This window comes from Argentina anserina, chromosome 1 (assembly GCF_933775445.1).
Source record: "Argentina anserina chromosome 1, drPotAnse1.1, whole genome shotgun sequence".
In the NCBI taxonomy this organism is placed as follows: Eukaryota; Viridiplantae; Streptophyta; class Magnoliopsida; order Rosales; family Rosaceae; genus Argentina; species Argentina anserina.
The window spans coordinates 16718191-16820321 of NC_065872.1; the positions used below are offsets into that span (position 1 = coordinate 16718191).

A 102131-nucleotide genomic window follows, 5' to 3' on the forward strand; every position below is an offset into this window, starting at 1 on the left:
AGAAAAAAAATGGTTTGATGCTTTTCGGTAGTGGATGGAAAAATTTCTAAAATTAAATTTATCTGATTAAAATATATGATGGAAAGATTACTACAAAATTTACGGAGCCTCGGAAGCTAGCTCCACAAATTCTCCAAATCAAAGTGCATACTTCAAGCTGCGCTTTCGACACGTGTGACGACGACATGTCTGCAGCACGACTTGAAGTGGGGGCATTTGTAGACAGATGAAATTTAATGAAGTAAATTATCTTCATTAAATGATTAAATCGACCAAGAGCCCGACAAAATTGCACACGTGGCCCAAAATTCAACAAATTTGGTGCAGATCCGAATAAAACTCGTGTCAGCACATAAATGGATAATCGTAATTGAAGCTACGTGATTCCGACGTAAATCGGAAATTGAATGTCATTGACGATTCGAAATGGTAATCGGACATTCGATTAAATTAATAAATTTTCAACGGTTGTAATTAAATCTTTTCGGTTTAATTTAGTTATGAGAATAACTAATTTTAAATTCATCGAAAAATACATATTGATTTAATTATATAATTAAAGAAATTTATTATTTTAGTGTCATTAAAATATTATACAAAATAGAAGGCTTGAAACTATAAATACTACTTCCAACAAGAAGAGAGGAGACTTGAGAAGAATAGAGAAAATCACTTGAGCAAGATCACTCTCGAGAAATCTCGAAGTCTCCCAAGTCCACGAAAAATCGTCAAGCTATCAAATTTCTCGTTCTTCATCAAATTCAAATCCAAACTCAAGTCCATGAAGAATCGTCAAGCTACCAAATCGCTCGTTCTTCATCAAATCCGAATCCAAACTCAAGTCCACAGAGAATCGTCAAGCTACCAAATCGCTCGTTCTTCATCAAATCCGAATCCAAACTCAAGTCCACGAAGAATCATCAAGCTGTCAAATCGATCGTTCTTCATCAAATCCAAATCCAAATCAAACTCAAATTCTCAATATCAAGTGCACGTCACCCTTGAGCCCAGTTATATACGGAGATGAAATCAGAGCAGTTCACAAAGATTGTAACTCCGCGCTTGATATTCAATAAATCACACTTTATTTGTACACGTGTCTGCATTCTTATTTGTTTTCAAATTCTCGTTCTACAACGTGACAACTCACATCACAAACAAAGCTTACCTAAAACTTGATCTTCTGAAGCAGTTGCAATCTTATCATGTTCTCTCTTCACTTTGTTTGGCTCAGCTTTACGAGATGTTCTCAATGGGAAAGGATTATTAGGTACTGCGGTATTGATGGTTAACACAGATTCCTCTTCAGTTCGTGACACACAGAAAATGCGGGGCCGGGTTCCGTATAGCATCTTTCTCCACTGCTTTGGATGTAAGCTGAGTACCAACAACAGCATGAAATTCTTGTGAGTCCATCATTCATAAAGGACGCCTCGTTCTAAAGATTTTTTACTTCTTGTTTAGAAGGAAACATCATTACCACACAACATGGACAAGCTCAATTCATATATTCAACAAATACCCCCTCTCCGTAGTATTTTACTATAAACATTTCGGTTCAAAAACCTAAAATAAAATGATTAATGTGTTCCTTTCTCCAATAATAGTGTCTATTTGCTGAAACTGTATATCTACAGATTAACATTTCTTATTGGGCAATAAAAAGTAAAATTATCAGTAAAAATGTAAAATTTTATCAACAAGTGATTACTATTTCGAATTGTCAATGACATTCAATTTCCGATTTACGTCGGAATCATGTAGCTTCGATTACGATAATCCATTTATCTGTTGATACGAGTTTTATTCGGATCCGCACTAACTTTGTTGACTTTTGGGCCACGTGTGCAATTTTGTCGGGTTCTTAATCGATTTAATCATTTAATGAAGATGATTTACTTCATTAAATTTCATGTGTCTACAAATGCCCCCACTTCAAGCAGTGTTGCAGACATGTCGTCGTCACATGCCGAAAGCGCAGCTTGAAATATGTACTTTGATTTGGAGAATTTGCGGACTCATTTTTTACGGTTTCTTTCATGATAAAGACTTCGACAATAAGACAGCTGATTATGATTTGGCCATGGTGACGAATCTAGTTCTTCATAATCCTATCTTTTCTGATCTGTGATGGACACTTTGTTTATGTCTCACTGTTGTCTGCTTTCATCACCTTTTCAACACTTATGTCCATAAAGATTTGTCTAAACTTGTTTCTTACAGGTATATGTTGTTGATGCAAGTGACATTGCAGTACATGCAAATGAAGTTGTAAAAGCAAATAATCTCTCTGATACGATCATTGTACTACATGGGCGAGTTGAGGATGTTCAAATTGATGAGGAGGTTGATGTTATAATCTCAGAGTGGATGGGGTACATGCTTCTGTATGAGAGTATGCTTGGAAGTGTCATTACAGCCAGAGATCGCTGGCTAAAACCTGCAGGTCTTATACTTCCTTCACATACAACATTTTTTATAGCACCCATCACACATGTTGACAGGTACAGTGAAAGCATTGATTTCTGGCGCAATGTTTTATGGAATTGATGTCTGCCATGTTGCCTTTGGCAAAGCAATGCGCATTTGAAGAGCCATGTGTTGAGACAATCGCGGGCGAGAATGTTTTAACACGTCCACATGTGGTTAAGCACGTGGAGGCATCATGAAGTTGAGTAGCTCTCATGGAGGCATCATCGTGGAGGCATCATGTGGTTAAAACAAATTATATATAGTAGCTACCCTTTCATACTTCCCCAAATTATAAAAGCATTTGGCAGCATAATCATACCTTCCTATGGATTTAAAGATTCTTGCCGCAACCTCATAGGCCATAGCTGTCTGCTAGACAAAAGCATTATGTAACTCTTTCTAGTCTTTTTTTCTTCCTTTAATTTTTTTTTCTGCAACAAATTTGCATCTTCACGAGAAGACTTTAGCTCTCTTGCTACCCTCACGTGTAAGCATCATTTGCTTTTCCCTTTTACTTTTTTTTTATTAATTCCCTTTTACTTGTTCATTCAAATTCTATTGTCCTCAGGCCACTTGATTGAGTGCCTTTACTTTTAGTAGGGCATCAATTTTTTTGTGGATATTGGAAAATCATCTCCCCTTTTCTTGACTTCTTTATCAACTTTAGCAGACCTTCGTGTCTTGGTGTGTTTTCGATTACTGTCTTTTCCTTTCACCAATTCTTCTTCATCTTCAGCTTCTTGCTCGTCTACATCACTTGCATCTCCTTCAGAGATTGAGTGATCACTCTCTTCCACTTTCTTCGTTTTCTTTACAGGTTCATCATCTCAGTCAAGCGGCCATATATACTAGGATAGGACTTTATTCATTTTAAACATATCAATACACTTGACACGAAAAACGACATGCCGTGCATCATCACGTATTATGTTCCACCTATTCTTTGGGTCCTGCAAATCCTTTTCCCGGATATATGCCCAAATTTTCTTCACTACCTCTGGTCTGGCCATTTTTGGCTCTCCAACAACTACTTGGAGTTGTAGATGCAGGCTCTACACTATTTTAAAGCCACCTGGTTTTGCGCCTGATTTGTCCACCTTCTTGGGTGCCTTTTTCCTTCTAGCTTTGCCTACAGGTTCCTCTTCTTCCTCAACATCATCTTCGGCTTTAACGTTGTCGTTTTGCTCCGCATTCTCGGACCCTTCGCTGGTCTCCTCCTCTTCCACTGCATCGAGGTATATATCGATTTGGTCCTGAATAAAGGCTTTCCGGTCTGAGAGATCGGCGCCGAAATACTTCTCGAGCTTGCGGCGGACGCTGCCGGCGGCGGTGGTGTCGAGGTCGGAGGCGCTGAGGATTTCGCGGAGCCGGGTGAAGTCGAGCGAGGAGGGAGCTTGAAGGAGGCTTTGACCTTGACGAGCTTCGCCGGCGGCGACGAGCTTCTTGAGGTTGAGGAGCAGAAACTTCTTGAAGCTCTGAGGCAACTGCTCGTGCTTCTCCTTTTATTTATTTTCTTTTGTTCCTTCCTCCCTTTTTTTTTTCGGGTATGCCATCATATTTTTATTAATTAATTAATTTAGAAGTATCATTGTATGATTTTGATCCCTTTTTTTTTTTTTAATATTTGTTTTGTAGAATTTTGACAACAATTTGAGAGTCGCGATCGATCTAGCCATTTGATTGCTTTCAAAACGCGTTGATTTCTGACGGATTTTAAGAACGTAAACGACCTGATCGCTTGAGTGCTCTCATTTCATAGACTTGACAGCACTCAATAAAAGCGTTTTAGGTTTTACGTATCATATTCACCACGATGACTTTTAAGAGTTTGAAGAACGTAAACGACCTAATCGCTTGATTGCTCTCAATTCATAAACTTGACAGCACTCAATAAAGGCGTTTAGACTTTATACATCACATTTACCACGGTGGCTTTCAAGAGTTTGAAGAACGTAAAAGACATAATCGCTTGACTGCTCTCAATTCATAGACTTGACAGCACTCAATAAAAGCGTTTTAGGCTTTACATATGACTTTCAACATGGTGGCTTTCAGGAGTTTCAAGGACATAAACGATTTAATCGCTTCACTGCTCTCATTTCATAGACTTGACAACACTCAATAAAAGCGTTTTAGGCTTTACGCATTACATTCAGCATGACGGTTTTCAGGAGTTTCAAGGACATAAACGACCTAATCGCTTGACTACTCTCATTTCATAGACTTGACAGCACTCAATAAAAGCGTTTTAGAATTAACGCATCACATTAAACATGACAGCTTTCAGGAGTTTCAAGAACGTAAAAGACGTAATCGTTTGACTGCTCTCAATTCATAGACTTGACAACACTCAATAAAAGCGTTTTAGGCTTTACGCATCACATTTAACATGACGGCTTTCAGAAGTTTCAAGGACGTAAATGACATAATCACTTGATTGCTCTAATTTCATAGAGTTGACAACACTTAATAAAAGCGTTTTAGGCTTTACGCATCACATTCAGGATGGCGATTTTCAGGAGTTTCAAGAATGGGACAATCACTATCCTCGACCATGTTGAAGATGAGCAACATGATGGCACCACCTTAACCGTATATCCTTCTCTTACCGGACCATTCGCTTTTAAAGCTCCATTCTATGACAGCTCAACTCCCGTCTTGCAGTGGACTTACGCAGTGAAATAAGAATTTGCTATATGATTTGCAGACAAACCCTTATTTTTATTTTGATGTGACTGAACTTAAGATTGTTATTCTCAAGCTGCATAAGTATCCTTCTAAAGAATGAATCAAGTCATCACGTAGTTCAAGAGTTTTATTTTTGGGTGCCTTGTGCAGTTTAAACTCATGCAGGCATGGAGCATGACATTCTTTAACTTCTTTGGTCTTCTTATGTTCACGCACCTCTTTTGTGAAATAGGACAGTACTTTTATTGCGCGCCTATACATGCTTCGTGTTAGTTAGCTCCATCATGCTCACAGTCCGCCTTGTACTATAGAATCGATTGAAAAACTCGCGCTCCATCTGGTCCCAACTGTCAACATACTCTAGCTCTAGGTCTGTATACCACTCAAAGGTGTTTTCCATCAACGAGCGAACAAATTGCTTGACAAGGTGATCGCCTTCTGTCCCAGGGTTATTGCAAGTCTCCACAAAGTGGGCGACGTGTTGCTTTGGGTTCCCTTTACCTTTAAATTGTTGGAACTTTGGTGCCTGATACCCCAGCGACATTCTTAAGCTGTCGATCCTCTTAGTGTAAGGTTTGGAGTAAGTGAGGGAGTCACGAGAAGGACCTACATATCGAGCCCGAATTGAGTTGGTGATGGTGTTCTGCAATTGCTGGAGTGACAAGGAACCAAGCGAGTCGTCATTGTTCTTAGACGTTTCTCTCTTTTCATTTACTTTGCTCCTGCCAGCGACCCTTTGGTGGAGTTCTCATCATTGTGATCTTCCAACTTGCTATAAAGCTCAGCAATTTGCACGTCCTTTTCTTCAACCGTTCGGGTGAGCTTTTCAACCATCTCTAACAGATTGGAAAGTTGCTCCTCGATTGTGGATGTCCCCGTCACCAAGACCTATGCATTGTCAGAAGAGGACTCATGCGCCATAGAATGAAAGTTATCGCCATCTTCTTTGGGACTTCATGGTATGATGCCGTGCTCGATTCGTCATCAGAGAAAATGTCTTCTAGGATAGGGCCGTCACCATGAACGAATAGAGGATATTGCTCTTTTGGCTCTTTCTCTTTTGACACTTGCTTCTTCCCACTTTAAGAGGCATGCTCTATTGCTCCCAAGCTCTCCAAGGTAATGACTGGTTGACGAGGGTTACTAGCAAGTGCCATAAGTATCGTGGGTTGAGCTCTAGCCACGCTCCGGGTGACAAGGGCAATCAGTTTACTCTTTGATTTGGAGAATGTTTGTTTGCATTTGTTGATCGGCCTCTCCACTTAACCTCGCAGTTGTGGACTTGGATTTTGTCGATGGAACGGCTTGGTTGTTTTTGGAAGCCATCACACAAACGAATTTGAAGATTTCATCGGAGAAGGAGATGAGAGGCCAAAAATAAAATATGATTTATTGATAATCAAACGTGAGGTTACAATCTTTGTGAACTCCTCTGATTCTATCTCCGTACGTAACTTGGCTCAAGGGTGACATGTACTTGATCTTGAGAATTTGAGTTTGGATTTGGATTTGATGAAAAACGAGCGATTTGGTAGCTTGATGATTCTTCGTGGACTTGAGTTTGGATTTAGATTTGATGAAGAACGAGCGATTTGGTACCTTGATGATTCTTCGTGGACTTGGGAGACTTCAGGATGTCTCGAGAGTGATCTTTCTTGAGTGATTTTCTCTCTTTTTCTCAAGTCCCATTCTCTTCATATTGGAAGAGATATTTATAGTGTAAAAGCTTTTTTTTATAGAATATTTTAATACACTAAAATAATAATATTTTTAATTATATAATTAAATCAATATGTATTTTCTGATTAATTAGTTATTCTCATAACTAAATTAAGCAGAAAATAATTGATTTTAATTATAACCGTTAAAATTTTTATTAATTTAATCAAATGTCCGATTATCATTTCGAATTGTCAATAACATCCAATTTCCGATTTACGTCAGAATCACGTAGCTTCGATTACGATCATCCATTTATGTGCTGACACGAGTTTTATTCGGATCCGCACTAACTTTGTTGACTTTTGGGCCACGTGTGCAATTTTGTCAGGTTCTTGGTCGATTTAATCATTTAATGAAGATAATTTATTTCATTAAATTTCATGTGTCTACAGAAACAACGATGTTTCCTTCAGATATTGGACATCAACTCAGCAAGGACATCCGCATAATGTCTGCTCCCATCCAAGTTTTCAACAGAATTTTCTATTGGCTTCTCTCCAGATTTCCCTCTAGAAACCTTTGTTCGTGTCTTTTTGTACCTTTTTCTTTTCTTATTACCACTATCATCTTGTAACTCATCCCCTTGAGTATCTGCAAGAAGAGAATCCGTAGAATGCCACTCCAGTGATTCCTTTTGGTATTCAATAGCAAGAACCTCAGAATTATTGTTGCTGCCCCATCAAAATTGTCAACAGGCTCTTTTATTGGCTTCTTTCTGGGTCTTCCTCTGGTCTTTGGTCGAGTTTGCTTGTAGCTGAATTTCTTTATTTCGTGATCTTCTTGTACATCATTTCCTTGAGAACTTACAGGAACAAAATCCGTACAATGCAACTCAGATGATTCCTTTGGAAAATCAATGGCAAGAATCTCAACACTATCGGTTCTCCTATCCAAGTTGTCAACAGATTCTTCTATTGATCTCTTTCTAGGTCTTACTCTAGACCTTTTTGATTCAGTTGATTTTTCTTCTTTGGCCTCTTTGTCAATAGACTCTTCTATCGACTTCTTTCTAGGTCTGCCTCTATGACTCTTCTGTTCAGTGCAATTTACTATGGCTGCACTCGTATTTCTTCCTCTCAGTTTCTCTCCTTCATGAACACCTTCCTTATTTACACCTGCATTTAGAAGACACCATATCTAAATGCCACCTCTGCCAATAAGTGGCTCACCTAACTTGATAACAAGATCCAGGGGGATGGGCAGCTATGACAATAAACTGAACAGTGGAAAGCAGATTGTTTTGTCATAAATCAAAGAACTAGTCCCACTACTATTTGGAATAAGATTCATGTTCAAGTATTTAAATGTCATACATAACCTGGTAAACAAGCTAACCCTATTAGATAATACTTCCTTTGGTGAAAGTAAACTAAATAAAAGTCATAGCTACTCGCACTATAAGGTCATATAAAATCATATACCTCGCATTTGGGATGATGGTCATGACTTTCATGAACTGTAGGACACCAATCCAATGCCAAAAACAGGCCCTCCAACATACATCACAAAGTCTTGGCTGGCATGGCTGCAGGAAAGCAAAGAATCAACATTTTAAGGCACTCATTAACATATCTCAATTTTTATAAAAATTATCATATGGCATCAGTTTGAGATCGATAATTTTATAAATTCCACGCGTCACAATAACCCACATAAAAACAACCCAACAGAAAATAAGAACTTGAACTTCATTGAGTTCAGAGAGAAACAACAAAATCAGCCTTCATGCTATGTACCTCAACTCTGGAGAGGATGTCTCCCCGCCATCGATCTGCACCATACATGTATAACCAATATAACCAATCTAGTTAAGATCAAAAGATTCACTCCAAGTTTCCAACATTTCATTTTAACAATGCCGAAAGTCCATTGTACAAAGTCATTACAAAGAAGTAACCTGTGGAACGGTTGCAGAAGAAAACAGACACACGCTCACCCCACTATCAACATCATCCTCCCCATCAGGGCTTTGGAACCGAACATCTCGAGGTTCATCCGCCCACTCTCTTCAACAATCCCAACAACCAATGTGCAGTTCTTCATAATGTGATCATACAAATTCAAAAATAAATAAAAGGGCGGTTCTTGTTTGTGTACCTGAGGAAAGTAGTGGAAGAATGTGAAGGTACATATGTTGGCCTACATAGATGTGATGAAGAACCAAAGATGTGAAGAACAAGTTGTGACAACAAAGGGGGAACATTGAGGACATTTCCTAATCGGACTAGGAAACATCTTGCAGCAAGGATTTTGTGATTTGGCCGAATCAAATATATATGGGATTATATATGGGTAGAATAAAGTATATTTGGAAAAAATAGTTTCAAATATATTTATATTAAAATGTATTCCATATGTATTGTTTTTCCTTTTCTATAGAAGGTTGTATTAGGAAAGGGTTTGGTGTTGATTACCTATTGTACTAAGGTTAAGGGTGTTGGCCGCATGGTATATAAGGGATAGATATGCAGTAGGTTTGCTGTCTTGGTGTAGATAGATACGGATAGAAGAAACAATGTGAAACCAAAGAGAAGAAAATTCACAAAAAGGAGAGCTTAGTGCTAGGAGATATGTGTGACTCCATTGAAGACCTTAGTGGCAACATCAACGTTCTTAGTGAGGTTGATCATCCGTGTGAATACAACGATCTTAGTGAGGTTGTATCGACACTTGAAGCAACGATCTTAGTGAGGTTGTTTCATACTTGATTGTGACTATCAAGTAAGAAGTATTTTTACTTTTGAAAATAACATTATTATTGATTAAGGTGTAATCACTATAACATCGTTTATTCAATAAAAAAGTAAAATTCTTGTACATATTCTGTTGCTATTACTCGTTATTGTTCTATCTTGTATTTTCAGACTGTAAGCGCTGGCGGTCGGTATCCGAGATTGGCGCAGCATCTCCGGAAATTTTGCGCATGGCTCTGAAGTGATTTTCGATCGAGTCATCGAACATGGAGACACTGAACCTAGGAGGAGTTCGAACCGGGTCGGCATCGATTGGGATTGGTTTGTTGGACGGTGTCCTTCATTATGAGCTTCACCACATGCATTCTTTTCCATATACATCTAGATTTGTATGGTGCATGCATTGGTGCGCAGAAATCTCCTCATATTGATTTCTTATAGCTGATTGATTTTGTATGATTTTCTCTTCTTCACCACGGCATGTAGGATGTGCATGTGTTTTAGTTGGTTTCCTTTCCTTTTGCAGCAAGGGTTACTTGGAATACTCCAAGATTTGATTTTCTGCCGAGATACTTGCTTAGAGTCCTTTTTGGTTTCCCTACTCGTTCCTTTTCTCATTAGGGTTTTATGCATTGGTGCCTCTACATATAGATGTCTACTATGTGCTTGCCTCCTCATCTTACTCTTTCCTTTGTTGTCTTCACAGTTTGTGTCAAGTGTGCAGCCTTATCTACCATGAGTGGAGCACGAGGATCCCGACATGAGATGGAGGCAGCTCTCCCTGCTGCTGCAGAGGAAGACGGTGCTACTCGTCCCGTAACTCTTGCTAACATCAATCAAGCTTTTGGACGTGTTGGAGTGTAGTTTCAGACACAGATCAATCGAGTTCAACTCATGCATGAAACTGGTCACGACAATGTCACTCGACATCTTCATCGCCTCGAGGCTGCTGTGCAGTTGCTGGTTGATCTTAGCATGGAGACTCAGTCCATGGTGGTTCATCGAGGTCCTCTGGTCCCTGCCGACCCTCCAAGTCCTCCCGGCTATGGCTCATCCTCATCTTCATCAAATTCTGATGGCATGTTTCTTCCTCCTCCTTCGCTTCCCACTGAGGGCAGTCCCTTTTAGGATGCTGTCTATCAAGCACAGGAGCGTCGTGCTATCCGGAACACTATCGCTACTAATACTGCCTGGTTGGAAGCACACCATCGTCTCCAAGGCCTTCCCCCTCTGCAAGCTTCGGTTCCTGCGATTGCTCTTGATGCTGCGCCTCCTTCTCCTCCGCCATCCCCTGTCCATCATCATCATCCCTATCAGAATGGGGACATGTCTCCCATTGAGATAGCTAACTATAACTCGGTTGGTGGCCGTAGGAGAAGTGCTCGTCGTGGTGGTCGTGGTGGCCGTGGCTAATCTTCTCCTCCTATCACCTTAGGGGGAGACGTCAAGTCCATATTCAAGCTTTAACATGTTTTATTTTGCTAAGAACTATTTTCCATGTGGAACTAAGCAGTTCTCTTTTATTTTAGTTTTCATTTGTAACCTAAGAGCTATGCACAAACTATGTTTTTAGATTATTCTTGTTTACATGCATTCTAAAGTTGTTATTGGTTTTAGTTTATTAGAACCTGTGATCATGTCACTTGATATCTTGAAAAGGATGATCATTGATTCTTGATACCAAGTGACTTATTCTCGTATTGAGAATGTGGGAGGTTCAACTTGTGATTTAGATTAGGTTATTTGATTAAATTTGTACTTATAGTGTTCTTTGTGAGTGTATAGGTACTTGATGGTGAAAGGTGCTTGGAAGACCAAAGGGGGAGATTGAAGGTACATATGTTAGCCTCCATAGAGGTGATGAAGAACCAAAGATGTGAAGAACAAGTTGTGACAACAAAGGGGGAGCATTGAGGACATTTACTAGTCGGACTAGGAAATATCTTGCAGGAAGGATTTTGTGATTTGGCCGAATCATATATATATATATGGGAATATATATGGAATTATATATGAGTAGAATAAAGTATATTTGGAAAAAATAGTTTCAAATATATTTATATTAAAATGTATTCCATATGTATTGTTTTTCCTTTTCTATAAAAGGTTGTATTAGGAAAGGGTTTGGTGTTGATTACCTATTGTACTAGGGTTAAGGGTGTTGGCCGCATGGTATATAAGGGATAGATATGCAGTAGGTTTGCTGCCTTGGTGTAGAGAGATACAGATAGAAGAAACAAGGTGAAACCAAAGAGAAGAAAATTCACAAAAAGGAGAGCTTAGTGCTAGGAGATCTGTGTGACTCCATCAAGACCTTAGTGGCAACATCAACGTTCTTAGTGAGGTTGATCATCCGTGTGACTACAACGATCTTAGTGAGGTTGTATCGACACTTGAAGCAACGATCTTAGTGAGGTTGTTTCATACTTGATTGTGACTATCAAGTAAGAAGTATTTTTACTTTTGAGAATAACATTATTATTGATTAAGGTGTAATCATTATAATATCGTTTATTCAATAGAAAAGTAAAATTCTTCTACATATTACGCTGCTATTACTCGTTATTGTTCTATCTTGTATTTTCAATTGGCATCAGAGCAGGTACTGGAGGTGTCTGGTAAATCTAGCTCAAGATGGAATGTCAAGGATTGAATCAGCCACCTTTGCTCGCAAGTAAGGATTTCGCTCAATGGAAACTTCAAATGAGATCAATTATATATGGTATTGACTTTCATGCATGGAGAAGTGTCGAACGTGGATGAAATCCTCTAATGAAAGAAGTTGATTCAAAAGCTCCTGAAGGATCGTCTAAGCAAGAATTAAAAGATGAAGATGAGTGGACTGACAAGGAAATCAAAGCTAGTGAAGGAAATAATAAAGCTTTGAATGCTCTTTACGCATCAATGAGCAGAGATGAAAAGAAAAGAGTTCAGAACTGCATCACAGCCAAACAGGTTTGGGATAAATTATGTGTTTTAAATGAAGGTAATGATATTGTAAAAGAACAAAGATTACAACAATATTACTCTGAGATAGATGCGTTAAAAATGAGAGATGATGAGTCTATTGATGAATTTTATAGTTGTTTTACTGATCTCTCTAGTTTGTGTGAAAGCCTTGGAATATCGTTACAAGAATCTGATATTGTAAGGAAAATATTACGATCTCTTCCAAAGTCATACAAGATGAAGAAGACAACAATCCAGGAGCAATATAATCTAATCGAATATTTTGTGGACTTGTTGACTGGAAATCTAAAGGCTTGGGAGATGGAGCTGGATGAGGATGAAAGACCAAAAGGTAAGAATTCAAAAAATACTGCTTTAAAGGTTACTGAACTCTCGAAATCAAAGTCTGAGGAATCTGAACATAATGAAATACTACTTTTCACTAAAGAGTTTAAGAAATTTTTGAATCAGAAAATAATAGGAATAAACAAAATAATCAGAATTCTAGGAGAAATTTTAATAATAAGAATTTTGAAAAACGTAGTGATAATTTCTCTCCAAGGAAGTATGAGTATTGAAGTAGTAGTAACAACAATAAGAAGTGTTATACTTGTGGTGACATTGGCCACATTGCTACTGACTATGGAAATAAAAAGACTGATTCAGGTAACAAGGCTTACAAGACATCTTGGAGTGAGAATGATGATAGCTCCACTAAAAGGGACAAAACATTTGCTCTTGTATCTTCTTTCTCTTTAGATTATGCAGGTTTAGAAATTGAGGATCAAGAAGAAGATGAAGACAACAGCTATGAAGATAATGAGATGTTTGAATATCAAGCAAGAGTTATAAAAGCTGCAAAGAAATTTTTTGAAAAAAAACATCCTGTTAAAACAACAAGTGGAGATGCTGGAAAGGGAAAAAGTGAAATGGGAAGAGAAACGAGAAAGAAAAATGACTATGGTGATCAAGCGCTTGAACGAAAACGTCTTTTAGTAAAAATTCAAATGCTACAGGATGATGTAACATAAAAGAATAATTTAATTGATTTATTAAACTCTAAACTTGGCAAGTTGCAGGTTTTGCTTGATGGAACGGATAACAAGGTTGAAAAATTTCAAAATAGTTCGAAATCATTATCTGATATTTTGAATTCAGGAAAAAGTTTCAACGATAGAACTGGACTTGGATATATTGGAAAAGGCTAGCTCAACTAGAAATTCTAATTTTTACACTAATTTTTTCCCTGAACAATCAGGTTCGAATGAATGTGAAAAATACATTGGAGAACATGAAGAATCTGAAAATGTTCAGACCTCCTTCAAATCAAATGTTGTCAACTCAGATGACAGGTATGGAAAGATATTAAAGATATTCGAAGTAAGTTGAAAGAATATAATCAATTTTTATTTGATATCTCTCATTTTGTTGGTTTGTCTAAATCTTATAAAGAAACTAAACAGGATGCGAACGTTGTTAGAAGATATTCAGGTAAGAAGGTTTGGAGGAAAAAGGATAATCAAAATTCCATAGAAGCTTTTTGTAATCTGTGCTATATTGATATAGATTATGAATTGAATGACATTGAGGCTACTTGTAATGTTGTTATTACTGCTTTATTTGCTAGACATGAAGACACTTGGTATATTGATAGTGGCTGTTATAGACACATGTGTGGTAACAAACATTGGTTTTCTGACTTAAAAGAATCAGGTGTGTCAGGTGCTGTTACTTTTGGAGACGGGAGGAAAGCAAAAATAAGAGGGAAAGGCTCAATCAGATCTCAGGATCTTACCTGCTTAAATATTGTTCTTTATGTTGAAGGTTTATCTAATAACCTTATTAGTGTTAATCAATTAGCTGATGAGTATGAAGATGTTTGGTTTAACAAACGTTGTTGTGTTGTTTTTGACAAAGATGGTACATTTGTGATGGGAGGGGATAGATCAGGAGATAACTGTTATCATGTTGCCTTTGATTTGAAATCTGACAACTCAGAATCGTGCTTCAGGACTAGTTCAGTTGAGGAAACCATAGAACTTTGGCATAAGCGTCTTGGTCATTTGAACTTTTTAGGATTTGCTTAGACTATCTAGTCAAAAATTAGTAAGAGGTTTACTTACATTAAGTGGTTGTACTGATGTTATTTGTGGATGATGTAAAACAGGTAAACAAACTTGTGCAAATCATAAAGTTGTGAATGCTTCCTCCTCATCTCAACCTTTGGAGTTGTTACATATGGACTTAATGAGACCGTCTACTACTGTAAGTATGGCAGGTAAGGAATATATCTTTGTTGTAGTTGATGATTGTTCTCGGTTTACGTGGGTTGATTTTCTAAAGGATAAGAGTAAGATATTTGACTCTTTCGAAAAAATGAGTAAACAACTTATAGTGGAAAAACAACAAGATAACCTTCAAATTACTAGAATTAGATCTGACAATAGAACTGAATTTTAAAAATTCTAAATTTTTAAAATATTATTACGGTGTGTTTCATGAGTTTTCAGCTCTTATAACCCCTCAGCAGAATAGAATAGCTTAACGTAAAAACAGATCCTTATTAGATATAGCAAGGGTAATGTTACATTCATCTGGTTTAAGTGAGAATTTCTGGGTTGAAGCGGTAAATACTGCATGCAATGTTGGAAATCGAGTTCTTCTTCGTTCAGGTACAAAGAATACTCCATATGAACTGTGGAAAGGTAAGAACCTGATGTAAGTTATTTTCATGTTTTTGGAAATCCTTATTATATTTTAAAACACCGTGAACATCTAGCTAAATTTTCTCCAAGATCAAACTCAGGTATTTTTCTTTGGTATTCTCTAGACAGTCGTGCCTATAGAGTGTATAATAAAGAAACTCGAAATTTCATGGATTCCATAAATATATATGTTGATGATAATTTTAATGAGTCCACTTTATTTGATGAAAGTTTAACTATTTCAAAAGATAAGAATGTGCAATCAATGGAAGTAGTCACGGAAGTGGACAAAAATCTACAACCTGCAGTAAAATATTGAACTGGATTCAAGCAGGCCAAATAGAGATACTGGTGAAGGCATGCGCACAAGAAGGAAAACTGTTGAGATTACTTCAGGCACAGAAGATGACTCTGGATGCTCCAACACCGAGATTGTGGAAATAAACAAACCTTTAGTAAGTTTTGTTAAAGAAAAAGTTAAAGAAACTAACAAACTAAAATGTTTTGGATTTGTTTCTTTGATTGAACCTAAGAATATCAAGGAGGCTCTGCTAGATGATGATTGGATCAATGCAATGCAATGCAAGAAGAACTCAACCAATTTGAAAAGAATGAAGTATGGATTCTTGTTTCTCGTCCTGAGAATACTAATGTTGTTAGTAGTAAGTGGATTTTCAGGAATAAAATGGATGAACATGACACAATTACAAGAAATAAAGCTAGATTAGTTGCTCAAGGATATTCACAGGTCGAAAGTTTGGACTTTAATGAAACCTTTGCCTCGTAAGTTTAAGTTATTTCAAAGGATGTAAAAACTACCTTTTTTAATGGTGAAGTACAGGAGGAAGTGTTTGTTGAACAACCTCCAGGATTCAAAGATATTTATCATCCTGATTACGTTTGGAAACTTAAAAAAGTTGTTTATGGTCTTAAACAAGCTTCTCATGCTTGGTATGATAAACTCTCTAGTTATCTTATTTCTGATGGATATTTTCGTGGCACTATAGACAAAACCCTATTTGTTAAACATGTTGGAAGCCATCTCATGGTTGCACAAATATATGTTGATGATATTATTTTTGGGTCTACTTCTGATGCTCTAGTAACAGAATTGACTAAAATTATGACTAATGAGTTTGAAATGAATATGTGTGGTGAACTTGCTTTTTGGGCCTGCAAATTAAACAAAATCAAAATGCTATTTTTCTATCCCAATCAAATTATGCTGAAAATCTTATTAAGAAATTTGATATGACTAAGAAGAAATCTGTTAGTACACCTATGAGTACCACCACAAAGTTATGTCATGATCTTGATGGTAAGTTTGTTGATCAAACTAAATATCGTAGTATGATTGGTAGTTTGTTTTACCTTACTGCCAGTCGTCCTGACATATCTTACAGTGTAGGTGTTTGTGGAAGGTTTCAGGCTAACCCAAAAGAATCACATTTGAGGCTATTAAACGAATTATTCGTTATGTTTCCGGAAGTATAACCTGTGGTGTATTTTATACATATGACACTAATGCTTAATTGCAGGTTATTCTGATGCAGATTAGGGAGGTGGTAAGAATTTAGTTACATGGCATATTAAGAAACAAAATTGTACTTCATTGTCTACTGCAGAAGCTGAATATGTTATCGTAGGTAGTTGTTGTACTCAAATGCTTTGGAATAAGAATATGCTTAAGGATTATGGTATTCCACAAGGAAAACTTGTGATTTTCTGTGATAATACAAGTGCTATTAATATTTCCAAAAATCATGTTCAACATACTAGAACTAAACACATTGATATACGTTATCATTTCATTCGTGAACTTGTTGATAAGAATATTCTATCATTAGAATTTGTTTCTACAAATTATCAATGGGCAGATTTGTTCACCAAACCACTGGATACAGAACGCTTTCTGACCTTACGTAATGTCATTGGCATTTGCTCTCAATATTGACAAATAACAACTTTGGTGGGTGTATATGTCAAGGTAACATTTCCTTGTCCTTGATCTTATCTTACTATGGATGAGTTACTGCATTCTACATGTTAGTTTTTTAGGGCTCTTGACATTGTTACTTTAGATCACACCTCATGTGTTCTCGGATGTCATTCATGGTCATTAGCCTTTATGTTTAATTCTCACGTACACATACTTCATAGTGGTGGACAAATCGGAGTTGAGTCACCTAATCAGGAGCTAGTGTAGTTGAATACATGTTATAGATTGTGACTGCATGCAAAAGAAAAATAAAAAATAAATTTGTGTGCATGCAGTCTTAGGCCAGGCTAGTTCTACATCTCCAGGAGTTGACTAGCTACTTGACTCCTAGAGGAATGGACTGGTTTGGTCTCCCCGGAGGATATGATAATCTTAGGCCAGGCTAGCTCTCCTCTCCAGGGATTGATTAACTACTCGATACCTGTTGGAATGGGCTGCCTTGGCCTCCACGGGGTTGCAAAATTATCTTAGCAATGTACTGAGCTTATGTTATCAAAATAAGAAAAATACGAATTATGATGTTATAAGGTGATTATATGGAGAGATAGGGGGAGTGTCGTTTAAGTTGGCTTGCGTATTTAATCACTCATCTTTTTCATTCCCATTATGAAGTATATTCAAATGCACATCACATCTTACTATTGGCTAGTGATCATGCATATTACTCGATGATTCTTGTTTGTGTGGTTGATAAAGTGTATTGTCTTGCTCAACGAGAATGTTCAGGTCATTGTATTAACTCTTACTATAGTTATATGATATGCTTGGACTTATCTAGCGATACATTGTCAATGTGTACTCTGTCAATCTTATTGAGAGTATAGTGTGTGTTTGGTCTGATTTTGTTGGTCCTTAGTCTGTAACTTTGTTATTTGTGGATTCTAATCTTAGTTGATCTCACGTTGGTCTAATCATGGTTTCTTCCTTACCATGATCATTCTAATCATACTTGTTTTTGTTATGAACGGTAAGTGAGTGACTGATATGTATGTGTATTCCTTTTCATCATAATGCATCTCATAATTTTTTTACTCGTACTTATTATGCTTGATCTTTTGGAAAGATCACTAGGGTAATTGTTTTTGTTTTTGATTAGCTAATCTTCTGTCTTGTAGTATGCATGTGTAAGATTCATCTTTATGGAAACCTTACCTTCCTTCTATGCATTGATCCCTTTGTTACCTTCATTTTTCCTAGGTTAATCTTTAAGTTTTTTTTATGACTTGGTGTCCTTCATTATGAGCTTCACCACATGCATTCTTTTCCGTATACATCTAGATTTGCATGGTGCATGCATTGGTGCGCAGAAATCTCCTCAGATTGATTTCTTATAGCTAATTGATTTTGTATGATTTTCTCTTCTTCACCACGGCATGTAGGATGTGCATGTGTTTTAGTTGGTTTCCTTTCCTTTTGCAGCTAGGGTTACTTAGAATACTCTAAGATTTGATTTTCTGTTGAGATACTTGCTTAGAGTCCTTTTTGGTTTCCCTACTCGTTCCTTTTCGCATTAGGGTTTTATGCATTGGTGCCTCTATATATAGATGTCTACTATGTGCTTGCCTCCTCATCTTACTCTTTCCTTTGTTGTCTTCACATTTTGTGTCAAGTGTGCAGGCTTATCTACCATGAGTGGAGCACGAGGATCCCGACATGAGATGGAGGCAGCTCTCCCTGCTGCTGCCGAGGAAGACGGTGCTACTCGTCCCGTAACTCTTGCTAACATCAATCAAGCTTTTGGACGTGTTGGAGTGCAGTTTCAGACACAGATCAATCGAGTTCAACTCATACATGAAACTGGTCACGACAATGTCACTCGACATCTTCATCGCCTCGAGGCTGCTGTGCAGTTGCTGGTTGATCTTGGCATGGAGACTCAGTCCATGGTGGATCATCAAGGTCCTCTGGTCCCTGCCGCCCCTCCAAGTCCTCCCGGATATGGCCCATCCTCATCTTCCTCGAATTCTGATGGCATGTTTCTTCCTCCTCCTTCGCTTCCCACTGAGGGCAGTCCCTTTTGGGATGCTGTCTATCAAGCACAGGAGCGTCGTGCTATCCGGAACACTATCGCTACTAATACTGCCTGGTTGGAAGCACACCATCGTCTCTAAGGCCTTCCCCCTCTGCAAGCTTCGGTTCCTGCGATTGCTCTTGATGCTGCACCTCCTTCTCCTCCGCCATCCCATGTCCATCATCATCATCCCTATCAAAATGGGGACATGTCTCCCACTGAGTTAGCTAACTATAACTCGGTTGGTGGTCGTAGGAGAAGTGCTCATCGTGGTGGTCGTGGTGGCCGTAGCTAATCTTCTCCTCCTATCACCTTAGGGGGAGACGTCAAGTCCCTATTCAAGCTTTAACATGTTTTATTTTGCTAAGAACTATTTTCCATGTGTAACTAAGCAGTTCTCTTTTATTTTGGTTTTCATTTGTAACCTAAGAGCTATGCACAAACTATGTTAAGGAGAGCTTAGTGTTAGGAGATCTGTGTGACTCCATTGAAGACCTTAGTGGCAACATCAACGTTCTTAGTGAGGTTGATCATCCGTGTGACTACAACGATCTTAGTGAGGTTGTATCGACACTTGAAGCAACAATCTTAGTGAGGTTGTTTCATACTTGATTGTGACTATCAAGTAAGAAGTATTTTTACTTTTGAGAATAACATTATTATTGATTAAGGTGTAATCGTTGTAATATCGTTTATTCAATAGGAAAGTAAAATTCTTCTACATATTCCGTTGCTATTACTGGTTATTGTTCTATCTTGTATTTTCAGACTATAAGCGCTGGCGGTCGGTATCTGAGATTGGCGCAGCATCTCCGAAAATTTTGCGCATGGCTCTGAAGTGATTTTCGATCGAGTCATCGAACATGGAGACACTGACCCTAGGAGGAGTTCGAACCGGGTCGGCATCGATTGGGATTGGTTTGTTGGACGGGTTCGTTTTCCTACGCTTTCGACCAAATGGGTTCTCATGTGGAGGCTCTACTTCCTCTTCACTCATCTCTCTATGATTTCTCTATGTTCAGAGATTCGGGGTTCGAACCCCGGACCTGTTTTGGTTTTTGTTTTATAATTAGAGATTTAGCGTTTAGGATTTAGGGTTCTCTTTACGATAAATATTTTATTTTTCAGAATAATTAGAGATTTATTAAAAAATAATGGGAGCGTGTGGGGGTAAAGGTAGGACTTATGCACTTGGAAGTTGGCTGCGTTTGGTATGGCTTATCACCTCTCGTGATTATAAGCTAAGCTCCCCATCATGTTTGGTAACTTAGCTTCTCCCTTCCAGCTTCCAAAAGTTGTGGCTTTTTCTTCATATAAGCAGAAGCTGCTCCCCCACCTCCTTTTAAAAGCAGAAGCTGAGCTTACATGCGGTGCACTGTAGCGAAACTTAAATCAAATTATCAAAATCTCATTGGTCCCTCAGCATAACGATAGAATTACATGATGTACCCTCCTCGAAACTCTCTCTTTTTCCTCCACCAGAGTCGTATGTGAGGAAACTCTGAAGCCATAATCAAGCACCTCTCTATATTTCTCTCTCGCTCGCCTCTGTGATCCGCCGCTCTGACGGTATATTTTCCGGAATTGAGGATCCAAAATCCCACTGAGATTAGATCCATACCGGGAACTGACAGTCCGACCGACCCAATCAAATGCTGCTTGGTATACACCTCCCTCCCACATTTCCAAATTTCTCTCTTCTCTCTCTTCTCTGATCACTCATTGAATTGTTGTTGTTTTTGTTACGCAATTAAACAACCTTTGACCGAAGGACTCGTCGATTTCCGTCTGCATCCAAACAACCACCGGTGTGTTTTTGATTCTAGGCTTCGAATAGTTGATCATGTATTGATATGGTGTCTTTGATAGTGGGTTGTTCTTGCTTATCCATTTGCTTTGACTCCTTCATTTTGTAGCTTCCTTTGTATTTTTTATTAAATGTGAGGGATTAATTCTGTGATTTGGACGATCTGAGAAAGCCGTGAAGTCTTGTGGACGTTTTGGAGAAGAGGAAGCTACTAATTTGAGATCATTTTATCTTGTTGAGCGTTGATAAAATGTTGTTGTATAGGTGTTGTTTTGGTCATGGAAGAAAATGGCAGCGGGAAAAGATTGGCAATGAGTTTTAAAAAAGAAGACTTGGTAAGGACCCCTTTCAGTTCTGACATTTTTGCGTTTGAACTGAACTTATGTCGAAATTGTTGGAATAAGAAGCATGTTGTATTGGTTGAGAAGAAGAAACAAATTTAATTGAATTTATTTTGCTTACAATGTGTGTTAAGAGACTTGGATATATTGTGCTTATTTTGGTCTTGGTTTAATGAATGATCTTAATCGTTGTAGTTTGGAACAATGATTATGAAAGTATAAAATTGAAATGTGAATACAAGTTGTAATACTTGAAATATGTGAGAAGATGACTGAATGAGAAATTGATTCGTGTCGTTTACTTTGGATTTAGTTTATTTGGGAATGACATGAATGAAATTATATTATGAAGACTTGAGTGGCTTTTTGGTTTTCGTATATGCAAGTGATATATATGTATGCCTGCAAAGATAAAAATGATTGTGATTCCATAGCATAAATGAACTTCTTTACTTGCAACAATCTTCTTACTATGATTGTACATTGTTCTATATTTCAACATAGGTGGCTGATTTATTTCTTAATGTTTAATGTTTGGTTTTCAGGGAAGCTTGAAAGAGTCTTCGGGGAGTGAGGTTCGAAATAAACATTGGCATTGTTATGCTTCTCACTGCTGGCATGTACCTTTGTAAAGTAAGATTTCTAATTGGAGAACTCCATTTTAGTTCTTCATTGACATAATTCGACTAGATTCCATTACTGGAACTAGATTGATTAAATGTAGTCTACAGGATCTGCTGCATAACGCATGCACTGTTATTAATAATGAATCTTTTTACCAATTCTGTTATTTAGCTGGTTTTGTTTTTCTCACTGGCCTTTTATTTCAGCCTAAACAATGCATGTGCTTTCTATTGCCAATCTTTAAGTTGAGACAAATCTTTGATGGATATTTTCAAGTGCTTATGAGGTATGTTGCTGGCGCGTGTGCTCATAGTTAGTTTATGTGCTAGGAAACTTTATCTGTTTGGTTTGCTTTGGACAAGAATGTATCACTGATAGTTTTATCTTATTTTTGGGTTATAATCCTAAAATAGTTGTGCAGCTCGATGCATTCATAAAAGGGTATGGAAGCATACAATAATCCATTATTTAAAAATCGATAGCGGTGTGCATATGGAGATAGGCTCTGCATTTCTAGAACTCTAACGCAAGTTAAAGTTTCCTTATTGATTAGTTGAATCTAAAAAGTTTGTCCAGCTTTAGACAAATTGTTGCACTGTGTATACAAACAGTTTTTCTTTGAAATTGCTGAGATAAAATAAAGGGAAGTTATTTTAGGTAGTCTATCATCTAGAACTATATCTAGGATTAACGCATGTGTACTAAACTACCTGAATTATTTTCCCTAATGTGAAACTGATGATGACAATTCTCTACCATTGCAGGCCTAGAAAACTGGTGCAACAAATGAGTCAATTCCAAAGGTGGCTTTGGATTATGGCATAGCCTCCAGTGTTGTATTACAATCGTGTTGTAGTTTGCCTGAAAATTGGTGATGCATTTGTGGTGAAGATCATTGAGCTGAAAGACTAACATGGTTTTGCATAACTTTTGTGATTATCTCAAGACTTTGACATAGATTAGATGTCTTGAGCTAGACTTTTGTGAACGTTCTTGTTGTTTGTCTAGGTGGAATTTTCCATATGTAATTGTTATTCTTATTTATAATAAAAAGTCATTCTTTTCTCAAAGCCTCAAATTGATTTTATTTATTGGATTGGAATTTTACAATTAATTTCCAGAAAAAGCATGTTTAATTGCCAAAATAGCTTTTTGAATGTACTAAATGCGCATGTTTGAATATTTATGTATTTATATGAATTTAATAAAAATCAAGTTATCAATATAAGAATATGTTTATGTAAGATACATTTAAAATTATCCAATTTTAATGTCATATATTTTCAAGTATTGTTTTAAACTAAAATTGATCTAAAATTATCTTATATGTCTAAATTGGTCATTTGACAATTTACAAGCATAAGCCAGTTTTAATTACTAAACGTTTTGTCATTGCTTCTGCCACTAACAGCCATTTATAAAAACCAGTTTATCAAACACTCAGATACTTCACTTATCAACCACTTATTCTCAGAAATGAGCATAATCCAGCTTTTTTTATAAACCCTACTGGCAATTTTTTCATTACAAGAGTTCATCATAATAGATTCACAATTGGATAAACTTAGAGCAAATGATCTTCAGGTCAGAAACTAGATGGTCAGAGGCTTATCCCCAGGAGTTGCACATAGAAAAGGAGAATGTCATCAAGAAATCTACATTAGGACAAGAGAGCAACAAAAAATGTTGGCTAAGGAAACGAAGAAAAAATATTAATTTCATGTCTCGGAGCGCTTGACGATTAGAGGGCCTTTGTATGAATGACCTGATTTTGCATGCAAATCACTTGAGAATGAAGATATCTGAAATTGATAAGAACGGACATCGTATCAACTAAGGAAACAAGTCAGTCACAGCACAAGAAAATTCACCAATCTAATCCACTCCAAGTTGTTTCATTAAGATTTAAGAATTACAGTAATTCTACCAGATCATCATCTTCGGTCAACTGGGGCCATAAAAGCATCAAGGATTTCATAAGTTCCTCAAAAATCACAAGTTACATTTTGAACCATTATAGGTTTGAGAGTCAAGATCGGGCTTTTGACAATAGTACACAACTGGAAAAACTCTTTCAGTTGAGGGAAAAAGAGTTGCATAATCCACATATTAATTCTCACTAAAACTGTTATTGCACTTGGTGCAAGTGTAAAAAGTAGTTTGCCCTTCATCAGCGGATCTCATCTGTACAAAAGGATATCAGATAAATTACAATATGGTAACTAAGAAGATATAAGAGAATAGAAAAGACTAAAGAGCAAATAATGGTTACAGAAATATCTACCTGTCGAGAGAAATATGAGTGCTCATTGTGGCCACACTTATCACATTTTTTCATGTCAGTCTGTTTTATAGAGAAAATAGTATTATTAGGAAACTATGGAAACAATATAACTTATGAAAATTGAAAATACCTTTGCTAATTCAGTCTTTTCCTCCTTAATATTTGATATACCTAGCTCCCTTTGAATATCCTGCAATAAGGACATACTAAGAATGAGGCAAAGCTATGAAGTATGGTGCTATATTAATAACATTATACACTGACTCAGATACGACTTAACCTGACAAAGTCAACATCCAGCCATACTGCAGGATGAATAATTTTACAACATTGATAAGTATACCGGTGGATTAAACTTTGATCTATCTCAACATCTACATGAAGCTAAGCAGTATCATCTTATACGGCAAAGGGGATTGAATAAAGAGCAAGCGCACAGTAGTACTGAGACCAACAACAACCTCTACCATGGTGTGAACTTCTCACTACCGATATCAGGTATCATCTATCATATATCATCTCTCTCTCATCTCATCTCTTCCCAATAAAAGGGTATATATGTTGCATCAATATGTGATTAATATTTAAACGCAGCCACTATGAAACACATAAGCTCTTATCTAGATAAAATCAGATGGGAATCAGGCCATCAGTGAGTACAAGCATACCTCTTTACTGACCGCGTACGATATTTGATATCTGGAGAGCTCTGAAACAATAATGACCATATCAGAATGTTCTAAAACGTTTCTATTAACTTGTATAACACTCTGGTCTGGAATTTACTTAGGAATACAGTATCTATGATTCTATGCCAAGATACAGACTACCCCAACATGAACATGTCATTTATAAGAACACATTCGATTTATTCCTCCCTCAATCATCACAAATTCCAATACTGAATACTCAAAAACAGATCAAGTGTGCAAATAAATGAAATTTCAGCTGGCTCTACCTTTTATAGGTCGCGAGAATTTGCACTTGGGGCATTGGCCGGGTTCAGCAAAAGGAGTATAAGTCATAGATAGCATAGTCCCACAGATTTTGCAGAACATGAAATCGCGGGAATTTGTCACGGAAGCCATTGTTGGCTAGTAAACCTGTAAAGCATCCACAAAAGTAAAATCAATCAGATATTAAATCAGTCCTACACTCCTACATTAGCATCCACTCATTTAGATTGAACTACCTTATGGAGAGGGAGCCGTAGGCTGTCAGGAGATAGAGAGAGGCCGGCGGCGGCAGCCGTGGGTTCGCCGTGAGAGAAAGAAGTCGAAGTCGAAGTTCAAGTTTGAGTCTCTCACTCTCTGTTTTTAGGTTTTTAGGATTTTATTTCCTTTTTTGTTGAATAGTAAAACGGCTGACGTGGCTGTTTAGTCATGTGCATTTCCATATATGCCCTTACCTGCACGTCTTATAATTCCTTTTTCTGTTATTCGTTTCTGAGAACTCTCCAAACTCGGTTGTAAGAGAAGAGCAGGTCGGCTGCTTACTTCAACTAAGAAATCTGACTCAATCCATAAGCAGATTTACAGGTCAGTCCTTCAATTTAGCTCTCTAGTTATTTACATGTGATTCAATAGAGAAGCAGGAATCAGTTCAATCTGAACTAGTTTCAGGCTTCTCATGTTGGGTTCCGAACAGGGGACTCTCTTGTCTAGTTGTCTTGGTCTACGTTTGAAACGTATAGAGTTCGAGATGTATGTATATACAGTTTTTTTGAATTGGGTATGGCTTGAAATGCAAGTTTGATTATGTATTTATGTTTAATGATCGGCTATTTTGACTGACTGGATCACATTGGAAGCAGCCGTCTTCCCAAGTCATTGCTGAGAGCTAAAACGGATGTCAGTCCTCTTCCCCAATATATTTCAGTCTCCACCACCGGCTCTGCTGCCTTCAAGGCCACTTTCCATCTGCTGCTCAGCATCAGCATCCATGGATCCTCACCCAACAAAGTTCGTGGAGTTTCCCTACGTCTCAACCCCCCATAAGAACCTCATGGTTCATCTTGTATCCGCCGTTGAGACTCGCCTCGCCTCCCATCTCCTCCCTTCAACTCTCCCACCTGATGTACAGTACTACCAGAACGACACCGCTACTAACCATGCGGCTCTCCACATCAGATCCGGCCGCCCCTCCTCACCTGTATGTAAAGTCCTCTACTTCTCAATATTCTTTGCAAATTTGTCCAGTTACAACTTACAAGTGGTTTCTTTAGTATCAATAGGAATAGTTTGAATTGCTTTACATTTATATATGCTCTTACCCTGTATGTCACATAAATTAAATCTAATGTTCATGCTCAGTTATGGACATATGGTTTAAGGAAATTGAATATTTTTCGACCTCTCAACCTCTATGTTTCAGATTGATTTCATACTAGGAAGTTGGTTGCACTGTCAGCTACCAACAGGCGGAGCATTGAACATTACAAGTTTTTCATCCTATCTCAACGCATCAACAGATGCACCAAATTTCCTACTCGAGTTGATCCAGAGCAGTCCGACTTCACTAGTCCTCATCCTCGACTTGCCTCCTCGGAAAGATCTCGTTCTCCATCCCGACTACCTCAAAACGTTTTATGAGGACACAATGCTGGACGCCCCAAGGCAAAAGCTTGAGAAACTAGCTGAGGTGAAACCTTACTTTTCCTCATCGCTTTACATCCGCAGCGTTGTGTCTCCAACTGCAATTTTAGTTCGTGTCGATGCAGTGGAGGGAGGGCTGAGCTTAGAGGAAATCATAGAGAACCATGTTGGTCCGGTTGCAAAGGAAGTGTTAGGCATCTGGTTGGAACAATGTGCTTTTGGGAATAGAGAAGTAGGGGAGATTGAGAGAGGTGAACTAAAGAAGAGGGATGATTTGGTAAAAAGAAAGACTATTGAGATTGATTTGGGATCGAACTTTCCTAGATTGTTTGGACCTAATGCTGCAGATCGAGTATTAGGAGCCATTCGGGAAGCTTATAAGGTATGAACATATGGTGTACTTGTATGTGTTAATTTGATCACTGTAAAATAGTTACACTACTAATACCAGTCAATAATGATCAAATGATTCGATTGGACTTGGGAAAGGAAAAATAAAGAGGATTATAGGAAAAGCCATTCAACATAGGAAATTCAGCATAAAATAAATATTTTAAACTAATCATGATTACCATTGATGATAGACAACATAGAATGGTGGTGTACTGGACTTTTAAGTGTGTTTATTGACTGGTTCATCTCATTTTAGACTATCCTAGTTTGCTGATCGAGGCACATTTGGACTTGATATATAGTTAGATCTGTGTTTGCATTGGTGTAAGTTTATGTTTGGAGTTGTTCATCCTGGTTGATTGGCACACAGATAGCAGCATTTTAGAATGATGCTGGCTTCCTATGGGCTCGGCTAAAGTATGGTCTGGTAGTTTTGATCTAGTCATTGAAAGAACCCTCACGTTGCCCCGCCAAGGTTGGTCAACAATAAGTTAAATGACATTGATTTTTTTTTTGGTCAGAACAAAAAATTACACTGATATGACATGATATGATATGATAAATTACTCGTACTAGAATCCCACAAGTACTATGTACTTTCTTGTGTAGAACAAGGATAAAAAGGATTTACATTAATTATGGTACAAGTCCGGCTACTTCTCTTTCAAGCCTTTTTATTTCAGCTGCAACATGGACCCTGATGCTCTCACTACATGAATTTAAAAGTGGCCTCAAGCTTGATATTTGCTTCTCAATGCTTTTGATCTGGCAAAATATGATCCAATTATACAAAAATCGATCAATAATTCGAGCCTAGACGTTTTCATGGAAATTACTTACGTACTGATCAACATTTACATATGGAATTAAGAAGATCGACAAACCTTTCTAGCAGGCCACCTACTTACTCCAAACTTGCGGCAGATCTTCTTGACAACTGTTGGGCAAAAACGCAATTGCTCTGAAGCCTCTTCAATGGTGAGATGAAAGTAAGCACGAATGTCATCTAATTTCATTTTTGCTGCTCTCGCCCTCTGCGATATCAAAATTATATCATGTTTTTTTTTTTGGTTAAAAAATTATATCATGTTACATATAACACTTTCACGTTATAATATATCGGGAGTTCTACACAATAACTGACAAGAAGAAATATAACATGCAAGCCAGCTAGCTACCTGTTCTGCAAGGGAAAACCTGGGGAGCCTATGACCCTTCTCTTTCGTACTCGTGGATTGCTCCATTGCATCCGCCCTTTCTAAAATCGGGGAAATGAAGCCGTCGGTATTGTCGAAGTCCTCAAGAATGAATACGTCGGGATAGCTAAGAATATCATCATCCCACTCATCACCGTCCATACCAACACAGAGAGTCTGATAAAATGTTTGCAGAGGATCTTGTTGCATGATGTAGCCTGCGACCTTTCGCTCTAAGCAGTATTGCGTCAAACACTGCTTCACTTCTTCGATGCCTTTATTGCAAAAGCTGTTGATTGATTGACATAATAATGAAATTGCAAGTGAGCGAGTGAGCCATAGATATTTAAAATTATCAAAAAAAAAAAAACCCTAAGTTTTAAACATGCAAATTACTGTACGTATAACCAAAAGCACTAGAACTTACTCTAAGTTCTGATAATGAGGCTCAATAGAAGCACCGGAGTTGTACAAGTTGTTGGCGTGGGTTTTTTGAACCGCATGGCAGATCACACCGAGTCTTCCATGGATTTCGAGTGTCATGATATATTCTCCTACCAAACCAAAATCAAAGCAACATCAATAAGTGACAGGCATGCATGGTTGCATGTTACCATTTTATCATTTATGTATACGCAATAGACTTGGACTTACGGTTGAAGTGAACGATTTCCCTTAGGACTTGGCAACCGCTGCAATTGAAGATGATTGGTGGTGGAGCATCGACTGGAGGCGGCGTCACATTATTATCCAACCCTAACCCCGGATTCTGATCAACACCCGATTCTCCTCCCCCAAAACCCTGTATAGGATGATTCTCTAGTACTAAACTATCATTAATCCCTCCATCATTATAATTGTTGCCCAAATAAACTTCCCAGATTGGGGAAATAGGATAATCTTTGATTTCATCATCAATCTGAGGGATTTGGAATTCATGAGGGGAAGAAGGAACTACTCCACCATCGAACAATGCGTCGAGAGTTGGATTAGGAGAATCACTTACAGTACTCAGAACGTCGGGGACTTCGTAATCATAAGGGTCATGGTAAGGCACAACAGCCCATGGAGTATGTGTCATGCCCTCCATTGTATTAAAGCAAAGTGCTCGATATAGGGTTCCCCAAGCACCAAAGTTTTGCCAACTTTGGTGCCTGAGATTCTGTCTGAAACTGAACGAGGGTTTGAGGACTGACAGGGTTTGAAGATATAAGGGAAGGCGGGAGTGGTGTCGTTTGGGATTTATGTCAAGGCGGTTAATTCGGTATTTTGAAAACTCTGAGGGGTGGTGATGTTGTGCTATGAGTTCTACCTCAAACATTTATTATTTTTTCCATTTTGTGGAAGCAGATCGAGGACGTAACAAATTGACCCTCTTTACTATATGAAATCGCTAATCCGCTCTGCCCTGAAGATCTCCACCGCAAGCTCCTCCACCCACGTACGTCGGTCTCCGACGAAGTGAAAATAAATGGTACTATCTTTATTGGAATCCAAATTAAGTTTCTTTTTCGTAATGGTTTGCTCCCAGTTCTAACAAAGTGTTTTAATTACATCATTCATTTACATGAATCATAGTTTGCTTTCGTTTTGGTTTTTCTTCCGGAACTGGGAACTAGTTTTCTTGTGTTCCAATTGAAATGTATTGAAAGATTCGAGCAGTGGCATCTGTTTTGATATAATAGTATTGGCTACGGTTTTGCATGAGATCGAACTTGGAATAGGGTGTAACGACCCTAAAATTTCGAGCTTAAAAACTCAATATCTTAAAATCGTTAAACACAAAATAACCTCAATGAAATCGAAATCATTTTAATGTCGCAGCGGATCACATCTGAGTTTAAAATATAACTCAGTCAAGCCGATTATTACAAACCCAAATGATAATTCAACATATAACAAATGGAATTGTATAATCCTCACAACAACCTCACAAATAAAATCACACCAAATCACACACACAATCCACGCTGGAACCTCACCACGACTGGATGCGATCGACTTCGAGTCTTCGGAGTCGTCACTCAATCACCACTACTCAGCACCTGCGGAAGTATCCCCTACACCATTGAAATTGGTGCACCGGGATTGCAACACAAACCCGGTAAGCTTTACAGCTCGTATGAGTAAAATATTAAAATAACTCTCGTCTCATAAAAGACACAACTCCACATCAACACAGTATAATAAAAATCATGAGAAAACGAGCAACCCATCTGGTTACTCTAATACTTTCACAAAATGGTAACTAATGAGCGCTGGTACACATCTGTTACCCCTCACTTAGTATACCGCTGATGTTGGGTAACCACCCGCCACCCAACATCCAAAACAAGCTGAGTACCCATGAGCAGATAACCACCCGTTACCTCCATGCAGTACTATGGCAGACAGACTAGAGCTCTAACTGTATCGTAACTTTCGCCCGGCCAAAGGCTAGGTTCCGACTTGCCTCACATGTACAATAATCTCACATCATATTGTACCACACATCACGTCCGAAGACAAATCACAATATTTCACATTTTCCGTGATAAAATCACGTACAATAATCACACATCATATTGTACGTTTTAAAACTTTCACGATATATCCACAATAAAAATCATAACAGTATATTATATAGCAAACTATATACATTCGTATTTATTTACCATTTATACAATATATACATAGTCCACTATATCCTATACATGTCATATTTTATAAACACCTGAAAAATTACGTACAATAATCTCACATCATATCATACCATTAAAATCACACATGCACAATTTTTCTGTCACCGAAATGACTATTTTTAATGAATTAATAACAGTATGTAATTTAATGAACTATATATATATATGTATTTATTACCATTATACTGTATATACGTAGTCCACTAAGTTATATACATGTTATAATTCATTAAATAAACACACTTGCAAAAATGTTGAATCACCACGAGGGTAGATTCGTAATTCAGTGAGATTTTACTCACCTTATCGACTCAAGCGTAAATCCTCAATTCCCGATGATAAATCCTTTCCTCGATTAATGATCACCTTAAAAGAATAAGAAAAGAATTTAGAATCGTTTCGTAAACCTTTAAATGCCGTAACAGTATTAATTGGTTACTGTTCAGCAATTTTCGGTTTTACGAAATTACTGTTCACGGTTCACTATTCACGGTTACTGTACAATACTCAATTAATACGTATTTATGTACGTATAAATAATATATACGTATTTCTGTACGTATAAATATATATACGTATTTCTGTACGTATAAATATTAATACGTATTTCTGTACGTATAAATATTAATACGTATTTCTGTACGTATAAATATTAATACGTATTTCTGTACGTATAAATATTAATACGTATTTCTGTACGTATAAATATTAATACGTATTTCTGTACGTATACGTACGATTTAAATGTAAATACAAATTCAGTAAATAAAATTTACTAAATTACCCTTTTACAAAATTACTTTTTACATTTACTGAAAGTAATTTATAATTACATTTACCGAAGGTAAAATTTAATTACATTTACCGTAGTAAATAAAAATTACATTTACATTTACCGTACACAGTAAATTACCAAAATACCCCTATCGTAAAACATTTTTACACAGCTGCACGTGGCGGCGCGTGTGGCACACGCGCCACCTCCGGCGGGCCGCGCGTGGGGCCCACGCGCCGAGGCTAACCACGGCGCGTGTCTCGCCACCGCTACCTCAAATCCCTCCCTTTTCTTCCTCCTTCCCCCTCTCCGGCCTCACGCCGCCCTTATACCCCTACACGCTCCCACACGCGCCGCCTAAGGCGGCGGTGTTCACCATACCCCTCCTCCCTCCGATCTTCTCCAAAACCACTCCAATTCGCTTCCAAAATTACAACAATCAATCATCACAACCAAATAAACTTAAATCTCACCTAATGGATCTCTCGGATTCACCGAAACTCGTAGGATAGGCCGTGCTCGGCTCGGGGTGAGGAGCGGTGTGGCGAGCAAGGGGTTTTGGTGAGATGGGCCTCGCGATGCCGTAGGGAGGAGCGGCGTAGTCACGACCGCTTGGAAAGGAAGATCGTCGGCGATGGAGTCTTCGAAGGGGGAGGCTCGGCGTCGATCCACCGCGATAAAGGAGGGCGCGTATTGCTTCGGAAAGGGTGTAGACGAGCTTGTGGTGGAGTGGCGACCGGTGGTGAGCAGCACGGAGCCGGAGTTCGTCCGATCTTAGAGGGAAATTTCTTGAAGGGGAGGGGCGAGTCGGGGAAGGAAGAGAGAACCGAAGGAGAGAGAGAGAGAAAGAAGGAGGGAGGCGGAAGTGAAGAGAGAGATAGGGTTTTCCAATTATGGAAACCCTAATCTCCAAAATGTCCTTATATACTTGTTTCCAAAATCGGAAACAACTTCTATCGTTAATAACTTCTACGTACGTCGTCCGATTAGAACGCGTCACATATCCACGAACTCGTATCGACGAGCTCTACAACTTTCGTGAAGGAAGTTTTCGCAACCGATCGACGGAATAAACGTCGATATAAACGTTACGGAAATGTAACGTTTTTAGAATTTAAACGTTCCGAGAACGTTTCCGTTTCTCGTTTAATAACATCGCAACCAAACACATTCATTCTAATTAAAATTCGACATTTTATAGAATTCGAAACAAACTAATATTGTTCGTAAAAATTGGGGTTATTACATAGGGAATGTGGGTTTGTTGGGGATAGATCCAGAAGGTGCTATATATCATCGTACATAAATGTCCACGAGACACAGCAAGCCCTCACTTTATATCTGTGGATTTAGCAGCTTAGCATATATGTTGTGGTGAAGGTCTGTAAGTATACAGAAAAGTTTGTTTCAGCAATACGTACCAATCTGCGCGCTGAGGATCTTAGGGACATGAATGAGATATCGATGCTACATCACGTATAAGGTGATTTTTGGGAAAAGGTTTCTTTTTCCCAAATGTGGAAGGAGAAAGCATGTAAATTAAACAAGGCAGAGAATGCAAAAGCTTACATTCCTAACGGTTTAGTTTTCGATAACTATTGTAACCACCCCTAATTGAGAGAAATAAAACTATAAGGCAGAGATTGCTGTCTTAGGCTGTAGTCACCTCCAGGCCCCAGCTATTGCTATTCCCTTGACAATTATGTTTCCTATATAGTTCAACAATGCGACTATGCGAGACAAACTCATTGAGCATATTTGATTTTGATTTTTTGATAATTTTGATTTTGTAGGATTCAATCAAGCTAGGATGTCCAAATTAAACATGGTTGGTGGACAGGATAAGTGCCTTGCCAGATGATCTCTTATTAAGTATAGAAAGTGTCCCTGATGCCCCTAAAGGAAGCAGCACCTACCAGTGTATTAACTACTCGATGGCGCTATATCTGGACTTAGCTTCATCACCACTCTCGATTTGCACCCCCATGATATTCTTCTTCAGCTACGTTCATACACAAGGGTGAGAATAGAGACAGAACTTGATAGGTACCTGGATTGGGTGGGTAGTAGTGAAACAACATATATAGAGGCCCAACTATCAAACTGCTTAGGGTTTATGTCGATCTCAATGATCCCAAATATGAAAGTTCCATTCATACATGGATTCGATTTGCCTTCGAAAAGAGAGTCGAAAACATGTGTTTGTGTCTTGCGAAGAACAAACTGTTCCCCAAACGAGGAGGAAACGAGATTAAGGCGGGTTTTGGTGATTTTCACCGTACTCACAAAGTTGTTAATGTGGACAGATCAGGTTCTGGCTTGTGCATTAAACCTGATATTCTACACCCTTGTGTATACAGTTGTTTTAGTGCATTCACTTGCTTGAATTACCTCAGAGCCCTAGACTTCATGTCTGATAAGGGACTAACCGAACAAGTTCTGGAGTGCTTCTTGTCTCACTGCCCAGTTCTTGGGCTATTAACAGCGATTCGTCCTATTAGGTTGGATACTTTAAAACTTATCGGTCCATCAATTGCCTTGAAATATTTACACATACATAAACATACTGGTCCTGTGAGCGTTTAGATTTGTGATGCAAATCTTGTTTCGTTTATGTACGGTGGTGATGAGATAAACTTGCTGCTTAGGAATGTGCCACAGCTTGTTGAGCTCTCCATTTCTTCCCGCCGACTTTCAATTAGACAGTGTGATTCTCATCATCATCTTGAGGTATACAGACTGAGGGGTTATGCGGTAAGTACTTATATGTGTTGGTATTAATTCCTTCTGGTGGATTCTGTTTGCGCCTTAATTAGCTCTTTGTTTGGTTTTCAGCTAAACTATGAGAAACATGTATTGCCTACCTATGCAAATTAATCTCAAGCATTTGGAAATACTACTGAAGGAACACGACGATTGTTGTCTTATTCTATTGGCATCTTTCATGAGGGCATCTCCTTATTTGCACAAACTTGTATTGAAGGTATAATCTTACTAAAACTTAGTACTTTCTTATTCTATGTTCCCTTGCAAGAATTTGAACGAAACTTATTGTATGCACGGGCCGTGTATATGTGCGGCTTATCTTGACCGTTCAATTTGATACGTTGAGAAAATTTTCAGACGATTGAGATCAAACGCTAACTTCTGTATGCAGTCGCGTAAGTCTTCTGGGTTCCCTGGTTTGCCAGAGCTGCATCTGGGTTTGCTGCGTATGGGTTTGATGAATCAAGGAGGTACAATAAAAAGAGATAGAAGTCTTGTACATGGTCTTTGCAGTCGCCAAACTTCCAAACCGAATATGCCAATGATAGTTTACAAAGACCCAATCAAAATCAAATATGCCTAGCTCGAGCTTCATTACCCAGAAGCAGATAAATGCTTAAGCAAATAAGAATGGATCTCCATTTATACAGACGAAAACTCAGATGACTCCATCTTCAAACCCAATCTCAATGAGACTTCAAGCTTATCTAGCGATCACGTAATTCTTACTGTAGCTCAAACGAGCTTCGAATTGTGATTGTTTCCGGAGGCCAGGTGTGGCAGGGATGACGGCGAGGGCGTGGGGGTGGGGGTAGGATAGAGCCGAGGCCGTAGTCTATGCCAATTATGCCCGTCATGTTTGCAGCACCACTCTCACATACAACGCATGCAATTATATTTGACCCATGTATATACACGGCCCGTATACATAATAAGCTCTCGAATTTGAAATAGCTGGGACTGTTAGACATTTCCCTGTGAGTGATGTTTTTAGACTGCTTTAAGTTTTCTTCTCTAGATAAACTATTTATGACAGTATGCTTGGTTATGTCTTGCCGGCTACCTGAGCGTTTGTTGCAGGACTACCTCAGGCACAATTTCGCTAGCACAAGCCTTCAAAACATTGGCTGACTTCACTCACATAATGATGTTGAACACCAGAGAACTGAGATAGATATGCCAGAAGTTCAACTTCTCAGTCTATCCCCTATCCTGAATCTCTGTAATTAATTGGGGGACAATGGTAACAGTGACGCTCCATGCTCTCATCTGGTAGCTAAGCCACAAATCCCACAATTGGAAGTAGAAACAAACCTTTCGGTAGTGATAAAAAGGAGAAACAGTCGGGCATCGATCAGTGCATCAGTACTTATCTTGTTGGTTTGGCATGAGACTAGCTACATCCATTCTTTTCAATTTTTAAAAATTTCTAGGTATACACCAATTAAGGTCTTAGACAACTAATAGTACATAAGTGCTCCATAAATTAGATTGATAAGTTGCTTTTCTTTTGCTAGAGGCTTCTTGCCTTTTGATAAGCATATTTCGCCGAACTTCAACTCGTCGGATCTCCCTCCTCCGGCAACCAATCGGTAAGATTCTTGTCCCATTTTGAAGGTCTTCTTCCATACTACAAACCCTCCAAAGGATTTAAGTCAAAACGTTATATGTTAGGAGAATCGAAGAAAAAAAATTTAAGTTTTTAAATTGGGGCTTTTCGGTTCTTGTTAAATTAAGATTCTGGTGAACTAGGAAGTTGTTAGGAATGTCATTTCGATTGTGGTGGTGAAATTTGGTGGTCATTGGTGGCGGTCGGCGAACAGTGGCGCCGCATGAATAGTACTGTGAACATTGTTTATTTATGTCGTTGTTGCGTTTCAACTTGTTTTGGTTGGGCCACAGACAATTGATGTTACACATTGTTTATTTATGGCATCATGATTTAATTATTTGCTAGATGACCATTTAATTGAGAACGCTGATCTTTCATGAATTAATCATTTGTCTGGTGTTGAGAATTGGAACTTAGCTATGCCACAAATCCAAATGAGACGCAATGGTGGTGATTTAATTCTATGAAAGGTAAGGATGAGATGACCTTATCTTAGTGGTGTTTTAACAAATTTTTCGTGACAAGCACCTTCTAACACTAGTAAGGAGCAGTTGAGGACCGAATTCTTTTTTCAAGTGCAAGTGATGTTTAGTGTTGGAGACTCAGAGGCTCTTTTCTCTCCATCCATCAAGTCGTTTATTGTTGGATAAGGAGATGTTAACTAAAGAGTTCAACAAGGGATAAATTTTACGATAAGAGAGTGATTCTTTAATTGCTGCTTGCAGAGCAGTTATTTTGGCCGAATGCGTTGGTAATTGAGCAGGAGCATTTGGATTCTCAAAATAATTAGGTGGCCATGAGGGTTCTTGATGAAATTAAAGAAACAACTATGTAGAGTGGTGGTGCAGCGACAATTTTGGGTTAGTCTGGAGGAGATGGTGGACCCAATATCAGGATTCTGTTGAAGTGATTACTGAACTTATTAGTACTACAACTGTGGGGAAACCAATACTTCAGATGATGCCACTGGAGCATTTGTGTGGGGCCATGTGTCATGCATTTGAGGCATGTCTGAACCAGGGATAAAGTATATCTCAGTTGTGGTCGTGTTGGAATTTGCGTTGTAAAATCCATCTAATTTTCATGTCCCAGTATCGGGAGATAAATATCTTCTTTGTTTGACCTGCAAATTGTGGCATACCACTCATAGAAGCAGATAGCTGTAATTAATTTCCGACGATAAGTTTTGGTGAGGGTGGTAGGATGTGTGATGCGTCCCTCTTATGGTGGCGGTAGAGGTTCTCTACTACCTCGTGCGTATATTAGTCGATTATATGGTGGACCGTTCGAGAGTAATTCTTAGACCAAGGTGGTGTTCTGTTGTGGTCGTGGACTCAGTGAGTTAAGATTTTTATCGTGTTGCTGTTACAAATAAGGTGTTTGCGTGGGCATCATGCACGACAACTTTTATGAACATTGTTTGGTAATACAGTACCTGTGAACAATGTCAGTGTAACACAGTAACTGTAAAAAGTGTTTCAGTAAACAGTACTCTGAACAGTTTTTTGGTAAAAGCGGTAATTGTGAACAGTGTTTAAGTAAAAACAGTACATTGAAACAGTTATTAGTAAAAACATGAATAGTGTTCTGTGAACAATGTTTTATGAACAACATTTAGTTGTACTGAAATCGTCACCTGATATTTTACGTATCATTTTCTAAGCATTTATCATGCTATTAGGTGATTGACGAAACGAGTGAGGAAATTACTTTCAGTGTCGTGGAAGTTGTACGCAGGAAAGAAGGTGAGTAAAATCTCACATACTTACGAATCTACCCTTGCGAAGATTCAAGATTATGCAGAATTTTAAAGAATGAAATATGACATGTATATGATATAATGGAATATATATATATTTGTATAAATGGTAAATATGTACATATATATAGTTTGTTATATTATATACTGTTATGATTTCATTGTGAATATGTCATTTTAATGATGAGATTAAATATTGAGCATGTTGATGCAATTTGTACAATATAATGAGATGATTATTGTACGTGGTTTTAACATTGAGTTTTGTTAAAATGTTTTGTCTTCAGACGAGATTTTGTCTTCGGACGTGATTTGTCTTCGGACGTGATTTGTCTACGGACGTGAGATGTCTTCAGACGTGTTTTGTCTTCGGACGTGATTTGTCTTCAGACGTGTTTTGTCTTCGGACGTGATTTTGTCTACGGACGTGTGATGTCTTCGGACGTGTTTTGTCTTCGGACGAGTTTTTGTCTTCGGACGTGATATATGTCTTCGGACGAGTTTTGTCTTCGGACGTGATAGATGTCTTCGGACGAGTTTTGTCTTCGGACGTGATTGATGTCTTCGGACGAGTTTTGTCTTCGGACGTGTTTGACATGTCGGAACCTAGCATTTGGCCGGGCGAAAGTTACGATACAGTTAGAGCTCTAGTCTGTCTGCCGGAGTACTGCATGTGAGGTAACATATGGGTTATCGGCTCATGAGTACTCATATTTTTGGATGTTGGGTAGCAGGAGGTTGCCCAATGTCGGCGGTGTACTACATGAGGGGTAACAGAGGTGTACCAGCGCTCATGAGTACCCGTGTTATAAATGCATTTGGGTAAACAAAGGGGTTGCCCAATTTCTCATGAGCACTTTCATTTTCATATTTTTGGGACAACCAGATGGGCCGTCCATTGACTCATGAGTGCATTTATAATTGATTTTTGTAATGTTTCGTATATATTGATATACGAGTTGTATTTGTTATTTTACTCATACGAGCTGCAAAGCTTACCGGGTTTGTGTTTACAATCCCGGTGCACCTATTCGATGGTGTAGGGGATAATTCCGCATGTGTCGATTAGTGGTAATCGAAGTACAACTCTGAAGATTCGAAGTCGTTTATTTTCCATCTTGTGGTGAGAATTGTATGTGGATTGTTGTGAGGATTTTGTGAGGATTTATACATTTCCATTTGTTATAATGTCGAATTATAAATTTGGTTTGAAATAATCGGTTTGACTGAGTTATATTTTGAACTCAGAAATGATCCACTGTAACATTAAAATGATTTCGATTTATTGAGATTGTTTTAGAGTTTTTCATGACTTCGAAATTAGAGTTTCATGCTCGAAATTTTGGGGTTGTGACATTGGAACTCAATGCTAGCCAAGGTTTGGATATCCTTGTTGGCGCAATCAATCAGGACTTATGATACTAGACAATTGATTGGCGAAACAGCTTGTAATCCAACCTTATGTCCTCACACTTCAGAGTAATTATTTTGTGTAACTGCCACTTCACGTGTGACACTGTCATGTGATATATCTCTAACTAATCATATTACGTCATGATATAATTAACATGCACGCGGTGAAAATGAAAAAAAAATTATTTACATATAAGAACCAATTAGAAATAATCACAGTAAAAAATAGACCAATAATATTAATAAAGTACGTCACGTAAGATATGTAACAGATATATATAATAATTTTTCAGACTTCAACACGTAATACGTTAGAAATTTTCAAAAAGCTGCAATAGTCTTCATTAGTCGATCTAGTTAAGAGTTAATACTCTTATATATCTCGTAATAAACCATTTTCATTTAATCAAAGATTCGAGAAGCAATCACAACCTAAGCTGCATGGAATCGGGTACGGGTACGTGGAAGCGAAGCGTTTGGAAACGCGGAAGTGTTTTTTTTCGATTTAGTTTGGAAGCGGATGCGTATTGGAAGCGTTTAAATAAAATAATATATATATATAATATATATTTAACAAATATGAAATATCACAATAAATTCAAAGTTATTATGTCAATACTTTTATGTTCAAGATTGAAATAGTCTCATATACTCTCATACAACTTAAATGCAAATAATTTAATCTTAAACAACACAAATATAATTTAAGACAATTATACTAAAAAATTAGGGACATCATCTTCATTCTCATTGTCCTCAACACCAGCAAACAAAACGGCCTCCAACTCATGTTTATCAAGAGATAGATCCTCAAACTCAAGCCCCCCAAGATTAGTCTCATCCAATGAATCAAATTGATCACCTCCAATATCCCACATTTGCTCCGGACCGTCTTTGTAACCACCCAATTTTCAAGTAAATTTATTAAACTATTTAACCCAATGCTCAGTACTATAGAGTTAGCAAAGAAACAAGATTCATTTCTAGTGACACAAACCTCTCATTTCAAACTAACAATATCAAAACAGACCAAAAACATCACTAGTACCTCAGTCTTTTGCACGTCAGTCCAATTGCAAGCCTCAAAACACCTTGATCGGAGTCTCTAATTGAAAAACATTGTTTAGAAAACTTGTTCACCCTTGTCTCGTCTAAAACATGTCAAAATATCAGCACAATCGCATCAGTATTGAAGTTTGTAGATCATTCTAAGCAGAAACTGCCCAGAAAACAATATTATGTGAATTTAAGAACTAGAAAGTGAAACAATGACTAGCTAAAACTGCTCAGCCTTATTTTGGGGGAAGCCATCTTAACTGGGTAATCTATTGCTTTCTTACAACATAACTAAACCCACATTTCATCTTTATCAATACCTAATTAGTACTTCAACAGTTAAACATCACTAGAAAACAGACAAAAAAATCACTAGTACCTCAGTATTTTGCACGTCAGTCAGATTGCAAGCCTCAAAACACCTTGATCGGAGTCTCTAATCGAAAAACATTGTTCAAAAAACTTGTTCGTCCTTGTCTCGTTTAAAACATGTCAAAATATCAGCACAATCGCATCAGTATTGAAGTTTGTAGATCATTCTAAGCAGAAACTTCCCAGAAAACAACATTATGTGAATTTAAGAACTACAAAGAGAAACAATGACTGGCTAAAGCTGCCAGCCTTATTTTGGGGGAAGCCATCTTAACTGGGTAATCTATTGCTTTCTTACAACATAACTAAACCCACATTTCATCTTTTACAATACGAAAACAGACCAAAAAATCACTAGTACCTCAGTCTTTTGCACGTCAGTCAGCTTCCAAGCCTCGAAACATCTTGATCGGAGTCTCTAATCGAAAAACATTGTTCAGCAACCTTGTTCGTCCTTGTCTCGTCTAAAACATGTAAAAAAATCAGAAAAATCGCATCAGTATTGAAGTTTGTAGATCATTCTAAGCAGAAAGTGTCCAGAAAACAACATTATGAGAAACAATGACTAGCATACCTTCATAAAGAAATTCTTCAAGATTGATGGCAGATTGTTCTTCGGTTTTGGTGGATCATTGATAGGATTTGGGTAAATTGGCTGTCTAGTTTTGTTGTTGAATTGTAGGGTTTGGAAATTAAGTGAGAAAAAATTACTAAACTATCCTCACGCTTCCTCTTTAATTGCAATAACACGCTTCCAAATTGGAAACGTGCGCTTCCAAATTGGAAACGTGCGCTTCCGAGGCGCTCCCAAAAACAACTTTTCCGGAATCGCGCTTCCAACGCGCTTCCAACGCGCTTCCGTACGCTTCCTCGCGCTTCCGCTTCCGATTCCGATTCCGGAGTGGGAATCAGAAGTCTGGTGAAGCTTCCGTGCTTCGTAGATCACAACAACTATACTCATCTACAAATGAATGATTTAGTTACATCAACCATAAAATCTAAGAAAAAAAAATTAACAAATGAGCTGACCAATAAAATCTAAAGAAAAGAACAAAATGAGCTGATTGGCCAACACTTGGCGCAGGAAAGAAAAGGAAAGCAGAGACCGGCAGGTAAGAATTAACGCCCCACTGGCCACTTCCCTTTCTCGGCTTCCTCCATTTTTGATTTCCTTGTCTCTCCTTTTTTTGGTTCCAGAAAACAAAAAAAGACCCAAACTTTTAAATATTATAGGTCGTCGTCCAACTGGTCAAACACAGACGCTACTTCCTCCCCTACTGAATCTGAAGAATTCCCATTTCTGATTTCTTTCTGGGCTTTTTCCTCCGCATTCTTGGACGTTGTAGAATGAGTCCCATTCTCACGTCAACATCATCATCATCATCTTCGTTCTTGTTGGTATCGTGTAAATGGTAAAATGTCATCGAGCAATTTGAAAGGTTTCATATTGGCGGTGGTGTCCAGCGCCTTTATCGGCTCCAGCTTCATCATCAAGAAGAAGGGCCTCCGCCGCGCCGGCAACAATGGCACCCGTGCCAGTATGCTTCTTTTTCTTCTTCTCATCATTTTCAATCGTCAAGTTTTTTTTTTTGTTTGATTAAATTAAATTTTGTTTTTTTTTAATTTGTGTTTTTGATTTTCTGATTTGGGTTTTAAGGTTCTGGAGGATATGGGTATCTGCTAGAGCCTCTGTGGTGGATAGGAATGATTACAAGTAAGTTTAACTTAATTAGTGTTTTTATCTTTTATTTTTATTGATAAAGAGTTGGTTTTAGTTGGGAGTTTGTTCTCTCTTTATTTCATCTGCTGATCATGAATTGGGTTTTGGACAATTGACAGTGGTTGTTGGAGAGATATCAAATTTTGTAGCATACATATATGCCCCCGCCGGGCTTGTGACGCCGCTTGGTGCATTGAGTATCATTGTTAGGTACATTGGACTTGAACTATCTAGTGTGTGTCATTTAGTTTGTTTCAATCTCCTATATTTCTGCCCTTGGTACATGTTTCTGACATGGTGAAGTGTGTTTGGATAGTGCGGTGTTGGCACATTTTATATTGAAGGAAAAACTCCAGAAAATGGGAATATTGGGCTGCCTTTTGTGCATTGTGGGTTCGGTGGTGATTGTACTTCATGCACCTGAAGAACAGACTCTCACTTCCGTACAAGAAATCTGGGATTTAGCAATACAACCAGGTAAGATTTTACCAGTTCAATAACCAGTAACCCCTCTTCTTCGACTAATTCATTTTCTAATTGGTATGGTTGTCTGTTTTCAGCTTTTCTTTTGTATACAGCCTCAGTGATAGCTGTAACGCTGGTCCTCATCTTGTATTGTTCTCCCCGCTATGGCCAAACCAATATACTGATTTATATAGGAATTTGCTCAATTATTGGATCATTGACCGTAAGTTTTGCTACTGTTTCATCCAACTTTGTGTAACAATATCATTGTTTCTCTAAATTGTACTTGCAATTTTCATACATCATTTTTGAAGTAACACATTATGGTTAATATCTTTGCAAACTGCAGGTCATGAGCGTAAAAGCAATTGGTATAGCAATAAAACTCACAATAGAGGGTGCAAACCAGGCAATATACTTCCAAACGTGGATCTTCGCAATGGTTTGCGTTACATGTATCATCACTCAATTAAATTATCTAAACATGGTTAGTATCTTGTTATACACTATATTCACAGGACAACTTCTGCATTATATAATGCTAAATATTAGCCTCTTATTTATCCTCTGAACTCTTTATCCTGAACCCTTTTGTTTTAAAAATCTAAGAAATAGTAATTAGTGGCATATAAAATTTAGTAGTTCGTTTCCGTGTAGATCAGATAAGAGTTAACCAGGATAAGGAAAGAATTTTGGTGAGCCTATTTCCTCTTTACTGTAGTAGTTTAGTTTATGATCATTTTTCAAATCTAAGGTGAAGAAGTGATGCGGGATGGGGAAAGAGACCTCACATTCATGCATATTTTGGTGCAGCATCCTGTTCTAATCAACTGTATAAACAGGTTTATAGGTGCTTTTATAAGGTGTAGGAGAAAGAGTGGAGTACCTTGATGGAAGGAAAATTGAATTGTTTCTCTCTTCTTTTTGCAATTTTTTTTTTGGGGGGGGGGGGGGGGTGCAAAGCGGGAAATCTTTAGGTTGCAGGGGCACTGTCTCACAGATTGTAAATGTTTCAAATGCATTTCTATATCCCAAGCTGTCGCACACTTATGAAGCTATTTAACATGCCTGTTTGACTAAACAACAGAAAACATGTATGCTGCAGGATCAATTTATGAAAAGAGCTGTTGGACCAAAATTATATTAAATTTTATCCGCGTTTAGTTTTCTTTATATCAGATTGGATTTCACAAAAAATCAAAATTCAAATATCTGTCAAAACATGTTGACGATGGAAAGTCACCGTGGAGATTAAGTGAGCCTAAGATATGTTTTCACTCATAGTGAGGCACACGGTTACTCCCATTGGTCCCATATGGGTTCGAGCCCATTCAAGGAACCTATCTAGCTATTTTTATGGAGTTTCCTTCCTCCTAAAGGTTCCAGGGCTTGACAGGAGGTCCAACCTGGATCTGCCCAATCGGTTTGGGGGATTTCTTGGTATATATACCCTTCAATATTCACCGCACTCTAGACAATCATTGTAAGGTTGTTAGGCTGAGTAGAGTGTATCAGAATTGTACGTCCACGTAATGATATCTCAGAGTGGAACACCCCTTGTTGTATTGTTCCTTGATTTGACCTGGCTTAGAGCGGCCAATGTTGCCCCACCGCCCTTCTCCTTTTTGCTATTATTAAGTGTTAAATAGAGCGACCTGGTTTTCCTAGTGCACTGAAATGGGCTCTTCTAATATTTTATATAAAGTGAAGGGTTTTGATAGGGTTTTAGTTTTTTTCTGTTGCTTGTCCACTTCTGAACATTGCTGTTGCAGATTGCTTACTTTGCTTTGCTTCAGATATGTTTCAAGAAATGTGTGAATGTGGTGCTGGTTTCTGACTTTGGGTGCTGTTGCAGGCATTGGACACTTTCAACACCGCAATTGTTTCTCCCATCTATTATGCTATGTTTACATCTTTCACAATACTTGCAAGCGGAATAATGTTTAAGGTATTTCCACCTGAACAGAATGTTTTTGTGTTAGGTGTCAGAAATCTAACATTTGTTTTTTTGTGGTAGGATTATTCTGGTCAAAGTGCGAGCAGCATAGCCTCAGAACTTTGTGGATTCATCACTGTTTTATCTGGGACTGCTATATTGCATAGCACAAGAGAACCGGATCCACCTTTACTTACAGGTTTGTATCTGGTGTACCAGGCTCATTCCAGTTTAAACTTTATATGTGCTTTTAAAAGTGGAAACAACCTTTATTTTATAAATAAGGCTGTACGTGCATAGGCTTTATTGATCCTCGTTTGCTTGTCAAAATAAAAGGGCTATATAACATGGACACTTCTCTCCCTTGCCTTATTTCAATTCCTGGCATTTTAAATTAAGGGCTTAAATTAGTTCTAGATTAGCTTGAGTACCAACCCAAGCGCTGTAGCTGATAGATGGAAAGACTTAATAGTTAGTAGGTATTCTATTGTTACGTGCTTGCCCAACCGATAGGACCGGTCTCCAACCCAATTTTTTATTCTCAGTCACGAGATCACTATGAATGCTACTGCTCACTGTATTATCAAACTTGATATTTTAACTTGTGTTTGCAAGGGCTATATGCTCACTGTATTATCAAACTTGATATTTTAACTTGTGTTTGCAAGGGCTATATACCAGTATATCACAGGTCCATTGGTCAACAGTGCGTACTATTCCCTTTTCTGTATCACAAAATGGCAGTATCTATTGGTTGACTTGAGATATATGTTCCTGGATCGATCAGAGCATCTAATTTAAACATTAATTCTTTACTCTAGATGACCCATAGTAATATTTAGTTGTTCAATTAAGAGCAAACTTCAAGGAGAAGAAGAATGTTGAATCTGACGGTTTAGTAGTCAGACTCTATATTACATTTATTTTATATATTGAGCATCAATGCACATTAATGCAACTACATGTTGATTTACTGGATGCTTGGCGGGATTGTGTTGTGATCACAAAAATTTTAAATCTGTACTTTGGGCACTAATGTTTGCAATTTCATGTTTAGTTGCATGCATGCAGTTTTGTGAATATGCTCAGACTCCTGATGATTTCTATATATGCAGATCTGTATACACCATTATCTCCTAAAGTATCATGGTACATCCAAAGCAACGGAGAATGGAAGCAGAAGGATGAAGAGGGTTCAAACCCAAATTTCATCACAGTACTTCGGCAAGACTATTTCAAGTAGCAGAATATGGCTTAAGCTATTCACCCTTTAGTTACATCTTATGACTAGTGCGGGAAAGCTCCTCCCCAGTTTGATGACATTCTCCAGCCTCAGACCGGGGACATGCGCTCGGGACTGTAAAATCAGCCATGCACGCAGAATGAAAAGAAAACGATTTTTTTGGAGTGATTCTTTCCCAGATTTCCATTCAAAATTTTGAGTGCAGTGTGTGCAAAGTTGTCAAATAGGTCATAGTTTTAGTCGGCTCCCTATTCTCCAGACTCCACCATCTCATAGTTTTAATGTAGACAAAGATCGTTTACAGTGAGATAGCATGATGTAATTGCTTCATGTAATCTAATTCAATTGATTTATCATTCCCAGTTTTCCTCTTGGGTTTAGGATGTAGAGTATTAGACAGGTAAAAGAACATGGTAAAGTGAAGGGAAAGATTTTACGGCTAGTTCGTGAAATGACCAGAATGCCCTTGTTTGTATTCATATATAACGGGGGACACATGATCTTCTTCTCCACGAGTCTTCTTGCAGTCACAGTTAAACCCTAAAACCTCATCGCGCGCGCGCCTCTCTCTCTCTCTCTCTCTCTCTCTCTCTCTCTCTCTCTCTCTCTCTGTCATGGGCCACTGCATGAATGAGACTCTCTCTTTGAAGCAGCGGCCGCTTCTGGCTCAGTGGAAGCCCTCCTACTCGTCCAGACCCAACCAATTGTTCCTCTACTGCAAGAAGCTCGGCGCGTCGCCGTCGCGCAGCCTCCGGTCATGGCCGCCGGCGAAGGCTCGTCCGAGTTTCCTTGTCCGGAGCGAGTCGCTGCTCAACGGCCAGGCGGCGCCGGAGAAGAAGACCGGGAAGAGGACGGACCTGAAGAAGATTCTGATTCTCGGCGCCGGGCCGATTGTGATCGGACAAGCTTGCGAGTTTGACTACTCAGGGACTCAGGCGTGTAAGGCGTTGAAGGATGAGGGATACGAGGTCATTCTGATCAATTCGAACCCGGCGACGATCATGACCGACCCGGATTTGTGTTCCAGGACCTACATTACGCCGATGACGCCGGAATTGGTGGAGAAGGTGATCGAGCAGGAGCGGCCGGACGCGATTCTGCCGACTATGGGAGGCCAGACGGCGCTGAACCTTGCGGTGGCGCTGGCCGAGAGAGGCGTGCTGGGGAAGTATGGTGTGGAGCTGATCGGAGCTAAGCTGGAGGCTATTAAGAAAGCAGAGGACAGAGAGCTGTTCAAGCAGGCCATGAAGAACATTGGGATCAAGACGCCGCCGTCTGGAATTGCCAATACTTTGGAGGAATGCGTCGAAATTGCCAAGGAGATTGGTGAGTTTCCACTCATTATTCGGCCGGCGTTCACTTTGGGAGGTACAGGAGGTGGAATTGCGTATAATAAGGAGGAATTCGAGACTATCTGTAAGGCCGGGCTGGCGGCGAGTACAAACTCTCAGGTTTTGGTGGAGAAGTCGTTGTTGGGGTGGAAGGAGTATGAACTTGAGGTGATGAGGGACTTGGCTGACAATGTGGTTATTATTTGCTCCATTGAGAATATCGACCCTATGGGAGTTCATACCGGAGACTCTATTACGGTGGCGCCTGCTCAGACTTTGACTGATAAGGAGTATCAGCGGCTGAGGGACTATTCAATAGCGATTATAAGGGAGATTGGAGTGGAATGCGGTGGTTCTAATGTGCAGTTTGCGGTGAATCCTCAAGATGGGGAGGTTATGGTGATTGAGATGAATCCCAGGGTGTCACGGTCGTCGGCTCTAGCTTCCAAAGCTACTGGTTTTCCGATTGCGAAAATGGCTGCCAAGTTGTCAGTTGGATATTCGTTGGATCAGATTGACAATGACATCACCAGGAAGACACCTGCGAGTTTTGAGCCATCCATAGACTATGTGGTAACAAAGGCAAGTTCTTATTCGTTTCCTTTGGTTTTGTAGATTATGTGTTTTACGTGCTGTCTTCAATATTGCCTTTGGGTTTGATTGGTGATGGTAGTCAGACATTAGACAGGACTTGTGTGATTTTCAAATGTTAAACAGCACGGTGCATTGGCTTATTGCATGTTTCATTAATAACTATTCCTTCTGCATGGGAGGAAAACCATTCATCCTCGCCATGATAACCATACATCCAGTTAATCTATGAATTTTCTTCTTACTGACTTTTAACATTTTATTGATTATGCAGATTCCACGGTTTGCTTTTGAAAAGTTTCCTGGTTCAGAGCCGATATTGACGACCCAGATGAAATCCGTCGGTGAGGCAATGGCCATGGGGCGTACATTTCAAGAATCATTTCAGAAAGCAGTTCGGTCTTTGGAATGTGGTTTCTCTGGTTGGGGCTGTGGGGAAATTAAGGAACTAGACTGGGATTGGGATCAGTTGAAATATAGTCTCCGAGTCCCTAACCCTGATCGTATCCATGCGGTGTATGCTGCAATGAAGAAGGGAATGAAGGTAGATGAGATTCATGAGCTGAGTTTGATTGACAAATGGTTCCTCACACAGTTTAAGGAATTGGTGGATGTAGAGCAATTCCTCCTGGCTCGAAACTTGTCTGATTTAACCAAGGATGATTTTTATGAAGTGAAAAAAAGAGGCTTCAGTGACAAACAAATTGCATTTGCCACCAAATCCTCTGAGAATGATGTGCGGTTGAAGAGATTATCCATGGGTGTCATTCCAGCATATAAGCGGGTGGATACTTGTGCCGCAGAGTTTGAGGCTGATACTCCTTATATGTACTCATCTTATGACTCTGAGTGTGAATCAGCTCCCACCCAAAAAAAGAAGGTTTTAATTTTAGGTGGAGGTCCAAATCGCATTGGTCAGGGTATTGAATTTGATTACTGTTGTTGCCATGGATCCTTTGCTCTTCGGGTATGTTCCGTAACTATCTGCCTGGCTTTGTGTATTTTGAACCCCTGTTCTTATTTTCTTCTTCCTCTAGAGTTATCCATGACTGTGTGGATAATGTTTTAAGTGCCTGTTGCCATAGTTCAGATATGTTCTCTTACAGAATCATTGAAAGCAAGATATTAACTCACTTTCTGTATCGTTGGTTAATATGTTTACTTACGCTGGTATTTTTTGTTTTAGTTGACTTATTTTTTTCTCACGTTTGCAGGAAGGAGAATATGAGACAATTATGATGAACTCAAATCCTGAAACAGTATCTACTGATTATGACACAAGTGATCGTTTATACTTTGAGCCCCTGACTATTGAAGATGTGTTGAACATAATTGAACTGGAAAGACCTGATGGGATCATCGTTCAGTTTGGAGGTCAAACACCTTTGAAGTTAGCACTTCCCATTCAGCGGTATCTAGATGAAAATAAGCCTAGATGTGCAAGTGGGTCTGGGTATGTTCACATTTGGGGTACAACACCTGACAACATAGATGCTGCCGAGGACAGGGAGAAGTTTAATGCTATTCTGAACGAGTTGAAGATTGAACAGCCAAAAGGAGGAATTGCTAAGAGTGAAGCAGATGCTCTTGCCATTGCCAAGAATATTGGCTACCCTGTTGTTGTCCGACCCTCTTATGTATTGGGTGGCCGTGCCATGGAGATAGTATACAGTGATGAAAAACTTGTGACATACCTTGAAACAGCTGTCGAGGTGGATCCGGAACGCCCTGTATTGATTGACAGGTACCTATCAGATGCCATTGAAATTGATATTGATGCACTTGCTGACTCTGATGGGAATGTTGTCATTGGTGGGATAATGGAGCACATTGAGCAGGCTGGTGTCCATTCTGGTGATTCTGCTTGCTCTCTTCCCACAAAAACTATCCCAGAGTCGTGCAAGGATACAATCAGGTCATGGACTATAAAGTTGGCCAAGAAGCTGAATGTATGTGGGCTGATGAACTGTCAGTTTGCAATTACTATTTCTGGAGATGTTTATTTACTCGAGGCAAATCCTCGCGCCTCCCGTACAGTCCCTTTCGTGTCGAAGGCAATTGGACATCCATTGGCTAAATATGCTGCCCTAGTAATGTCTGGAAAGTCTCTTTATGATCTTAATTTCACCGAAGAAGTCATTCCAGCACACATGTCGGTGAAAGAAGCTGTTCTTCCCTTTGAGAAGTTCCAAGGTTGTGATGTATTGCTCGGGCCTGAGATGCGTAGCACTGGTGAGGTGATGGGTATTGATTATGAGTTTCCTATTGCATTTGCAAAGGCTGAGATTGCTGCTGGGCAGGCGCCACCTCTTTCAGGCACTGTGTTTTTGAGCTTAAATGATTTGACTAAACCCCATCTTGAGAGGATTGCAAAGGCATTCTTAGGTCTTGGATTTAAGATTGTTTCAACTTCAGGAACAGCTCATTTTCTTGAATTAGTTAATATTCCAGTGGAACGAGTGCTGAAGCTACATGAAGGGCGGCCTAATGCTGGTGACATGGTTGCTAATGGGCAAATCCAGTTGATGGTGATTACAAGTTCTGGTGATGCACTTGATCAAATTGATGGACGGAAGCTAAGGAGGATGGGCCTTGCTTACAAGATCCCGGTAATAACAACAGTTGCCGGAGCTTTGGCAACTTCAGAAGCAATAAAGAGCTTACAGTCCAGTTCCATTAGGATGATTGCACTTCAGGACTTCTTTGATGACCAAAAAAAAGCTGCAAGTGATAAAACATTGCAGTCTTCCTCTACCTCTCTGTAAGAAAACCTGGAATCTGTGGTAAGCCACTTGGGCTTCCTTGTTATATTATTTATTTGTTTCCAAGTTGTGTATCCATTAATGTTGTCTGGATCAGCTTCTTCATAATGTTATTAGTTTTTAGTTCAATTTGCCAGTTTTCCTCAGTTTGGTTCAGTTTATAACGCAAAATATGGGTAGCTGTCTGTAGTATCTCTCCAAGGCATTGAGTTGTGTAACATAGAATGAGTTCAGTGTTGGGTTCTTTTTGGTTAATTGTGTCCTTGTGTTGCTGTATGCTCTTTGTGGATTGACATGTATGCTCTTTGTGCATTAATTGCCATATTGTGTAGCTGTATGTTCTATTTATCCAAGCTGCTTCAGAGCACAGTTGAAAAATTAGAGAGCTTCTGCATTAATGAAACAGTGAGCAACTGCGTATCCTGTTGTAATTTGTAACCTGCAATGCTTGTTTGTGTGATTCCTTTTACTCGGGCATTTCTTGGAACAGTTACCTGGTCACCCCTCTAGTCAAATATGAGGACTTCAAACTCGTATTGCATATTTACTACTGAGGGTTTTACCCAGGCACGAAATGGAGTCAGTCTCTTGGTAGAGGTTGACCTCATTTTTATTTGCCATGCTGTGCTCATGACATGGGGTTTCAGATGTTCTTGAATTCAAATGTGCCTGACTTGATGTTGTCAATTTCATTGTTTTGAACTAGTTATTCTTCTTTTAAATGTGGTGGTCATGTGTTGCTCGTCGTTTTTAATTTCTTATTTTTAATTGTTTCTGCTTCAAGACTTGAAATTGGCTCTACTCCCAACTGTTGCCCTTGTCATGCCAATGCTACTGGTATCAGACCACATTTTTCTGTTCTAAATGTGTAAGTTTGGACTTGTTGAGCGCATTCTTCTAAATGGTCCATTCATCATGATCATGATTTGCACTAACAATCTCTTGTACTGCTTCAAGACAGTCAATCTCAATGGTGACAAGATGCAGTTGCATAGACAGCGAAATCTAATCCCTCCCTGCTAGGGTGATCTGATAGGTCGCGCAGTGACACACTGCCTTTGTCTTTTGAGGAGAAGCCCCATGAACATTCAAATTGGATATGCTCTCCTAATAGCTTCTGTATTACCCACAGAATCATCATTAACTTTTTAAAAGACCTCAATGTTTAAACGCATTACCAAGATTCCGAGAATTCATCGTCTTGCAACCCAGTAGGCAGTTCTTACGAGTGAAGTCACCCCTTCGTTCCATTTCATGCCAATAGGGAGTCTTAAGTCTTGCCCATTTCGTGCCAACGCTATATGAGCTCGAGTACGAGGATGTGTGAATGTTGGACACTGAACTCATTCTCTTAACAGTCCAAAACGTTCATTGTAATCTTGCACTTTGAGAGTTGGGGAGTAAATTAGGACTATCCTCTCTTTTTCATTTTGGTTGCTCCTTGGAACAAGATTCACCTCCTGATTATTCTTTTCTATCCTTCGTCTTTTACGTCCCATTTACTTGGCTCAACCAAAGTTACACGTTCTATGTTTTTTGTTTTTGTTTTTTTGTTTTTATCAATAACATTCTATGCTTGTCATTTGAGAAAGACTCATATCACAGTTGAATCTCAAGTGTTTTAGTCATCTATGCCAGTAGTTGAGATGCCTATTATCGAATATGATTATGTCTTAATTGGTCACACGTTTTGATATATGCTTGGGTGTAGCCAAAGGTTTAATTTATCTTCATAAGGAATCGAGGCTCCGAATTGTACACAGAGATGTGAAGGCCAGTAATATTTTGCTCGACTCTGATCTCGTTCCAAAAAATATCAGATTTTGGTCTGGCCAAACTTTATGATGATAAAAAGACCCACATCAGTACGCGAATTGCAGGAACATTGTATGTTATATCTTAAATCAAATTCAGTCACCTTATGTACTTTTTCATTTTCATATATTAGATTTATTGTGACAAATAATATATTAGTGATCTTCTTTCGTTTTGGTCATACAAACTATGTTATTTCAGTGACTGGTGTAAAAGATTGTCAACAATGATGCAGGGGGTATCTTGCGCCAAAATATGCTATGCGTGGACACCTTACACAGAAGACTGATGTGTTTGCCTTTGGCGTTGTGGCTCTAGAAATTGTCAGTGGCCAAATTATGACAGGAGTTTGGCAGACAATATGGTTTTTCTTCTTGAATGGGTAGAACTTATGTTTCAGTACTCTGGATATTTTCAGTATTCTGATGGCATATTTCTTTGTTTCATGATTCTACCGTATCTAGAGAAACTTTGTTGCCACAATTTAGTACCATGCAAAACTTAGATTCATCAAAAAATTCTTAAAGACATTAACTGTTTCTTTGTGAATGATGTATACTATTGTGTTCCTCCTTCTTAGGCTTGGAACTTGCTCGAAAGCAAACGTGAAGTTGAACTAGTGGACTCCAGGTTATCTGAATTCAATGAGGAAGAGGCAAGGCGAATTATTAAGATTGGACTTTTGTGCACTCAAGCTTCACCAATGCTGCGTCCACCTATGTCTCGTGTGGTGGGAATGCTTTTAGGAGATATTGAAGTGATGACAGTAACTTCAAAGTCCGGTTACTTAACAGACTGGAAGTTTGATGGTGAAAGTACTGATGTTACTAGTCGAACAACTGATCTATCAACTAAAGGAACTGAGTCTAGCTTTTACAACTCTTCGGCAAACACAAGCATCATTGGCGAATTATCTACAAGTGCCATCCTTGCTTCATGAATAGTAGGCTACAGAAGTTTGAAAAAGGAATTGAATCATCCCGGGTGATTGATTTGTGCATGTATAGTGCTTTTATTGGAACTTTGAAATACATACCTATGTTTTTGATATATAATGAAATGATAGTTGTGCAAAATAGCAAATGAGATTAGGAAAGTAATTAATTTCCTGTTTATGTTTTAATTTTGACATACTACACTAAATACGTACAGGGTAATGCGATCATGATACTCCTCGTCTCTCACAGTCTCTGCCCTCACCAACATCACCCATAGCTTTGATTGTACATTGTTAACTACTCCCACCTCATCCATCTGCTTCAGCCCTTCAGATTGTCTGCTTATTATAGCTTATGAGATGGTTTTAAACTTGAATATATGCAAGTCCACTACTGCTTCCAGTCTGGGAGATATATGGATATAATGATATATATAGTAAAAGTTTATTACTTTAGAATGAACTTCTACGTTTCAAAAAAAAAAAAACAATGAACTCTTACTATTCCCTTTGTATCTAATTGATTAAGAGTTAAATGTCTGTCGGTAGGCTAAGAATCATTTCATTCAGTTGTATTCGTCAAAACTTACCAAAAAAAAAACAGTATTCCCTACTGATGTGCTCAATTAATATTCTCTCTTACAAGCAACCCTGTTCTAACCAGTGAGAACGAACCCATGAAGGAGAGTGAGGCAGTAAGAATGACGGAAGACATATAACCGTTAACTTAATAAAACAATTTGTATTGGAGTAATTTTCAAAATATGAAATAAATAAAGAAATCACAAGGTGTCATTTATGTTTATGCCTTTTGGATTTGTTAAAATGAAATAATATGACCAAAATCAAATGGTACAAGTGAAAGGTATCTTACCATTTAAAGGGTACATATACTATTATATATATGATTCATTCTCTGTAAAATGGAAGAAGTTGTTAGTCTATGTAGAGACACCCAATCCTCCAATATTCACCATTTTCATTTTTCATACAAATAAAACTACTATAAACTAATGGTGCACAATTAGTTTCTAGTATCTTTGAGTCAACTTGTAAACCTTCTGTTGAGTGTTGAAGTTGATCTTCGTGAGTGCAAAAAAAGATCAACAACAGCATTGTGTCAGCCTTCATTGTATCCTAAAGACATTTGAACAATCCCGTTTGCACATATGATAGTGGGGAAAATAATGTCTTAAGAAGAGCGTTGTTACGACGTGCCTTAAAGCATCTCCAACAGATTTAGCATTTTGGAGAAAAAAAGAAATTTTAGAGAATATTGGGGTTTTTCAACTCTAACAGATTATGCATCCAATTGTCCAAAATAGAGAAATTGATGAGAGAGAATGAGAAATTCTCCAAATTTCACAACAGAATGAAAGAGAAATACTTTTCTTTTTGAAACCTAGAAATGCAGACTTCACTAACGATGTTATTTTAGACGTGAAGATAAGTTGGTGATGTGTAACAAAAGACCACCATGTTGAGACACCATCATATTCCCGGTACGCATAATAATTTCTCATAGACCATAATTCACAAATGTACGTGGAATTTCCATTCTTAATCATTCGGAGGAAATTGAGGGGTCTTTTATATTTCTTACTACATTCTGTTAAATACACGTACGTAAGATCGATGACTTTCTACTGTCATGCAATCTTACATATTCTCAATTTTTTCCTTTTTTCTTACTTCCAATAGAATTATTACGAATCATATATTCTTCTATGATGACTCCGTAATCGTAATCATTTTTTTTTTCATTTTAGAATGAGTTGCCACAAAAAGTCATGAATGACCCCGACTGCAAGACAACGTAACCAGGGGAATGCCCTGAAATGACATTGCCCATATATTCAACCAGACCTTGTACGTCATCATGACATCATGGATAGCAGCTGCCACATATCTCATCAGACGTCCAAAGACTAGAATAGTTGGTTGTATGTATATATACGAAGGGCTTTAGTCCAGTCAGTCCCGTTTACACAGTCAGTAGCTGATTATGAAATTTATGTTCAACCACCATTGGATGTAAATCAAGGGTTGAAAACAAAATAACTTAATTTTAAAAAGATTTTCCTTACCTTTGAATTTACATTCAATGGTGGTTGAGCATGAATTTCATGATCAGCTAATGACTGTTTGAACGAGTTTGTTAGTCATTTTATAGTTTCTAACTTGCGGTTCAAATTTCATTGAATAGATGATGAAAAGAGCAATCTTAATCTTTGATTTCTTCTTATATACAGGATAGTCTTCGCTCCAACAGTCATCGCTCACTATTTGCTATTTCTTCAACTCTTCAAGTGGAAGCCGAATCAAGATTGCAATTGATATCGATTTGTAAATGAATTTGGACAGATAATTCTCAATCTTATCTCATCTTACATTCCTCCTCCGTTTGTCCGAGGACATTGATTTCTAGGGTTTAAATTTTAAACATGTATGGATGAAAAAATAGCAACAAAAAAGCTATAATCAAACAAATTCTCCATTCACCTACGATAATATATAGGATTTGGGTAAATAACGTGAAACGACGAAGAAATGTTTAAGGTGAATACGTGAAGCTACCTCTAAAACTTGAAGTGCCAAGACTAATTATCTTTGAATGACTTAAAAGGAATACAACTAAACGTACTTAGCCAGTCTTTTTTATGGTTCGAATAACTAAAAGAGAAATTAGTTAAGTGCTACTTTAATTAGAGCTAGTAAGTCATTGTGTTTAAATCAATGCCATGATCGAAATTCTGAATAACCGTAGTAGATAGGATTCATAAGAAAAGAAGAACGTAGTAGCTAACGAGGATATGATGTACGCAACTACGTACGGACTGTGACAACGTACCAAAACAAAGAAAAACTCAATAACACTAAGCTGTATGTCTCAGATATAAATATAAAGCATCTTGAACATTATTCATCACTGGCTTCAAACATTGCTTGATCTATACGTGATGCATGGAACGTGCAGGGAAGTCAAGCATTGCTTCCGCTGGGCATGGAAGTCAGGCCTCCAAGGTATCTTCCACTCTTTCAAATAATACTATAATAGGAATTCGAAAATTAATAAAGAATACAAATCAGCTGTCAGCTTATGAATCCCTCAACCTCCATCAGATCCTTCTTCTTCTACATATATATGTACATGCGAGGAAAGATTCTCTCCCTAGAATCAGGAATATGAAATATCAATGTAGCCATTCTGCATCTATACCAACTCACACTCCATTTGTCCCTCTCATATTCCATTTAGTCAATCACACCCATTGATACGACAAAGCCGCCCTTCATATCTTATTTATATTCCAATTGCCAGCTGATCAATCCTCCAAATACTGATCAATCCTCCATTGACCCCATCTCCAGTCCTTCACCTTCATTCTCATTATATAACGCCACTTAATTATCTCCCATTTCCCTGTACGGCTTAATGTTCAGGTAGTGGCGGAACTAGATTGGAAACTTGAGAATATTCCAAGATGTCGGCCTACGAGGCAACCGGTGGAGCCGTGCCGGACTGGCTGAACAAAGGTGACAATGCATGGCAGATGACCTCCGCCACGCTGGTGGGTCTCCAGAGCGTGCCGGGGCTGGTCATTCTCTATGGGAGCATAGTGAAGAAGAAGTGGGCTGTCAACTCGGCCTTCATGGCCCTTTACGCCTTCGCCGCCGTCGTGCTCTGCTGGGTGTCGTGGGGCTACAAGATGTCGTTCGGAGAGAAGCTGTTGCCATTTTGGGGGAAGGCAGGGCCTGCCTTAGGGCAGAAGTTTCTGCTCAAGCAGGCTGCTCTCCCCGCCTCCACACATTACCATGCCAACGGCGACCTCGAGACCGCCATGGTCACGCCGCTTTATCCGATGGCATCACTAGTATGGTTCCACTGTGTATTTGCGGCCATTACACTGTTACTGTTGGCGGGGTCGGTGCTGGGGAGAATGAACTTCAAGGCGTGGATGATGTTCGTGCCTCTGTGGCTGACGTTCTCGTACACAGTCGGTGCGTTTAGCATGTGGGGCGGAGGGTTCTTGTTTCATTGGGGAGTCATGGACTACGCCGGCGGCTACGTTATTCATCTTTCTTCTGGAACGGCTGGTTTTGTCGCTGCTTACTGGGTACGTTAACGTGCATTCATGCTATTTTAATTTTTTTTTTCGTTTCTTTGTGAAGATATTAAATGATTGAGTAATTACTAATTAGGCTTAGGAATGATTTTATAAGATTCTGCTTAACTCAATAACAAGAGTATAGTTCCATGCATTAATTTGATATGAACAAAAAGCACTGACTTTTACAATTTCCTGTCATGTACAGACATATATACACGTCTTCATCTCTAGTTATGCATGTAGACATACATGTCTGTATCCGTTTTATCAATTTCTAGTGTCTTTCATAGTAAACACTATAACACATAATGCCAATCAGCTAGGTCATATCTCTCTTTCAAAATATTATAATATCGTAGCTGGCCAATTATATTTTCGAGATCCTTTTGTCTCAGTAATTAGAATTCGAGATATACCTCTTTTTCATAGGAAATTAATTATGCGTCCTTTTATACCAAAGCTAAGTTAATTACGTTCTCCGGTACTTATTCTAGATTTAATCTCTTGGTATAATGCTAATCTCAATAATAGAGTTAGGTAATTTAGGACATGCATATATATATATATATACAGCCATTCTTGGCTGCGGAGGTCCGCACCACTGGTTTGGTGCGGATTTCCATTTTTACACCATTTTTCGATCGAATTTCCTCATCTCTCCCGTCTAGTATCTAGATAATATTGTGTAGATCATCTCTGAAAAATTTCAGCCAATGTGGTGAACGTTACGGCCCTCAAAATTATGTTTTTCTGTTAAAAACATGAACGGTTCATGTTTGACAAAATTCAGTAAGTCCATTTGTTTTTTGATTGAGGACCTTGCTGAAATTTTGCATAGATGATCTACACAATATTATCTACATATTAGACGGTGGAGATGAGGAAATTCAACCGAAAAGTAGTTCAAAAATGGAAATTCACACCAAAACTATCAGTGCGGACCTCCATATATATCTTTATCTTCGTACATGTATATATGCTAACTGGTAAGGAAGAATTGGTTTTCCCAGCATGCAGCTACATGCCTACAATAATATTTCAAATTCATTAATCAAACCTAATAAGTTTGCCAAGCTTTGTTTAATTATCATTATGTTGGTCGACAGAGCATCGTTGTCTTTAGTTCGTTGAGGTCACTCTCATGGCTATATGTCTAATTAATTATTTTCGTATCAGCAGAAAATGACATATTTTAGAACGTATCGATTCAACTCGAAGCTAAACAAATCTATAAAACGAAATCTGAATATATCCCGGGGATGACTGAGATTTCAGGTAGGACCGCGAGTGAAGAAGGACAGGGAGAGATTCCCACCAAACAACGTACTGCTGACGTTGGCCGGAGCAGGGTTGCTGTGGATGGGATGGGCCGGTTTCAATGGCGGAAGTCCGTACTCGGCCAACTTAACCTCCTCCATGGCTGTCGTCAACACTAACATCTGCGCCGCCACGAGTCTGTTGGTATGGACGTGGCTCGATGTCATCTTTTTCAACAAGCCCTCCGTCATCGGAGCAGTCCAGGGAATGATTACCGGCCTCGTCTGCATAACTCCTGCTGCTGGTAAGTCTTTTACTTTATCCTCCACTGTGAATTTAGGGCTGACCGTAGCGTAGAGACTTGTTAAAGTACACTAGCTAGATATATCAAACAATAACAATTCGACTCATGATATAATAATAGCTAGAGCTCGATATTAGTCATATTACTATGAAAGACACTAGAAATTGATAAAACAGATAGATGGTGTGGCCTCAAGTATATTTGATACCGTGATAAAATGATAATGAGTTCACATTCAAAATCAATTGGCAATATATGAAATTGTTTAAATCCTTATAAACAGACTATGTCTCAATTCTCAATATAAGATGTATATTATGCATGTGAGATGATGACCTGATTAGGATGTATTTGAGTTGAAAACGAAACTCATCGACATGCAAGAAGGTAGCTAGCTAGCCCAATCCATTTATACCATTAATATTTTCATATGTGATTTATAGGCTGATAATACTTGTAAAATGTAATTTTTCGAACGAAATACAGGTCTTGTACAAGGGTGGGCAGCAATAGTGATGGGAGTATTGTCAGGCAGCGTGCCATGGTTTACCATGATGATCCTAGACAAAAGGTGGAGACTCTTCGCTGCGGTTGACGACACCCTCGGTGTTGTCCACACCCACGCAGTTGCCGGATTGCTAGGTGGTATATTGACCGGCATCTTTGCCGAACCAACACTTTGTGGATTCTTCTTGCCAGCCACGCACTCTCGAGGGGTGGTCTACGGCGGCATCCAAGTGTTCAAACAAATCGCAGCTGGCCTGCTCATCATTGGATGGAACATTGTGGTGACCTCGATCATTTGTGTAGCGATCCGGTTTGTAATTCCGCTACGGATGCCAGAGGAGCAGCTGTTGATTGGGGATGACGCAGTGCATGGAGAAGAGGCCTATGCTCTGTGGGGTGATGGAGAGTTGTATGATGGTACTAAGCATGATCAGCATTACTCGGATGATCCTTCACAGGGTAAGTACGCATCAAGTGGTGCCACCCAGGTTGTCTAAGCTAATCTCCACTAAAATGTCAATCTGAATCGAAATGTATCTGTTACGTACAGTTGTGTACGAATTGTCACTGAAATAATATTTCCTTCATCATTGACTTGTTATTAATTTGTATGGGTAAATTCCTCCTACGGTACTTGATGTTTGACTACTTGGACAATTTGGTATCTGATGTATGAAAACGGACAATTTGGTACCTAAAGTTCTCAAATTTAGGTCATTTGTTACTTATGTCAATTTTAACCATATTTTCAGGGTTATTTCCGTTATTATATCTCACTTTACTTTATTTTTTCATAAGACCTCCAAATTGCCTCTAAATTATCACTAAAAATTTGATAACTCATCTACTTAGTATCTGTGATGATTTACGTATATAATTTTTTATAATGTAGCTATCAATCTAAATTAATTTTAATTATAAGTAATTATTTTAATAAAAAATTAAAATTGCATAAAGGCAATTTATTTCCTTTACAGAAAATAATTAGGATACAATAAGTATATTAAGAAAAAAAATTTCGATATATGCGAAGTAGATGCTAAGTAAAGTAAATATATCAATTTAATTATCTCCAAAGAGAGGAAATTATAGGAATAAATGAAAAAAAATGTGAATTTAATGAGTATAGGGTAAGAATGACGCAAATAACCGTAAAAATATGATCAAAATTGATAGAGGTACCAAAATGGCTTACAAATGAGAACTTCAGGTACCAAATTGTCAGTTTTCATACATCAGGTACCAAATTGTCCAAGTAGCCATACTTTAGGTACCATAGGAGGAATTAACCCTAATTGTATATTGCTATTTGGGTTTGCATTTCAATTTCGTCAACCTTGCCATAATCTCGATCTAGGAATGGACCTTTTCATTCCCTCGTCTTAATTCCCTTGATCTAGAGATAAAGCATTTGAATATATATCACCACGTATGTACGTACCCTTCTGTCTATGGCTCGTCAACAGGCCGAGCTCGGCCCAGCCCGGTCCATGAGTAGCGAGTCCGGATCGAGCCTTAGTAAATTTAAATAAGTGGCGAGCCGAGCCGGGTATTTTCACAAATACGAATATCCAAGCCCGTCCACCTAAAGCGGGCCTTGCGAGTTTTTATAGGCCAAGCCTTGCGGGCTTGTATTAGAACAAAAATTAAGAGTTTGAAACAATAAAAGAATTATTAACAAACATTCTAAAAAAAGTCACAAATAAATTCTAGTTTCGAAATATTGTTAATCGACACCAATAGATGTGATTGATATATTTAGGGACCATGTAAAAATTTCATCCGTTTTGAACATGGTTTGACCGTCCGTACCTACGGTCAATCAAAAAAGAGGCGTTTTCACATAATAAAACCCCATTGACCGGGGCTTTGCCAAATGAGTTTTCTCATTGCGACCACGTGTGATTGGTGACAAATATTTGGTGATTTCAAATATATAAACAGTTTTCCGCATTCGCATCTTGGTAATGGGTCCCCCCTTAGAGCATATTAGTGTTTTTGGTTTACCGGAAATTCCGACGGTAAAACGAGGTCCGAATTGAACGAAATTTTTAAATGATCACTAAATATATATATTGATCACATCATATATTCTCGCATTTATTGCTACTGCACTGTTTATTCTAGTTCCTACCGTTTTTTTACTTACAATATACATAAAATTAGTCTGCCAAGGTGATTAATTTTAATTAAACTTGCTTTTTTAGTTCTTATCAATAATTGAAGAGAAGAAAGGTATTCCAATTTTGCGTCTTAAATGAACTGGGAAGTCGATCGATTCTGAGAAGTTTTACTCATATAGTCGCTTCATAATGTGATGGTTTTATTATAAACCTAATATAAAAAGGTTAATATAAAAAGGTTAATACATTAGTGAACACTTCGGCGATCGACAACTCCAGTTCAAAATATGGTCGATCGACACCAGTAGATGTGATTGGTATATATATTTAGAGAAGCCATAAAAATTTCGTCAGTTTTGGACATGGTTTGACAGTTCGTACCAACGGTCAACTAAAAAAGAGGCGTTTTGACATATTGAAACCTTATTGACCGGGGGTTTGCCAAATAGATTTCTTCAATGCGACCGCATACGATAAGTAAAAAAATTAGGTGATTTCAGATATGCAAACGGCTTTCGGCATTCGCATATTTGTAATAGGTCCTCCCTTAGAGCATATTAGTGGTGTTTTCGATTTACCGAAAATTCCGACAGTCAAACGAGGTCCAAATTTGATGAAATTTTTATAGGGTCACTAAATATATATACCGATGACATCGGCTGGTGTCGATTGATCCCGAGAAGTTTCCTTCATATAGTCGCTTCATAATGCAATAGTTTTATTCTAAACCTAATATAAAGGTTATGATACATTAGTTGACACTTAGGCGATCACCAACTCTAATTCGAAATATGGTTGATTGACACAGCAGATGTGGATCGGTATATATATTTAGGGACCCCGTAAAAATTTCGTCCGTTTTGGACATGGTTTGACCGTTCGTATCTACGGTAAACAAAAAAAAAGGCGTTTTGACATATTGAAACCCCATTGACCAGGGTTTTACTAAACAGGTTTCCTCTGTGTGACCATGCACGATATGTAACAAAAATTAAGTGATTTCAGATATACAAACGGCTTTTGGCGTTCGTATCTTTGTAATGGGTCATCCCTTAGGGAATATTAGTGGTGTTTTCGGCTTACCGGAAATTCCGACGGTTAAACGAGGTCCGAATTAGATGAAATTTTTACTGGGTCACTAAATATATATACCGATCACATCGGCTGGTGTCGATCGATCCCGAAAAATTTCCTTTATATAGTCGCTTCATAATGCGATAGTTTTATTATAAACCTAATATAAAGGTTATGATACATTAATGGACACTTCGGGGATCGATAACTCCAGTTCGAAATATGGTCGATCGTATTTCTTCCGTATATATGGTCGACCAGCATATATGATCAGTATATATATTTAGAGAAGCCGTAAAAATTTCTTCCGTTTTGGATATTGTTTGACTGTCCGTACCTACGGTCAACAAAAAAAAGTGTTTTGACATATTAAAATCTTGATTGATCGGGGCTTTGCCAAATGGTTTTCCTGGATGCGACCACACACAATCGGTGACAAAAATTAGGTGATTTCAGATATGCAAACGGCTTTCGGTGTTCGCATTTTGGTAATGAGTCTTCCCTTATGACATATTAGTGTTGTTTTCGGTTTACCGGAAATTCCAACGGTTAAACGAGGTCCAAATTGGATGAATTTTTTACAGGGTTACTAAATATATATACCGATCATATCAACTAATGTCGATCGATCCCGAGAAGTTTCCTTCATATAGTTGCTTCATAATGCGATAATTTCATTCTGAACATAATAAAATATGTATGTATAATATTTTATTATTTGGCGGGTCGGGTCTCACACCTCTAATCTAAGCTCGGCCCTCTACCCACGAAAACGAGATTTGGCGGGCTTTCTCGCGGCCGGGCCGGTTAAAAACCTATCGGGATTGCGAGGCTCCGCAGTCTAAATGATGAAGACTACTCCTGGCATATACCTGGTTAGGCGGTACGAAGTTGCATATATATATTTGGATTACATTCCGAACGTACGGTGAGCTTGCTACTGGAATTCATGGTACGTAGGTTCTTATATATAACTTTTCACAGTGATTATCAATAACGCTTAACAGAAATAGAATTGAATCTGGCATTGATTCTTTGGATCAAGAAGCTATAGCTAGGTGCCCAACATAACTACACAAGTAGATCGAACCCAAAAATAACAGAGCCGGCGCTGCTACTGCTAGAAAAAGGGTTGCGGGTCACAATTACCAATTACAGACTCAATACATAAGGACTGAAAAACAAGAAGATGATGCAGCACCTCAAATATATCCCACTCAAAACTGATGAAAATCGACAGTACAGTACCTCAAAAGACCACATGCATATATTGTCACGACCCCAAAATTTCGAGCATGAAACTCAAATTTCGAAGTCATGAAAAACACTAAAACAATCTCAATGAATCGAAATCATTTTAAATGCCACAACGAATCATCTCTGAGTTCAAAATACAACTCAGTCAAACCGATTATTACAAACCAAATTATAATTCGACATTATAACAAATAGAAATGTATAATCCTCACAAAAACCTCACAAGAAAGTCACACAAAATCCTCACACAAGCTGGAACTTAATATCTTCAAGTCCTCTGAGCGGTCTTTCAATTCCCGCTAATCCACACCTGCGGAGTTATCCACTACACCATCGAATTGGTGCATCGGGATTGTAAACACAAACCCGGTAAGCTTTACAGCTCGTATGAGTAAAAATAACAATAAAACTCGCATATCAATATATACGGAAATCCACAATAACATCAAATATAAATGCACTCATGAGTCAATGGACGACCCATCTGGTTGTCCAAAATATGAAAATGAAAGTGATCATGAGAAATTGGGCAACCCCTCTGTTTACCCAAATGCATTTATAATACGGGTACTCATGAACGCTGGTACACCGCCGACATTGGGCAACCTCCTGCTACCCAATATCCAAAAACATGAGTACTCATGAACCGATAACCCATCTGTTACCTCACATGCAGTACTCCAGCAGACAGACTAGAGTTCTAACTGTATCGTAACTTTCGCCCGGCCAAAGGCTAGGTTCCGACATACCAAACACGTCCGAAGACTGGTCCGAAGACATAAACACGTCCAAAGACAAAACTCGTCCGAAGACATCAAACACGTCTGAAGACAGAACTCGTCCGAAGACATCAAATCACGTCCGAAGACAAAACGTTTTAACAAACTCCATGTTAAAACCACATACAATAATCATCACCTTATATTGTACAATTAAAACGACATACTCAATATGTAATCTCATCATCAAAATGAATATATTCACAACGAAATCATGACAATAAATAATATAGCAAACTATATATATGTACTTATTTACCATTAATACGAATATATATATATATTCCACTATATCAAATACATGTCATATTTCATCCTTTAGTCTTTTGCATAATCTTGAATCTCCGCAAGGGTAGATTCGTAAATAAGTGAGATTTTACTCACCTTATAAACTCGAGCGTAATTCCACAATTCCAACAGTAATTCATTTCCTTGAATTATCGATCACCTTGAAAAGATAAGAAGAGAATTTAAAATCGTTACGTAAACCTTGAATGCCGAAACAGTAATAACCATTTACTGTTCAGCAATTTTCTGGATTTACGAAATTACTGTTCACGGAGTTACTATTCATGTATTCACTATTCACGTATTTATATACATATACTCATTAATTACGTGTTCATGTACGTATACATACTGTTTATGTATTTTTGTACGTATGAATACTATTCAAATGTAAATACTGTCTCAGTAAATAATAATTACTGAATTACCTTTCTGAATTTACTTTTTACATTTACTGAATGTAAATTACATTTACATTTACCAAATGTAAAATAAATTTACATTTACAGTACATAAATCATTTTTTACAATCACCGACGTAAAAATAAATGTTACAAAATTTCGGTTTCGAAATCACTGTTCACGCGCCGCCGCACGTGGCGGCGCGTGGGGTACAAGCGCCACTTACCAGCGACTGCGCGTGGCGCTCACGCGCCACTCACTATGGCAGCGCATGGGGCCCACGCGCCAAGCCTAAAGCCGGCGCGTAGCACGCCACTGCCGCCCCAAATCCTCTACTCTTCCTTCCTCCGCCCTTCCCACGGCCTCATGCCGCCTCTAGGCCACTCCACGCACTCACATGCGCCGTCTAAGGCAGCAGTGTTCACCCCTACACCACCTCCTCTGATTCTCCCCAAATCCTCCTCAAACAACCCCAAAAATCAATCACAAACATCACAATCATCGAATTGAATTCAACCTTACCTAGGTGGCTCCCTAGAACGACCAGAGACCGCCGCACTCGCCGCCGCGAGGTCTCGGATTCGAGAGGAGATGATCGCTGGCGTCGCCGCTCAAAGAGTCTCACTGTGGGTCAATTCGTGTCGAGGAGGAGGAGGGTGAGCTCGTGGTGGTGGCTTCGAGCTCTTACGATGCCGGCAACGTCAGAATCGGCGATCCCATGGTCGAGCTCCGTCTGCGCTTCTCGATCTCCGCTCGGGGTGCGTCGTCACTACCACCGGTCGCTGCGTCGTGGCCGTGCGGTTTTGATGACACCGGCGGTGTCGAGCACGGTGGCCTGTGGAGGGAGATCGCCGGCGTGGGAGGTGAGGGTCAGGGAGAGAGATAATCGCTAGGGGAGAGAGAGAGATAGGGGGCGGGTGAGAGGAGAGAGAGAGGGGTTTCCAATAATGGAAACCTTAATCTGAAAAATGTCTATTTATATTCGTTTCCAAAATCGGAAACTAACTTCCAACCTTAATCCTCTATTTATATTCGAACGCGTGACATGTCCACGGACTCGTATCGACGAGCTCTACAACTTTCGTGAATGAAGTTTTCGAATTCGAGCGACGGAATAAAAGTCGATATTCACGTCACGGAAACGTTTTCCTAAATAAACGTTACGATAATGTTTCCGTTTTTGATTTCCGACGTCGCAAGGCGACACAAACACGTTTACTGAGTTTCACAACTTTATAAATTTAAAATCAATCCAATAATCGTTCATGAAAAATCAGGTTATTACATATATACATACATAGCCACTAGGCCCGGACCTTGTATAAGCACCTTATATTAATCCAACTCAAATCTAGATGAAAAGCATACAGTAGTATTCTCAAAGACCACATGCATATATATCCACCCAGACAGATGTGACAAGATGCAAACCATAAGGTAATACATAGTGTAATTCTCTGGCAGTTTGGCTATATATACGTTACAAATTTCTCACTCCATCCTCTTTCATCTTTTTCATAGGTACAGATACACAAACATACATACTTAGCACACTATAATTGGTAATGGAGATATGCTATAGATATTTGGGTTAATCTTTAGTTAGTGCATGTAGGAAAAAAACTATCTTCACTTGGACAACTATATAGCTATCTTGCCTTGGACAACTGTATTGCTGCTTGATCATGTGTAGACTCCTCAGCCCATGCAAACTGGTGAGACAAGAGCGAGAATTCACGACTTCTTACATCTTCAAGCTGCTCCCATTCAGCCCATCTCTCTGCTAAATCTACTCCCCGCAGCAATCTTACCACTTCTGCCATTGTTGGGCGGTCCTCAGGTGAGCTTTGGGTGCAGAGCAATGCAACCTGAATGACAGTCCCAACTTCTTTTTCATCATAGATTTTCATATTTCCATCCACAATGTCATCAAGTCTATTTTCTCTCTGTAGCTTCTTGATCTGTCAGTACCAAAATCTCATCATTTAGCACATCAGATGGAGAGCAGATATTACACTATGGATGAGAAAAAAAAACATAGGAGAATGAAATAATGAGAACATTATATGGGATTGAATTTTGTCTTTCCAAACTATCAATGGTAGCATTGGTGCCCCAAATTGTTTCGAATTGCAGGATATAAATGTATGAAGGTTCTAAGATACCAAATAGAAAAGACAGTTCTGGAGCACGTACTATTTTACATGTGTTCAAACATGGCAATCAGTGGTCTTGCAAAGCCTAAATGTAAAGGTTTCCTCCACTCTGTGTGTGTGTGTGTGTGTGTGTGTTTGTATTACATATATATATATATATATATATATATATATATATATATATATATATATCACCAGACAACGGGAGCCCATGTATTCTAGCAATGAAAGACCAATTGTATGTCATTTATCAAGGAAACAAAAGAAGAAAGAACTTTTACGTTAATATATTTATCGATAGCTGAAAGACTTGGAAGCCATTGACCATTAATTCACTTAAAAGTCTTGCAATAATCCAGGAAGGTAAAAGGAATCTAGAAATCTTACATGGTCAAGCAGAAGAACATCCTCCTCTTCTTCAAGCCGAGCAAAATCAATTGCACGCTGACCAGTGACTAGTTCGAGAAGTGTGATACCGTATCCAAAAACATCAGTCTTTTCTGAAGATTTTCCTGTGGACAGATATTCAGGGGCAATATGACCCATGGTACCACGCACTTGAGTAGTAACATGTGTTGCTTTTGTATCAACCTCCTTTGCTAGCCCAAAGTCTCCAAGAACAGGCTCGAAATCATCATCTAGAAGAATGTTTGCAGCCTTCAAGTCACGGTGTATAATCTTAGGATTGCAATACTCATGCAAATACTCCAAGCCGTTGGCTGCACCAAAAGCGATACGCTTCCTTGTTGGCCAGTCCAAGCCTTTCTCTCCTGGTTTCAGATCTGACACATATCGGGAAATTAGTGTTAAATTAGCTGGCATTCCAAACTTCCAATATTAAAATTAGTCTTTGAAGGAAGATACACATGTATTCATGGTGTCCTTGCATGGCCATTTCATAAGAAAAAAAAAGCAGCTGCTGTTTATCTCATAATTAATATTCAGTAGCAAATTCAGTTGACATGAAAATCGCACTGTTTTGTTTTGTCTATGATAATAATATCAAAAATGAAAACAGGAGTTAGCAACAACACCACGTTGGCAGGGAAAGTAGACTACTGAGGACATGAGTAGACTACTGAGAATAGAAGAGCAGTTGATATATAAAAAGTAGAATATTGAGAACCGAGGAAAACAGAGGGAGCTCCATTAATTGATATTGCATTAAGATGATCAGAGGCTGTCCAAATGGTTAAAATTGTTTATGCAGATTTTCTGATTACAAGTAAAAAAATAATAACTTCAAATAGAAGACGTAATGGATCAAGAAACTGTTGATTTACTATAGTAAATACAACACAACTGGTTAATTTTTCAGTGAAGCAGCTTCACTAGACAACAACAAAGAAGAAACCAAAAAGTACACTCACAAATATGTTCAAAAAAAATCCTAAATTCTTCCCCTTTCTTAAAATAGCAAGTTCAACACTACAAAACTACATTAATTTGTTAATTGCCATGGTTAATACTTTATAGACAAGCTTGACTTGGAAACTAGTAAAAATGATCCATGCTTTCCGGAACATACCTCTCAGGCGATATGCAACACTCAGGTTTTTCATGAATGGATAAACCAGGACCCTTTCAAATGAAGTTGTGCAAAAGCCAATCAACCGTAAAAGATTCCTGTGGACTGCAACACTAATAAGTTGTACTTCTCTGATGAATGCAGCCTCTCCACCAGGACTATTATAGTCCGTAAGGCGTTTCACGGCGATTGTAACATTGTCCGAGAGGACACCTCTGTAAACTCTTCCAAAGCCTCCATGCCCAATTATGTTACTCTCATTGAAATTATCAGTGGCATTTTGAATTTCACGCCAAGAAAATCTTCTCAATTGGCCAAAGGAGAGTTTGCAGTCATCTTCGCCTATAATTGTTTTTTAGAAAAAGAAGGCAAAAAGAAAGAAGAGATTACATTCATAAAATTTTCAACACTTCTAAATTGTGCTGCCTTATAATTTCACAAATAGAAATATGGACTTCCATCTTTATGAGCCACCGCATTGATATTTGATTTACCATTTCTTCTCCAAAATCAAGTTTTGTGAAAGGGAGGGATTGATCAGAAGAACTTAGATAGGTTGAGATGATTTAAACTACACATTTTCATGACAATGTGCTATACAGATTACAGACAGACATGATCCTGAAAGTAAAATGTATGGCAAAACTTACTTGCAACATCAACAAACACGTCATGCTTCAGTTTGTGCATGTGATAATATCGGCATCCGAAAATAGCCCCGATAAATAGAAGTATTGTCACACCACAACTTGCCAAGGTTATAACCCTTCCAAGTTTTGATTTCTTTGTTGAAACTACAAAAAAATTAAATAGTGAGGTTTCATTGGTAACATAAACAAAAACTGAATACACTGACACTGTGTTTTTGAACAAAGAATAAACCTCCAGGAGAAGAGCCAGAAGCACAAGGCTGCTTCAGGCTAGAACCACAAGTAAGACGAGTTCCTGTAAAACTGAAATGACAGACTGTTATGAACATACCATTAGACATATATTGACAATTTGCAAATTGTAGAATGTTGAAATATGTTCAAGAAAACATCTTAGTTAATTAACATAGGAACTATAAAAATTATTCAAGAGACATTCTAAATTCAAGTCAAGGTAAATATGAACTATAAAATTTATTCACTATTCGGAATACAAGTATCTCAAAACATGCTCTTGATACATCCAAATTCTGAAAGACATGCATGCTTATGGAGTAAGGGGAACTATTCTATGTTGCAGACACGAAGTTAATTCTCTCAAAGAAGAATTGAACAATTGGCTTTTAAAGACCAGTTCTTTCTTTAGAATTTATCTTTCATGATAAACTTTTTCAACTCTAAGTTAAAATTTTGGATATAAACTCCGGTTTGTTCAGTCCTACAAAGGTGAAAGAAACTCTGCAAATATGCTCAACTGGAAGTTGCTTCTGTACTGCTTTACACACCTAGTCAAAGCAGAAATATACTATAATACACAAAAGTACAAATTAATCAGATAAAAACAAATTTTGCAGGTGGCTCGGTAAGTTTTTGTGGGTGTGCGTCCCGCCTAGTGGTTTGTTAGTGTATCAACTTCTATATTTGAGATAATAAGCATGCTGCCTCTGATCCAACCACCACTCCCTTACAAGGTCACCCTAATCATATTTTCTTTTTCTTTTATAATTAAGAAGGGGGACAAGGTACAAACTGGCATGTGTAGTCAGTGTTCTAAATATCGGATATATCGGCGATATTTAGAAAACGATACGATATCGCCATATCGGTTGACTATATCGGTCAACGGTCAAATATCGGTCAAACCCTGATATATCGGTCAAATATCGGTCAAACTCCGATATATCGGTCAAATATCGGTCAAATTTTGAATTTTTTATTATTTTCTCAATTTTTGTTTAATTTTTTAATATTTATTTCCTTTTTTTTTTTGAAAAAAATATTTTTTTCTTTCATTTTTTCATATATATATTTTTACTTTATAAATAGTTTAAATATATATGATGAATTTCAATTCTAAATAATCATTCTTAAATGCCTATTTTTATTATTAGATGTCGTTTATGTACTTTAATTGTCATTAAATCAAGTATTTATTTATTTTTAGTTTACTTAGTACCGTTTTTTTAGTTTATTTGATACATATTGAAGTATAATTTTATAAATTTTATTGAAAATAAGCAAATCCGATAAAACCGATATATCCCCGATAAAACCGATATATCCCCCGATATATCGTTTTACCTCTCGACCGATACGATACCAAAAACGATATTTAGACCATTGTGTGTAGTCTAAAGACTAATGGTCCACATTCTGCAAAGGAAAATATAGTAAAATTCGTATAGTTTAAACTTGAAGAAGATTACAGAAAGACAGTTTTCTGCAACACTCCCTACAACAAATGCACACAACCTGCTATAATAAGAACCTAAATGTAACGCCTGCTATATCTACGTGGTCTCCATTTAACCCAAGTGGATACAATGAACATTCACGAACAATTTCCCTTATTATCACAACTTCCAATACAGGAGAAGAGAAAAGAGTGAGAATAAAGTTATAAAGTTTACTTGAAAGTCCGAACCGTGAACAGTTGCATTGGAATTTCTCCAGCTAGATCATTAGATGAAAGATCCCTGTCAATTGATACACAAATATTTATACAACGGAAAATTTTGGCATAGCATGAAAGCTGAATGGATATGTGCTTAAAGAAAGAAGAACAGACAAAGAACAGCATGAATATGAACTGCTCACAATTCAGTCAAACCCGTAATATTAGAAAGTGAATCCGGAATATCACCAGAGATGTCATTACCTCTCAATACCCTGAACCACAGGAAATAATTAATTTTTCATTTCTGTAGAAGGAAAGTGAACAGAAATTGTTTCAAAGATAATGCTTTCTAATTAGAAAAGAATTGTGGATACACAAATCGTTGGATCTCTCAGACACATAAAACAATAGCATCATTGACCACTTTGAATGAAGAAGTAAATCACTGTTCTTACACGAACGGAATATGCAATCTTACAAATGCTTTAAATTGGAAAGTTGACCCCAGATATTGGGTATAGGACCTCTGAAGTTATTATTTGCAAAGTTCAGATTCTGAAGATTTGTCAAGTTGGCAAGATAAACAGGTAACAGACCCGTAAGACTATTATTCTGGAAGTCCCTGACAAAAAGGAAAAATATTGTTTATCAAACTCATGGTTATGGGCACAAAATAGATTCTTGATAAATAAAACTTACAGGACTAACAGGAGTGATCAATGATGGTGTTAGTACAAGGATTCTTATTGTTAAGGTATTATTCTACTTTATCGATGACTATAACGTTGTATATTGTAAACAGAGGTGCAAGTAAAAATCAAGAGATTCACCAACAATGGTATAAAATGAGTGAACCATAGGGCCAACTCTTCCTTGGCCATTGGTAGTTAACTTCAACAAATAGATTTTGGTCTAGGGTAATTAGGCAATCTTTGTTCCTTAAATAAACCGAGTTTGGGCTTTGTTACCATCTAGCTGGCTGTGAGTTTGGCCATTGAGAACTGATTGCTGAAAATTCAATCTAAATTATTTTTTTCTTAGATTCAATGCAAACAGAGATTGTTAATAGGTGTTTCTGTTTAGGAACAATAAAGGCAGATCGAAGCAGATGCTGCACAGATATAATTTGTGTTCGGAAGCTTGAGCTGAACATAATGACTCTTAAAACAATGCAATGTGATTACTCATAGCATCATATAATGATATTACATTATACCACAGGATAATGTTAAGGGAAAGGACTAATTTGATTCCTACACGAAATTGATACAAAATGTGGTGCATATCACAAACTTTCAGAAACTGAATGTCTTGTGCATAGCATATGAAAACAATTTCAAGATATTACATTTTCCTAATTATTTAAAAACATTCAGCATACAATTATATAAGGCTCCACTGTTCGAGTCATATCATTTTTATTTCTGGAAATGAAAATCTAAAAACCATACTGTTGCTTCATTTGATCAATATTATCTCAAGTTCATACTAACATACAAAGTTACAAACTCTGCATATTAATGCATTATGATTATTACTTACAGGATGGACAAATACTTGAGCTTGACAATGGAAGGAGAAAGTGTTCCGGAAAATCCATTTGATGCCAGGCTCCTGCAAATGAGTAAATACACAAGCCATATGCACTGAGACTGGCATCTCAAAGAATGCAGTAGTAATAAAAGGGGGATAGAAATTATATTTTCATAACAATCAGATTCACTTACAGGGATATGACTTTTCCATTTCTACATGTGACATGAGACCAGCTAAAACATGGGCTCACAAGATGACTGTTCCAATCAATTTGTCCATTGGAACCATTCAGTGCTGTGAGCAAATCGAGTAATGCTTCACCTGAACATTACCGGAAGTGAAGAACACAATTGTTTAGCATATGCTACAACATTCGTAAGACCTGAATCACATTCTATATTTTGAGTGCACTTTCATGGCATTTATCAACTTCTATATGCTTAGATGCCACCTGCATAATCACAATTTGTTCTGTATAATTTTTGCAGTTCTTCGTTCTTATGTGCTAAAACATTGATAAAGTCATCTTGCAAACCAGCAATAATTATCACTAAAACAAGTGCACATGTACATATGTTCCCTCCCATACCTTCGACATCGGGCTCAGTTGATGAAAAACTTTTTGTTAGAAAAATGAGTACCAACAGCCAAGTTATGATTGGCTTTAAAGGTTGGCATCTTGAAGATGCTCCAGACATGTCTTGCATCTTTATATACAGAGGAGTATAGATATAACACGGGCACCTGTAGCCTCTTTCTCACAAGACTACATATAAAACAGAAATTCACACATTAAGAGCATAATAGATCCTAGCATATAGAGGTGGAAATGAGTACTTCTACAATATAAAGGTAAATTCACGTTTTTTAGAGGTTACTTAGCTACAGAATGAATATATTATAAAAGGAGCATGGTTATGTTTCGGGATCAATTACAGCATCCATCTCTGAAGAACTAAATTTCATATATAGGTTCATTCATGTCAAGCATAATTTTCGACACCGGTCTTATGGTGATTTAGTACATTGTGTTACCTATCGCATCAATGACCTTTAACTCTCATGTTTCTCAATGAGGTCAACCTGTACAAACTATTGAATGACATGTTTTGTGCACTGGACTCAAGGTTTATCTAATCCTGCCACTGCAAAGATACCCAATTGGTATACTTAAGCTGTGTATTGTTACTATTGTATTACACAATTGGCATCGACAATTTTGCTTTCCTATTCAACCAAGCATACCACTTTAATTTATTGCAACTGATCATACTTCTCAATGTCCAAGAATTAAATCTCATTTACCCTAGCGCTAATTTGATTCGAACTAGGCCAATCGGTTCAGCAGCCACAGCTAAGCAAACAATCAAAGTGTATTCAAGTGAAAAGAGTCATAAGAACTATCAAGTGTTCACATGAAAATAGATTCACACAGGTGTTCAATCAAAAGCCATTCACTAATCACTATCTATGACAGTAACAAATTATTTATTTGGAACTCGAATACCCTAGTAAGCTACAGTCAAATTATCAGTATACAAATAGAATTGCACTGGGGGCACATGACAGTATCAAAAACTCTTAAAACCCAGGGCTCAAAGCGCTCCTTCTGAGATGAATGAAAACAAAAAGGAGCAACTCTAACTACATGCAGATATGTACCCAGATCACTGGAAGACCAAAGAGAAAGCAGAAGAGAGAACAAGAAGGAGAAATGAAATAAGAAACTATTACAATTTTAAAACAAATGGATCATTATATATATATATATATATATATATATATATATATATATATGAATAGATATGGAAAAGGACAAGAACTTACTAGTTTCAGCCATGGATGGTGCAACCCATCAGGAAACAAGATAACAGAGATGAAGAAGGAAGAGAAGAGTTAAATAATGTGATTTGCATCATGAGTGGTGAAGATAGTTGAATAGAGTGATGGTGTTAGTGCCAAGGGTCCACTGACCACTGAGAATTAAAAGGGAAACAGAAAGCAAATTTTGGAAGGCCAATGGGAGGGAATACGAGATACTTGTGTGTTTGAGTGTTTGAGTGTGTGCCTATGTGGTGGAATAAGAATGAGAATCCCACTAATTTGATTATTGGCACACTAGTTGATGACAACCATTATCCTAAGTAACAGAATAATTTTACTTTCATCTTGTTAAGTCTTTCTATTATCTGGGTCAACTAGGTTATATTTCAAAGTGCACCATGAGAACAATATGGGAATATCAACTGTTTTTATGGATTAGTGAGGGTGCAAATTGGTGGTATTGGAATTTCCACAATGCAAGATCTTCTATCTTTTGTCTTATGAAATCTAATGGAAGAAGAATGAAATTATGTTTTACGGCTGGTTGAAACTAGGGCATCTTATGAAAACAATTCTTTAGATTTTCGTTTTCCATTGACATGGAAAATTGCACATCCCATCATATTTCCAGTTGGAAAGATGAGGAATATATAGTTAGGATATGTGTCATTTAACTATTTTTATTTCCCAAGGGCAAAGGTTATCATTCCACAAACCAAACTGGAACCAAACAATATTTAGTGGCTTGACTAATTTACAAACCATATCCGCATTTCAAATGAGGTAATCCGGCATTACTCCGATAATTTTATATTCTGATACGGTTTTGCTGCAGTTTGAGATGGAACATGCATATTAGGAAGAGAAAATTTCACCATATGTACCCAAATACTAGTGGCAAGGTTAATGTAGTACCCAAACTTTGAGTTGTACCAATATAGTACCTAAACTCGTTATTTACTATCAATGAGGGGTTTGACGCCAATTTCTGTTACGACTTCGTTTGTTTGGTCACTTGCTCCGCAAATGACAAAAAAAAAAAGAAGGTTTTTACTGAAATAACCATATTCTATGTGCGTTCCAAATCAAATTTTCCCGCCAATTGTTATATCTCTTTTACATCATTTTCCTTCCATCTTCTGGGTATTGCATTGATCAGCCATGTAAAAGTATGTGTACTGTGATTGACTAACACAAATACAAAGAAGAAAAACAGATTGATGGAAATTGAACTGCATGTATGCATTCAAAAAGAGATGTCATTAAAACAACTTTGAGTTCAAAGTACACTAAATATTGTCATTAAACACCATAAGTTTAAGAGTACAAAAAAAAGGGACCTAGTTGGATAAATTACACATTTTAGGACTCCTAATCAACATTGTTTTGACTTTCTTGTGTAGCTACATGCATGTTGAGTTTGAGTTGAGGAAGAAACAGTAGCAAACTCAGCAAGAGTACCTCCCTCTGCTGCCTTTCTCTTACACCAACCCTTCACAGACCTTATGACTTGGTCCTTGATATTAGTAGCAGCTGTAGATGGGGATGCAGCTCTGGTAACCTAAATTAGTGCAAAATTCCAAAGAAAAATCACATATTCAATTCCACAACAATTGCAAGACAACAATCTCATTACTCTATAATTAAGTCAAAATAACAAACTTTAGCTCTAACTATCTTCTTTATGCTAGCTCCACTAGATTGTCCTTCTCCTTGTTCCAATAACAAATCAAATTATTTAACTGGAAAAAATAAATAACAAACCTTAGCTCTAATGCAATGAATCAATGTAGGTGAGTGAAAAGAACTTACTAATGCAAGTTTTTTAGCCTTAGTTGTAGGACAACCAGTTTTGTTGTGTCCTTGTTGTTTACAAATTCCACAAGTCATCTTAATACTAGTTTTACCAGTTTTCAACCCCAATTTCCCCTGGATGGGAGCTGGTGGTGCCATGTCCTTGTTCTTCTCACCAGCTTCCTTAGTTCTCTTCAATTTTGGCCTACCAACTTGCTTCTTATATGAAGGAGGAGCAATTGGAAAGTCAACTTGTTCCCAATCATCCTGCCCTGCAATGGGGCTTATGGCAGGTGTATATGTCTGCAAATACGTATAAGCCATGAGGTAATCATCACAGTACAAATCAAGATCATGTTTCTTGAATCTTATTGCGCAGAGGGCATGTACACGAGGTATGCCACTAAGCTGCCACCTTCTGCAAGTACATGTATGAAGACCCAAGTCCACTGCATGTTTGCTGCCATTTTCCCATGTTCCAGCAACTTGGTAGATGTACTCAGTGCTCCTATGTGCTCTTTACCGTGTTACTCTCTCTCTGCAGTCTTAACTATTATCTTCTTTATCCTAGGACCAACTACTCCCTTCCACTGCTCACAAGATACCCTAATGTTTGCATTCCTCACCATCATATCCATCCAACTTCTCAAACATGGTAAGAACAAGCTTATCCCTATAAGGTAAGATGACATGGTTGAAGGACTCACACAAGTTGTTGAGAAGAATATCACACTTTGAGTCATCAACAAAGATAGTTCTACTCCAATGCCTTGAAGGTTTGTCATGAAACCAGTTAAATGCATCAGGACTCAACATCTTCAAGTCATCTGTGTGCTTCGTATACCAAGTTTTAGTACTACTTCTTGCTGCATTCCACATTAACTGTTTCAGTCCCTCTCCTGGATTCATACCCTTGAAGTTGTTGTACAAATGCCTAAAACAATTCATATGTTCAGCCTAAGGATACAAAGTTGTTTCATATCAACATCTGTGTTAGAATCTATTAATTAATGGTGATACATAAAATAATTCAGCTTGAAATTAATGAAATTTACTTGAAGAAATATACCTTTAATAGCATTTTCTATTCATTTTTGTTTGTCTAACATGAACACAAGCCTCTTGCTGTTTTCTATACCCAAATCACCATTCAAGTACTCAAGAAACCAGATCCAAGTAGCTTGATCCTCTATTTCCACAAGTGCATAGGCAATAGGGTACATCCCATTGTTTGCATCTATGCCAATTGCAGTTAAAAACTGTCCAGGATGATGGCTTTTGATATGGCAGCCATCTAAACAAATCAGGGGTCTACATCCAGTATTCCAACCATCTTCTTGTGCTTTGAAGCACATGTACATCCTCTAGAATCTTCTAACTGGTCCATCCATCTGTATTTTGATCACAACAGTGGATCTAGGATTGCTCATTAACAACTCCTTTTGATATGAAGCCAATTGATTGTACTGCTCAATATAATGCCCTTCATTCATCCTTTTTGCACATCTTTTAGCCCTTGAGATGGTCTGCACACCCACATCTAATTTAAACTTCTCTATTGTGGTGTATCCCCTGCCTTTTTTTTGTGATCATGTGTGGAGCACGTGACCAAACAAACAAAGTCGTAACGGAAATTGGCGTCAGACCCCTCATTAATAGCAAATAACGAGTTTAGGTACTACATTGGTACAACTCAGAGTTTGGGTACTACATTGACATTACCACAAGATTTTGGGTACCGATGGTGAATTTTTTTTCTATCAGGAATCTACAAAGTTATTACCCTATTTGAAATGCCTACTTTTTTCTTTGAAGAGATTGTAATGCCAACTTTGTGTCCCATTGTCCCTCACAATTTGCTTTACATGCACTTAAACCCACGTTTTGCTTTATTTACTTTTTCGTTTATGTATGAGGAATCAAATCTACTTGTAACATTATCTTCCGTTCAATGAAATATCACTGAGCACAATAAATGCTCTTGAAGAAAATATCTTAATCAAAACAGAAGATTTGCAGTAAACAAATACGTTGTACTGTCCGCAAACTTACCTCTTAGCCTTATACACCCGTTCAGGACAGTTGCAACAAAAAGTGACTACTCGTTGTGAGAATATGCACAGTAAATTTCTCATCGGGAGTAAACAGTGGTAATCACACATACATCACACCAGACAATGTCAAAGTGTCCCTAGAAGCATTACTCCCTTGGATGATGATGATGATGATCTCTATGTGTGTCCACTCTATCTATAACATCCAATGCCTTTTCCTTATCTATACCAAAATCGACGACAGGAATCCCAGAAGAGAGCCTACTGAAAGGTAACAGTTTCTTGGTTCCTTCCCCAGATGAATAGCTGTTACTCTTGCTCAATCTCCCCAGGTTTCCCAAATTAGAGTTTGCATTGTCAAAGTCCTTGACTTTTACTAATTCCAGGGGCCCGTTTTCTCGTAATGACATCCTGCAGCATCTGTTGGTCGTCAGTTGTTAGCACAGTTGAGGGAGGGATGTCCTTAGGCTGCTTATTTGTCTTTGGGGTTGTGGTGGCTATGGACTTAACAGGTGACCGCATGCCAACAGTAGTGGATGCAGGCTTACTTTGAGAGACCAAATAATGAAGCCACAACACTAGTTTAAGTACACAGGCTTCTGTTTTTTCCCTATTTGCATGATGGAATGTCTCAATCCGGATCACTTCAGTCTGTGGCGCTGGTTTGCGATTCGTCTCAGCACTACATGAGAAGAATGGTAGAATAAGAAACCCATCACAAAAAGAAAACATGGTGGAGGACAGTGAAAACAAACATTATATTGTTACTTACCCAGAACTCGCCCACTCACCCACCCAGCCAAATCCATGGTGATCTCTGTTAAAAAGATTTTGGAACAAAAGAAACAACATGATGAATCAGTAACGATGTATCGCAATGAAAGATTTCATAGACACTCAGAAAAATATCTGCTTTGCAGAAGAGCTGGTCATCTTACTTGGCTGTGTTTGCAGCCATTGGAACAAGCCAGTGCAGAGTTTTCTCCATCTCAGCTTTAATTTCTGTTATAGTGAGCTACAGAAAAACAAATTTAGAAAGTAAAAAAAAAAACGTACTTAAAAGTTCAAAGTTCAAACAATTATCAACTACCGACAGAACAGAAAACACAGCCCGGTTATAAATATCATTCAAACTCAATATTGCCTTGTGTGTGCCCGCACGCACCAAAGTGCATGTTTATACATGTATATAACTGGGTTCCAGCAATGTGATGCATTACTTTTTTTTTTTTTTTAAAGGCTTCCTTCGAGGAATGGGTGTCTATATGGCTATTTCTGTTCTTGAAGGGGGCCTTCAAAATTAAAAAAAAAAAAATAGAAATTAGGGATCATACAGGTTAATCCAGCTAGTGAAGTGACCAAATAAAATGAACCATGCTTTTATGAAGTTTCTATTTTATTATCATCTCTCATTAACCACTCGTGATTCAAACATTATCTGATTGGTCATTATAACATTCCTTAAGAACTCGTCTAATTTTTTGATACTTTGATTAGTTATGTGAAGATAACTAAATGTCCACTTGGCCAATTTTATTCCCAAAGTTCATCTTCGAATGGCGAGTACATGGATTCATTGAGGGATGGACCTAGTAAGAAACCATTTAGTCTCTTACTGCAACCAAAAGCACAAAACTTCAGAAGAAAATATGCACATGCCATTTCCAATATGACATACTTTCTGTAAGGTATTCCTTAAAGCGAGACCTATGAAAATGAACAGGTCATACCGACAATTTCGTGGTAGGAATATGGATCCTCCTATATAAATTTCTTTATACATAAATAAAAATAAACAATTATATATAGTTGAAGAGACAGAGATGAGATGATACCTCTTCTTTTATATGGAAAGAGTGTAACTTGGAGCGTAATGATGATTTTATATTAGGTGGCAAGCTCTGGTATAATGTATCTCTTGTAGTTGTTGGCGGTGCACTTGATTGGACTACCTAAATGCAACAAAGCATACTCAGCAAGATGCTTGTAAAGAAGAACTATGGTTTATGGCAGAGGAAGGAGACCAAAGACTAAAGTGTTGTTAACTGATGTCTGTATGTGACTAACCTCATGTCCAGAAAATTATTCTGATTAGATGTATATATGATACGATAAATATATATTAGTGCAATGGAATACATCTGGGGTCAAATTGAACCAAGGCGTGATACAATATGACAGTAATGAACTATTTGCTTGTACTGTAAAAGAAAAAATCTGATAAAGTGATTTAGGGTTCACATTCAAAACCAATTGGCAATGGATGGAGTGGCTCAAACTCTTATAAACCCATAGGCTAGGTCCCAATTCCCAATGTGGGATTTATATTCTCAACACGCCCCCGCACGTGTGACAAATTTTCAAGCCATATATGTGGACAACATTTTGGGTGACATGGAGTCCGTGTGGGCATTTGAGCTTCACACGTGGACGTGGGTAACCCGCTCTGATACCATGATAAAGTGATATGGGGTTCACATCCAAAACCAATTGGCAATGGATGGAGTAGCCCAAATCCTTATAAACCCACATGCTAGGTCCTAATTCCCAATGTGAGATGTATATTCTCAACAAATCTACGGGAACATCCTTCGAGTTTTATTTAGAAGATGGCCTCCAGTACCAGTTAGAAATCATGTAAGAATAAACAAAAAAAAAAGGCTGAACAGAGAATCATAACTCACAAGAGTATCGATTTGGAGAACGATATTTGCATAATGTAAAGAAAGTCCGGCAGGTCCCAACTTTTGATGTTTATTCATAGTTCCTTCCACGGTTTTCTGACCCTCTGCATATGCAAATGCAGAAGCATCTTTCATTTATCTCAGGTAAGTAATAGCAGCTCAAAGTCAAAGAAGATACTGTAAATTCTTTGCCATGACTATCCTTGCAGAAAAAAAAAAAAAAAGGCATAGACCAAGTATTTGAAGAATCTAGGTAAGGGCAGAATTTTGTTTCTAATTTTGTGGAATACTCAGGTCCTACTTAGAGGATAAAGTTAAAAACTAAAAATTGCACCAATGAAATCAGTTGTTTTTTTGCTATAAAATATGAACCGTGTGGGATTAAGAAACCATCCCAACTGAGTATCACATAAAAGATAAATGATATGTGTTCTTCATAAGTTGACAAGAAAGACAAAAGTTTCAGATATTAGAAAAATATATTATAATACCTTAAAAGACAATGCAAAAGCTAATATGTAATTTGGGATACACAGAAGTAGCCACTGTTACCTATAAATCTATAACAGTTATGTTTTACAGATGATCATGATCAGGAAAATCTATTGATAAAACAACTGATCATGTATTGAAGCCTGAAACAATTTGCTGTTCAAATATCAACATGACACATGCACATGTAATATTGGTGGTTAGGATCTGAAATATACATACCAGCACTACCAAATGTAGCATGCATCTCTAGATATAAGAAATGGACAATTTCAACAAGCTTTTCCATCACCTGCATTCCAAATATCAAATGTCACAAAATGCTGTAATTAGTATGCCGTTACTTGTTGTTTATTAAGCAGATACTGATTATCTGAAATACACCATGTCTAATACAGTAGAGAATTTAACTTGCAATCCTCAAACAACCAAAATGTTCAATGGCACATAATTTGTTACTGGTGGAGAATATCATTTATGTGCGCAATACAAAAGCAGACATAATAAACGTCTGGAGGAAAACAGGTTCACGGAAAACTGATCAGCAACTCAGTGAAATGCATAGAATTACCTCTTCCATACTTTTGGACCAAAGTGACTTTTTCTTAAAACTTTTAACTAGTTTCCTTTGGCTTTTTAGTTCGGACCTCAAGATTCCAAGGGTATCACCTATGAGATGAACAAAAACAAAACCAAAAAAGTGAAATAATCAGTTAAGTGGCACTCCACATCATACCGTATATCGTAATTCGTTCGCATGCAAATACGTTGTGTATAAATAGTTACAGCTCAAGGGCTCCAGTATAAGTGTTATCCCAATTTCAGATATTGCACATACACAAAGCTTATAAATTGAATTGATTATATGATGTGCACACATACAATGTCATTGGAAAGATATGAGAACTAGGCGGCAGAATTTAGCTTCTGCTCAAAAGCCTACTAGCGATTGGTCTAACAATTATATTTGTAAAAGTAGACGTTGTACACGACTGAACTTAAATTGGTTTTTGTTCTTTCTAGGATTTGATTATGTTTTTGCAGCTATGTACAGAATGCCTAGAAGTGGCCCTCTGTACTTAAAACAATCCTATGTTGTATATCATTGACTTAATCTATTCAACTTGTACGAACATTTCTTTACAAAAAGAATGGCATTTCATCACCTCTTTGAGTGGAAGACAAATTATCCTCCTCGGACTGCTTACGTTCATAGTCTTGTTCGAATCGGTCCAGTGCATGTAATTCATGGTATAATTCCTGTAGGCAGAAGAGTATGAGTGCTTTGTTTATTGGGGATAAGTGGATCAGTTAGAATTGAATATTGAGCTTAATAATATTAGATACACCACTTGTGTGGGACACAAAGGAAAGAACCTTGAGCTCCCAAAATGCTCGTCTTCCATATTTATAGATATAAATGCACAATTACTCAAAGTCATGTTAGAGGATGATTAAATAGTGTTGAAATACCAGGCATAGATGAGATGAATGAACGAAATGGATATTAAATTCTTTTTCAGTGATGCATATAAAATAGTGTTAATTACTGAACAAAAGATTTTTTTTTATTTTTTATTTTTTTTGGTTAACTGAACAAAAGAATAGTCTGCAGCCCATATAAGGATATATAAATAATGCTCTATTTCTCTGGTAAAATAAGACGATACGTACAACAGTATACTGGACCAATGTCATAAGTTGCTGCATTACTGAACTTGCCTCCTCCTTCAGATGCTTCTGAGGAATAAGTTCTCTGCTGATTCTGTAGAATAAAATCATGTGTCACCAAATAGGAGTATGAAATCTGAAAGAGAAAAATTGTCAGGTATAAAGTCCGGAAAGTATATTACTTCTCAAAATATCTGTCCAAGTTGTGCCACTGAGGTTCTTTACATCGATTTCCAAATCGGACCACCTCCCCTGAGAAAATCTTTAACTCCTCCCTGTCAAATCAAGTATAGAGACTCAAAAAATAAACACAATTATATCTCACTCATAAGCACACCAAAATGGGGTGTCAATACTTGCAAACATAATTCCAAGTATCCACCTTTTGTCAGCTGCGAAAATCCTCAACAACTCATCTGTATCCCTGGACACTAAATACTGCACACCTTCGGAACAAAACACCGCCTCTTTCAAATTCTTAATACTCCTGATCGAAATAGACTGCATAAGATTATAGCCCTTGACCACAGTGTTGGCAATCTCGAACGCTATAATGGCAATCTCATTCCCCTTGGCCGGTGGCGCCGAGTTGAAACCATTGCCCGAGTTCAAATTCACCATGCTGCTCCCAAGCGTGTCCAGCACAGACACCGCCCCTCTCCCTATCCGCGACCCCACCTCAGACACCTGCAACCAGCATATATTTACGACGTGATCACCACAGTAGACTAACCATTTACACCGCTGCAACTAATTTCGAAGATTGATCAGTGAATAAAAACAAGAACAACCAAACCTTGGCGGCCTTGCGGAAAGAGCTGGACTTATAGCGGGGAATCCCGTCGTAGAAGTCGTCAGCAGCATCACCTCCACCTTCATAGACAAGAGCAGGACCGTCCTGCGAGTATCTCGGCGGCTGTTGCTGCTGCTGCTGCTGAGTAGAGTCGGTATTCACCACCACCGGCGGAGTCGCCACCTCAGCAGCAGTGGGGGTCTTCTTGGAGCTTCCCAGCTTGTAGTCATCAACCACCTGGCGGCGGTTGTCGGCGGCCCAAGCGTTGGAAGCCTTGACCGCCTTGCGGGAGCTTTTGGAATAAAGTCCTCCCATGGCGCCAAAGTCAAGAAAGGATCGATCTTGATCGGAGAAATGGCCGCCCAAGATGAAGAAGGAGGAGGAGGAGTCGTTTGGGGAGTGGGAATGGAGGAGAAGGGTAAAGGGTAGTTGTGGGAAGAAGAAGAAGAAGAAGAAGAAGAAGAAGAGAAGAATAATAATAAAGAAATGGGGGGAAGAAGCATGGTGATTGGTAGAAGAGAAGAGAGGAGATCGAAGAAGACTCGTTTGGTTTTGAGTTTTGGCAGTAGAGGAAGGTCTCAGCTTGGTTTGCTCTGAGAATGATTCAACGTTCAAACTATGCGCGCTGACCATTCATGTGTTTTTTTTTTTTTAAATGGGGACTAGAAAGTAGAAACTGAGAAAGGTGCCGCCGCTCAACCTCAAAGACTACAATTTTCAGTTTTTCAAATTCAGAGACGACGACACAATGAATGATGTAAGCCTGTAAGGTCCGATTGTTTGATACTTTGATGCACATCCCTACCGGAATTCTCTCTTACATCTCGTCTTTTACTTTGGAATGAACTAGTTTGCTTGAGGAAAATAACTACATTTATGAGAGGGAAATTATACGACCGATATTATATGTTGTCGTTAAGACTTATAGTGCAAGATCAAGGAGCTACTATCTAAAAACGAAATGCATAGAATTAAAGTCCAAATGCACAAACAATCTAAAATAAAAAATCGGGGGAAGAAAAAAAACAACTTGGTGTAGACTTACTATTTACAGAGAACCATGAGGTGGAGTTGGATGGCAGAAGCAGGTTCCAAGAACAAGACGCCAGCACTCAAGCTTTGACTTCCCCTCCCCCTTTCTCTTCTCTACCTAATCAAAAATCCCACCAATAAATCCAACACATTGACCCGTCTCCCCTTGGGACTAAGCATTCCATCCTTGGATAACTGAGACAGAGCCAAGAGCAACAACACTGTTTCAGAGATAAGAGATAGAGCACACAGAGCAAGCAACCGAGCATGAGTACCCGGAAAGCTGCGGCGGAAGCGGAGGCTGCGATTAAATCCATCGGTTTGGGCTATGATCTCACCGTTGACTTGAAGCTCAAGTACTGCAAGCGCCGGCCTTCCGGTGTTGACTCTCGCCTCATCACTATAGACGACGATCAGCTCCGCGAAATCGCCATTCCCGGCGGGATTTGCCTGCCCAATGTCCCCAAGTCCATCAAGTGCGACAAGGGCGAGCGCATGCGCTTCGGCTCCGACGTCCTCTCATTTCAGCAGGTAACTTTGTGATCATCATCGCTCGTTTCATCAACTACTAGTTTCTATCATATTGGCGATATGAACTTTCCGAATTTGTAGATGTCGGAGCAGTTTAATCAGGAACTGGCTCTGTCGGGGAAGATTCCGACGGGACATTTCAACACTGCTTTTGAGTTTACCGGAGGATGGCAGAAGGATGCTGCCAACACAAAGACTCTTGCTTTCGACGGAGTTTCGATCACCCTCTACAGCGTTGCTCTCCAAAAGTCTCAGGTAGCATTGCGTGATGATGTGAAACAAGCTGTTCCTTCGTCCTGGGATCCTGCAGCATTGGCCAGGTGATGTTTTGTTACCTTTATTTTGTATGCGTTTTGTACTTGTTTGTTATAGTTAGAGATTGGTTGTAATTATGTCTTTGTTGTTTGATTAATAGGTTTATTGATAAGTACGGAACACATGTTATAGTTGGGGTGAAAATGGGGGGAAAGGATACGATATATGCCAAGCAAATGCACTCATCGCCCGTCCAACCTGCTGATGTGCAGAAAAAATTGAAGGACATGGCTGACAAACTGTATATAGATGGAATTGGAACTGGTCACGAAAGAGACAAGGTTTGAAGCTTTCTTGATGCCCTTGACTCAGTTCTTTGCTAGATGAGTGTTAACTATGTTATGGAAATCTATTTTACAAGTGACCAGAGAGATGTTGACAATGGTAATATCAATCTCAGTGGTACAAATTTTTTTTTTTTGAAAGGAAGTGATACCAAATTTTGTATCACTTATTGGGATTTAGGAGCAGAATTTAACCCCTCATTGGATGCTAGAGATTTTAGTTAGCTACCAAGCTCATTCTATATGGTAAGTACGAGAGATTAACTAATATTATCAACTTCTGTAATAGAGTTCAAATACACATCTGTTAGGTTATGATTGAGCACAGTGCCTAGAAAGTTTTCTTCAGGTGATTTTGATGGGCTATGTCATGGGCATCGGAAGAATGATTACTTCTCCTGAAATCAAGCCTGCTTCCAAACTGATTTATAATCGGCTAACAGCTAGAGTGATTTGAGCTTCTGTGTATCTATATTATTCAAATGATTCAATGCTGATTAGCAGTTGTATAGCTATAATCAGTGATAGTATCCTATTTAGCGTACACTCAGTAATGAAAGGAAATTAAGGATTATCCCTTTCTTGTAGATCCACCTTAACCTCTGTTTTGTATTTGTTTCAGTTTGCGAAGGATCATGGCCAGGGTATTATGGCCGCGATTCCATCCAGTTCTTATGCATCTGCTGAGGTACACTTTAAAACAGATATCTCTAATTCATCTAAATTTGTTATATGAAAGTTTGGACGTGAAACAAATCAATTCAATTGATACCACATCATAATATTTTGACTTGAAGTTCCATGTCACCAACATGTTTTAAGCTCTTTTTACTTTTCTGTTCTCGTTTGTACTTTGAACTATAAGTTTTGAGTACAAAAGAGCCATATAATTTAACTATAAACATGAGGAATCAAGATTGGAATTGAAAATCTTTGACTTTTATGAAGTTAAACCCACTTCGAACATTTTATGATATTTTACATTGCTTGGCAACAACTTTTTGGTTGATGATATAATAACCTCTTGGGCCTCCTGCGTTCAAAATTATCGAGTCATGAAACTGTAATACTTGAGAGTGATATCTCTTTTGTAATGCAGTCACAGGATATTAAGTTTGTGTGCAAGAGAAAGGGCGGAAGCTTACAAAAGAATCTACGCCACAGTGAGTGGTCTCAAACAGTTCAACTTGAACCTGATGTGATCTCAATGTCATTGGTACCTATAACATCGTTACTGAGTGGAATTCATGGGAGTGGATTTTTGAGCCATGCCATTAACCTCTATCTGCGTTGTAAGCTAAAGCTTTCTCCTTAGCAAAATATATACTTAAATTTCATGAATAGGTTATTACTGTGATATGTCTAGGTATTATCTTTCTTTATTTTCCTTTTTTTAATTTTTTTTCTACTTCTCATTTTCTGTTCATATAGTTGAAGAAGATTCAAAATAAAGACACATCGTAGTATGTCGTGCACTCATGTGTGAGTTTATATTCACAATGAGGTAGTGTTAGTCTTCTTGTTGTGTGTAAACTTCATGAAGAACCACTATGTTTTGCATCCTCACAGCTTTGGGAGCAGTGATAAAAGAACAGCTGTTCGTATGTGTAAATACCATGATCTGTACAAGCCTCTAATATAAATACACATTCCACACTGTACTCTATACATAAGTCATCTGAATTATTGCATTTTTTTTATTGTGTGGATTCTTATACTGCATCAGATTTATTAGTCATCTTTTCTTCTGGTAGTCATCAAATAAAAAACCTCTCTATCTTAATACCCTAACTATCCCGGATTATTGTTTTTTTTTTCTTTTTTTGGTGGCTTCAGTTCTTCTCCCACTCTTGATATAACACCTTCATTCATTTTCGGGTCCGGCATGTCACTATGATTTTATGTTATACATTTGTATAACATGTTAATAACACTGAAATTTATAGAGATCTCTATCTCAAACCCCTGGGCCTTTAGACGGTCTCCTTTATGATTTCTTCATGCACTTTTGCTGCCATAATGAGGGATAATTAAGTTATTAAGATAAAGATCTTCAGCTACATAGGTAGAATCAGATAAGTTGACTGTTCATTATTTTCATGGATTTGCCTAATTCTGATGCATGAATGATACTGACACGCTCCATGATTAACTCTGTCAAGGTAGATTTGTATGTCTAATATTTTCCCTATTTACAGATAAGCCGCCAATTGAAGAACTGCATCAGTTTTTGGAATTTCAACTTCCGAGGCAATGGGCACCAGTGTTTGGTGAGCTTGCTCTTGGTCCTCAGAAGAAGCCACAAAGTAGTGCAGCTTTACAGTTTAGCTTCATGGGCCCTAAGCTTTACGTTAACACAAATCCGGTAATGCTCTTATTATTGTGTTTTGCATAAGTGCAACTCTCTTTCAGTCAGCCATGAATGATATATATATCCACTTCAGAAGTTTCCTTTCTCATAGCATTAGTTAGACTTGATTGGGACAGAGATCTTAAGGTTAAATTAGAAAGAAAACATCAAAGAAAAGCAGATTAGTGTCAACTTCTAGAGGAAACCTCTAATTGTGTCTACAAATATCCATATTCTTTTATGATAATCAATGATCTACGGAGCCTGACCCTGGGTACTAAGTAAAACAACATGTTGACCTATGGTTATGACCTCTTGGGAGCTTTTGAACCTTGAAGCAAAGAGGCAGGAGAAAAGGGAATAGGTTTTTCCCTCTCTATGCCGTCTATATCCTCATCCCAAAGACTTCTGGGGTATGATATATGAAATTTTGATTGAACAATTATTACAGGAAATTATATTAATTTTTTATTTTGGTATCTTTATGGGTGTTTTGGTCAACATGTATTTTTGTTTGTATGTTCAATATGTATATCAACATGGAAGGTTCCTTGTGATAATTTTACAATGAAATGCATGATAGGTTGATGTCGGAAAGAAACCAGTGACAGGTCTCCGACTATATTTGGAGGGGAAAAGGAGCAATTGCGTAGCAATCCACCTGCAGCATCTTTCAACGCTTCCAAAAACTTTCTTACTCCAGGATCAAGTGAATGGAAATATTTCTCAGCTCTCTTCTGACCGCAGATATTTCGAAAAGGTTCAGTGGAAGAGCTTCTCTCATGTCTGCACTGCACCTATTGAGGCTAATGATGATTTCAATGTTGTCACTGGGGCTCACTTTGAAATTGGAGAGTCAGGGATGAAAAAAGTATTATTTTTACGACTTCATTTCTCTAAAGTTATTGGTGCAACTAATGTTAGACACTCTGAATGGGATGGTTCACCAGCCTTGACACAGAAATCAGGTATAATTTCAACCATTATAAGCACTCGTTTCTCATCAGCTGCGCAGAAGCAGCCCCCTAATCCTGCCGATGTGAACATAAATTCGGCTGTGTATCCTGGAGGCCCCCCTGTACCAACACAGACACCTAAACTATTGAGGTTCATCGACACAACCGAAATGACTAGAGGACCACAGGATTCACCTGGGTATTGGGTTGTGTCAGGTGCAAGGCTGCTTGTTGAGAAGGCTAAAATATCTTTACGAGTTAAGTATTCTCTACTGACCATGATTTTACCTGACGAAGAAGATATGCCAGATGGCTACTGAAACTATGGTTAAGAAAATAGAACATGAGACATTGTAGTAAAATATGGTAGTTGCAATGGTTTTGTGGGGCATCTTCAATGTTCATATTCTCATCACAGAGATTTTGTGCTGGATTATTTGTTGGGTTGGTTGTATATAACTTTTGCATACTCTTCTATGTAAATTTTTTCTTTAGTTATTGTAGATCATCCTTTCTGGAGCTGATTTTTTATATTTGAATTGGACAACCTTTTTATTTAGTTTTTAGTTTTTTTGTTTTCCCTGGAATTGAATTTGACTAAGTTCATTGACGGAGTTAATTTGTTGTTCTAGAACATCTCTCTGGTTTTGTATTCAACAGCATTGGCTTTCATGCAATTCCCAAGTGACTAGTCAAAGCCGATGACATTTCCGACAATTAGCAACTTTGGCATCCCGGAACAGTTATGGCAGGAAGGAGTAAGCATGTAATTGATTCTAGACTTCATTATGCCCTTCACTCCTAAGCAAGTTATTTTTGAGGCTGCAATGAATGGAGAGTTTGCTCAGTTTTAAGCCTAGTTTGGGGGGGGGGGGGGGGGGGGGGGGGGGGGGGCGGGGGATCCAAGGCATTGGCTGGTGGGGCTCAAGCCCAACCAAGTTTTTTGGTGTTTAAAAAAAACTAGGTATATATCATTATTTTTGTGGTTTTTGCATTTGTTTTTAGCCAAATACCTCCCTGAGTTTACTCATCCTATGCCCCTAGCAGTTGTTATTTGGTTCTCTGTTCTTGTTTCATTATGTCTTCCAGTTTTTGATTGATATATGTATATGTATATGTATATGTATATGTATATATTTTGTAAGACAGTTTTCTTCTTCTTAAATAATCAAAATATCTCAAGTAAAAACTATTCTAATTATCTTCCCTCTATCTATTGATTTTGAAATTACAAGTATGAGTTATTGAGGTTCAATCTAATCAATTTGAAAAGAAAAAATTGTTGTGTTTTCTAATGCTTTGATTTTCATGTTATTCTTCTATTTGTATTCACGCCCATTTTCTTTTTTAAAGACTCATCAACATTATAGTTTACATGGTTGAAGCGGTAAAAAAAAATTTTCCTTCGGCCAAACTTGAATTCCAAATCCTGAATCCGCCACTGCACATGGTTTCGCAGATGACGAACCTCTGCCTTCCGCCACACATGCAGCTCAATCTTCTGGCCCTCAGAATGTCACAATCAAGACTCTTACATAAAACTCTTCTATCCATGCTGCTGATTCACGCCCACAATATCTTGTTCTAGTCACATCTGTGCACCGCCACTTCAAGATCCTGACGGGGAAGGCCGCACACCGATTGATCTTGTAACAGTTCTTGATGTAAGTGGCAGTATGAATGGCGAAAAGATTGAACTCGTTAAGCAAGCTGTCAAATTTGTCATAGAAAACATGGGGTCTTCAGATAGACTTTCCATAGTTTCATTCTCAACAACTTCAAAGAGAATCCTTCCTCTACCGAGAATGACTATTGAGGGCCGTGAGAGTGCTATAAGCATGCAAATCTTGACTTTTATTTCATTCCCTCCTTGGACATAAAAATTACGTATATATGACTGATATGAAAACAATTGAACAAATAAAATCTGATACAAGCTATCTTGATTTATCTAAATGGTTTAGAAACAAGAGATGAGTAATGGAGCATTGGGGAGTATATATACATCAATGATGGCTAACATCTTATATGGTGTTTTCACGAGACTAGAGAGAACCAACGATGCTTGGGGCTCATCCAACTCTGATCTTTTTTGTTTATGATACTTTTCTACAAATGCCTCATTGTATGCAAATCAAATCAGCACAATTTTGAAGTCCGTTTGTCATAATTTTTGAAGTACGTTTGTCGCTAATCATTTTATTTCTTTTTGAATAACTCTATTGTATTTCAAGAACTGATCAAGGGCAAACGTACTGGAGGAGGAAAACGGAGAAAATAAAGCGTATCTGAACACCCTCGCAAATGCTATAAAAGTTAGTAGTCTCAACTTGTTGCCAGTAAAAACATCATAATGATGCCGGTAAGGTAACAATTACATTTAGACTAATGGAGGTTTCAGTCGCTACAATATTCGAATAGCCACGCATCACCACCAGCCAAAATATATCGGAAATATCAATTTAAAGAGAATATTACAAAATTTATGGCATTATCAAATGACTAAACATTATAGATAAAATAACCTAGTTTTTTTTTTGCCAGAAAGAGAACGTAATAACCCACCTAGTTAGCTTACTTCCTGCAACCAGACCAACAAAAATCACCCCTCAACCCGTAGCCAGTAACAAAATCAGGTGAAGAGCATACCAAGCATTCACCCTAGTCTTGCAGACAAGGGGAGGGGGCATGAACCTACAACCAATCCTTGGAACAGGGTGAGTCCCATCATGTCCTGCAATATCTCTATTTAACATCAGCTTAGTTGGTTTTCTTCTCTTCTGGCTTAACTTCAGTCTCCTCTGTACCCTCTGTGACCGGTCTAATGACTTGATCGGTGACCTGATCGGCTTCACCAATGAAACCAAATTCATTTACACGTTTTCTGTCCACCGGATAGACCCATCTCTGGTATATGTATATCAGAAATATGATATCTGCCAAGCGAAAAGGAATAAAAATCAGACTACAGATGAAAAATGAAATCTGGAGCTCAAAAGTCAGAATTGGGTGATAACCGCTCAATGACCAGAATTGGGAGATAACAGAAAGAGAAATTTCTATTGTAAGGCCTTTAAAAAAATATTAAAAAAAACACCTTTCTTATCATATGCAAACTGTGTAGGAGATTATCTAACAAGATGGTGATTACCAGTCATGGGTAAAGATATTGTCATAAAATTAACATGATTTTGCAGGCTATTGTGATTCTTAAATAAGTCGATAGATTTGGCCAAGGTATCAATTCAAAACTCAAAGCCAATCATATAAAGAAAGTAAATAAACACATTATGTAACTAAAACTTTAAATCATATCTCACCATCACGGAACACAGAAAGGCGATGTAACATTGGCATTTTTATGACAAAGGCAAATAGATCATCAATGATGGTGTTGAGGAACTTGTAAGTCATCTGTCTCCAGGGTAGATGAGCTACTGACTTTAGCTTGTAGTTAATGAACAATTGAGGGCACATCATAATAAAACCTGCAATGGCAATATTCAAAACAAAGGGCAATTATCACCAATCCTTAGGCATAGATTAACAAAAACTATAGCCCAATATTATAACAGATAAAATTAGGCCTTGAGATCTACTATATAAGAGATTATAGCCAACCTACTATATATGCATTACATAGAAATATAGCATTGATGTGTAAAAAGGTATAGTTTTTCCAATATGTATCCTGCGTACAAGGAGCAGTGAGCAGAATTAAGAGCTTACCGAACATATAGACACAGCTCGTGAATGAAGAGAGAACCCAAGAATACCAGCTCTTGTGCTGTTCGTACTTGAGTGAATAAATCGAGGAGCATGCAACAAGGAACAAAAGCACATATGTCAAATATTTCATGGCGATGTCGTCATATTCCTTTGTCTTATTCCCTGCATATGACTCCCGATCTCGGAACCTCAACATTGGTATCTTCCCACTTCTATCAATCTGGAAATTGAAAAGGAAAGGAATGTGACCAACTTGTAAGACAGAGATCAGAATCAATTTATGAATAACTGTCATGTTAGTGAATCTCAAAGACTCAAACTATGGCATGTTATCATCATAGCACTTAATAGCATAATGCTGCTGATATGGTATATGGAAAAAACCAGACAAAGGGATGTACATACAGATATATGGAAAGATAGACAGGTCACATTAAACCTGCTCTAGCACATAAGCACACCTCAATTGGACATGACCATACAAGCTAATATTCCCAAAAAGACAAACAGCTTCAAAGGCCAGTGAAAAAAGGAAAGGAGTAGGAAAGGCCACTGATAAAAAGGTGTGCAAAACAATCGGATCGATCAGCGGCTGTAAAGAAATTAGCTCCTGAACTTTAGTGGTAGACTACACCCTAAACCCTCAAAACTATAAATAGAGAATGTATCCTAAAATAACCAACCTTGTAGGAATGGAATTGAAAAGTGAGAAAACAGATAAAAGTCAGCTGATCAATATGGAACTGTAAAATTCTACAACATGAACAGACACAAATGACTACATAGAAATAAGGATAAGTGTGAGACATATACTCGAGGTGATTCAAAACGTAACTCCTTCAAATTTAGGAACCCACCCATTACTTCAATCTATATTTACCCCCCAATAATATCCCAGAATAATCACTCAGCTCTATTCCTGTATTATCAGGTTACCAATGACCCTACACTTTTCTACCTTTATTTATATATTTTAGGGCTCTGAACAATATCACAAATTTATTAGGTGATCTTTTATACCATCATCACATCCTCAACTGAAACTAACTCGTTCAGCTCCAAACTCCTAGAACATTAATAGGCAATCTAAAAGTCACAGGAGTTAACCCCATGATCTTCACGAAATACTAGAAGAACATCCTTTATTCCAGCATAATTCTTTAAAAGAATTTTAAATATTTAACTTCCAAAGAGATGTTTATCATGTCAGGAGGAGAAGACATTAAAAACATTTTGTTTCGCCTAATCTTTTTATTTATAGTCAGCTAATCGATGCCTTATGTGACAATATGCAAGCTTAGTCTGATACCTCTATGTGCATGGCTTTCCCAATTTTCCAGAATTCAATGCAGCAGCCAACTCCAGCGCTTCCAAGTATCATCCAAGAAGTGTCATTGTCAAGTAGATATAGGAAGATAATGAACTGGCTTATGAAGCTCACAACAACAGACTTTGCAGACAGCCCTTCCATAGACTTATTTTTGTTCCAAAACTGAATATCTGTAGTGAAAAAATTAGACAAATAAGACAACACTATCCATATATGTCCTATAAATAATAGATCAAGCTACTATGATCACTCACCATTTTTGAATGCCAAGAAGTCAAACACTGAATGAAGTAAAGAAACAGTCATCGTGATTGCCAGGAGGATAGGATTTCCTTCCAAGAATACTCTCTAGAAAAGATAATACAGCAATAAGCATTCGATAGAATAACCAAAAACATGTCCAAACAATAATTATTGATTAGCACATATAGGGTTTCCCAACCAGAGCACGATGCAAGATGAATAAAACTCTACTGAAAGAAACAACATTACGACCACAATTGCAACCATTACAATGGGACTTTGCAATTATCTCTATACATTCATATGTTTAAGTTCAAGTTATACTTCACAGTTCACACCATAATTTATAGACACCCAAAACCTTAATGGAATTCTTAAATTGAATATTAGCATAGAAAGAAGGATAGCGAAAAGAAAAGCAAAAAGATGAACAAATAAATAAACATTACCTTTAGTTCATCAGCCTCACCCTCAAGCATGCTTCCATAACTACGGTGAATTTGGAAAGACTGATCAATTTGTAGGAATAGTTGCCACTTAGTCATGCTTATGGGACCTACTTCCAGATTCAGCGGTAATTCTTTCACTGTTTCATTAATTGGTATCAACTTGTCTCGAAGTAACCAAAATTCATTGAAGTAAACGGTTGGAAAATAATTTCCAGAATTAGGCTCCACATTTAAGTCTGCAAATCTAAAGTTAAGAAACCCAATGCTACAGATAAGCATGTACTACCCCAGATATATTCATATATTAGAAGACTAAATCTAAGATGGGTAGTAGATATTGGTATGTGTCCTCTGTGTGTGAGCATGCACGTGCACATTGCAGAAATTTTGAACATGAAATGCAGTAACCAAGGGAAATATTCATTATGTATGTAGATGTTTCAAGTATGCATGCATGCAGTATTTGGATAAGCTATGTGCCTTGGGTATTTGCAGATCTACAGATCCTCTAATATCTAATCATTGCACACATAATTCTACTTGTACATGCTTCTTTTTCTGTTCTGCAGAGAAACCAAATCAAATAACAAGTGCAAGTATCCAAAGTAGTTCTTATTAATCAGAGTATCGTCACAGCTGGAAATTTTACAATATGAAAAATACATTCAAGCTGATTCAGTTTGCTCTGGATACAATAAATGTGTCAGATGAATATTTTTCATAAAGCGATACCAACATATTAAAAAGAAAAAAACCTTTAAAACACATGCAGCAAAGAGAATGAACTATTTTGTTACTTTATATCAGTATCGAAACCAATCACCCAGCATACTTCTTAGAAGACCAGACAAAAGTGACAGATCCCATCACAAACAGATCAGGGAAGGTAAAATTAGAAGGATACAAGGAGCAATATTTGGTGGAACAGTATTATGAGGGTATCTGCAGGGAAAAAAAGAAAGTGAGTGTCAGAAGTTTCATCCGAAAAAATGCTGGCGAAGAATCTTTTGTTTATTTGGTCTTTGCAATTCACTTAAATGAGTTTCCTGAACAAAGAGTTTGCATTGTCAACAATCAATGGCGCAGTTTATTGTCGGCAATTAAATGCTTTGCAAAGGGCATATCAGGGACGCAAAATAAGAATTCAAAGTCAAATTCAAAAACATGGTCTGATACCTTTCTTATCATAGTCTGATTCAGACATGCCAACACTTATTATTCAAACATTTTTGGAAAATGTTTACTCCCTACCGTAATATTTGGTGCTGATTCTGCTATTGTACCCTATTATTTGACTTTAATTACAGTTGAATGACTCGTGCTTTAATAGTTTCCATTTTTCTAACAAAACTAATAGACTCCTTCAATTAAACCAATATCACATAGGTTCAAAAATGAAAAACAAATCACCACCATGACATGGTCTAAGCTCTAAATGTACCAAATTAAATGTTGACCTAGGAAAAGAGAACTAAAGGGGTTACAATGATAAATTGTGTATTTAGACTTTTCAAGAAAGAATGAAAACAAAATAAAAACCAGATGTTGCAATACCAAGGAATGCAAAATTTTCAATTGAGACGAAAATTGAGAACTTATCATAAATCCTGAAATTTGACGGCCACCAAAAATATTGATGTAAGGCACACAATCAGACACAAGTTAAACACACTTCAACGTAAAAGATAAAACTATAGCTAGTTGGCTACCACTCTTACATACAAAGAAACAAATTCCATAAGCACACAAAACCAAACTTTTATTGGGGGATTTTCTATCATAAACTTATCAATGATATAGGAGCTTAGGCAAAATACAACATATATATAACACACGTTAAGCTAGGCTATTTTAACCCTGTAATTTCATAAGCAAGTTCCTAACCACTGAACAAAACAGTATGTCAAGTACTTGCATAACCCAATACTGCACCTTCAGAAAACATACCGGGTAAAATCATCAACCAAATTGACAGTAATATTCGGTTTCCAGTATGACACCCACTCCTCAGGACCATTATCCTCTGAATCACCTTGAATATCATCAACCACCTGAGGCAAGTTGGCTTCATTAGGACTTGAGAACATAGTATTGTGGAAAAGAATACAAATGACATTGATTTGAAGATGAATCATGTTCAATACAACCACTTAAAGGAGCAAAAAAAAAAAACATGCGTTCTCATTAAAGATGAAATTTGACATCCCAGTGAACATTGTTTAAAGCGAGAAAATTAAAGTAATAGTACCAATCATAAATTTTAAACTTTTAAAAAATAAAAAACTAAACAATAAATTATTTATGGTAAATACATGCATGTGGAGTACAGACTGAACCATCAGTTTGTATTATTCAAACGCTTTGACCATAACATAAATGGACTATAATTTTAATATCTAAACCAAATATAGCGTGAGATTTCCTCATTTAATGCACTAGCTATATTGGAACTCCCATCAAAGCACCACATAGACTTCTTGATGTGTATCCTAGACCAACTGAGTCAGATCTCAAGTATTTTCCGCCAAACAGTAATCTAATATCCTCATTAGAAGATGCAACATAAACATCTACCCATAAAAATCCAGTATTGCAATATTACTTTCAGTGTAAGTATAGCTGACAAATGTTAACCAATTTCTCAAAAGTATTCCACCACTAAGAATAGACCAATACTCAAACATGTCCAACTCTGTCTATATTGATTCAGTTATCAATTAAATAGTCTAGTGTAATGAAAAATGTGGCATAGTGGTCTACTTTGGAGCATTTGCACTTACTGTCTAGTAGAATTGTTATATAAAAAAATAATATAAAAAATCTTCTATTCAGCACTCCTTCCTTCTTCTTTAATGAATTTAATGATTAAGAAACATACTGGTAAAAAATCATATCAAAAATATAATTTTCTAGTCTGCAAGTTGCATACATATGTACAAAAAATAAAGATGGGGCAGAAATGCAAAGAAGAATTCTATGAATAGCCAGGAGATTTTCTCATCATTAACTACTTTTCTTGTCACTCTAGGTTACTGAATCCTTGTACCTGAGATTGGTAAACCAAGTTAAAGCCACATGCATCAAAAGTTATAGTTGATACAAATATTATTATTTCCATCTTAGAAAGCTGTCGTACTATACAACAGACTACTGACCACCGCCATCAAGTTCTTGAAATTGCTAGAGACAGATACTTCAGAAGGTGAGGAAAAATAGAGCCTTCGAATAGCAAGGAAAAACAAAAGCTATTCTGTACCCAGTCCAATTGGGGAAAAAAAAACTAAAAATATAGGAGAGGAGATCTTCGAAAACAACATACAAGGTCCAGTGAATGAATAATCATAACCCAATTTAGAGAGATAGAAAGTAAAAAGGACACATGCCTCAGTAATTTTGACATCCTCATCAGCGTCCTTTGAGTCCCCCAGCAAACTCCTCTTTTTACCAGCTTTCGACTTGGGCAAGTTTATCACAATGGCTGAGGATAAACAAAACAATTATTAGATGGGCAAATTATTGTTTGGTACCAAATGTTTATATCTTAATCAATCATCACATAGGAAAAAAGATCATTTAATTTGACGTTTCCTTTAAAAAATAACAGAAGCTTTGAGTGAACTTTACTCTGGGCCATCATCTTACCATGCGTCCTCCCAAACGCAGCCAGAGGCAGATACTCTGGATCATTCGGGTCGGCAGGATAACCCGAGCGTGCAAAGAAAACATGAGCATAGAGACTCCCATTGTGCATCAATGCCTGAAACACAAAACACACACATCTTCATAACCCCAAACACATTAACCTACTGTAAATTAGCTAGTGTACTATCCAACAACATAATGTATACCTCGGATGGATAATACTTCATGGAGAGAGTCCTGGTGCTCTCCGGCCCATAGACAGCGTAAGGTATATTAGTTTCATGCCATATAAGCGCACTTTCGCTCCCGAATTCACTGAACTTCTCATGTTCAGTGATATAAAACCACATATCCTGACCAATTATCACAAATTAGATCAACTTGTTCATCGAAATTAAACCTAAACCCTAAGCCGGATCAGAAACTCGTACCAGAGGTTCGCCTTTGGGGAAGATATTGGAGATGAGCTGAGAAGGATCAGAGGACTTCTTGGAGGAGGAGGAGGAGAAGAATTTGGAAGCGAAGTACCAAATCACAGCCATCCTTATGATTCCGCCGATGCTCTGGCCAATCCCTCCTTGCTGCTGGCGTCCGCCTTGGACTTGCCCATCGGCTGCTGCTGCGGCGGCGGCGACGGGCGCTGGCTGGGCCATGGTGTGCTGAGATTTGGGAGAGGAGAGGAGAGAGAGAGAGAGAGGGGTAGCGATGAGATCGAAGAGAGGAGGAGGAAGATATTTGTAGTATTGTTTAAGTGGGTATTAGCTTTTGTGACGATCACAACCCAACTCCAAGTGGGAGACTCATTCACTCTCTCTCTCTCTTTCACTCTACAGTGTTTTACGGGAATCTCTCGCTTTCGAAAACTCGGCTGACGCCGAAGCCCAACATTTAGGAGAGCAGGGGAATTGAATATTTATCTTCTTTTTTCCAACTCACTGAAACTACAACCTTCAAGTCCGAACCATTTGGTCTTGTACATACTGTTTTAAGTGAGACTTTGCGAGTTCAATATGTGAAAAGCTAGTACAGCATTTGAGTTGTTTAATTGATGAAATTAGAAAATTCGAACATTGAATATTTGCCTGACTCAAATCAATTAACTTGGTAAAATTGTCTGTATAATGCAAGTTTTACATAGGTGATGTTGACTTAGTGATGGGAGGGGACGCTAGCAGAAACCGGAAGGCAGCCAAAACGTTCTAAAAACAGTGAAACAATAATCGGGTACGGCCAAGATGCTAAAACGGCCTGAGGTCCGTTTTCCAAAATTTAAGATCAAAATTCACAATGTAGTGCTATGTTTAAGGCAAATAAAATTCTCACGAGATCATCTTGCAAACAAGGAATGCGAGAAATTTTAGTGAATATGCCAATCTTTAATACAACAGAAACAAGTTTCCAATTCCAATAGATGACTTAAGCTAAAGTCGAGTAAGAAACATGACAATGTCAATGTCATACTTAGTGAAAATTGATTGACTAAGCAAATTATGTAGCAACAAAAACTTGCATATCGAATCGAGCAGAGTTGTAGCCTGAGGCTCACAAAATTTGCTTACTTGAGAATGGAAGAATGTTACATTTCCATCTCCAAAGTTCCCTCAATATAAATAGATAAAGGTGCCGAAAAATGGTATGTGTTTCTTGGATGTGGAGCATGCATCAAGGTCAATTCTGGAAATACAACGTCATAGACAGTTATTGAATCACTTTAAGTGTATCGCATAAAATTTGCTATTATTCGGATCTTTTGTCAGTAAATAGTGCTGCTTCAGAGTAAAAGATTTCAACTCAAATAAATGAGTACGTAGACCTTGGGATTATTATTTATAGACATGAGTTTAAATAACATTCAAATAACAGTCGTGATGGCAACACATCCACAAGAAACAACGGTTATATAAATTTCAAATAAACGAAACAATTCAATATGTAACCGGAATGAAGGGTTGTGATGTATATGGTCACAAAATAATCGATGCATATCGGCGATTCTCATGATCGCACCCAAAATAGCGGTGCACTCAGACGACCACACAAAATCAATTTCTTCCCTTTAAATAATAACGTGACTCCCCAGGACCGTCACACGAAAAACGTCGACCAAGAGGGGAATCATATCCCTCTTTGGTTTCATCGGCGTTGTAAGAAATGCCGGAAAAAAGACATGAAGAAGGCTAATAGCGCCCGATAATTTATATATATATATATATATATATATGTTCCAAAGCAGCAACTTTAAGAAAAACATACTTGTTGGTCTGTTAAATAGACAGTATATTATTAAATTGCTCTGCAAATTGATCTTTGTGCATAAAAGTTGCTTGATAAATTCCTTGTCTTGTTGATCTTCGTACTGATGGCATAATAATCGCT

General features: G+C 37.9%; 9 protein-coding genes and 1 pseudogene across 9 annotated transcripts; 6 read left to right on the forward strand and 4 right to left on the reverse strand.

Annotated features, from left to right (window-relative positions):
• Window positions 1-23877: 23877 nt before the first annotated feature.
• LOC126799596 (DNA-directed RNA polymerase I subunit RPA12-like) lies at window positions 23878-25622 on the reverse strand. Its single transcript, XM_050526838.1, has 6 exons — window positions 25488-25622; window positions 25254-25398; window positions 24964-25004; window positions 24426-24485; window positions 24296-24355; window positions 23878-24195 (listed from the first exon to the last, which is right to left on the reverse strand). The coding sequence occupies exons 2-6, from the start codon at window positions 25381-25383 to the stop codon at window positions 24121-24123; spliced, it is 366 nt and encodes a 121-aa protein (XP_050382795.1). The 5' UTR covers window positions 25384-25398; window positions 25488-25622; the 3' UTR covers window positions 23878-24120.
• A 103-nt stretch (window positions 25623-25725) lies between these two features.
• Window positions 25726-27609, forward strand: LOC126799580 (red chlorophyll catabolite reductase, chloroplastic-like). Its single transcript, XM_050526814.1, has 3 exons — window positions 25726-25833; window positions 26109-26446; window positions 26669-27609. Exons 2-3 carry the CDS (start codon window positions 26144-26146, stop codon window positions 27275-27277), a joined length of 912 nt encoding a protein of 303 aa, XP_050382771.1. The 5' UTR covers window positions 25726-25833; window positions 26109-26143; the 3' UTR covers window positions 27278-27609.
• A 14430-nt stretch (window positions 27610-42039) lies between these two features.
• Window positions 42040-46690, forward strand: LOC126805014 (probable magnesium transporter NIPA6). The gene is made up of 9 exons (XM_050532101.1): window positions 42040-42450; window positions 42570-42626; window positions 42752-42842; window positions 42949-43109; window positions 43193-43320; window positions 43447-43584; window positions 44953-45045; window positions 45115-45232; window positions 46149-46690. The coding sequence occupies exons 1-9, from the start codon at window positions 42330-42332 to the stop codon at window positions 46274-46276; spliced, it is 1035 nt and encodes a 344-aa protein (XP_050388058.1). The 5' UTR covers window positions 42040-42329; the 3' UTR covers window positions 46277-46690.
• Window positions 46691-46801: 111 nt separating this feature from the next.
• LOC126805013 (carbamoyl-phosphate synthase large chain, chloroplastic) lies at window positions 46802-51051 on the forward strand. Its single transcript, XM_050532100.1, has 3 exons — window positions 46802-48189; window positions 48473-49165; window positions 49413-51051. Exons 1-3 carry the CDS (start codon window positions 46891-46893, stop codon window positions 50961-50963), a joined length of 3543 nt encoding a protein of 1180 aa, XP_050388057.1. The 5' UTR covers window positions 46802-46890; the 3' UTR covers window positions 50964-51051.
• A 1984-nt stretch (window positions 51052-53035) lies between these two features.
• Window positions 53036-53715, forward strand: LOC126802894 (probable LRR receptor-like serine/threonine-protein kinase At1g56140). The gene is made up of 2 exons (XM_050530607.1): window positions 53036-53098; window positions 53356-53715. Exons 1-2 carry the CDS (start codon window positions 53036-53038, stop codon window positions 53713-53715), a joined length of 423 nt encoding a protein of 140 aa, XP_050386564.1.
• Window positions 53716-57168: 3453 nt separating this feature from the next.
• On the forward strand, window positions 57169-60469 carry LOC126788141 (ammonium transporter 3 member 1-like). The gene is made up of 3 exons (XM_050514111.1): window positions 57169-57830; window positions 59100-59385; window positions 59872-60469. The coding sequence occupies exons 1-3, from the start codon at window positions 57198-57200 to the stop codon at window positions 60387-60389; spliced, it is 1437 nt and encodes a 478-aa protein (XP_050370068.1). The 5' UTR covers window positions 57169-57197; the 3' UTR covers window positions 60390-60469.
• A 6779-nt stretch (window positions 60470-67248) lies between these two features.
• LOC126784835 (probable LRR receptor-like serine/threonine-protein kinase At5g63710) lies at window positions 67249-75532 on the reverse strand. Its single transcript, XM_050510350.1, has 12 exons — window positions 75410-75532; window positions 74172-74348; window positions 73774-73903; window positions 73589-73660; window positions 72525-72668; window positions 72247-72318; window positions 72060-72125; window positions 70382-70452; window positions 70150-70293; window positions 69500-69841; window positions 68359-68753; window positions 67249-67776 (listed from the first exon to the last, which is right to left on the reverse strand). The coding sequence occupies exons 2-12, from the start codon at window positions 74287-74289 to the stop codon at window positions 67465-67467; spliced, it is 1866 nt and encodes a 621-aa protein (XP_050366307.1). The 5' UTR covers window positions 74290-74348; window positions 75410-75532; the 3' UTR covers window positions 67249-67464.
• A 3647-nt stretch (window positions 75533-79179) lies between these two features.
• LOC126789456 (protein PSK SIMULATOR 1-like) lies at window positions 79180-85425 on the reverse strand (annotated as a pseudogene).
• Window positions 85426-85949: 524 nt separating this feature from the next.
• On the forward strand, window positions 85950-90981 carry LOC126787145 (MACPF domain-containing protein At4g24290-like). Its single transcript, XM_050513073.1, has 7 exons — window positions 85950-86457; window positions 86539-86777; window positions 86873-87053; window positions 87679-87744; window positions 88156-88348; window positions 89255-89421; window positions 89990-90981. The coding sequence occupies exons 1-7, from the start codon at window positions 86194-86196 to the stop codon at window positions 90680-90682; spliced, it is 1803 nt and encodes a 600-aa protein (XP_050369030.1). The 5' UTR covers window positions 85950-86193; the 3' UTR covers window positions 90683-90981.
• Window positions 90982-92667: 1686 nt separating this feature from the next.
• LOC126787164 (uncharacterized) lies at window positions 92668-100490 on the reverse strand. Its single transcript, XM_050513089.1, has 12 exons — window positions 100187-100490; window positions 99962-100108; window positions 99756-99870; window positions 99497-99591; window positions 98061-98164; window positions 97018-97055; window positions 96114-96349; window positions 95676-95769; window positions 95401-95591; window positions 94092-94311; window positions 93683-93850; window positions 92668-93298 (listed from the first exon to the last, which is right to left on the reverse strand). The coding sequence occupies exons 1-12, from the start codon at window positions 100406-100408 to the stop codon at window positions 93123-93125; spliced, it is 1806 nt and encodes a 601-aa protein (XP_050369046.1). The 5' UTR covers window positions 100409-100490; the 3' UTR covers window positions 92668-93122.
• Window positions 100491-102131: the final 1641 nt, after the last annotated feature.

Coding starts and splice junctions, on each gene's coding strand:
- LOC126787145 (XM_050513073.1), top strand. CDS start 86,194: ATGAGTACCCGGAAAGCTGCGGCGGAAGCGGAGGCTGCGATTAAATCC. Junction 86,458..86,538: donor ACGTCCTCTCATTTCAGCAG/GTAACTTTGTGA, acceptor CCGAATTTGTAG/ATGTCGGAGCAGTTTAATCA. Junction 89,422..89,989: donor TTTACGTTAACACAAATCCG/GTAATGCTCTTA, acceptor AATGCATGATAG/GTTGATGTCGGAAAGAAACC.
- LOC126787164 (XM_050513089.1), bottom strand. CDS start 100,408: ATGGCCCAGCCAGCGCCCGTCGCCGCCGCCGCAGCAGCAGCCGATGGG. Junction 97,056..98,060: donor TTGGTTGATGATTTTACCCG/GTATGTTTTCTG, acceptor TTTTCCCTGCAG/ATACCCTCATAATACTGTTC. Junction 93,851..94,091: donor GAGCTGTGTCTATATGTTCG/GTAAGCTCTTAA, acceptor TTGCCATTGCAG/GTTTTATTATGATGTGCCCT.
- LOC126799596 (XM_050526838.1), bottom strand. CDS start 25,383: ATGGCTTCCGTGACAAATTCCCGCGATTTCATGTTCTGCAAAATCTGT. Junction 25,005..25,253: donor ATTCTCGCGACCTATAAAAG/GTAGAGCCAGCT, acceptor TTATTGTTTCAG/AGCTCTCCAGATATCAAATA. Junction 24,356..24,425: donor AAAAGACTGAATTAGCAAAG/GTATTTTCAATT, acceptor TCTATAAAACAG/ACTGACATGAAAAAATGTGA.
- LOC126805013 (XM_050532100.1), top strand. CDS start 46,891: ATGGGCCACTGCATGAATGAGACTCTCTCTTTGAAGCAGCGGCCGCTT. Junction 48,190..48,472: donor TAGACTATGTGGTAACAAAG/GCAAGTTCTTAT, acceptor TTGATTATGCAG/ATTCCACGGTTTGCTTTTGA. Junction 49,166..49,412: donor ATGGATCCTTTGCTCTTCGG/GTATGTTCCGTA, acceptor TCACGTTTGCAG/GAAGGAGAATATGAGACAAT.
- LOC126802894 (XM_050530607.1), top strand. CDS start 53,036: ATGCGTGGACACCTTACACAGAAGACTGATGTGTTTGCCTTTGGCGTT. Junction 53,099..53,355: donor GCGTTGTGGCTCTAGAAATT/GTCAGTGGCCAA, acceptor CCTCCTTCTTAG/GCTTGGAACTTGCTCGAAAG.
- LOC126784835 (XM_050510350.1), bottom strand. CDS start 74,289: ATGCAAGACATGTCTGGAGCATCTTCAAGATGCCAACCTTTAAAGCCA. Junction 72,126..72,246: donor ATTACGGGTTTGACTGAATT/GTGAGCAGTTCA, acceptor ATCAATTGACAG/GGATCTTTCATCTAATGATC. Junction 70,453..72,059: donor TTCACGGTTCGGACTTTCAA/GTAAACTTTATA, acceptor CTGTCATTTCAG/TTTTACAGGAACTCGTCTTA.
- LOC126788141 (XM_050514111.1), top strand. CDS start 57,198: ATGTCGGCCTACGAGGCAACCGGTGGAGCCGTGCCGGACTGGCTGAAC. Junction 57,831..59,099: donor GTTTTGTCGCTGCTTACTGG/GTACGTTAACGT, acceptor CTGAGATTTCAG/GTAGGACCGCGAGTGAAGAA. Junction 59,386..59,871: donor CTGCATAACTCCTGCTGCTG/GTAAGTCTTTTA, acceptor AACGAAATACAG/GTCTTGTACAAGGGTGGGCA.
- LOC126799580 (XM_050526814.1), top strand. CDS start 26,144: ATGTCAGTCCTCTTCCCCAATATATTTCAGTCTCCACCACCGGCTCTG. Junction 26,447..26,668: donor CCGGCCGCCCCTCCTCACCT/GTATGTAAAGTC, acceptor TCTATGTTTCAG/ATTGATTTCATACTAGGAAG.
- LOC126805014 (XM_050532101.1), top strand. CDS start 42,330: ATGTCATCGAGCAATTTGAAAGGTTTCATATTGGCGGTGGTGTCCAGC. Junction 43,321..43,446: donor CAATTATTGGATCATTGACC/GTAAGTTTTGCT, acceptor TGCAAACTGCAG/GTCATGAGCGTAAAAGCAAT. Junction 45,046..45,114: donor CAAGCGGAATAATGTTTAAG/GTATTTCCACCT, acceptor TTTTTGTGGTAG/GATTATTCTGGTCAAAGTGC.